A 138719-nucleotide genomic window follows, 5' to 3' on the forward strand; every position below is an offset into this window, starting at 1 on the left:
AGTGCGTATCTCTAGCAAGGGCTCTGCCCAGCGCCTGGCCATGGTCAGCGCTGGGTCTCATTTCTGGGGAGCATTTGGCAGCAGAGGCTGGCCGCCTTGTCATCGCTCAGGGCCACAATGATCCGCTGGAAACTGGAAACTACCCACACTGGCCTGACCCCGCTGACAACCACTGCCAGCAACACATCTGTCTGATTCTTTTTTATTTGGAGATGAAATTCATATTTCTACTCTCTTCTGTAGGTGTGTCTGAGAGCCACGAAAGTCAGGAAAAAAGCAACCGAAGGCCTGGAATTCGAGGCCCTCAAGCCTTTGAAGCCCCAGCCAGCGGCCGGCCGACTGCAGTCACTCAGGATTATCAGGGGAGAAGGAAGGTGGACTCCAAACAAAAGCCCCTACCAGGGCGAGGGAAAATATGAGAAGCATTCGGTCAGACGCCTCTGGCCGGCCTGCCTCCCAGCCCGGCCAGCCCGCTCCCCACTGCGCGGGCCTCCCTGCTCCTGGGAAGTTATTGAGTCGAAAATAATTCGGGTTGCTAAGTGATTTCACCCCCTGTGGAGCCCTGAGGAAAGGAATCCTGTCATTGTTTAATTAAAAAATGAAGGAAAAAGGGAAAGGAGGGCAGGAGGGAGGGCAGGGGAGGAGCCCGGGATTTGCCCAAGACGCCCGTGCGGGGCACCGCTTGCTCTCGCCCGCCATCGCCCCTCTGCTCTGCTGGCTCCTGGTGTGGCAGGCACCCCTCCCCGCCCTGGGGGGGAGAGAGAATCTGAGGTCCTCCTGGCACACGACGTGCCCGCTGCTAAGGGGGCCCAGCGAGAGTGGAGCGGGACTGACCAGCTGTGATGAGACAGGAAGTAGCCGGAGTTGCTGTAGCCGTGTGCTATGCAGTAATGATAAGCTGTGCTTGGTATTTGCCTGGACTCGTGAAACTAAAATGCGCCTGGTGACAACTTGCTGTGTGGCAGGATGACGCTCCTGAACAACGCCGACATGAACCTCGGTCTATGATTTGGTGGGGGCTCCTGGTCTAGTCGTGTTCTGGTCTTTACCAATGAAGACCAGAGCGTGACTGGGCTGAAGATCACCACTTCAACCCCGGGACTTTTGGAGCAAACTGTCAGCAGCACCGTGACCAGAGGACTCCACGTCGCTCTGTCTCTTGACTGCCCTGGTTGCTGTCCACTCCATCACTGATTGCTGACTGACTGTTGTCACCGAGGCCAGACGACGGACCACCTCTCCTGTGGCGATGACTGCCACCCAGCCTCCAGCTCATGGGACACCTGAGGACATCCGAAGACATCCCAGGAGCTGAGAGAGGCTACAGCTGAGAATCCCTCGGTCTTGCTGACTGACTTCTTGTCTAAGAGACGTTGCGTTGAGTAAGTCCATGGGGACTGGACTCTAGGTGGACAAGGCAGTGAATCTTCGATGTACTGGTGACTTGCTGTCATTAGGAATGCTAAGTTGAGCGTGCACTGCATGAGTAAAATCCACTTGTTGGAACCAAACTCGATGCCTCTCTTGCTGCTCCCGAGTGTGGGCTGTGGCTTGACTGGAATCTTTCTCATCTGCGAGACAAGATCCGTAACATGCCGGCTCTGCCCGCCCATTTAGAGGGAGCCCTACGAAACTGCCACTTTTGTAGGTGAAAATGGAGCAGCAGGTCCTTCTCGAGCCGAGAGCAGAGCCCAAGGGCCTGGACGTGGGCTCCTGGCCACGCACGGAGCCTCCACGGCAGCCACTGAGGCCGCAGCGGTGTTGGCTGCTCAAGCTGCTGAGTCCCTGCGGGGCAGAGGCAGGTGAGCTGCCCGGTGCTGCGCAGCAGGAAACCGAGGCTCTCGGGGCCCAGGGACATGGGCCAGCATGTTGCCCTGGGGCTGGAGCACCAGTCTGGCTTGAGTCTGGTCCCTTGACCGTCTATCAATCCAGCACCGGTTATTTACCGTCACTTGTTCAGGAAGTACTCATGGAGATTTCACTGGTTTTAATGCCGTGTTCAAGGCACTAGAAACACACCATCCACTCCCTGGAGCTGGAGAGAAGGCTCAGCAGGCCAACAAGAGGCACTGCAGAGACGGCAGCACCTGGGGCCTGTTTTGATAGGGTGGTCTGCATGGGGGGGGGGGGGAGGAGCGATTAGGGTGGCTGGAACATCTGGGGTGGGTCAAGAGCAGGAAGGACAGCCAGCCAGCAGGCAGGTGTGGACTGTGGGGCCAGGAAGGAGGCCTGGCTGCCATGGTCTAGGCAGAGGTGGCCAGGACTCCGCAGGTGGAGGAAGTGGGCGGAGCCAGCATCTCCCGAGGTCAAGGCAGCAGAACCTGCTGGTGGACCAGACATGCAGGAGAGAAAGAGGCTGGTACCCCAAGTCCACAGCGAGTTGACTGTAGAGAAAGGTCTAGAAGCCAGGTTTCCACACCAGCAAAGTCCTCTTCAGCCTCTGCCTTCCTCACGTGTTTATCCAGAGCCTGTTGTGGGCCTGGTGCTGACTCCTTCCACTCCCCCCAGCGTCTTTAGGACCTGTGGTCTGGGGTGTGGGGAGGTGGGGTCCCCAACAAAACATGGCAGGGTGGCCCCCATCACACCAGACTACTCAGAGCCTGCAGAGGGACCGGCTACCCCCTAAAAGCAGCCAACACCTGCTGACCCCTTTCAGGGCCAGGAGTGTGCTGAGCACCTGACACCATGGTTCCACGAGGAGGGGCTGTTCCCGCTTCTTCTGTAGAGAAGAGAAATCCCAGGTGTGGAGCTGAGAGGTGGCGGGGGGCTGGGCTGCCTTGGGTCCAAAGGGGACTCCATCCTACCCTTCACCCACGCCCGGTTCAAAAGCCCTCTCCTATCAACCTTCCCGGTACTTACTGGAGGAAAGAGATGTGGTTAGTAAATCAATGTGTCAAATCCTACACATGCTCTAGTCCCAGACAGCCCCTGGCGGCAGAAGCAGGTGCGTCTTCGGGTCGCGGGGGAAGGCTGAGCCGGCAGGGCGTGGTGAAGGGCCAGCACTTCCCCGCAGACGCACATGAGCCCGAGTCCTCACTCCGTGGGATTTATTCCTCTCAGATTGTTAAGTAACGTAACTTGAATTGGGCTCCGTTTCCCCATGCAATTTAAGAAGATTTAGTGTCAAATAAAGGCAAACCCCAAAGCCTTTTCCTGAGAGCCACAGGACGCCCGCTGTCCTCCGGCGTCTGGGAGGAAGATGTGTTTCTGTGGGTCAGGGTGCAGCTTGACCTTTCCTCACCTTCGAGCGCCCGAGGGTCCAGGCCCTTCCACCCTCAAGGTCAGTGGGTGCTCTGATGGGTCTGGGCACCTCCTCCAGCCCAGGTTCTCAGCCCCAGCCCTGTGGACATGTGGGCAGACCACAAGAGCCTCCCAGTGTGACACAGCACCCCACCCCCACCCCAGGTACCAGCAACACACCCTTCCCCACTGTGACACCCAGAACTGTCCCCAGACCTTGCCGCAGATCCTCTGTGGGGGCATGATCGCCCCCTGCCAGGGGATACCCTCCTGGATGTCACTCATGTGGGGCATGAGGCACCCTCATGGAGAGTCACAGGACACCCTCCTTGGGATACACTGCCTCTTTTGTCCTCGTGGCCACCGGCCGTTGGTGCTGCCTGTAGATCCTCCGGGACAGACTCCCATGCACCAGGGCTTCATGGAGCGTGGGGCAGGCGGCCAGCTCCTGGCCCAGCATGGGTGCACATGGCCCTGTTCCCTCCCTCCTGGGCTCCAGGTTCTGCCTGAGCCCAAGGGCTCGGAGGCCTTCAGAAAAACAAAGGATTGAGCATGAGTCCCTTAGCGTGGTCACAGTGCTGGGCCAGGCCACCACATGTTGCTCCATTTGGCAGATCTGCTCCACCAGTTTCTGGGAACCCCTGTCCCTCCAGACGAGGTCTGACGTCACCGAGTGTGTGTGTGCCTTGGTGTGTGCGTGCAAGACACTGACGCTTTGCAGGAACTAATTACTGAAATTTGAGGGACAGTCCTCGCCTCACGGAAGCCCTCCCCTTTTCCATCTTAGACAAACAAAAGAGCCCCGCTCTCCTCTGTGGCGGGACCACCAAGGCTGAGCAAAGGGCCGCGGCCCCTCCCATGGGCTCCCTCGCGCTCTGCCCAGCTTGGCTCTTTCAGGGCGTCTCAATGAGCCGCCTTGTTGAGGCTTCCACTGAGGCTCAGCCTGGAAGGGACCATTAAACACAGTTTAATCAGAACAAAAGAAGTTCTGTTCTTATTGTCCCCCTGGCTGCAGTTGGGATGCAGCAGCTGAAAATCTATCTGGACCAAGCGGCAGAGCTGAATCCAGCCGGGCCTTGGAGTCCTCAGCCTCGCAGAGATGTCTGGCTGGATCCTTGGAGCAGATAATTTACGGCTAAAGCAAAACACAGGCAGAGGCCTTTTTATTGGGCCCAAGTGTTTTCTATTAAAAGCCTTCGGAAGCCCCTGGAAGCTGGAGCTCTCTTTTCCCTGCGAGGAGCTCGGGGTGATCATCTGTGTGCACGGCATCCCCCAAGAGATCCTGGTTTGGACGTTGCTCCTGTCTGTGGGAACAGTGTCCACGTGGACTCTGCAGAAGCCCACGGACAGACGTGGTGGAGGGGAGGGACTGTGGAGTTTCAATGCCCGGCCTAGATGGTTGGGGATTCTCTGCTGCTGAGAAGTGCCAAACAGGCAGGGGCACTGTGGTGAACCTCCAGAATCTTCCAGATGCAGAATGACCCCAGAGGGGAGCTGCCTGGGTGTCATGGGGGGTGGGGTTCTGCAGCCAGCATTCCGGGTCATGCAACAAGGGCAGTGTCACCTCATCTTTGGAGAGACCACTGGAAAGAAGTCATTTAAAGTTTTCCTAAGTTAGCTCTTGATTGTGTCGATGGTCCCTGTGTTGGCAAAGGTGGGCTTGTGAGGGGTGGCTGGGTTCTGGAGCTCCTTCGTGTGACCTCTGAATTCTCTGTTCGGATCTCCAGAACGGTCATCCTCCAACTGCCAGCCCTTCTGGCCTCCCAAGGCCCAACACAGTCCACGGCCACTTTCTTTCAGGCCCCAGGTTAATTCAACAGAGGGGTCAAAGGGACAAATCTGCCTGTTTTGGACACAGGCAGAACAACCCAGGAAGGGGAGGAGGACCCACCAGAACCAGCCAGAGAGCGATGTGGGAACAGGTGCTGCGGCATTTCTGCCTGATGTGGAGTAAAAATCCCAAAGAGAATTCAGTGCCAGCAGGAGGTCAGTGGGGCTTCCATCCTGGCCACTCTGCAGGCCAGAGCCAGCCCTGCTTCCTCCCCTGAGGAATTTGGAAGTGTCCCACTGAGGAAATATCTTTTTTTCTGGCTACCACTGAGCCACATCCCCAGCCCTTTTTATGTTTTGTTTTGAGACAGGACCTCAATAAGTTGCTGAGGCTGGTTTTGAATTCACCATCCTCCTGCCTCAGTCTCCTGAGCCACTGGGATTGCAGGATTGCAGGCATGCACCACCATGTCTGGCTGAAGAAACGTCTTCCACGCCTCTATTGATTAGATATGATCCTAACACAAGGATGGGATGCTTCCTGGGGGCTATCTCTGTGATTGTTGGGGCAGTGTGCAGGAGATAAGCCATAGGAGTAATTCTGCCTGAGATGCTGGTTGCAGGATGGCTTGGGAAACCGTCCAGGGTCACACAGGAGTGGCAGGTTCTGGTTCAGGCCCGGGTTGACCCTGCTGCTCACCAGTCACATTTAGAGTGGCAGGGATTTGTGCAGGGCTGGGCAAACATTTTCTGTAAGGGTGGGACCGTAAATTTGTTTTGGCTCTGTGAATTATGTGGTCCTGGTTGCGACTTCTCACCTGACAGGGTAGGGAAAAAAATCAGTCATAGATAATATGTAAGCAAAAAAGCCAAGACCACGATTGTGCCAATAAAAGCTTTTAGACTACAGTAGGCAACTGCATTTGGTCCCCTCATCTAGGGAGGTACGTGGTCCCTGCCTTGCACGGATGCTGGAGGACACAACGCAAAGCTCGTGATGTGCAGAGGCAGCCGCTGGTTGCTGACATGCTGTCCTTCGCCCTCAGCCTTCCTTGCAGCTAAGCACGCCTTTTGATCCTGTGCTGGCTGAGATGTGGGGAGGGATGTGATGATATCAAGAAAGCCCTTATTTTCTTCAAAAGGTGGGGCAGATTCAGCAGGCAGGTGCCTCTCATCCTTCCTCTTTTTTCCATTTATTCTTACTGGAAGGGCGATGTGATACCTGGAGCTGAAGTAGCCACATTGCATACCATAGGCAGGAGAGCCAAGCAGTTTAAGAGGAGGAACTTAAAGCTGCATTAGTCTTCTTCCTTGTAGAATTTCTGTATGGAAAGAGGTAAATAAGCAATCATACCCCCGTTTGCCCTTGCGGGCAGGTTTCTGCTGCTGGATAAGCAATCATCATGCAGTGCCGCGGACCTCAGACGGGAAATCGCTCACCCTCTTGGGCATCTTGGATGATAGGGGCGGAATCGAGGAGACGTGTTTGGCGGGGAATTGATTTTAACACTTAGGTTTTCTCAGTTCGGCGAGCAGTTGGGTTGGGTCCGGAAGAGCGAGGCGACGTCTCACTACTTTCCTGCACAGCGTTTTTCACTGGTCGGACTTGGCCGTGTTTCTCTCCCTCTAGTGCCGGCACCTGGAAGCCGTCCGCCGCCGACCTGCGGAGCTTGGAGCGGCGCCTCCGCTGCCCCGGGCCCCTCCACCCGCTTTCCCCGCCAGCCGCTCCGAGAGCAGCCGGGCCACGCCGGGAACTTCCTTTCCCAGCCTCCCTTGCAGCCCGGGGTGGCCACGTGACCTGCTCTGACCAATGGAGTGCAAGGGGCGGTCCCTGAGCGCCGCGGTCTCCTCCCCAGAAAAGAGGGGCGGAGCCAGGGCTCTGCTCCCGCTGGCTTCCATCTTAACGCCTGGAGCCATGGCAGCCACTTGTGACCGTGAGTGACGAGTCCGCGGAAGAAGAGCCAGCCACTGTGGGGTGCGCTGCAGAGCGATGGAGACGAGGGCTCCGCCCATTCACTCAGCTGCTCAGCCCCACCCTACCCTCCACCCCAGAGCCAACCCATCTGAGAAGGGTGGTGACCTACTTTCCAAACAGACCTGGAGTCCTGCCACAGGGCCTTTGCTCTGCTGTTCTCTTGACCTAGATGCTTCTCCCCAGTGAGGCAAGCCCCCTTCCCTGCTGCCTTCAGGGGTCTCTGCTCAGATACATCTCCAGAGGGCTGCTTCTGAGCGCGGTGGCCAACATAGCCCAGTCCTTTCTGAGCCCTTTCCTTCTCTATGTCACTGGGTCCCTGTCTGACAGCCCTGTGAGGATAAAAAGGTTCACCCACCGGTCAGCAAGTTGGCCATGCTGTCCCCACCCCCCCATGAACCACCTCAGAGGGCGCCTGATCCCAAGCCATGCTCAGGAAGTACTAGTCACATGAGGATGGGACAGAATGCGGGAGAAATAAGCCCAGAAGAGAAAGAAGTGGGTCTACAGGTAGGAACCAAGATGGGGAGAAGCTGTCCCGTGTGCCCTGCCCTGCCCTGTGGGGCACAGGCGGGTGCCCCACGCCGCCTCCTGGAGGTGCGGTGGGCACAGGGGCACGAGGGGCACTGACTAGTGCTTACTGGGCACCGACCGGGCAGCCCTGCGTTTGGCACGGAAAGTGGAGAACTGTGTGCACAGCAAGTCCCAGGAGCTCGCAGGCCAGTGTGGTGACTGGACAGCTGGGCGGGACCAAACTCTGAAATGGGGCCCTCCCAGTGGCAAGTGCTGACCCCCAAGGGTCCAGCCCTGGCAAGGCCACAAAGGCTCCTTCGCCGACTTGCTCTGGCTCTCGCCTCTCTGCAGTCCCTCTCCCGTGTTTCCTGTGTGCTGGGGACAGCTGCTCCCGGGCCATGATGTGGTGGGGCTGACCCTGTGCTGGCCTCCAGCCTGGGCTACCACTGCCTCTTCCCTGGGGTCACCTGCCAGTACTGTCCATCTCTAGCTGTGGGAGGGACCCCGTAGCGCCCGACAGCCTGTCTGCGGCAGGAGAGAAGGAAGCCAGCCCTCAGAGATGAAGCTGGAGAGGCGCAGAGGAACCAGCCGGGCCAGCAGGAGCCCCCTGCTGGGGGCACGGCCCTGGTGGGCATCGGTGGGTTCTGGCTGGGGCGCTGCCCTGCCACTTGCTCTGGGCAGGCTCGGGGTGTGGCTCAGGGCAGAGGACCTGTCTGGCGCGAGGCTCTGGTGCGTCCCCAGCACCACACACACACACACAGACAGAACCGGGCGGCCGGGAGCGCTGGCCTCTTCCCACGACACCAGACTCAGAAGACTTTCCCGAGCGCGTCGGTTCCCAGATATGCTTGGCGGGAAGTCCTTTTCCTGCAGGACAGGTACAAACATGTTGGTGACCCGAGAGGAAGGGAGAGAGCAAGCGAGGGCAGGGAGCGGGCCCCAGAGACGGCGGAGACCCCGGCCGCGCGCGCTGTCGAGGGCTGAGCCCCAGAGCAGAAGGTGCTGCCTGCGTGGGCCCAGCTCACAGCACCACTTCTGAGTCCCGGCCGTCCCGCTGTCCATCTGCAGAGCCTGCCCAAGAGACAGGCCGACTCCGGAACTCGGGACGGCCTTATCCGCTGGGCCGGTCGCTTAGTGCCAGGAAGGCTTTCCTTGGACTGCGACCAGCCAGGGGATCCAGGATGGCCACACTCCATCGGTTCCCTTCCTCCTCTTTCAAACGTGGAAATGAAAGAACCGAATGTCTGCAAATTGAATTTTCTGGTTATAATGAAGCGTTTGAAGCCTGTAAAGCATCCTTCTGTTCCTCTGGCTCCCCCCCACCTCCCAGCAAATTGCCACATGGCATTTGGAAATCAAAGAATCTTACTCCATAAAAGCAAAATCAGGGGCACATGGCCAGAGATGCGGAGGACGTGGGGGGCCAGGGATGGCGGCCCGAGTGTGGGGGAGGAGCCGGCCGGCAGCTTCCACTGGGAAAAGCCCTGGTGGACCTGAGCCGCGGTCCCAGGAGGTGGGTGGAGGCCACCGCTCTCCGCTGCCGCTGGCTCCCTGGGGCAGGCTGGGCAGGGGGCAGGGGCAGCCCTGGCACAGGAGGAAGCACTGACGGGGGCGGCAGGCGGAGCCTGTGTGGGAGCTGCTTCCAGGCGGGGTTTGGCTCAGGGGTCTTTGATTGTGTGTGTATTGGTTGTCGGTGGACACACACCTTTGTTCACTCATTTATTTGCATGTGGTGCTGAGGATCGAACTCAGAGCACCGCACATGCTAGGCGAGTGCTCACCACTCAGCCCCAGCCCCAGCCCCGGGTGGAGGGTTTTTTGGCCTCTAAGAACTAGGGCCCTCTCAAGCCCCCCAAGGAACGAGGGGCACGGTGGTGTCACCCAGATGTGCGGGCCCGGCTCAGCCCAAGAGAAGCCGGGTTAGAAAGTGCTTCTGGACCAGGTGCCCATTTTAGAAAGTGCTTCTGGACCAAGTGCCCATTTGCTCTTGGGGTTCACCTTGGGCCTCCGTCCAGCCAGGGCCTCTACTCTTTGTCACCTGCCTGGCTTCCTCCCAGACCCGACTCCTCAGAGAGGCCTTCTGACTGCTTCCCTCTTGGCCCCTTGCCTGGCTCTCTTTCTCTGTGTCTCCTGTCCCTCATTAGTTTCCTATGTTTCCCCCTCAGCTAAGCAGAAGGAACCTTGCATGTCTTTCCACTGCTGCTACTTCAGGGCTTGAAAAGGGATTGTCACAAGGTGTGAATAATAAGTGCACCTGAATGATTCAGTGGGTGATTAAAATCCCAGGGCTGCTGGGCACGGGTACTCAGGGTGTGCACTGCACAACTCTGGAGGTCACCATTCTCAAAGATGAGAGTGGCAGTGGTGACCAAAGAGTGTCCAGAGTATGAGCTACACCTCTTGACATGGTGGCCTGGGCTTCCTTTATGATGCCAGCCTGCTGTCACCTGTCACACTCAACCACACTCAACCCCCCCTTCCACAGCCTCATTTTCATAGAATGTTCTACTTCAAATGCCCAGAGAGTGAGTCTGCTTAGTGATGGTGGCCCCAAAGTGACACCCTCTTGCCTGATCATTTCTCCCTGGGAAAGGGGCAGGGTCACCTGTGTGGCCACTGCCCACAGCCCCTGGGGCCCATGTGGTCTCTGCCTTATCCCACAGCCTCTCCGGGAGGTGATATCATTGTGCCCACTTTACAGGTGAGGAAGGGGGTGGACTGTGTCGGGCTGACCACACTCCAGCATGGCTCACGGCCTCCTGGTCACACAGTCCTGGGTAGACTGCCGAACCACTCTGAGCCTCAGTTTCCTCATCTGTAACAGGAGCATCGAATGAGACCTCTTCAGAAGGTAGGATCTAGGAGAGAGCAGCGTTCCTGGCCGCACCGCGTGTTCTCAGAGTTCGTGAATTCCCTCGACAGGCCGCCGAGCCCCACCACGTGTGAGTGCTCACGGCAGTGCACAAATCTGAGAAAATCCACACCTATATTCAGCAGGGGAGAGGCACAATAAACAGGTTACATATTTTGGGTGGGGGTAGGTTACATGGATAAAAAGAAAACACGGGTGGTTTCCAGCAGGTGGGAAGGGAAAGTTTCCATGCTGAAATGACATGTGAGCAGAAACCCAGAGGAGGTGGAGGAGGGATGTGGGTGCTGGAGATGAGCTTCCGGGCAGCTAGAACGGCAAGTGCAAAGGCCCAGGGGAGCATTTGTCACATGGAAGACAATGGGTCAGAGCTGATGCTTCTCGCTTTGCTGAGCAGAGCCCCTGGCACAGAAGTGCCCAAGGAAAGAGCAGATGCCTGGTCACGCTTGAATTTCAGACGCGATGATTTGGGACGTATTTACACTAAAAGTTTCCAAATGTACCTGAGTGACTTGCATTTTTCTCTGCTACACCTGGCTGCCCTGTTCAGAGGCCAGTCTTCGTGTGAGCTGTGGAAATAAAACCTGGGGCTGGCCCTGCGAGGGGGACCAAGGAGTCGGGAGTGGGAGACCGAGGAGGCCTGGACGTGAGGGCTGGCGCTGCCCCTCGGCCCTGCACCCGCGAACCTTCCGCATCCGTGAAATAGGACACAGCACCAGACCTGGGGGGCCGCAGATACCCTGCCCAGCCTGACCCCGGTCCTGGACGCTCCAGTGGGACTGCCCGAGTGTGCCAGGTGCCCACCTGCAAACCCCCGGTGGTCTTCTCCACCTGAGCCGGGACAGACCAGTTTAGGGTGCAGGGGGTGAAGCACAAAGGACAGAAGAGGACAATTCAAAAAAGAGCAGAGATCCATCCAGCCCGGCAGGTGAGAGAAGGGGAAAGAGCAGCGATGGAAAGAGGCACCGGCCAGGGGCGTTTCTAGGACAGAGCGGGGCCCACGTGCGACCCCAGTCCCTTACCCACCAAGGTAAGGCCTTGGTCCTGGTGCCCCTCTCTAGGCCTCGATTTCTCAGTCTGTCAGGTGAAGGAATTTGCCCAGGGTGGCAGCGCGTGCCTGTCATCCCAGTGCCTGGGGAGGCTGAGGTGAGGCAGGAGGCTCCCAAGTTCAAAGCCAGTTCTAGCAACTTACTGAGATCCTGGTGCAAGGTAAAAATAGATACATAAATAGAAATGGACGGGGTGTCGCTCAATGGTTGAGTGCCTTTGGGTTCAATCCCTGGTACCCATCCCTTCCCCCACCGGAAAAAAACCAAAACTAAACTAAACAAAAAAACACCAAAAAGATGAAAGAATTGAACCACAGAGTTGTAGGACTTTGGTTGTATACATGACGGCTTAAACTGAAACATCTTCGATGGCTCTGGCTTCAGGCACAGCAGGCTCCAGGGGCTCGCCGGTGCCGTTGGTCTGCGGCCTTCCTTGGCCTCCCTGTCCCCATCACTGTTTTTCAGGTAAGCTCTCCCTGGAGGGAGGAAAGATGCTGCCAACCGCCCTGACCAGGCAGCTCCTGATGGGGGAGAGGACCCTTTCCTGGTAGTTCCAGCAAAATTCTAAAGTTAAGTCTTGCTGGCCTGGATGGAATCATCTGACCTTTGCTGAGCCACTTACATGCAGTGGCCGGAACTGGTCACATGCCCGCTCTCGAATTTGGGAGTGGGGTGGGGTTGGGGTTGTCCCACCTGAAATACAGGGACTGGGCGTGAGGCGCTGGGGCACTTCCTAGAGCAATGTCCTGGACTCCTGGCAGCAGAGGAAGGGGAAGGGAAGGAAGTCAGGATTGGAGGGAGTGGGGCAGACCCCTGCGAGACTCGCCAGAGGAGTGCAGGCTGTTCAGTGTGAATTTCACATAAACGGTGGATAAATGGGCAGTCTGAGTATGCCCCGTGCACTCTGGGACATACGGAGTCTAACAACTCATTTCCTCCGCATCTCACACTCACAGGGAACCCATCGGTGGGGCGACCCCGGCCTCCACCCCTGCTCTATCTAACCAGAGAAGCTCAGTCACTGTTTTCTGTGCTGGGCGTGGGTGAAAACCCTCCTGATCAAAAGTTTGAGCTACTGAAATAGAGAAGGTGGTCGATGTCATTGACAGGATTTCACAGCCCCACCAGCTCCAGGGCCCCCAGGCTCCTTCCTGCAGGCAGCAGCGAGGAGTTCACCAAAGGATCCTGGGGGCTCCCAGAACCTCGGGAAGGCCGCAGAAGCAGGCCTGGGGACTCCGCGGTTGGGAGCATGACCTGGTGACCGTGGCTGGCGCTGACAACTAGGGAGGTGCCTCTGGTGGGCTGGGACTAGCTCACGTGCAAGCCCTCCAGCCGCAGAGCAGGCGGGACAGCTCAGCTCCCACCTCTGGGCAGGTTCTGCTTCAAAGACAGGGAATCCCCAAATATAAGAAAGCATTCAGATGTCACCAGAGGAGGAGGGAGATGCTGAAGGGCCGGAGCCACGAACACCCTGCTCTTCAACGAGGAATTCTGGGTTTCCATGTTTCTGCAGCGGTGAGTTTGCTAGGTCAGTACCGGGGCCTGTGGCAACGTCTGCTTTTTCAGCCTCTCACTCTGTGCCCTCGAGTAAGGAATCGAATGGCGCTGCCCTGAAAAGCACCAGCCTCGGCAGCCTGTGGTGTTGGGTGGGTGCCTGGGGTAGGGTCTGGATCCATCCTTCAAACCCAGCAGAGCCCCTCACACGGCCAGGGGCACGTTGGATGTGCAGAACCAGATGAGTGGAAGAGTCTTCTTCTGCTTTATAGTCAAAAACAAGTTGAGTTAGATGTCAGCACAGCAAGGTTGAGAACGGTCACAGGCAAACCCAGGTGTCCAGCTGCTCTTGCAGTAAGAACTGTCTGGTAACCCTGGACGCACAGCCCTGGGTGCATCACCCAGGTGGGTGGGCTCCAGGCTTCCTGGCACCCCCGCCATGCATCCAGGCTGGTGCCCCTTGCCACCTATCTTTGTACCTGTGCCCACCATGTCCTTTAGTGGACTTAGGCAGAAAGCACATCTTGCGCGGGCTTCACCGAGTGGGCCCCTCATCTCTATGTCGGTCACCTGATGCCTGCAGACGTTTCAGTGAATGACAGACTTATGCTTAAAGGAGGGACGGAAGGGGTTGCAGAGGCCTTCTGGGCATTCGTCCAACACTGACAGGGCCCCTCCTGTGTCCAGGCCTCTGCGAGCGCTGGGAGATGTACCAGGCACACCCTCTGTTTTAGAGCCCCCAGGTCGAAGGGCCCAGGCCTGGAACCAGACGGTATTCACTTGGCATCAGCGTTGCTCCGGGCAGGTGCCCTCCAGTGTTTGAGCTTGGACTGCTCATCTGTAAAATGGGGATAACAATAGTGAAGATCTTATAGGGTACTTGGGAGGGGCAATCAGTTGGTAAAAGAACATTTAGAAGTGGAGCTGCAGATATTTAACTTCCCGCTGGAAGTCTCAGTTTGTTAGTTGTAACTTCAGAAATTGAGAGCTGTGCTCCTCAGCACAGAGTCGGAAGAAGGCAGCGCCAACAGCCCAGGGAAACTGGTCTCGGCCCCACCCAGCCTGTGTGGGGGAGGCTTCATTCGAACAGATCCTGGGGGGCTCCCAGGTCACTGAACCCAGCTGAGCACCCGGGCTGGGTAGACAGAGGTGGCTTTGGATCCCAGCTTGTCCTGGGGCTGTCATGGGACTTGAGGCAAGTTGCTCTCAGAGTCTTGGCCTTCTCCGTGATGTGAGGTGTACAACAGGCCACTGGAGCAGAGGAGGATGTGGGCCGAGGCCCGGAGTCGCAGCGGGACCACGGCAGGCCAGGGGCTCTGTGTCATCTCTTGGGAGGAGAGGAAAGGACGCCTTCAGCTGCTCCAAAGACAGTTAATGCTCAAAACCAAACCGGGCTTTCTCCAGTAGAGGAAAGAGCAGCAGCCATGAGGGTGATGGGCGAAGCCACAGTCGCCGTGTGCGAGCCCCTGGAAATCTGTGATGACGTCCCTGTCTCTGGACTCCTGTGTGTCTGCCTGTCTGTCTGTCATCTGTCTTTCCGTCTTTTCCATTTGGAACTAGCCACTGCCACAAGTGCTTAGGGCCAGTGGAAGACGTTGAGTCTCTTGGTTCACTGTTTAAAATATTGTGGAAAACATCCCTGCAGGCGCAAGCACACGGGGTCAGCGTCTCTGGCGCAGGGGAGGATTTGCACGGGAGGGAGAAATTCTTTACAGGTGTGCTAAAATAATTTCCTTTGCAGGGTGGATTTCTTGGCTGATTGCAGGATTTCCGAAAACATGAGGATTTCCAAGTGTGTGCGGGAGCCGGTTCTCTATTCCCTGCTGGGGTCTGAGGTCCAAATCATCTGGCCTTGGCCAGGTGGGGTGGGCAGAGGGAGCAGGCCCCCAGGGAGCCCCCAGTCTGGCTGAACCCCGCTCCCCTCACCCCCCAGATGGAATAAGAGGCCTGTCTTCCGCGGGTGAAGACGAGGCTCCCACCTCGCCGAGCAGCGTGTCAGCAGAATTCTTTTCTTCTTTTTATTGCCGTGGAGACATATGCTGACTTGGTCAAAATCACTTCTGCAAGATGTGACTGATGATGTATGAAATGAAAACTCCTCACCCGGAGCTGGGGGGCCAGCGAGCCAGGGGTCCGGACCCTGGGCTGGGGCCCCAGACACAATAACACCCCTCACAGTTCCAGGCCGTCTTTCATCCAGGCAAAGGCAGCCCAGGTGTGGAACAGACTGGGGCAGATCGGATTACGGCCCTGGAGCCCGGAGCTGGGTGCCCTGGCCTGGGGAGCCACGGCTGCAGTGTGCGGGGAGGGCTAGCTGCTGGGGAAAGGAGATAGGCCCCAGGGGAGTCCCTGGGCCCTGGCCGGCCTGCCCTGGGGGCTGGGGGCCGCTGTGAGGGTGGGAAGGCCGCGACTGCCCTTTCATCTCTGGTGCCACCTCCCTGGGCTCTCTGGCCGCGCAGGTTGGCTTTGCTTGGCCCCCACCTGCCCTGAGCGGACCGTCATGAGAAGTGCTGTGGCTTTTGAACTCAGGAGGCTTTCCCATCAGCACACTTCCCTCCTTCTCCAGGGGGCCTCTCGGTACCCCTTCCATGGGTCCAGCTAGTTTCTGAATGCCTGCAGCAGTCCAAGGAGCCAGGAGCTTTAGGTGCCCGCGGGAGAAGTGAAGCACGCCAGGCTGCCAGCCCCACCCAAGGCTGTCCTCACACAATCTGGAGGCCAGTCCTGGTGTCCTGCACTGGTGTCCTGCACTCCCACAGCCCCGGCTGCACCCAGCCGCATAGCGCCGGCTGAAGGCTGGCTCACTCACTGGCTCCGGGAGCACTCACTGAGGGCCAGGCCCAGGCCTGGGGACTTCTTTGGGGGAGGAAGCAGAAAAAAGAAAGAAGCTGCCCCTCCCCCAGCAGGATCACAGAGAGATAAGGCTAAACAGGGGGTGTGGGAGTTCAGAGGGAACCTTATCTCCTGAGGGCTTGGGCATGGAAAGCCCAGGAGAAAAGATGGCTTCTTGGAAGGGGGCCACAGGTGAGGGGCCTGGGAGGCTGCTTAGCCAGGAGCCTGCACGGCAGCCCCAGCCAACCCTCGGTCCCCTCCGCAGCCCCTGCACTCTCTAGGTTTGCCTGTGCTGATTTGCCAGTCACTCAACAGGCAGTTAGTGAGCACCTGCCATGTGCCGGGCACAGGTGAGATGCACGAACACTAGAGCCCTGCTGCAAGGCCTTCCCCTGGCTCAGGGAGGACAGACTGGCCCCCGACAAACTGGCACTCATATGTGAATCACAAGTACATTGCAGCACGGGGCGCTGTCCTGCAGGGGACCAGCCTTAGTGCCCGCCCGCAAGGACTGGAGGGTGGGTTAAGAGGCAGAGAAGGCCACAGCAGGGCAGCACGGCAGGGCTCTGGAAGGAAGCCACCTCCCCCTCCTCGGCTGGTGTCGAAGGGCCCGGTAGCTGCAGCCGCTTTGTCTGGCAAGCCGTCACCGGGCACAGCAGGGCTCGGGCAGCAAGCCTGCTTTCTGTTTCCACGTCCGCTGCCAGGGACGCAGGTCAGCGGCATCGCACCGCATCACCTCCCCGTTCACCCGCCTCCCGGTGTCACTTAGGACAGGCTGGGGTGGCCTGGCTTTTGAGTTGCACGTTTTCTGATGGACACAAGATGCCAGCAGCATCCTGCCCCCTCTGGTTCAGTGTCCTCACCCCACAAGGTCATGCTGGGTGCTCCTTCCTCTGCCCTCTGGTGTGTCTCCTCTGCCTGGCTACAGCATCCCTTCTGGAGAAAGCTGGGGACAAGCACTGCCTTTGCTCCAGTCCCCAAACTGTCCTCAGGGCTCCTGTTCCAGTTCCTGGACCCCAACTCGTTTCTCCATGGAGGCTGCCACCTGGGCTCAATCGCTGCTATGCCCTCCTGCCCAGCACCGTGCTTGGCACTGGGAGTGGCCACATAACGTTTGGGGTCTAGTGCAAAATGAAAACGGGGCCTTTGGTTCATGGGGTGTTAAGAAATGCCCGTGGTGCGGGCCCAGCAGGAGACCCAGAGCACGGGTTGCAGGCCCTGGCGCCGCCTGCCTAGCCTCAGTGCTGAGGGAGGGAGTCACGGGTGGGGTGTGAGCGGGGCCTTTCTGAGGCCCTGACTGGTCAGGAGCTCAGAACCCATGGCGTCTCCCAGTCCGAGGCTGATGTAGGAATGACTGGCACCTGCAGACTTCAGGTGGCTGCTCCTACCTGGCCTCAGGCCTCTATTTTCTGTACCTCTGCATCCTCCCAGGCTGCCATGTTGACCAAAAACCCCAAAGGGAGACCCACAGAGCCTCCTGCAGAGCACCTCTGCTCAAAGAAACTGGAAGATCAGGATGTTCTTGCCCAGCCCTCCTGCTCCAGGAGGACCACCCCCAAGCAAGGCCTAGCCAGAGCCTCAGGATTCTCCAAGGAGCACAGCTCCCGACAGGAGGGCACAAGCTTGAACCTGCGGTGAGGAAACAGGCTCCACGGAGTAGTGATGCCTTAAAGGCCCCAGAGCAGAGAGGATCTACCATTCTGAGTTGTGAGGGGTGTGGTGGGAAGGCTGCTTGCTCATTCTTTGTGATGGGCAGGAGATGAGGGGAAGAGGAGGCAGGTCTCTGGGCTCAGCCCCTGGGGGGTCCTGCATACAAAAGTTGTGCCCAGAGGGGGTAAGGGGCCCACTTGGAAGGTCCTACATTGGTGGGCTGGGGGACCTGTCTCAGGTGGAGGGGTGGGTGGAGTGGTCTCAAAGCCCAGGAGGGCATGGGGAAGGACCCCCTGAGACAAAGATGTCTCTTATGCACTCTGGCGAAGATGGACTGTGTAGCCACAGCGGCTCCCAGGCTCTGCCTTGGGGGCACCAGGAGCACAGGCACTCCCAAGATCCCTGGGTTTTTAGTGGGGCGACAGAGGGACAAGGACGATGTGATTCCAGAGAGAGAGAGAAATAACAAAATGAAACAAGCGAACGTGGGGTGAGGGGAGGAAGCGACCTGAGCTCCGCTGGTCTGAAAAGGTCTCCAGCAGGAAGTGGCACCTGAGCGGGGGGAGGGGGCCGGGAGAATGGCAAGCGCGAAGCCATGCTGCAGAGGTGTGGAGGGGTCGGAGTGGCAGGAGTCAGGGCAGTGTTGGGAGAACCCAGGGACAGTCAGAGCCAAGGGTCACCTCCTCCGCGCAGCCCGCTCCTATTCCCGCGCGTCCCCAGCTTTTCCTTTTCCTACCGCAGCCCTAATCCGGTCGATCGGCGCAGACCGCCTTCCTTGCCCCAGCTGCGAGTCCCAAGAGGGCAGGGCCGACACGGATTCCTCCCTCCGCATCCCCGCGGCTGTCGTTCCGGTACTGGGCACCCGGTGGGCGCTTGGTAAATATTTATCCAGTGCACTGTAAGGAATGAATGAACCCATTGGGCACAGCTGGGGGAGGGCGGGGCCGAGGGCAGGTGGGAGGCCGCCGGCGCGGGAGGGGCCCTGGAAGCCCGTCCTCCTCCACCTCCTCCTTCTTCCAGGCCCCAGCGCGTACCACTCTGGGGCTCCCGACGCGGCCTCTCGTAGATCAATCGCGTGCAGGGCTGGAGGAGCGACTCCGGGCCCTTGCTCTCGCGCCAGAGGTCGGAAGAGGGTGGGTCGCCCGCGCCCGAGGGCGAGGGCGGGAGAGGAGCTGGAGGAAGGAGCGCTCGCTCGCCTGCTGCCTCGCTGCCTCCCCGGCACTCACTCTCCGGACTCTTAGGTTTGCTGGCTGCTCCTCCCACCCGCGCCCGCCTCCTTGCTCTCTCGCTCGCTCACTGGAGCTGGTTTCCAAGCCCTGCGGTGCGTCCCGGCGAGTGCGGGGCGAGGGGCCCCAGACCAGCGCCGAGCAGGAGGTGGGGGTCCGGGCAGAGCTCAGCCGGCCGGGGAGTGGCCATGTCTGGCGCGGGCGCAGCGGGGCCCGTCTGCAGCAAGTGACCGAGCGGCGTGGACGGCCGCCTACCCCCTCTGCCACCTGGGGCGGCGCGGGCCTGGGTGCCGGGAGCCCGGATCGCGCGTAGAATCGGCGCGATGCACGTGCGCTCGCTGCGCGCTGCGGCGCCACACAGCTTAGTGGCGCTCTGGGCGCCTCTGTTCCTGCTGCGCTCAGCCCTGGCCGACTTCAGCCTGGACAACGAGGTGCACTCAAGCTTCATCCACCGGCGCCTCCGCAGCCAGGAGCGACGGGAGATGCAGCGTGAGATCCTCTCCATCTTGGGCTTGCCCCATCGCCCGCGCCCCCACCTCCAGGGCAAGCACAACTCTGCGCCCATGTTCATGCTGGACCTGTACAATGCCATGGCGGTGGAGGAGGGCGGCGGGCCCGACGGCCAGGGCTTCTCCTATCCCTACAAGGCCGTCTTCAGCACCCAGGGCCCCCCTCTGGCCAGCCTGCAAGATAGCCACTTCCTCACCGACGCCGACATGGTCATGAGCTTCGTCAACCTCGGTGAGTGAGGGCAGGAGGGAGGGGTGTGCATCTGTGTCAGGGACGCTTTGGGACAGGGAGGGGACCGCTTCTTATTTCCAGCCCGCCCCATCTTTCCATTCCTGGCCGTTTGCAAAACCGCAGTGCCTGACCGAGGGTCTCCCACCCCGGGCCCCAGAGGACTATAAGCTGAGCGCCGCCCCGCGCCGCCCCCACCCCAGGTAGTGCGGGCCAGGCCCAGCTTGGCCTGTGGGGGTTACTGGGAAGGAGGGATCGGTCCGAAGTCTCCTCGGCATTATGCCGTCGGCCCATCTCCGGGGCAGGAGGCGCCCGCCCGCCCCGCCGCGGCTCAGTTCAAAGAGCCGGGCTGGGTCATGTGAGCTGTCCCGGGCCGGCGCGGCCCGCGCTACCTGGATTTAAAGGGCCCTTTTCTGCGGAGCTGCCTTCCGGCCCCTCCTCGATCCCTCCAGGGCCTGCCCGGCCGGGCATCGCGGGCGTCGCACTCTCTTCCCCGCCCTGGCCAGCCCTACCTGCGCCCTCGCGGTGCGTCTGCCTGAGCCCGCTGCGCGCCCCGCGCGCCTCCGGCCCCTCGCCAGCCGCCGGGCGCCCACCTCTCAGCTCTCTTGGCTGGAGCTGGGGAAGAAACGTTGCCATTGCGAGCTATTTTAAATATTTAATGATAGGTCCCGGGCGGGCAGAATCCATTTTCAGCGTTTATCACGTGTGGCACGCAAACCACGGGTTTCAGCGATGGAGCGGCGCGGGATCTCCGAGTAGACGCGCGGGGGGTGGCTGTGGGATCTGGCTCCCGATCCGAGTCACAACCACCCCAGGGACCCCAGGCTGGGGCGGCAGCGGGCCCAGTCGCTCCCCCTCCGTCTTTGCCGCACGTTCACCGGACTTGCTCAAACTAACCCCCGGCAGCGCGCTGTAGGGCTGATCATCAAATATTTGGTTTCCGAGATAGCACGCCCGGATGGCGCTGTTTCCCGAGCCGCTTTCATTGTACTTGTGTAACTTGCTGCGAAAACCCCGAACCAAGTCAGGACAGCAAACACGCCCACGGGCGCTGTGTCAACTTGGAAGTCATGTGGCTCGGAGCCCCACGCTGGGCACCTGGGGCGTGGAAGGGGCGCTCCGGGAAGCGCGGGTCTCCGCCTGGAGGCTTCCCTTCCAGATAAGGTCCCTGGGGTTCCCGGGAGGCCATTGTCTGTCCTTTCATAATAGTCAAAATCAAATAGTGAAATGAGGTTCAGCCAGTACGGGGTGGGGGAAGGTTGAGTTGCCAAAGTAACTGAAAGTTTATACTAAAGAACCAGGTAAGAGCAGGCAGCCCCATCTGCCCTGGTTTACAGCAGTCTTCCACAATGTATGGGAAAGTGCAAGGTGCAGGCCAGTGCGCTGACACTTGCTCCTGTACATCATCCCTGCCCCACTGCAAGAGGACACCATGAGCTGGAGAGAGGTTTTACTGGGCCGGGGGCGGGGTTTAGGGTGGTGGGAGCTGGGCTCTGATTTTTCTGTTTTTGTCTTTGTGAGCTTTTAACCTGTGTATTCATTAGCAATAGCAAAAACGGAAGACTTCTGAATACATGCACGTAAATACATTAATGAATGTAAGAGTTCTGTAGTTCTCCTGAGGCCAGAGTTGAGGAGGGTCCTTTCCCTGGGGGAGGGTGGTCAGATTTATGGCTTCTCCTATTCTGTTCAGTCCTGTGTCTCTCATTGAACACAGCAGGTCCCAGTGGATGCATTCAGAGCCTGGCTAGGGTCATTAAAAAAGTATTTGTAATCCCTGGCTTCTGTAGCAGACTCTGCAAACCCAGTGCTAATAGTGCCCTGGTGCTTCTGGACCTGCAGTTGTGGTGGAACCTGGGCTCTGCATCCCAGAGAAGGACCAGACTGCTAACTGGGCATTCCTGGGACCTTTGGGACAGGGCGGGCTGCTCCCCGCAAGGCCTTGGGAGCAAGCTGGGACTTGCTTGGGAAAGCCATAGCTGGGTGGTTTTCCTCGGGCTGTACACACACCTTTGAATCCATTTCTTTCATCTTGGAAGGACAAAGACTGGCTTGTCTGAGCCTCTTAATCAGTTGGGCTGCTTTGGGCTTTGAGGACGGTCCTGACTTTCTCAGGTCTAGCTTTCTGAAACAGCACTCCAAATTAGATGGCAGAGTGGCTTTTAACAGGGTGCACTGACCTTATTTTCTTTTCCACTCTGTCCCTAAACTAGAGGTAATTAATTAGTTAGGGGAAGACCTGGGCGGCCTTTTGGCAAGAGGCTTCCTGTAGGTGCACCTAAGGGTGGCCTTGGATTTCTGCCCAGCCATAGCGCAGGAATTAACTGCCTGTTCTTCTGTTGTGAAGGACTTGACATTTCTCCATAGGAGGGTTTGGGGGGGATGAGTTTGCTGGGTGTGCTGAGGAAGGGTGCTGCTTTTCCTTGGACTGCCAGTCTTGGTGACCTGCAAATGCAAACTTTTCTAAAGCCAAGTTGATTCGCACACTGTACCTAATAGTGAGAATGTGCCACATGTCTGTGTCCAGCCTGGGCTTGTTACCATGGGGAGGATTTCTTGGGCCCACCATGAGGGTCTTGGGGGGCGGCTGACTTCCTCTGCTGCCCCTCCCCCCGTGCATAGCTCCGCACCCTGCAAGGCTGCCTGTTCATGAGGACCCTGCCTGAATTCTGAAGGGTTTTGCAGACCTGGTGCCTTTATTCTTTCTTCTGTCTGCAGCCAAACTGGTTTTGTTCCTATAAGTCCTTCTTGGAATTCAAGCTTTTTGCCAGGCTGAGCAGGATCTAAACTAGCGGGGAAACTAGACTTTACGACAAAACCAGGTGCTGGGAGTGGGGACTTCAGGCTGCACCTATGACAAAGGCCAGGGTGTGATCCAGCCCTGTGGCACTCCAGTTGAGCTAGGTGAGTGGGGCTCACATCCTCCCAGCTTGGCCCCCCCTTAAGTTCAATGGCAAGATTTGTAAACTGGTTTGGATTAACAAGCCCCTGACTCCTCTGTGTAGACTTAATTTTGGAACTCAAAACAGGCTACCCTCTCTTAAAGAAGTCCCCAGGCGATGGCGATCCTGCAGACTGCATCAGACTCTTAGTCCTTCCACTCTTTCTTTGGAAGAAGCCAGCAGCTCTGTTTGGAATCTCCTAAGGATGCCGGCTGGCATGACCTGGGTGTGTGACCCGTGTTTATCTCTGGGTCAGGTTATGAAGGAATGAAATTTGTTTAATCTTCGAAGCTAAATTAAAAAAAGAGAAAGTTGGAAACCTATCATTATTGGAGTCAGCGTATAAAAGTGGCTTTTGTTAATGCAGCCTGCGAGGAGGGGAAGGGCGCGGAGCTGGAGTTTTGCTTTATACCATCTGGCTGTCCTTTTTGTTGACAAGTGTTTGGCATTACGAGCTCTCCTTTTGCCCCTTCGGAACAGGCCCTACCACTGTAGAGTATTAGGAAAAGATTCTGTTACAGTTTAGAAATGTCCTTCAGGGAGTCCTGCGGAGCATGGCCGCAGGCATCTGCAGCTGTAACCTGGCTTGTGTTAGAATTTGGAAGGGGCTGCTCCACATTCCAGCCCTGCACGGCCCTCCCTGGTAAGCAGCCAAAGGTTAATATAGATGTCACACAGGCTTCCCTCTTCTCTCTTCCTTTCCTTCTTTCTGTTTCTGCAGAGCGCCTTCGCTACAGGAGTGTACCAACAGCTGTGTTTTTAGTAACCCTTTCAAAATCACTTCTTTTAAACCTCATTTTCCTGCTTATATAAATCAAAGATCCCCTCACCCCCCGAACTCCCCTTTTCCCAAGAATATATGTGACCCAGATTTGAACTTTTGGGATCTTCTATGTATTTCCCTCCTGGAATCAAGGCAGGGTAAGCCTGAGCCCTGGCTGCCAGCTGGGATGGCTATTTTTGGGTTTTGTTCCAGGGTTGTCACTGCCTTGTGACGTGCTCCCATCCCAGGGCTCCGGGGCAGCAAGAGGGGATGATTCTTTGCATCGGCACAGAAGAAAGCTCTTTGAGATGCAGCTGGTGAGGGCTGAGGTTCAGGCCTCACCTTGGTGGTGTAGACACATCCAGCCTTCGCCCAGATAAACACAGCTGGTGGACGATCCCCTGACCACCGGTGGGCCTGCCATGTGAGCAAATATCACATGTCCACCGCACTCAGAGACGGGTGATGATTTCATTGCAGGGAGAGTGCCTCTGAGTTGATTGATCACACGTATCGCTTGACTATCTCGCCCTCCCGCCTTCGCTAAGGTCATATTTGGCCCATCGTGAGCAGCAGAGTGTCCTAATGCTGCCCGCCCTCCGCCCTTCTCCAGCCTGCCCATGGGAACGGGGAGCCCTTTGCACCAAACTGCTGGCCGCGCTCATTACCCCAGCTCAGTGATGGAGTTAGCTGGGGCTGTCGACACGCTGGTTTTTTGGCGATGCTGGCTGCAAAGCCTCGTCTTAATGCGCTGTGGCAGTGTTGCCGGCGGAGGGCACAGGCGGGATGTGTGGGACCTGTCATGTTATTGTCAGCAGGAATGTGAGGATTAGCCTTGGAGCTGGGGTGGGAGGGCCGCAGCTGTGTACACTTATTATGAAAGATTTAAGCCCCACTGGTAAAATCAATATATTGAGTTGCACGACCCTCTGCTTTTAATTAGTCTAAATCAAATGTGCTGGTGCCTTTGCGCCTCCCTCGCCTCCGTGGGGTGAGGAAATACCAATATTTACATAGAAACTGTTAATTTGTGGTGAGAATGATAACACATTTAGCTTTACACACTCCAACGGCTCCAGCCTGACGGATCCCAGATCGGTGTGGACTCGAGGGCTGACGTCAGCGGGGTGACGGAGCAGGGAGGAGACGCGGGGACATCTGGGGTGCGGGCCCCCGATGCCAGGGTGCAGGTGGGTATGTCTTCAGAGGCCGGCCTGGGAGGCTGGGCTTGCAAGAAATCAGCCGATTCTTTCCCTGACTGGGGGAGTCCTGGATCCCACTTGCCCGTCTGAAATCCTTCCCTTAGGCGGTTCTGCCCGGGAGGAGGGCTGCGTCCGGGGCTGCCAGGAGCCTGTGCTGCCAGCAGGCGGGTCCTGTGTGCTGGGCAGAGCGTCCCTGTATCACCGAGCCTCCCTTCTGACTCCTGCAACGCTTACACAGGCAGGAGGGCTCGCTCGCTGCAAATGATCCCGCGTCCAGCCAGGGCTGTTGGGGGGCCGGGCGGCCCGAGCCGTGTGTTCCGCAGGGATGGCATTCCGGGTTCTGTGGCAAATACTATTTGACAAATACTATTTGACAAAAATGCGCCTCGGTATTTCTTAATGGGGAACAGACATCTCATAGTTAACCTTCTCTGCGAAAACCCGCTCGAACCCAGTGAGCGGGCACTGCCCGCAAACGCCAGGGCGCCCCGCCCCGGGGAGTGTTTCCCGTGGGGGTGTCAGACGTGCTGGGATCTGACCCGTCCCCACGTGGAGCCAGGGCGGTGCGTGCCACGCGGGCCTCCCAGCCCTCGATCGGAAGGCATTGTGGGGAGCGGCGCAAAGCCCTCGCTGATCCGCGTGGAGTGGATTGAATTAATGGCGACTGGAGAGCACCAGTTTTAGGGTAATTGCTTTATTGTTTTGGAGCCAGGGTGCTTATAATCCAGTTCCTGTACAAACATGTTTAACGTGTGTTAATGCATCTCCAAACCAGACCCTCTCGCACAGCCCTGCTTTTCATTAATTGATGTCGGTAGCATGGTACAGTATTTCAAAGGGCTGGCCAAGTATAAACTGTGTTTCCAATTTCCTTCCTTTCCTGTGTTTGGAATGCCAATGTTAATTTGTTCCCTGCAGCAGCGGGGGCTGCCAACCGCGGCTTCTATAAAGGGCTTCACGGTGAAGGCTTCCAGCCCTCGCCGATGCTGGGCTGCCTGGCCAAGTTTCCTGACACTTTGCAGCTAATTCTGGGTGATATATGGAGGGGGGGGTTGGGGGGTTTCACTGCCGTGTAACGGAAGTTCTTGGTGACAGCCGTGGGTGTGGCTTGGAAGGGAGAATGGAATGGCATCCACAGTGATTCCCTTTAGACAGTTTAAACCCTCGTCTCTGTTTCCACTGTGGTTGCATATTAGCTGTGTGACCTTGGGCAAGTTACTTAACATCTCTGAGTTTGTCTCCTCCCTTTATAAAAGTCGATTAGTAATCTCCTCCTTAACAGATCCCCCATGTGCAGAGTCTGACACAATCAATGGTAGCTCTTATTGGGGTGGCTAGATTCAGCTTCACTTTGATGTGTGAGTCCAAATTTCAGTTTTTAAGTACTTACTTTTAAAATACTGAGGTTAAGCTACTCACATTATTTTAAAGATGTCAAGGAAGCAGCCCCTCAGTTCGAACTGTGCTTCCTCCTCTTTCAGAGGGGGATGAAATTCAAATGGACACCCAACTTTTTTGAAGACGAGCAGAGTATAATGCTGACCCTTTCAGTTTCGGCATCTGCGGATATTTGAGGTTTTCGGTGCTTGAGGACTGAAGCTGAGCAAGGATGCACAAGGGCCCTCTCTGCTTTATCTCTGCACCTGTGAATAAGAAGTGGTTCCAAGCTGAAAAAGTTTAATTTTGAAAAATCGCATTGCTGAGAATTTCCTCCCACCCCCTCCTGGAAGCCGGTCAAAGCCCAGAGAGCCTTTCCCTTCAGGGAGTGACAGGCTGGGCCTTCTCACTGCAGGCTTCCGGAACCCTGCTCTTCTGTGCTGAGAAGTCTGACCGGGCACGTTCGGGCCACGAGTGTCACATCTCCGTCCCCCCATTCGCTTTCAAGTTCCAATCTTTTGTTGTCTGGCTTAATTAAATTTGACAGTGAATAAAAACTCGAGGACTCTCCTGTTTGGAGGCCTGTGCTGTCTGGTGGTTCCAACCGCTTTCTTATTTCGTGTCATTTGGCAAAAAAAAAAAAAAAAAAAAAAAAAAAGCAAAGCAAAACAAGCTCCAAGCATTTAGCCTGACTCTGCACCTCCTGGCCCCAGCGCCGGGCGCCCGGGGAGCTCACAGCGGCAGCCCGTGTCCGGCGGGCTCCGTGGCTTGTGTTTTGGCCTCTGGTAAAGGACTCTGATCTGGTTTTTTTCTGGACATCCTTGCTACCTTGCCCAGGCTGGGCAGGGAAGGTGCACGGCTGTCCCCTCTGTGTCATGGGCGGAGGACGTTCCAGGCGCATCCCTGGTGTCTGGTTCTGCACTCCACTGGTGAATTTTTGAGTACACGCCCTAAAGAGAAGTAAACCGTGTAACAGCAGCTGTGTTGCCACCCCTTCTCTATAAGACGCAGGGGACGAGCTAGGAGTCCTGCAGAGGGACCATACAGACGCTGGCCTGTCCTGGGGCGCAGTCCTAACCCATACCGCTTTAATTGACAAGCAGTGCTGTTTAATTTCCTTTGTGGTCACCAAGATTCTCAGCGTGAGGGCTGTCCCTTGCGTTTCCCACGTCCTGTTTGTCAGTTTGGGTTTGGTCACTGAGCTTTGAGCCTTGGTCTGTCAGATACAGTGAGCAGTGACAAGGACCCCACGGCACAGCTGGGAGGCCACAGAGGTTGGCTTTTCATTGCTCGAGTTGTGGCTCTATGCAGTCACACCACCTCTGGCACATGGATGGCCGTGGGGGCCCCGGGCAGGCTCAGGTCCTGCGAGAGTCACTGGGTGGGTTCCGGAGGGACAGGGTAGGAACGGGCCTTCTGCATTTCGCTGGCCAGGCCTGACTCCAGGTGGGCAGGAGTCTGTGCTCTGCGGCCGGGAAGAATCGGGGAGGAGTGGCGGTCCCTTGGCAGCAGGCACGGGCGCAGGAGATGCAGGACACGGAGCCGTGGGCTGTCCCCTGCCTTACACAGGCAGGGTCCCGTCAGCTTTAGCCCTGCCGTCCGCTGGGCGGTGTGGGAAACTCAGCTGGTCCGTCTCCATGCTGCCCATCATTGTTAACGCTTCTTTCACGATCATAAGGTTTCCTGTCTCCCATGGAACCGTCTCGCCTTCCCCCAGGGCTCGTGCCTCCTCCCGCGACCAGTGTTTCTGGAAGCTTCCGCCTCACAGGTATTCCTCTTTCATTCCCACTTTGAATGCCTTGCCCCCTGGGCCCTGTCGTTCAGCAAAGGCAGCTTCGGCCTCGGCGGGTTCTCTGCCCAGAGTCGCACCTTGTGCTGAGAGGTCCTGGCGTCTGGGCCGCTGCTGCCTCCTCCAGTCAGAGTGGGCCCTTTCCTCCTCTGCAAACCGCCCTGGAGCGCTGCTTCTGCTCCCTGGGCCTCAGAGCGCTTCCTAATCCGCGCAGGATCTTGTGTGGCGGATCTGGACACGGATTCAGAGGCCCCCGGGTGGGGACGGTGCCAGGGCGGAGGGTCCAGGTCCTTCTGTGGCAGTAGTCATCTTGCAACGCCACCTTCCTCAGCTCTGGCTGGGTTGCCCGGCGTCTGCAGGGCGAGTGGGGTCTCCTGCTTTAGGGCGGCGGGGTCTGCAGCAGCCCACAGTGGTCCATGCCTGAGTCCAGCTCTTGCTGAAGGCAAGCCGTTCGCTCTGGCCTCCTGGACGGGTGGGGTTGTGGGAATAGGGTGGGGGTGTGGAGGGGACAGTGCTGAGACCCTGAGGATAGAAGTCCAGCCGATGGCCTTGGCTTCTTGGTCTGCTCCCATGAGAGAGGAAGACAAGAGGACGCCCCTCTCCTGTCGTCCATCCTGCTTGTGATGACTCCTCTCTCCCCTGTCTTTATGGCTCGAAAATGAACGTCAGGGCAAAGTCCCTGCCTGCCCGTGTGTGGGCCGTGTGCACCTCACACCCCTCCGTGGGGAAATTCCAGAGGCAGCTGTAGGCTGGTATTTTAATAGCCAGGCCTCAAGGTGCTGCTGCATAGGAAAGGCCCCAGAACAGCCCTTCCTGGGCTCCAGAACGCCTGCTGCCGGGCTGGTGATTCATGGTGCTGCCGGCGGGCCAGCGGGCTAGCTGTCCCTGAGCAGGGGATCTGGGGAGCAAGGGTGCAGGTCTGGGAAGGAAGGCCGCAGAGCAGTCCCAGTGCACGGGCTTCCTCTTCATTCATCAGGGTAAACCCAGGACGGACAGCCAAAGAAAGCACGCCAGCAGGGGTTCAGGGTGTGACCATCCGTCTCCTGAATGCGCGCCCAGGGCTCCGCCTGCCGCTGCCTGCCGTGGGTGGGTCTACCAGGAGGCCTGGTGGAAGGGCCCTCTCCCCACAGGGTGACCGCAGCCTCCGGGGAGGCGGGAGAGGGGGGTGGGAGAGGTTCTAGACAGACTCCGTCTGCTCCCGCAAGTGGTATCCTGATGGCCGAGGACACCAGTGGGAAGACCTGCCGACTGATGAAATCCTGCTCCTGTGACTGCTGGTTCTGACCGACACCTGTTTGGGGGAGGCGCACTGTTGGGGGATGTGGGTGAGGGGTCCTCATGTGGAGCTCCGTGGACGCCTCTGCTACTTTCTTGTGGTTCTGAAGCTATCCCAAAATAAAAGTTCATCTAGACACAGAGAGGAAGCCCCCTAGTCAGGGCACATGGATTCCTGTGCTTTCTCTGCATTCTCTGAGTGACTGAATTCTCCCCAGCCCAGCAGACCAGAAAACCCGCTGGAGGCAGCAGGACGCGACCGAGCGGGTCCTCCTGAGCCGGTCCTCGGTTTCCCAAGCCCGGGCAGAAGGGCCAGACCTGGAGCGCGTGGGCACCGCGCCCTGCAGGCCCGTAACTAATCCACCTTCAGACCCATTAGCTTGAAGGGGACTCAGCGAGAGCAGAGGGGGCCCTGCACAGGGTCCTGGGACCTTTAAAACTCCCTCTGCTGTTGGTGAGAGGCCGACATAAAGCAGCCGTTTGTTTATGGTTGGGGAGAGGCTGTAGGTCCCTCAGCCCCTCCTGGCCCTGAACTTTGTAAAGTGCCCCCCACCAGCCTCCCCGTCTCGAGTTCCAGTTTCTGACTGACTTGACCTTAAAAGAGAAGCCCTAAAAAAATGGCAGCGGAGCCTCAGAACCTACCCGGGCTAGTAAATGTTTATAGGAAGGAGGTGCGGGTCGCTCGTTTCCTTTAGGAGGAAACAATAAACGGGGCCACTTGCCTCATGCCCACTCGACCCTGGGCTCCTAATGGCCTTTGCTTTCCGTGGGGAGGAGCAGGGGCGGGGAGGGGCCGGGACCCAGGAACTTGGAAGCGCCCTGCCCTTCTAGGTAAGTCCAGGGGGGCTTCCCAGCCTGGGCACCAGGGACATTTTAGCCAGGTTGTTCTGGGGCAGGGGTGGGACAGCTCGGGCATTGTGGGATGGTCAGGGGCCTCTCAGCCTCTGCCCCAGGTGCCAGCTGCACCCTGGCTCCAAGTTTGACAGCCACATGTGTCTCCAGACATCGTCAGGTGTGCCCTGGGGACAGAATCACCCCGGCCAAGAACCAGAGTTGAGGGCACTTTTCTTTTTTTTTTTGCGGTACTGGGGATCGAACTCAGGGCCTTGTGCTTGCGAGGCGAGCGCTCTACCAGCTGAGCTATCTCCCCAGCCCACAAGGGCACTTTTCTGCAGCTGGGGATCCTTTGGGAGGCTTTGCTTGAATCCCGCTGGCCCGTGGTGAGGGGCAGAGCAGTGTCTGCAGAGGGACGGACCACCATGGACACAGCCGCCCTGCACGCAGCCCTGTCGGCCTAGAGCGCCCTGGAGACCGAGGGAGGCCTGGCTCGGCAGAGGGCTCCCAGTGCTGAGCTGCACCTTTCACCAGCTGTGGCTGAAAGTCGCGGAGAGAGCCCCTCAGAGCAGCCCTCCAGCTCCCTTCCCAGAGGGGAGCTGGGCAGCTCCGCCCACCTTGCTCCCTGGCCGGTCCCTGGGTGGGGCGGGATGCAGAGGAGGTATTTCCCCGCCCCTCCTCAAGGCCTGCGGCTCCTCAGCTGCTCAAGGCTGGAAAGGCTGGCCGTGAGGCCGGAGGGGTCAGTGCATTTCTAGAGTGAGCGGTCACTTGTCAGAAGAGGGTGGGTATCGCACAGGTGAAGCCACCTGAGGTCCGAGTGGCAGGACTCTAAATAAAGATCTGTTGTCACACTGCAGAGGGGCCACCCACAGCCGCAGGGCAGAGTGGTTCTGTGGGATGGTCCAATGCCCAGGCCCCCAGGGTTCGCTGCCCCACCTGTGACGGCCAGCCTCATCGCCCTTCTGCCTGGCGGGGCTGGTCCCTGTCGACTGCCTTCCTGGCCCACTGCTGCTCTCTGGAGGGGCCCAGGGGTCCCCGTGGCCGATGCCCACACCCCGCGCCTTTCCTACCTCTGCTTGCACCAGGCCCTCCCTGGGCGGTAGGACTGTGGCTCTGGGGTCCGACCACCTGGGTTGGAATCCCGCCTCTGCCACTCGACAGCCCGTGGCCTAGGGCGAGTCGTGAAGCGGAGGTCGAGGTTTCTCCCCTGGGGTCCCCTGGGTGCGCGGCCCTGGGTGCGTGCAGATCCCACCCCCGGGGGCAGCGTCCGAGCGTGCAGGGGACGTCGCAGGCTGCATAGCGATGGGAGCCCTGGGCGCGGCCCTCTCTCTGGGGACGTGGGTCAGGTGGCTGTCCCAGCCATGACACTGGCCAGAATGGGAAGCCATCTGTTGACAGGTCACTAGCAGCAGGAGGCCAGCTGCAGGGCCAGAGTCCTGCTGAGCTGGACGGCCGCCTCTTGCCAACTCAGATGTGCTCAGATGTCAGATGTGGGACACGGATCCCCGGAGCCCCAGGACCTGCTCCAGGTGTCCCCCACCAGTCCAGGGTGCAGGGCCCGGTCACACGTAGCCCATGGCCGTGTGCTGGCCTGCTCTCCTGAACATCATGTCCGTGCACTTTCGCAGGATGCCTCCCCGTTGTCCTTTCCGGCTGTCTGACCTTCCTTCTCATCTGCCTTCGGGTGTGGCATGTCCACCCTCTGCGCTCTCTGGCCTGGCCCTCACCCCTCCTCTGTCCTCGGTGAGGGCCACCATGTCCTGTTTATTTAGATGTGGGAGGAAATGGGTTCAGGGGTGACAGTCTTTCCCAGCTCTGGGGCCAGCAGGTCTGTCTGCCCAGGAGCCCGGGTCACCGGTGTGTGGCTGCAGGGGTCAGTGTGCTCTGGGCCTCAGGGCCCTCTGCTGCTGGGCGGCTTGGGGCTCAGGGGACCCGGGCTCGTGAGATCATGGGAAGGGGCCCGCCTGCGGGAGCCCTCAGGATGGGTGCTCCTGGCCGCCCGGGGCCCAGTCTGCTGGGGAGCACTGTCCAGGCCCGCCTGGGAAGTGATAATGACCCGAGGTGCGGCTCCTGCCCTGTGAGCTCCTGTGTGGTCAGCGTGGCCTTGTCCTGGTGACCCTCCCTTTCCCTGAGAGGCCTCGGTCCGGAAGCTCCGGCCCACGTTGCTTCTCAATTCCCCTGGTCCATCTGGGCGAGGGGCCGGGCATTGGACACAGCGCCGCACAGCCCCCTCCCCAGGGGTCAGGCTGGCGGGGGACACACCAAGGGGGCAAAGTGAGATCTACCCTCCGGTGCCGTGGGCACCTGCTCCCCGGGGGCCTGCGTGGAGGGTCCCTCCTGCCACTCTTCCCAGGTCAGGAAATGGTGGCTTAGGCCCAGGCCCACGTCATGTCCAAGTTCTTATCTTCAAACCCGGAACCACCTGCCACGCCGTGGGCCTGGGATGTCCCCCAAGAGCTCACGAGCTGGTGGCTTGGTCCCCAGGCCAGCAGCATTCAGAGCAGGGAGGCAACGGGTCACGAGGACTCTGGGCTTGTCAGTGGGTTGGTCGCTGGAGGGGTCCAGGCCGAGGGGACTCCTGGAGGTGGTGGACCCTGGCAGGCGGGACCTGGCTGAGGGGGGCCTGCCTGGAGTCCACGCCCTGTCCCGGGCGCAGCTGCGGTGAGCCGGCCGCTCTCCGCCCACCCTTCCCTGCGGTGTTCTGCCTTCGCCTCTGAAGCCGCCAGGGTAAAGCCTTCCTCCTCCAGGTGGGTTTCTCAGGGACTCTCCACGCTGACTGTGGCCCCCCGGAGATGCCGTGAGACGCACACCTGTGGGGCCGTGCCTGCTTCTCTGCAGAGGAGCAGTGAGTGGCTCACGTAGGCCTTCTTCACTGCAGGTCACCTGCCTGGGTGGCTTCAGCACACAAGCCCATCTCTGTCCCCCAAAACAGCAGGTCTTCAGGGGGTTGACTGCAAGTCTGGGGTGCAGCTCAGTGAGTGATGTCATCAGGTATCCGTGAGCTCCCCCAGCCCAGTTCCTCATTCCCACGGACCCTTGGACATAAGATGGCTGCCACAGCCCTGGGCATTGCATCCTCATCCAATCTCACATTCAAGTCTGCAGGAGGAGGAAGAGTCCAAAGAGCTCCCCGTTGTCTGTGTCCTGGTTTCCCTGAGGTTACTGGAAGACCTCTTGTCTCATGAACTGAACTGGGTCGTGAGGACAGCTCTTGCCCCCCGGGAGGAGGGGGAGCTACACAATTGCTCTGGAGGCACCAGTTCAGGAGGTGGGGGTGGGGACTGGACGTGGTGGTTGGGTGACCATTCAAGTGATTTAAATCTTCCCCTCTGGGTCATGAGCCGTTTGTACATTGGTGGATTTATGAAGTGTGTGCATGATTTGGCTCCACTGTGTGCACAGACAAATGGAGCCCCCTGCTGATTTCAGCCTCCGATGAATAGAGCCCCAGCGTGAATGCGCAGGTCCGTTGCAGTTGACATGAGTTGGGGCCCACAGAGAGATCTTAGTTTCGGGCACCGCCGTAGCGTTAGGTGACGGTACGTGGTGCTCCCACCAATGGCAAGGCTTGGCTGAAAGCCTCAGCTTGGACAAGAGGCAGGGCCTCCTGGAAAGGGCCTGAGAGGGTCAGCAGCATTGCCCGTGGGGGAGGCCGGGGCCGGGGCAGTGCTCGGCCTGGGTCGGGTGGCGGTGCGGGAGTCCTGTTTCCTCTGGGCGGAGGACCAGCAGACGGGGGCACCCCACAGGTTAAGGGTCCACCAGCGCCTGCTGGCCAAGGGCAGGCAGCTGGGAAGAGGCTGCCCGGCGGGAGCGGCCAGCCCGGCGGGAGCGGCACGCCGAGTCAGCAAGCTTCCCCAGCAGGCAGGGTCCAGGCTCCTGGGTTCTTCTGCCGCTGCCCTGGGGCACTGATGTGCTGGGATCTGGGCCCCCTTGTGTCCACTGGTCAGAAGGGGTGGCGGGGGCAGGAGGGTGGACGGCGTCCTCAGGAGCTGGTTCTCCGCATTGTTCGTTTGGTGTCAGCAAAGGAGCATTGTTCAGAATTCCGGTTGCAGGCAACAGAGGTGGATCCGAGTGTCTCAGTGGTGTGGGGGATGGGAAGGCTGCATCCCAAAGCCCAGGGACCGGCAGCTGGAAGGCCCTGGAGGATGCTGGGACCGTCCTCGCCACGTCTCCCGTCTCTGTTGCTGGACAGCTTCCCTCTTTACTCTGCCTCATTCTTTCCTTGCTACCTGGTCTGTTGGTGACGAGGTGGCCACTCACAGAAACCTGAGGTCTCATGCACGTTTTCCCCACTTCCCTTGCAGGTTCTGAAAAGTATTTGCTTCCTGATGATTGACATTGCTGAGCAAACAGAACTCTGTCTGTCCTTGCTTTTCTTACCTCCAATGGGGGTTCTACGGAGATGTGATGCTTGGCACCTTGACAAGTATTTTGTAACCATGAGACAAGAAACCTAAGGTTTAAAAGTCATTGTGCAGAAAATGATAGAGCAAAAAAGACAGAAGAAACTTGAGGTCCTGACGGTCTGGTTGAGTTGCAGATTCAACTGAGGGTTTTCTGGGAGGGAGGCAGCTTGAGTCACGGGCTCACCGGTGGATCAGCTGCCGTGGAGGTAGATGGGACCACAGAAACAGCAAACAGCACGCTGGGAGCCAGCCTCGGGTCCCTGTGGCTGAGTTGGGGGCGTAGGAGTGTCTACTATCTAATTATAGCCACGTTAGTCATCATAATAATACTCTTAGTCGCTGAAATTTGTTGAAGGTTGACTGCTAAGTGCCCTTTCCACCCTCTGCGGCTATTTTTTAACTTTTGAACCGACCGTTTCAGGTGTGTGTGTGGGGCTATTATCATCCCTGTTTTACCGGCTGGAAAACCAAGCACAGAGGTGCGTAGCTGACCCAGGGATGCGTGGCCAGTCGGTGCCTGTGGATTTGGAAGTCCAGTACCTGAGCTGGGCGGGCAGGAGGGAGCCATATCGGGCTTCTGCAGTGCTGCACCTTGGGCCTGATGCCCCTGTCCTTGGCTTTAATGCTCCTCAAGATGTCTTAACACTGGTTGAGGTGTCGGTATCTTCTCCAGAGAGCCTTTGTTCATGGGTGGCGCCTCTCCTGCAGAGACAGGGTGCGGTGCTGTGCTGAGTGGCCCCGGGTGGACGGAGCCCTAGCGCTTACTGTCGATGAGGCCTCTTAGGAGATGCAGCTTGGCAGAGCAGGGTGAGATCAAGAACACTGCCTTATGAAGAGCGAGCACACCGGGGACCAGTGCCCAGGTGGAGACACAGAACTCGTCCCCAGGGCCCGAGGGACGCATTTCCTGCCTGTCGGTAAACTTGGATTTAGTTGTCCAAGCACCCTGTTTGAAAAGAATCCGAGACTGGGCAAGAGGACCCCGTCAAGACTGCCTGGGGTCTGCTCGCGGCCGTCCTGCTCACCTCCCTGCAGAACACTTACAAGCTGTTCACCGGGTGAGCCCAGGGCCTCCTTCTCATTCCAGAAACAGGCCAAGGCCCCAGGGCAGGGGGTTGTTAGTGCAGACTGGGGACTGGAGTCCGGATGTTCCAGCCTGAACCTGGAATGGGTGGGGTCCTGGGAGGCTCCGTGTCCACCAGAGCGACCCCGCCCTGGCATCTCTGCACCAGCCCGTTGCCCCTTTCAGAGGTGATGCTGACCACTCTGGCCAGTGCTCCGAGGCAGGGGTGGAGCATGGCGTTGCGGGAGACTCTTATTTTGAAAGGGAGGGAGGTCTGGGGAGGGCGGGGTGGTCGCTTCTGCTGCACCTGCGAGCCCTGGGCCCCAGACCTCGGGAAGGATTATAAATTCTCATTTGATTTGATTTGCTTCTAAAGTACCTTAAACCAGCTGTGCCTGCCCAGCTGACCCGGCGTCTGGCTGCCTGTGGGAGGGTCTGCGCTGGCCCCTCCTGCCGCGGGGTAGGGGAGGGGGGACACCGCTCTGCCCCACCAGCTGCTCCGTGACTCTCAGGACAACCCCGAACCAGGGGCCTCTGTACATCCCCGTTTCACAGGGGGGAGGTTGAGCCTCCTAGAGAAGGGTTAGCTTGTCCTGAGTCCCTGCTGCTGGGTGGCAGAGCCTGTGTTCTGTCCAGACTGCCCACTCCCAGGGACGGTGCTGGACCCTGCTGCTTCCTAGGTTGAGTGGGGTCGAGAGGTGACATTCTTCCTCCCGGGGCCCCACGGGGAGTTTCCAAGGACTCCCCACCCCAGGTTTCAGAGCAGTGTGTGGCTCTGTGGCTGATGGGGTGGCTCCTTTGCTGCCCCAGGCAGGGCCGTCCCTGGGTGGGAGGTGGGGACGTGGGTGAAGCCACGGAGCCTTCGAACTGGACTGGAAGCTGCCAGGGCCAGGCCTGGGGCGTGTGGTGGACCCATGCACACCTCCAGAGGCGATAGCAAACGTCTCTCGGGCTGTCGACTGCAGATACTCCAGGACACGCTCGCCCGACGGGTTTTAGAGCTGCCCGCTGCCCTGGGGTGGGCTGGGGACCCGAGTTCCCAGCCAGCCTGCCTCGGCCTCCTGGGTCGGTGAAGCCGCAGGGGGCCGGGCCGTGTTCCAGGCTGCCGGGTGCTGGAACTCACAGCGCGGAGACTCCTTGCTCTGCCTCAGTCCTGCCAGGCGGCGGTGGAAGTCGCTCTGTCACAGATGGTGGCCTGGCTCTCGCGAGCATGGCGCGCCTGCCCCGGGTCCTGCATGCTGCTCCTCTGCGCGTGCTCGGCAGCGCAGGTCTGCTCCCAGGGACCCGCGGCTGCAGCGGGATCGTCCTGTCTTACAGAAGTGCCAGCCGCCCGCCACCAGGGCCCCGGGCCTGACGCCTCGGCTCTGGGGTGAGTTCTCCTGGCTCCCCGGACTCTGCCACACTGGGACCCGCTCTGTGAGGAAAGCCCACCTCGTCTGCCTCAGCCCCCACTGCGGGACCCGCCTGCTGCTCACAGAGCCTCGGCTCAGCTTGCCAGTGCCGTCCACAGAACCGTCCGTGCCGCTCTCTGCGCTGTCCATATGAAGGCCATGGCCACGTGGCCTCTAGGTTTAAACTGATCCCAGTGAAGTGGAAGGAAGCCCTCCGTCTCGCAGCCTCACTGGCTGCCTCTCAAGCGCTCAGTAGCCACGTGGGTCCTGTGCTGCCCGACTGGACAGAGTGGATCCAGCATCCAGCTGTTCGGGGCGTCGGCCCAGCCTTGCGTAGGCCAGGGGTTGGTAGCTGTTGGCCACCTGTGTGTACAGCCCACGGGAAAAGAGGGGTCTTCAGGGTGACTCTGTCCCTTCACTGAGGGAAAACCTGGGCCATGAGCCTGGCCACACCCGGCCTGCAGACAGGGGACGGGCCCACGCTGGTTCTGGTCCTCGAGGTCTGTCTTGGTTAGCCGGGGACTCTCCGCCCAGCCCTGTTGACTTCTGGGGTAGGGTCTTGCTGCCTCTGGGTGGCCTTGAACTCCTGGCTCAGGCCCTGCTCCTGCCTCGGCCTCCCAGGGACCTGGGACCACAGGTGCACCATGCCTGGGGAGTTGGCCTCCCCGTGGGGCCGTCTCGTGCCTGGCAGGACGTAGAGCAGCATCCGGACCTTGGCCACTCAATGCCGGTCCACCCACACTGGCTGTGACAGCAGAGCCGTCCCCAGATGTTGCCCAGCCCACCTGGTCATGGAGCAGGGTGGCAGCCAGAGCATGCTGGGCAAGACCAGCAGCTCCTCCGAGGACCGCGGACCGCCAGCCCCGCGGAGGACCTCGGCCGATTCCCGCGTCCCCTTGTTCTCTGTTAGCTGTGGGGGGGTGGGGACCCAGGGCACTGGGGACGGTTTCTCGCGTGGAGTGGGGACGCTGCAGGTCAGGCTGCTGCTTCTGCTGCCCTGGGGCTGGCCGTGCGCCTGCCGCCCCTTTGTGCCCCAGCTCCGGCGCCCGGCTGTGCTGGGTTCACAACTGTGACGTCGTTCGAGCAGAGCTGCGCCAGGGCAGGCGCTCCAGGGTTCAGTCCCGGCCCCAGCCCTGCCCACACCTGTGCCGCTGCCGACCCGGGACAGAAAGGCGGCCAGAGCAAGGCCTGTGAACTCCTGGCTGCACCCTGGACACGGCCCTGAGCCTGGAAGGTGGCCGCGGCTCCCAGTCCTGCGTGGGGAGTTGCGGTGGACCCTGGGGTTTGGGTGACCACAGTGCGTTTGGTGGAAGGTTCCAGAGCAGTGTGTGGCTCAGTGGCCGATGGGGTGGCTCCTGTGCTGCCCCAGGCAGGGCTGCCCCAGGCAGGGCCGTCCCTGGGTGGGAGGTGGGGACGTGGGTGATGCCACGCAGCCGTCGAGCTCGACTGGAGGGTGACGCTGGCCCAGGCGGGGTTACAGGCCAGGGGACCTGGGTCCCACACAGGCTTTGCCCTCCAGTCTGGTGATCCAGGAGGCAATGTCCTGACCTAGAGATGGAGCTCCAGTGGCGGCAGCTGCCGAGGCTCCCGTCCCGCACGGGCGAGGCTGGGAACTTGCCCACAGGGCACAGGGTGAGGGAGACCCCGTGACTCCCTGGCACTGCACGCGGTCGGGCCTCTGTGCCCCGCTCGTTCCCCTGGCCGGGGGCAGTGTCCTCCTCTCCCGGGCCATGTGGCCAAGTGCTCCGCTCCCCAGGCGTGTCCTGACTCACGCTAGTGGGACACACACGGTCCTGTGGGGATGGTCAGGTTTCCAGAGGCCCCAGGTCATGGCAGGCCTCACGTGGCTTTTTCCACATAAGTCTTCGTTTCTTTCTTTCTTTCTTTTTTTTTTTTTTTTTGCGGTGCTGGGGATTGAACCCAGGGCCTTGTACCCAGGGCCTTGTGCTTGCAAGGCAGGCACTCTACCAACTGAGCTATCTCCCCAGCTCCACATAAGTCTTCGAATGAATGAAGGGCCATCGTCAAATTCCACGCCCGGAAGCTGTGAGGCCATTAGTTGCCTCTCAACGGCAGGCTTGGTAAATCGGTTCTGAGTTCTGGTGCATGCCGGAGGCTTCCAGGTGAGCCGTGCCCTCTGATGAAGGGACGGCACTGGGGTCGGTGGCTTCTGAGTTCAGAGTGGGCAGGTCCCCGGCTGCGGGACCCTCACAGTCAACGGCTGCAGTTCTGGCGGGACTTCGGCTGGCTCTGCAGTCCCTCCTCACCTAAGGGGTCTGTCCCCGACTCCGCCAGCAGCTGAGGAACCTGGCCTAGCGTGAGCTGAGGAGGGGACACTTTCTCAGGGGTCACGATCCACAGGCTCACGCTCCTAATGGGGTCTCATGGTTCTCACCGAAGGCCACCCCGTGCCTGTGGGGGTTTCTTCCTGTCTCAGCCTAGCAGCATCTGGGAGGCAGTCAGTGGTCTGAAAGGTCAACCAGTTTTTTATGAAAACCAAAAAGTTCAGGAAGGAGCTGCTGGAGACTAACTTGTGAGGGCCTGGTCAGCCCTCGCAGCGCCCGAGGAGGCTTCAGAGCCAGTGAGGACGTGCCTGGCGGTCCCCTCTGTGGGCACAGACGTCTCTCGTGGGCAGCGGGCTCCCGTCTGCTCTTCTGGTATCTTTTCTGCATGGCTGTCCCTGGAGAGCTACCTTCCAGGGTCTCTGAGCAGCCAGCGACCAGGTCCAGTGGGCAACATCTGATCCCCTCTGACTTGTTGGAGCCCCTGCAGAAGTGCTTCTTGTCCTTCCGCCTCTTCCGTAGTCCAGACCAGGGCTGGGAAAGGCAGGCGTGTCCCCTCTGGGCCAGCCAGGATTGGTAGTGGTGGCCTGAGTGCCAGATGGTAGAGAAGCATGTTGGGATCGCTTAGTGATGCCTGCGTCAGGTGAGGAAGGGAGCAGGGGACGCCCCCCCAGACCTGTGCCGTCCTGACCCGGGACCCCCCAGCTCCCTGCTTCTGTTCCCACTTGCCACGGCCCACTTTCTGCAGGACCTCCCCTCCTCTGCCAGAGAACTGATCCAGGTACTGCCCTGCGAGATGGTGGGCAGAACCGGTCATGGCCGCAGGGTTGGTGACCAGCTTGGTGTGGCCTTCCAGAGCCTTCCTGGTGAAGAGCCGACTGTCTTCTCTGATCATTCCCAGCAGACTTCTCATGAGGCGCGCCCTGCGCTGTTTCTAGTCTCTCGGGCTCTTGGTGGTACTGTTCCCTCTGCTGCCCCCCGGGTCCCTCCTGGCCTCTGGAATGGGTCACCTCCTTCTCCCTGAGTCTATCCAGGGCCCTTTCTGTGACGACTCTTGCTGGCGGTCACTGAAGTCCCTTCAGGGCCGTGTCTCCTTAGTCCCACACCCCATTTCCCCCAGTTGTGGACGCAAGCCGTGGGTGCGTTGCTAATGTAGACTTGGCAGTTCTGCTGAGGCCTGTCCACAGGCGTGTTTGAGGACGCTGTTCAGCACCTTCCTTTCCTTTGTTTCTGGTGGTACCGGGGATGACCTGGGGGCTTCTGCCAGCGAGCCACGTCCCCAGTCCCTTCTGTTTTTCATTTTGAAATAGGGTCTCACTAAGTTGCTGAGGCTGGCCTCGACTTGCCATCTCCTGCCTCAGCCTCCCAAGTGGCGGGGATCACAGGCCTGTGTCACCACGCCCGACTGTAGCACAGGTTTTTTTTTTTTTTAATTTATTTTTATTGTAAACAAACGGGATACATGTTGTTTCTGTTGTACATGGAGTAACAGCATACCATTTGCGTAATCATACATTTACATAGGGTAATGATGTTTGATTCATTCTGTTATTTTTTCCTTTCCCCCCACCCCTCTTTTCCCTCTATACAGTCCCTCCTTTCTCCATTCTTGCCCCCCTCACACCCCATTATGTGTCATCATCCGCTTATCAGCGAGATCATTCATCTTTTGGATTTTTGAGATTGGCTTATCTCACATAGCATGATATTCTCCAATTTCATCCATTTAACTGCAAATGCCATAATTTTACTATTCTTTATAGCTGAGTTATATTCCATTGTATATATATATACCACAGTTTCTTTATCCATTTGAAGGGCATCTAGGTTGGTTCCACAGTCTGGCTATTGTGAATTGAGCAGCTATGAACATTGATGTGGCTGTATCTCTGTAGTATGCTGATTTTAAGTCCTTTGGGAATAGGCTGAGGAGTGGGAATAGCTGGGTCAAATGGTGGGTCCATTTCAAGTTTTCTAAGGAATCTCCACTCTGCTTTCCAGAGTGGCTGCACTAATTTGCAGCCCCACCAGCAATGTTTGAGTGTACCTTTTTCCCCACATCCTCTCCAACACCTATTGTTGCTTGTGTTCTTGATAATCGCCATTCTAATTGAGGTGAGATGGAATCTTAGGGTAGTTTTGATTTGCATTTCTCTTATTACTAAAGATGGTGAACATTTTTTCATATGTTTGTTGATTGCTTGTAGATCTTCTTCTGTGAAGTGTCTTCATATCCTTAGCCCATTTGTTGATTGGGTTATTTGTATTCTTGGTGTAGAGTTTTTTGAGTTCTTTATATATTCTGGAGATTAGTGCTCTATCTGAAGTATGAGTGGCAAAGATTTTCTCCCACTCTGTAGGCTCTCTCTTCGCATTGCTGATAGTTTCCTTTGCTGAGAGAAAGCTTTTTAGTTTGAATCTGTCCCAGTTATTGATTCTTGCTTTTATTTCTTGTGCTATGGGAGTCCTGTTGAGGAAGTCTGGTCCTAAGCCCACAAGTTGAAGATGTGGACCTACTTTTTCTTCTGTAAGATGCAGGGTCTCTGGTCTAATTTCAAGGTCCTTGATCCATTGTGAGTTGATTTTTGTGTAGCACAGGTTTTAATGGCCCCAAACTGGAAAGACCCCTAAGTGCCCATAAAGTAATGAATCCCAGCCACTCCAAGGCTGCGCACAGCAGGTGAGCGGGACGTGGAGGCAGGCACAGAGAAGGATGGTCGTGATCCTGTGGCCCAGGGCCGGAGGCAGCGGGGGGCCTGGAGTCGGGGCAGGATGGGGACCCCTTGGGGAGGAGGGCCGGTGCGGGGAGGGAGCTGCACCTGCATCCTGGGCGCTGGCGATGAGCGTGCTGGTAAAGAGCGATGAGCTCTTTACTGAAGGCACACCATCACATCAATCAGATACTTGTGACGAGACAGGAACTTAGCAAAGAGGAATCTGTTTAACCCAGCAGATTCACGAAGCCCCATGCATGTGGGCTGGGTCTGGAGGAGCAGAATGGAGACATCGCTGTCCCTGCCCCTGACAGATCACTCAAGGTGCCGGCTCGTATTTGGAAATCATCCACGCCTAGGGAGGGCCGTTGGAGTGGGCAGCGTTATTCCTGTCTGCTGCTGGTCGCTTCTGGGTGTCTGTCACTTACCTGGCTCAGAGGGCTGCATCCGCAGAGGCCCATGTTGAGGCAGCTCCGCAGGGCTCACGGGTTGGGGGAACAGAAGCCCCCAGCTTCAGGGGACGGGAACCACCGGGCCTGGGCGTCCAACCGGGCAGGTTTTGGCCTGGATTCCAAGCCTGCCCACCTGCCCTGGAGCCTCTCTCTCACCCCAGCTCTCTCTGCCTGGCGGTGGGCAGTGGCTGCCCGCAAGCTGGGTCATATCCTTAAAGAAGAGAAAACGAAACAAACCAGCTTCCCCCAAAATAAAAGAAATACTGTGTTTGGTGGAGCTTAGGGCTTGCTGCCTTCATCTGTCCCTCAGGAGGAAGGTGTCACAGGAAGAGGTGGTGGTCTCGTGACTCCATGACTTGACGGGGAGGGTAATGGGGGCTCTCCGAGAGAAAGACGTACCGTCTACCTGTGGCGTCACAGTGCTGTGTGCCAGCTGCCCTGCTTTCCCATCTCACTGGCCCCGGCTCAGGGGGATCCCCTGGGAAGCAGGGGAAGTATTTCTATCTCGTGTCCATTTTATCACATTTGTAAGAATTTGTTGCGTCCTCCTGTAGTGGTGTGTGGTTATGAACACGCAGGCCTGTGTGTATCAGGGTTCCCAGCCCTAATGTTCAGGGTCTTGGGTCCAGTTCTATAAAGACTGTCCCAAATACGGACACCGGGTTCCCGCTACGCCCAGCTGCCCTGGGCCAGTCTGCGAGGCCCGCTGCTCTGGGCGTGGCTGCTGTGATCCCCTGGCTTGGAGGCCTCTGACCTGCTGAGGCGTTTGCCTGAGCATTTCTTGTAAATGAAGGTGACAGGGAGGTCTCAGATGCTGAGGGAAGGCCAGGTACCGCCCCTTGGTGACGCTGGGGGACAGGTGTGACTGCCATCTGGGACCCAGATGCTCCTGACAAGTCAGCGGGCCGTGAGGGAGGTATCCCGGCTGGAGGCTTCTGTCCCTTCCTGCCTCTGACCCTTTATTGCTACCTTCTAGCACAGGACGTCCCCTCCCAGGGTAAGTTAGGGGCTGTGGCTCAGCTATTGGAAAGGAAGGATGCCGATCTGACTTTGGGGGTGGACGTGGGGCAGTTGTCGTCAGGGTAGCGTTTTCCAGAATCTATTTTCTCTGGACTTATCCTTTGGTCTCGGGGATTTGGGCCCTCTTAATCCTGGGGAGATGGACATCCTTTCTTAGTGCCTGTGAACTCTCTGACCAGCAGGGCCCTAGAACACAAAGGTGGTCCCTGGGCTCCCTGGGCTGCGGGCTCTGGGGGAGGCTTTCCTCTATGGGCTCAGACAGATACCAACTCTGGACACTTATTTAAAACCCAAATCCTGAGCAATCAATTCTGGTAACTTAAGAAGACAGTGTCAAGCTTTATTTTTTCACTCTACGTATCCACAAGCTTTGGTGTGCAGCTTTGGTGTGCTTTAGTCTATAAATATTGCAAGCTTTGGGCCACCTTGGTGCTGGCAGTGAACTCATGCTGGACCTGAGTTGAGATTGCCCTGAGCGCAGCTGTGGAGTGGGAAGATGAGATTTGGAGTTTGGTCTGCACTTTGAATCACTTATGGTTCGTTGTGTGTGTGTGTGTGGTAAGGGGGGTTGTTGTAATGAGTTTCAGAAAGGACAGAAGGACACCCGTGATTCATGCCTGTCCTTGTCTTCAAGTAATTAAGGAAGGAAATTCACCCAGGAAACTGTCCCAAAGAGCCCACAGGTGTTTGCAGGAAATTTAGTTGCTCACTTGATCTGTGAGTTCCTTTAATTGAAAAAGAAAATCTTGAAAACCTTGATAGCTTACCTATCTCAACAGTTCCTTACGCATTAAAACTGTCTAGCATAAGCCGGGCACGATGGCACACACCTGTGACAGCAGCCACACCGGGACTGAGGCAGGAGGATTGCAAGTTTGAGGCAACTTGAAGAGACCCTGGCTCAAAATAAAATAAAAAAGGGCCTGGGATGTAGCTCAGTGGTGCTCCTAGGTTCAATGCCCAGTTCCAGAAGAAAAAATAAGGTCCTACATAGCCGCTCTGCGAGCCTCAGGTTTGCAATCCCGTAGGTGTTCTCTGCTGGGTGCGACCTCAGTGACTGTACCTGAGCTCACGTCCTGCTACTCTGACATGCCTTCCTGTTCAGTCTGTTGTGATTCTTGTTTTCTTTTGTGAACAAACTGTCGTAGCTGAACCGTGGAGTGCCTGCATGCGTCCTGCCTGCCTCCCGCACGGGGCTCACCATCCTGGCTCTCCCTTAGTAGTCTGGCCATGGTGGCAGGCCCTGACACGGTGCCGGCTCCTGTGGCTCTTGGAGAAAGAGGAGGCGCACAGAACTTAGGCCGTGGCCAAGGGCACTGGGCAGCCAGTGGTGCACTGAGCAGCGGGGGCCACAGGGCTGCGAGGTCAAGAGTGTGGGCTCCTGTGGTGGCTGAGCCTGCCCAGCGTGGGCACATCAAGATGGTGCACTCGGGCAGCACGCTTTGGCACTCGGGTTCTCGGGCTTCCTCTGTTGAGCTGGAGGGCGCTCACCCCTCACCCCTGCTCTCTGCTCCGGTGGGTCACTGCCTTTGCGTTCTGATGGCATGGTGGCATGGTCTGTCCCACAGCCCCGTTTGTTGGGGACTCAGTGCATTCCAGGAAAACACCTGGCTGTGCTCCTGTGCCTATTCAGGGCGGCCCCCTGCTGCTGCGGAGGAGCAGAGAGAGGCTTCATGGGAGCTGTCCGCAGCAGGGGGCCTAGAGTGACCCCGGGGCTCCACAGTGCCCTAGGAGCGCCTCGAAACGTGGTTACCTAGGGGCACGTTCCCACCATAGCCCTTTCCCACCTCCTGACAGAGTCCCTGGGACTCGACCTGTGGAGCTGCAGAGAAATGAATGGACTGAAGAGCTCGCTGGTAGGATCTGGTGCGGATGCTGGGCTATGGCGGGAGGGGAGGTCCCCATGTACTCTGGGGATTCTGACTCGAGCAGCTGGATGAGGGTCCATTCAGCTGGCCAGTGTTAGAAGAGAACCAGTTTGAGCAGGGTTAATTCATGAGAGCTTTGGGAATTAATTTGGAATTGCTTTTTGAGGCCTACAACTGGAGATATGGAGAAGGTAATTGGATGCATGAGCAGAGTCAGGGGGACCTCCTGGCACGAGATAAATCTGTCTGCATGGAAGGGTCATTCGTATGTGTGGTCCTGTGCCTGTGGGGGGTCATTCGTATGTTGGGGTTATCTGCATGTAGGGGATCGTTTGTATGTAGGGATCGTCTGCATGTAGGGGTAGTCTGCCCAGAGGGGTCATCTGCACGTAGGGGGCGTCCACCCATAGGGGTCATCTGCCCAGAGGGGTCATCTGCACGTAGGGGGCATCTGCATGTGGGCTGCAGCCACTGTGTGGGTGGACGAGCTCTCCCCTGGGAGGTCAAGCCCATGTCTGGTTTGGGTGGAACCTGGGTTTGAGTCCCAGCTCTGTGACCCTGGGAAGGCCACGGGACACCTCTTGGGTCTCAACTGCCTTACCAATGTGATGTGCTCACCACCTAGGGTGGCATGGGGACTGGATAGGTGGCAGCACTGGCCCGGCTCTTGGTCTGGCCTCCTTACCTTGGGTCATCCTGCTCGTGGACTGTCTCCATCTGGTGCTGGGCACCTGTGAATGGACATGCTATTGCAGTCCAACGTCAGTGCCAACAGAAGAGACTGGGCCGGGGCTGGTATGTTGTTCTGAAGCCGTTTCCCAAAGCTCCTGGCTCTGCCTCTGCCTTACATTGCCGTGAGGCCAAGGCTGTGGTTGTCAACCCCGGCCGCTGCTTGGAAGTATCTGGGGGTGCTTTAAAAAGAGGGAGCTCTCCAGGCCGTTCCCGGAGCTGTGCTCCCGGCTCGGCCCTGGCATGCTGCCTGAGCTCACCGCGTGCTTGCCTTCCCAGTTCCATGTTCAGGGGCCTCGCCATGGGACCTCGGAATCCGCCTGGATGGTGGCATTTACACCGTGGAAACTGGCCAGCTGCACAGACCAAGGCCCAGGGAGCTGGCCAGCAAGCATCCACCAGCCCACCACAGGGCAGGCCATCCTTACTTTTCAACAGCGTCCACTGTGACTTATGTGCAGCAGGGCTGGGACCGTGACTGAGGTGTCCCAGGGTGGGCACAGGAAGCTCCATGGTACCGCCCGCAGCAACAGCCAGCTGGCCCCCGCAGAAGGCGAGCGGCTCTGTGAATCAGGCCATCACGCTGCACAGCATCCTGTGAAGGAGGATCTGTGTCAGTTTTTAAAATGGCGAAATCAAGTCTGGAAGGGTTTCCTGTCCCTTGTGCAGGCCACGCTACTAGTCAGTGGCTGAGGGTGGACTTGGACCCAGGGCCTCCTGGGTGGCTGTGGGCAGTGCCCACTCTTCCCAGCAGCTTGGGCGGAGTGATGCCCTTGTTGTTCCGGAGGACCGTGGGGTCTGAGCCTGGGCTTCGGTCAGCTGCAGCGAGTCAGCGTGGGGTGGACTGTGACCAGGACTTTGGGTGGGCGAGTCTGCTAGGCCGGGTGCTGGACTCCGAGCCGGGAGAGGGAAGCCCAGAGACTAACGGGCGCCCGTGCTGGCCTGTGCTTTCTCCCCCTCCAGTGGAGCACGACCGGGAGTTCTTCCACCCACGCTACCACCACCGGGAGTTCCGGTTCGATCTTTCCAAGATCCCGGAAGGGGAGGCTGTGACCGCAGCTGAATTCCGGATCTACAAGGACTACATCCGGGAGCGCTTCGATAACGAGACCTTCCGGATCAGCGTCTACCAGGTGCTTCAGGAGCACTTGGGCAGGTGGGTGCTGGGGTCAGGGTGCCGGGCTGCCTCCAGCTGCTGAGGAAGAAAGGGTGGGCCAGGATGGGCACGGGGCAGTGGCCACCACACAGATGCCACCGTGGGACACCAGCCACATTTGGACTGGTGTCTCCTTGAAAGACAGTGCATGGTGTGTGTCCGTTTCTTGAGATGCTGATCGTCAGAGAGAATGGGCAGGAGAGGCCAGGAGGCCCGGTGTGTGGCCCGTGCAGGATTTACAGTGGCCTGGATCTGGCAGGGGCAGTGTCCCGGGGATGGTCTCCCACTCTCCGATCTTCACTGAGGCCCCGCCTGATGTCAGGCCACCAGTGAAAGTGGCCATTTGTAATAAATGAGGGAACGAGAGGGAATACAGCCCTGAGCCCCAAAGAAACAGCCAGGGAAGTCCCGGTCCTCCCAAAGTCGCCGGGTCAGGAGCCGGAGGTTGGTGCTCTGAGGCTTTAGTTTCTGGACTCCCACTGTCCCCTGCTGCCGGGACGGGCAGTTCATGAAGGGCCGTGTGTGCCTCTGAGTCTCAGCCCTTGCTCTTCAGGCAGGAAGGGGACTTGTAACCACAGACAGCACCCTACAGACCATGCCCGCTGAGTGCTGCTGCCTTAGTGCCGTCCTGGCCACGGGACACGAAACTTCAGTGGAGCGCTTGCCTGGCAGGCACGAGGCCCTGGGTCCCCTCCCCAGCACTGCGGAACAGACAGAACAAGAGGACAAAGCTTGTGCGGGTGGTCCTGTGTCTTGCCTTTATCTCACGTCCCGCCCTGGGGGGCCTTCTAAGGTAGCTCTGCTAAAGAGAGTGGAAGTGACCTGAAGCCACAGCGCACCGTCACCCAGGGAGAAAATGGCCCCATGGGGTTGAGCTGAGGTTCAGGGACAAGCCAGAGCCTGTGCCTACAAACGTATTTCCATTAAACACTTGTGTCTGGAAAGATGAGGCCCAGGCTCCCTGCCTCTCGCTGTGGAGGCCGTTTCTGCCCCGACACAGCCCTGCCACCATTTCTTGGCCTTCTCAGACCAGCAAAGGCCCATGTGTTCTCATGCGGCGCCCTGTGTGCACTCTCTGCTCTACCATCAGTTCCTTCTGTCCCCGCACTGTCCCATGGGTTGGCTGTGCTGTGGGGTCTTACTGCCCCTGAGTGCGGAACAGGTTGTTGACTGAGGCACAGGTTGTGTGGACATCTCTCCCAGCCAGGGAGGACGGAGCCTGCTCCTGTGTGCTCACCAAGGTTGCTTAACCAAGCTGTCAATCCTCGTCCGTCTGACAGGTGACAGATGGTGTCCCTGTGTCTTTTAAATCTTCTGTTTCAGGGGGCCCACCCAAAGGCCACCCTGGACTGCTTCCTGCTGGAGGGGATGGTACTGGGAAGGAGTGGGGTGGCATGAGGTGTAGGGCAGGCTGTGTCTCCTAGAGGCATCCATCCAGGTGCCCAGGCCGCCCAGCAGGCTGTACCCTGGTCCCTGCACAACTCCCAGGAGTGGCTTCAGGTTCATTTGTGGGAGGTACAGAGCTTGGTCTACACTCTGACGAATGCCTTAGGACTTTGTTTTAGTTTTTATTTTGCAGGGCAGGGGAGGGAGCCTGGGCCTCAGGCCTGTGGGCAAACTCTGGCCACCCAGGCCGCTTCCACGGACCCTGCGAAGGCTGGTGACCCAGGGCTCTTTGTCAGCAGCACAGAATCTGTCCACCTGTGCCATCCCTGAGCGCCTCACCTGGGCCTGCCTCTGGGAAAGTGCTGTCGAGAGGCTTCCGGAATGGAGTAGCTTTGAGTGGGGCTGATCCACACACCTGCACCAGGGCAGGTCTCTGTGCCAGAACGCGTGCCCTGCTGCTGACCCGTGGCCACTGGGCCTGGGGCGCCTCTGCAGCCCTGTGCTGCTCTTCTCTTGAAGGGCATCCCCACCCCCGGCTCCCGCCTCCTGTGCACACCCTCTCTGCTCGGTGTGGGGAGGTGCTGGGTGGAGGGCCGGGGATCAGCATGCGGGGCCGGGCGGCTGTTGTGGAGGTCAAGGCTGCTGCGTCTGGAAAGAGACACGGGCTCCATGATTTATTTGTTCGAGCTCCGTGGAGCATCCCATGCCGGGCACCGTTCTCAGAAGTCAGATCATGGGGGCCAGTGAGAGGAGACCCCGAGAGCAGGCCTCATCTGAGGTTTTGGTGGAAGGTGTTACCTCTCCCAGGGAGGCCACAGTGGGACCATGAACGAGGTGTCTTACAGCAGTGGGACCCCATTCTTTGAATTCTGGAGGCTGGAAGTCCAGAGTGAAGCTCTCAGGGGGCCCTGCTCCCTCCGAAACCTTGCCTGGGGTCCTTGCTCGCCTCCTCCTGCTTCTGGTGGCCGCTGACCATTGTGCTTCGTGACTGCAGCTGGACCAGCCCGTCGCGGCCTCTGTGGTCACGTGGCTCCCATTTGCACAAGGGTTCTCCTGGTGCGGCTCCCGTCTTCTCACAAGGTGGTGCCACCTGCTGCACTGATTTAACGGATTCCGCCTGCGGAGACACTGCTTTCAGATCAGGTCCATGGACAGGTGCCCGGGGTTAGGACTTGAGGGTGTCTTCTTGATCCATCCCATCCCGGGTCCAGAAGGTGAGAAGCAAACGGAGGCGCAAACAAACCAGGTAGCTGCTGGACTGACTGGGGAGGTGTGCAGACAGCTGTGCCTTAGGTAGGGCAGTCATGGAGGGTGCCGAGCTGGGACGTCGGAATGGCAAGAAGGCTCTGTCGCGTAGGTCAGGAGGTAATGTAGGAGGGACGGGGAGGCCGATGCGAGGCTGGGCCTTGCTGAGGGTGAGGCGGGTCCTTTACTGGAAGCTCTTGTCTGACTCCTCCTCTGGGGTCCCAGCTCTGCGTCCTGCTGATTTGTGGGCACTTGGTCCTGCCTAGTTCAAGGTAGCGGCCTCCTGCCCCTTCCAGAGGTCCAGGGTGGATCCTGGGTGCCCAAGATGGGGGGGAAGACCTGAGTCGCTGCGGCTGATGGAGGGAAGGCTGAGACTGGGGTCCTCAGCCCGAGCAGGTGGCCAGGCTGGTGTAACAGCCACTGAGTGCCGAGTCCGTCTCTGGTGGCTCCTGGCTTGCTGGGAGGCCACGCTTCTCATCAGCAAGTGCCCAAGCAGAGGAGGCGACCACAGGGTTGGGAATGACTGGCGGGCGCGACATACTGGGCATGGAGGAGGGGACGGGAGGAGGACTTGTGCTCTGAATTGCTTGGTTTTCTTCCTGTGCCTCAGAGGAGATGTCACTCTCCTTCTCCAGAAGCTGAAAGGTTAAAACTTTAAGAAGTCACTTATCCATTTCCTGAGAAGCTTGTTTGGGTTCGACTCTAGAGACAAGGTGCTCTTACTAGGTGATTGGGGCGGGGGGCGCTGACGCCGCTCTTCCGAGCGTGGATTCAAATCCTGCCACCGGGCACCAGTGTGGCCATGGGGTCCAGGAACCTCAGAGCCTCAGTTTCCTCCTGTATAAACGGGGGGTACCTGGCTCTCCCTCCCCGGCCTGTGCGGAGGGCGAAGGGAGTCGAGCTGCTCAGCACGATGCTTGCCACCTGGTGGGTGCTCCCTGGAGGTCAGCACAGTCCCTTCATCGCAGTCCCTTTCAGGGGAGGGAGCCGCAGGCCCGCCCTGTCTTCTCCTCGTGCTGAGTCCCTGGGCTTTGCTGTCTCTGGGGCGGGGTGGGGGAGGTCTGAGCAGGACGCTCGGTCTTCCACATCTCACCTGTGCAGGGGTGGAGCTCACCTGTGCTGTCTTAGCTGGGCCCCGCATCCTGCTGCAGCTGAGGGTCGCCTGCTTGTCTGAGTTCCCAAAGAGCTCGGGTCCTACCCACCACCCGGCCACGGAGCCACCCCAGTCTTTGTGCTAAGGAAGCCATGGTCTTGTGCCAGCAGCTGCCCAGCTGTGCCGGGCTGAGACATCTGGCGCTGCAGGAAAGCCCTGGGGTGCTGGGATTAGCTGGCCTTGGGTCGGCCTCAGCATCTCTCCCCTGTGGGAGTCACTTTCCACCAAGTCCTCTTGATCTCTTGGAATCCAGATTAAATTCCGATAATGAGCCGAGCTGGAGGCCTTCCATGGCCCTCGGCCCTGCGTGCAGCTCGGCCCCAGACAGCTGGTAAGACGCGTGGGAGCCGCCCTGGGCGGGCTGCAGAGCCAGTGGGCTGTGAGGCAGGTCTGGGGCTGGTGGCCTGGGCTCTGGGCACCTTTGGAGGGTCGGGGGGTGAAGGCCTCATTCTTCCCCTCATCTGAATCACGGCCTGCATCTGGACAAGCTGGGCCTGGCTTCCAGAGGCTGGACCTGCCCGTCCCTATTGGTTCCAGCTTTGGTCCCAGCTTCTGGGGAGGGTGTTTGGGGCAGGGGTCACGCCGATTAACCTCTTCACTCGTGGAACCAGGCCAGGGTGCTGCATCCTAACCTCCCCAGCCCTGGGGGGATCCTGCCAGTGCCGCCCCATCTGCAGGACGTGCTGGAACTTTGAGAGCGAGCCTCCGGGCACTCCGGGGAAGTGGAAGCCGGCCCCCCTGGCCACCACCAAGGTCGAGATGATGTCGGCAGCTGGATGAAAAATGTCCCTTGCTGCATCTTAGGGATTTTGGCTGCCGGGAGGGTGACCTCAGAGTGGTGTCCCGTGCCAAGATTTGGATCAGCTGCAGCCTGAGTCACTCTGAGGAAGAGGGGCTGTCCCCGCCTGTCCCCCACGGGGGGAGGGTCGGCAGGCAAGGCCAAGGCGCGGCTCACAAGCTCCCTTCAGCCACAGCCAGCGCTCTCGTCCCCGCCCTGCCTCGAGTGGGGAGTGCTCGGGCCAGGCAGCTGCTGCAGCCTACCAGGGCACCTGGCCCTGCCCCCATGTCCAGGTCCTGCAGTGCCCCGCCCCCTAGGAGCACACCTGCCCACAGCTCTGACCTTTCACCTCTCGAGCAGGCACTTCCTGCAGAGCCCCTGTCCTGGGCGAGCGTCCTCAGGCCTCAGCTCTGCTGTGCTAGCCTCGCCTGGGAGTGGCCTCTGACTGGGTCCTCTGAGGGCCGGAGCCGCTGGCTTCTCCCAACTCCCAGCAGGTGCAGGATACTCTCAGTACTCAGCCCAGGAAGGCCTGGACTGGACGTGGAGGGGGAGCACCGAGTCCCCGCGCCCCAGGGTGGCCTCAAGGTGGCCCCAGGGGGGTGGGTCACTGGATCCTTGCCCCACCCCGTCTTCCCCTGAGGACTTGTGGGTGGTGATCACGTTATGTGCAGGTTCAGGACTGGGTGGCAAGACTCTGAGCAAGTTTGGATCTGACTTTCAGCACTGTGAGCATGTTCAGGCAGAGGGACGGCCGTGCTCCGGAGCAGGGCCCCACCCTGTGTCCGAGGCCTCTGTTTTGGTGCTTACAGTTAGTGACCGTGTGGCCACACTTGGTCTTTGTTATGTGCCTTGGAAATGACCCTGTGAAGACTTGTAGTTCCCATTTTATAGGTGAAGAGACTGGCTCAGAGATGGGAAGTAACTTACCTGAGGTTGCCCAGTAAGAAGTGCCCAGGTGGAACTTGAACCCAGCCATCTTAGACTCCAGTGTCACACTCTGAGCCCCAGCAGCACTGTGGCTTCTTTTTCTACAGCTTCCCTCACCTGAGCTCAAATGGGTCAGCTGATGGCCCTCAGCCTCGGCTGTGCATTTGAATTGGTGACACTGATTGGTTAGAATCGATTGAAACCCTGAATACGAGGGTTCGACTGGGCACTGGGATTTCTAAAACGTGGTGATTCCCCGTCTGCCAGGCTGAGCCCTGGCCACTGCGATCTCTCTGTCCCACCTGTGAGCTGATGTGCGTGCCGGGCAGAGGGAGGGGAGAGATTTCTTCTGGTTCCGGCCCTGTTACCTTTGACTATCTTCCCTCCCGCCAGACGGAGCCCAGTTGGTCCAGACCATGACTGTCAGTCTCAGTGGCACAGGAAAGGGCCGGCCGAGGTGGAGACGGCTGCAGGCTCTGGCTCCAGAGGCCTCTCGCTGCTCCCGAAGGCCTACGTGCCTGGTCCCACGTCTGCTGGCTTCTACCCCGTGCCTCTACACCTCAGCCCCAGGGCGTGAGCTCCGGTTTGGAGCTGCCTTCTCAGGAGGTGCTGGGTCAGCTCCCCAGAAGCCTCCTCAGAGGGCAAGGCGGGAGCAGCTGGCAGCCGCGGCACAGCCAGGATGTCCCGGAGGACTGGGGACAGCAGCCCAGAGCAGGCTTGGTCGGGGCAACTTGGTCCTTTTCCTTGTGGCCCCTGTCTGCAGGCCCCACTCCAAAATCCCAGGTCCAAGCTGCTTGGGCGGCAGTGACCAGCCCTGTGCCTCTTGGTTCCCCTTGGGGTCCTGTCCTGGTTTGTGCAGACCATTCTGGAAAAAGCCTGTGTTCAGCACCACCCAGCTGTGCAGAGACGGCAAGCCACTGTGTCCAACCCAGTGAGTGCTGGAAGTGCCTGCGGCCGGCCCCTCAGCATGCCGCTGGCTTCCTGTCCTGCGGTCTGAGGCCATCTGGTGGGCCCTGGTGGCTTTTTTGATCTCTGTGCCTTTTATTTCCTTCCATATTTCACCCCCGGCCAGGCGTCTTGGGGGCGGTGCGGGTGGTGGTTGGGGCATCGGTGGTGACAGACTAGTCTGCCCATAGTGGGTCTGGAGCCGGCCTGGTGGTTGCCGGGATTCTGACTCACTGCAGGCGTTGACCCACCTGGGGGCAGGTTGGGCGGGTGGCCTGTGAGGGAGTCAATCCTGCTGTCCATGGGGCCCCCGCCTGGGGAGGGGCTGCTCTCTGGGCCACTTGCAAGGACTTGCCACCATCACAGTCAGCCCGCCAGCCTCTGCTGTGCCTCCACGCGGCACATACCGGAAAAAGAGCGTAGTGAGGAAGACCCACCTCCCGCGGGCCGCTGAGTGCTGTCCGTCACAGCTCCCATGGAGGTGCCCCGCCACTCCTACAGATAAAGAGGCCGAGGCCCAGGGCCAGGCCGGCGAGGAGGAAGCGGCCCGCAGCCTTCCCGGCATCCTCCCCGGGCTCGTCCGTCCTTCCTGGGCTGGTAGACACACGTTTTCCTTTCTCCTCATGGTGCCCTTATGACTTGGGTAGTGGTGGGACAAATCGTACTTTCCTCAGAAGGAAACTGAGGCAGGGGCGACACACAGCCTGCCCCCCTAGTCCCACCCGTGTTGGGAGTGAGGCGGTCGTGGGGGTTCCTGCGAGGCCTCTGGCTGTACCACTGGGAGCAGCCGGAACTTGGGTAGCTAGGTGACTGAGCTGCGTGGGTCTCCTGGCAGACTTGGTGGGCGCTGCAGCGGCTGCATGGGTGGCCCCCTGCCCAGAGGGCGCTGCACGTGTGTGAGCACTTGTGAGAGTCTCTCTCTCTCTCTCTCTCTCTCTCTCTCTCTCTCTCTCTCTCTCTCTCTCTCTTTCTCTCTCTCTCTCTCGTCGTCCATCCTTTATGCCTGGAGCCAGGCACACAGTAGGCACTCAGTCCGACAGCCGTCTCGTGAACACATGGCCGGACGGGCTTGTCTTCTGCTCCAGGATGTGGGCTTGCTGCGCTCACCGACGGCGCTGCCCCTGGCCAGGGGCCCCGTGCTGGCAGGAGCACACGCGTGCCGGGTACCTGCTGCGTGAGCCGGTGGTGGCCAGCGTCTTTGCCCTGCCACTCGTCCACCCCAGCAAACTTTCCAACGTGCCTTCTCTTCCAGAACTGAAAGAATGTCTTGTTTGCGATCTTTCTCCAGCATCTGAGCTCAATTTCCAAAAAGTGAAAATTGCCTGTGATTATACTACTTTCGATCCTAGGCGAGTTTCCTTGTGATGATCATAATTATATTATTTGGAGCTGGTGGGCACCCAGTGGCAGGCTGGCTCTCATGGGCCATGTGGGGAGATGCCCGTGTGTGTGCTGTGACCGGGGTTCCTGAGGGGGGAATGCATCTGGGGAGGATGGACTTGGGGTCGGGCCGTCTGGATAACTCGATCTGGCACTTGAATTCCAAAAGCTCTTCATACTTGGATCGGGCCCTCCGCTCGCCTATAGAAGCCTATTTTTCCAACTGTATTAACATCTGTGTTTCATATCAGGCCTGTAATTGCTTTAGCCTTTTTGGCAGGAGACAAAGAGAATTCATATTTTTCAATTTGGTCATAAGCGGTCATCTGTAGCTGGGAAGAAAAGTGCCTGCTCAAATATTCACTCCGTACGGATGGGGTACAGGGCGCTGGGCAGACGGTTTCCAGAGTCAGCTGTGGTCAAGGAGGAACTTGGTCATTTCAAGTCCAGGCCAGACGTAGGCATCTGGGTAAATGCCCGAGGTTCTTCCAACACTGGTTCCTCCTTTGTCTTCCTGCTGCCACCCCTGTGGACCCCATCTTCTTCTTCCTTAAAAATGACCATCACTTTCCGTTTTATCACTCCAAGAATAGAGGAAGAAAGCTGACCTCTGGCCTCCGTTCCAGCACACCTGCCACCCTTCTCCCCCCGGGGCCATGACAGGCATTGCTAATGGATCTCAGCCCCCTTTCCTGCTGCACCTGAGCTTTTCCCGACTCCTCGGTGAAGCTGCACCAAGGGGAGCCCTTGGCCTCTGGTCTCAGCTTGGGCTTCCCCAAGGCCCACACGGAGGCAAGGACCGCATGGGACTGGAAGTGAATGACCAGAAAATGCTTCCAGGAAAGGGCCCAGAGGCTGGTGAGGCTGGAGGGTGAGTCGGGCTCCCCCCTGCGTGGTTCTGGAGACAAAGTCACGCCCCTGCCTTTGTCAGGGGTTGGGGACTGAAGTATCTGTGGCTGCATCAGCCGCCATTGGCTTGGCACAGCTGGCCTCTGGGCTCTTTCTGTGGTCGGGCCGTCCTGAGCATCAGGGTGTCCAGTGGCTGCCCTGGCCTCCACCCCACTAGATCCAGTCACACTCCTCACACAGCTGTGGGGCCAGGCACTTCCAGACTTCATCGTGTCCCCTGGGGTGCAAGTTGGTCCCTGGTGGAGTGGCAGGGGGCAGGTCAATGCCCAGGAGTGTCCAGTCCCCTGGAAGCAGAGCTGGTGGAGCCTGGTGCCCGCCTGGGTGGAAGGATCTTGAGAGGCCACTCTGAGGGCTCAGGCGAGGCTGCCGGAGCTGGCGCTCGTGGAGTAGGAAGCCCACGCCGCCTGTCCCCTGCTGCCTCTCATCCTGGTCACACCGCCCGCCTGCCGCCCCCTCTCGGCTCCCACAGCTCACAGGCTGCCTTCTGGGTCAGCAGGGCCTGAACCAAACGGTCGTCAGAACCACTTGGCAGCACTAGCCCCATGTCTGATCCCAGCTGATCTGACGTGGGCGCTGGACGATGCTGTTGCCGGGGTTGAGAAACAAGCTCCCAGGACTGGGCGTGGCTTGCAGGGCCCAGTGTCAAGGGGAAATGTGTGTTGAAGATGTGTCCAGGATTTCAAGATGGCGGCAGCAGAGCGCTCAATGGCGCGGAGTCCCGCTTGACCGCTCGTCGTGGCCGTGGAGCGCTCTGCCCACTCACCAAGTGTAGAGTCCTGTGAGGCCTGTGTGCATCCGGGTGGTGACCAGAGCTGGTGGGTGAATCTGCAGCCTCCCCCACGTCCCAGTTTGGCCAGAGGTCTCCATGGTTTGTGTCTTGTGTGCCCAGAGCCCCGTTTGATTTCCATCCTGCCCCCTGCCCTGCCCTCCAGGTGCTTCACAGGGTCACCTCTCAAAACTACTTGCTTTCACGTCCTGACTCCGAATCTGCCTTTGAGGGACCCTGAAGCATGACAGGATGAGGGGTCCACTGCTGGGTGGCCAGCAGGATTGGTAGCACCTGGCCCAGCCCTGGCGCTGAGTGCGCGATGTTTTCCTTTGCTTCCCTCTTCCTGGCACCCCTCTGGCCTGGGGACACTGCCCTCGGAATGGGTCTCCGGCAGCCCCTGCACCTGCTTCTAGATGTCGCCGCGGCCTCTGCCTCTGTGCATCTGAGCCTGGTGGTGGCCTTGCTTTCCTCCACACGCCCCTGGTGGGGCCGCCTCCTTTGTGCGTCTCTTCTTGCCTCATGCACTTTTTGGTCTCTGGGTTTGGAACCTTAAATCAGCCTGTGGTTCTTTTCTCTCCTGTTTTTGTGTTAGGAAGATGACGCAGCCTGAACGCTGCTTGTGTTGGTTTGTTTATCCTGTGTGTTCGCGGAGAGGCAGAGTTTACCTTGTTCTATTTGGGTCTGGAGCTGGCGGCTGGAGGAAATGGGGCAACCGGGGAAAGTCTAGAAAGATCCACCTCCGCGCCGCCAGACACAGGCCGCCGCCCTTCCCGGTGGGACTTCCCAGAGCTGTTTGGACACTCTGCTCCTCCCTGCGAGGCCTGGTGTGGGGGGCTCCCAGGGTCCTGATATTTCACTGCAGCCCCCTGCCTGTTTTTCTTGATATGGGGAAAGGAGGTGACCCAAGAGTGACAAGGGACAGGAAACGGGAAAGGGAAGCTGGAAGTCCAAAGATCGGACAATTTCCAGACAGGGGCAGTTTGGGGTGGTTTGACGACCTGAATCCACAGTCCCCAGGTCCTTCGGGAAGCAGGCTGTGGAGGTGCCTAGGGGCTGGCCAGGGTCTCCCTTGGCCAGTCTGAAAGACCAGCCCGTGACCTGCAGCGGCTCCCAGGGCTGCGGTAGAGCTGGAGGGCTGAGGTGCCCAGGGGCCTGGGCCGTTTCCGAGGTGCCTTCCTAGCAGGAGACGCATTCGCTCTTCCTCCTGAATCCCAGGAATTACTGGCAGGGAATCCGGCTGGCGAGGCTGGCGGCCTCCTCCGCTGTAGAGGGCCTGGAGGCACCATGCACCGTCCACGTGTCCTCCAGGCTCCCTCTGCTCCCCTGGGTGCTGGGTGCAGGGTGAGTGCAGTTGTGTTTTGCCAACGAGGAGCTTAACATGGGTGGGGGACGAGGGGAACCCTAAGAACGGCTTTAGCCCCCCTGAAATGTGGCCTTGGGGCCGCAGGGGGGGTGTGGGTTCTGAGGGTGCCCAGTCCCTGGCGAGCTGTAGGTGGGGGTCAGGAATGGTGTGCCAGGCTGGGGGACAGCATGCGCCAGGCTGGTGGTGGGGTGGCGGCTGGCACAGAGGAGGTCCCGAAGGCGGCGGGGCGGGCAGAGTGTGCGTCTAGGGGGACGGGCCCTCCGCAGGAGGGGTGACAAGCCCGTGTGCCCCTCTGGAAGTTGGGCGGTGCCTCGCTCTCTCCCTGCGGTTTCTGGGTCGGTTGCACAGCCTCCTAACTGCAGAACGCCAAGGCAGCTTGCGTGTTACCCAGGAGCTCCTGGGGTTCAGGCAGTGTGATTCATCCCGTGCAGGCTGCTCCGAGGAGCGAGCGGGGGCTGAGAGGTGCAGGAGGGGCCCGAGGCTCCTCCAGGGGCACCTCGGCACCCTCACGTCTGCCGGGGGTCCGGGCGTGCTCCCTGGCCACCTGCTCCCGATGACAACTCCTCACCTGGGGCAGGGCACCAGCGCCTACCGTCCAGGTGTGTGACTCCACGGGCTCCCTGGATCTCAGATCATTGCTTCTGGAACCAGGGTCTGCACCACGTGGTAGTGAGCTCCTTGCTTTAGGGCTGGGGTCGGGTCAGTCCAGTGGTGAGATTCACATTACATGGGGGTCTGCTCCAAACAGCTGGGGCCTCGAGCCCCTGGCACTGTGGTGGCATCTAGTCGTCCCCAGAACCATCCTCATTGTCATCCACATTTCATAAACAAAATAGCCTCCAGACAGAGGTCAGGCTGCCCAGGGCCTCTCCGCTGGGACTCCACTCCTGCTTTCCTCCACTCAGAGCTTGTGTGTGATGCCTGCCATCCCAGGTCACCCAAAGTGTGACCCAAGGACCACCCTGGGACACTCGCACAGAAAGGATGTGCGTTCCACCCAGACGTCTGCTCGCTCGCTGGCAGCTCGTCCCGGATAGGGCGCGCTCTCCGTGTCCCGTGATTCCCTTCCCTCCCGACGCCCCACCTGTCACAGCACAGCTGGAGAGCTTCTAGACCCCCTCTGTTGCCGGGGTAGACATTTCTTTGCAGCAGGACTTGTCAGGGCCTTCAAGTGCTAATGTGCCGTGGGAGTCCCCTGAGGAGCAATGTGTCACCTGGCGTTCCCAACCGCATTTAACTACAGAGCCTTGTTGACTTCTAATGTGTCTTTTGAGACCTCCAAGAGCTCTAGACCTTCCTCTTGCAACTGGGGCAACTGAGGCCCAGGACTTGATGGCCCTTACCACAGCAGCCTCCTGGGTGCTGGACAGGGGTGTCCTAGTCCCTCCGCACATGCCCGGTGGGCTCCCTAGACGTGGGGCCGGCTGGGCCCTGCGGTGGTGGATGGCCGAGGGCTGCCCAGCTCCGTCTGCTTTGTGTGCGTTTCCACCTCCCTCCCCGGAGACCTAATTCTAGCCTTTCTGGATGCGCACAGCCTTGAGAAGGTGCTGTAAAAAGCTCAGGCTCCCGGCCTTCACCTTCCTGTCTCAGGGCATTCCCTGAAGTCGATGCTGGGTGCTCCCAGCCCGGGCACAGGAGGCCACCCTGGCCCAATTCAGCGACCTGGAAGCCTCCGGTAGCCAAGGCCAGCTTCCTCAGGGGCCCTCTGATCTGCTCCTGCGCTTCCCTGCAGGCCGGTGTCTGCGCTGGCCCCACCGCCCTTCCAGCCTCAGCAGCTCAGCCCTCACCTCCCGCGGCCGCTCTCCCCTGATGCCTCTTCTGAGGAATGTTCTTGGGCCCAGCAGCAGTTCACAGCAATGTCCCGTTTCCAGAGCACAGAGCGAGGGTGCCGGTCAGCGCGGGGAGGAGAGCCCTCCACCTGCCTGAAACTCCCCGTGCCACTCAGCTCCGGACTTCCCTGCCACCTGCCATCTCCTGCTGGTCTCGCTCACCACACTGCCCAGCCTCTCTTCCCTCTGTCCAGTCCCCGGCTGCCTTAGCCCTGCAAGTCCTTTTGGTGCTCCAGGGTGTCCTCTCACGCACCTGTGCCAGGGCCGGGCCTTCCTTTCTCTTCCTCACCCAGGGGACCCCTCTGTCTGCGCTGGGTCCGGGTTTTCATGACTTGCCTTTGTGCCGTGATACACTCCCAGCTCTGGACCCAGGACTCTGCCTCTCCTGCTCCTCGCAGAGCCCTGAGGACTGAAGGATGTCTGAGGAGGCTGGAGCCTTACTGGTTCCTTGCTGGTATGGCGAGCCACCGCCAATTCAGTGGGCTGCACGCTCGAGTGTGCTCTCCTGCAGCGCTGGGGGTCTGGGGTCTGAAGTGGGTCTCGCTGGTGCCCCATGCCATGGGCTAGAAGGGCTGGGGGCCTTCGGCAGGCCCTGGGGAGGATCTGCCTCCTGGCCTTGTCCAAGGCAGGACAGGCCACCTCCTCCTTAGCTGGGACTCATGCCCCCTAGCCTCTGCTGTCATGGCCACCTCCCCTCCTTTGCCTCCCGCTCATGAGGACTTTTGATGTGACACTGGGCCCATCTGGATAATCCGGAATCTTCTCTCAGTTCAAAATCCTTCCTTCAATCCCACCTGCAAACCCTTCCGACTACATAAGATGGCGCACTCGAGGGTCTGGGCCTGCCCTGGGACCTTGGAGGGGCATGTTTTGCTGTCCACCTCGTAATATGAAGCCCACTTTCCTTCCTTTGGTGACTGGGCTGCTCGGCACGGGGTGCTCACATCCTCCTCCTGCCTCCCCTAACCCTGGGTGGGCGTACGCACCCTGTGGCTTTCTGCCTGGGCCTGGGCACATGGCCGAGGACTCCTCGCTCCTGGCCCGTGCCACCTCGTCTGTTAGATGGGATCGGGATCGTAGCACTGTTGGAGGTGGGAGGGCGGGACTGCCGCCCGGGACCTGGTGCTAGGTGCCTCCCGGAGAGCCTGTAGACAATGCCGAGCGTCCCTCCAAGCCCAGCTCGCCTGCTCCCTGCTGGTGGTGGGCTGCGTCTGAGTCCCGGGGGAGTTGGACAGGGGTGTGGAGAGCCCTGTTTTCATCACACCACCCGGATTATGGCCAAGAACTGGATTCTGATTCCCGTTCGGTCCCCGGCAGTCTGCACACAAGATGGAACCCCGTTGCCCCAGGGTCTGCAGAGCCCAAGACTGAAACGGCTGCAGTGGTTCCCGGGTCCTGTTCAACCCACCAGGCCCTGGACACCCACTGACTGGCAGGAGGCACAGTCCCCACAGCCCTGAAGCCGGGCCCTGCAATGGGAGGTGGACCGTCCCGAGGGACAAGGCAGTGTGGGCGCTGCAGGACCCAGATGGAATCCACCTTTCCTGTGGCCTCTAATTATAGCTGGAGTGCCCAGGGCCAGGGACGTCCTCAGACTCCAGACTCGGCTTGGTTTTCAGGGCCGGTGTCAGGGCTGCCTTCCCTGGAGCCGAGCGTGTGCGCATTTAGCAGTTCCTCTGAGGTCCTGCTTTGAGGGGTGACACCTCGATCCCACGGTGGATTCTTTCTCTGCCAGAGGGAGGTCCTGGGTGAAGGCCCTTGAGGTCACAGCCTCTAAATAGCCTGAGTAGCCAGAAAGTAAAAAAAGGACTTCCCTCCTACACTCGAGATTTTAAAATACCCACTTTCCATGGGGTAGAACTTTCCAGGGGAAGTGGGCCCAGCGGGCTGGAAACTGCAGCATGATGGGCGGCTCCTCCCGCCGCCCCCGGGGTAGGTGCAGAGCCCGCTCACGCCCCAGGCCCAGGCTGGCGGTTTCACGTCAACATCGCCAGGGCCTGGGAGTGGGGGTCCGCGGAGGCTCTGGCAGAGCAGGGCAGGGCGGGTCAGAAGTGGACCTGGGTCTTGCCGCCCCCTTATGTACTCAGAAGCAGCGTGGGGAAGGGGCAGGAGCGTCCTCCAGCGGGACCTGGCTGGGCTGGAGCTCGGGAGCTCGGGGGAGAGGGCCTCACTGTCCACGCCCAGGCGGGGGACAGGTACTCGCATGATGGCGCTCTGAACTGGGGCTTGCTTCTCTCTTACCCATTTAGAAGATCCAGCTTTGTTGAAATGCGATTTACCTGCCATCTCAGGCCCTCTTGCTGGGCGTGCGGGTCAGTGGTTGGTACTTTCAGGGTTGTGTGCACCCGGTGGCACTGTGGCACCTTAGATCACGTGCCTCGCCCCGGAGGCCCAGACCCACCGGCACCCCCACCCAGCCCTGGACCCTCTGCCCGCTTCCGGTCTCAGTGGACTCCTGTGCTGCCCTGTTGTACAAACGGAACCAGCGATGCGCGGCCTTCTGTCTCCCTTCTTTGGCTGAGCCCGCGATGTCGGGCTTTGTGTTGTACCCGTGCCAGGATGTCCCGCCTTCTTGCTGCCAGATGATACTCCGTCGTGCGATTCCCCGTTTTCTTTGTCTTTTCATCAGTCAGTGCCTTTAAGCTGGTTCTGCGTTCCTACTGCTGTGCATGGTGCAACGGACGTCTGGTGTGGGATTTGGCCTGGGCGTCAGTTTGCATTTCTCTTGGTCGGTAGAGTTAGTTGGCCATTTGGTAATAACGCCTATGTTCCACCTTTGAGAAACTGTCCGGCCGTCTTCTAAGTGACCGCACCATCTCCCCTCCTGCGGCCAGCGTGTGGGTCCACGTTCTTCACATCCTCCGGAATGCTGACCTCCCAGAGGGTGTGGCGTGCCTTCTCGTAGCTCCATTTACATCTTCCTAACAGCTCGTGGTGTCCGGCATCTTGTCACGTGTCCCAGGCCGTCTGTGACACTTCCCTAGTACAGTGTCTGCTCAGATGGTGATTTTGGAAGCAGCAGCACGCCGGCTGTACTGGGCAGGTTTGGAACGTCCCTTCTTCCTCTTTCTGGCTAAAGTGAGGAGGGGTCACTCGCCGGCGTGGAGAGCCTGGTGAGAGCGAGTGCTGCCGCCTGGCGTGAGGACCAGGAGAGCTCTCACTCCTCCTTTGACTTCTTTCCTGCCTGCTCAGCTCTTGAAATTCTCCATTTCTTCTCACGTTGATTTGAGCATTTTGTCTTAGAAACGTCTAAGACACACTCTGTTTCCTTGCCCCTTTTTCCCGACTCTGCGTTCCCTCGTCACCGCGTGGATCGACAGGTCCTGCCAAGTGACTGTGCAGGGCTTCTTGCCTTGGATGTGCCGTGCTGTCTTGGCCAGTCCCCAGGAGGTAACTTCGGCCTTTGTGTCATAAGTCTGTGACCCTCGTTTGGCTCCGTCTCCATCTGGCCACCCAGGTAGCGGCTTGAAACGTTTGCTGTATTGCTGGTGATTTGTGCGGGGCTCAGCCAGGGGTTCTGCTCCGGGCGGGCAGTGCCTGCGTGGCCCCTGCGGAGGCGAGACCGCCCACACTGGCCCTGGCCGGGGCTGCCTGACTCCTCCCTCTTGGTCCCTTGGCAGACCCTCACCCTCTGTGGCCTCTGCTCCCTCCCCTCGGGTGGGTTCTGCAGTTGGGCTCCCCATGCAGTGACTTCCCAGGGGCAGAACCAAGACCTGCTCCAAACCTTCAGGCCCCTCGACCGGCAGGGTTCACTCCCTGGGTCCTCCAGTCACAGTGGACCTCAGAGATGGGCGCAGACTCCGCAAGAACGGCATGGGGGGCAGACAGCAGGAAGTGCTGGTGGTCCCGTGTACAGACAGCCTCGCACAACTGCGAACATCCTTACACATTTGTCTGGCAAGTTTTGGGGTCAGAGGTGAGCGTCCTTGGATGGATGCGTGGCATTTTGGGGGTCTTGGGCAAGCCGTGTAACCTCTGGAGCCCACCTGGAATTCCTGCAGTGTGGCAGGGAGAGCCACATCCCCGGCTGCACCCCCACACACCTCTGTGGCCAGGCTAGCCTTCCTTCCTTCTCCCCAGTTGTCCACAAGGATGGCCTTGTCCCCGCTTTGCAGAGGAGCAGACCGAGTTCCAGGATCAGCTCTTCCCTGCCCCTGGACCTGCGTCCCTCGGGCATCTGCTGCACCCCAGGTACTGTGAGACAGCAGGACTCGCGTTGGCTGGTCTCTGGCCCCCAGCAGACGGTGAGCTAAGGCGTTGGCTCGCCTTCCGTACTCGTTCTCCAGCAGATCCCCTGTGCGGGCCTGGTCCTGCCGAGAACGAGGCCTGCCCCGTGGGCTCGTGGCCTCCCCTTCCACCACCACGCTCCTCTGTGTGACAGGCCCACGGCCTTACCAGGGTCTGGAGCTGTGGGGGAGAGTCAGAGAACAGTCTGGAAAGCACCTGGGTTTTCAGGAGTGGCAGAGGGGGAAGAATCCCTTTCCGTTCCTTGGGACGCCTTCCCCACCCTCCGCTCTCCCTGGGCTGTGTCAGGGAGGCCGTTGTGTTCAAGGTAAATAAACCTGTCACAAAGCGCCCATTCAGGGCTCTCCTGTCGTAAGGACGGCTGCTCTTGTGATGGTGCCCGGACACGCGGTCCCGCCTGGGCTCCCTGTGTCCAGCCTCACGCCCAGCTGCCTGTCTGCAGGTGAAGCCAGTGTCCAGCACATGTGGTCCGCCTCAGCAGGACTCCCCTCTCCTGCGCCTTCGGAGAAGGCCCGGCGTGCAGGAGTGCCTGGGACACACTGCGCACCGTGGCTGGGGGCCGGGAGCCTCCTCGCTCCGCTGGTGCGGCTGAGTCAGCGCTAGCCTGCGGCATCTGGCCTCGGTGTCCTGGCCTGTGATGAGAGCACTCAGTATCGTCTGGCAGGGCCTCCACTGCGCAAGGCCTAGTGCTGTTCCCTCGGTTACCGTTCATTGTTTTACTGTCCACCCCGGGCCCGTCCAGATATCTGGTCACATTTTCCTGCAAACAACGATTTTCCAGCAGAATCACCGCCCAGGTTTGTGACTTCTGTGCTAAGGTGTGGATGTTTCCTGTGGGGCCTGGGAGCCGGCTCAGTGGGGAGCCTGTTTTGACTTAGATGTGCCTGCTGCCATCTGTGTGTTGTCCAGAGCAGCCAACTGGTGCACGGATGGTCTTGGGAGCTCTCCAGGGCCAGGAAAGCCATCAAGGCACACTGGAGATGAAGACAGAGGAAATTCTTGTTTGAAAGCCATGTGGACACCCCCAAGCAAGTCCTGAAATGACTTCTAAAAGGGCCCTGGGAGGAGCAGAAGTAAATAAGTGGGCCTGAAAGGTCGACCCATTATCTCGATTCATGTTGGAGAAGAAACACAGGGACTTTAAAATCCCAGGTGGCTCTAGGGAGACGTCCTTGCTGCCAGAGCCTCTCTGTGTTATGGGCCTCTGGCAGGTCAGGAGGGGCTCCGCTGTGGCTGGCTGGGGGTGACCTTGTCTGGCGTGTGCTGTTTCGTTGGGTTCTGAGATCAGCGGCCACAGAGCATTCCCACACCAGTGCCATTGTCTTAGACCGTTCGTGTTCCTCTGACAAAAGCAGAGCCACTTTTGAGCCTGGGTGATTCTAAGGAGTTGGAATTTATGGTTCATGATTGGAGGCTGGGAAGTTCCAGGCCAAGGCATCGGCAGGCTGGGCGTCCGGCCAGGGTCCGTCTGCTTCAAGATGGCGCCTCGTTGTGTGTCCTCATCGGTGAAGGGAGGGAAGACCGAGAGGTCCAGCTCCCTCCCTGGAGGCAGGGCTAATCCACGTATGGGGGAGCCTCCTGGCCTAGGCACCTCTGAGCGGTCCCACCCCTCAGTACTGCCACCCTGGGGATCAAGTTTCAACAGGAGTTCTGGGAGGGACACTAATATTCAGACCAGACCAAGGATAGAATTCAACACTTTCTGAATCCAGTTCCAGGACTGTTGAGTATTACTTAAAAAGTGGGGTTTTAGGGGCACGGGGTGGGGAAAAGTCCTACCTCCCCCTCCTGGAACTGGTGATGTGCCCCCCGTACCTCAGAGTGTGACCTGACCAGCCAACTAAATTCTGTCTCCAGACTTCCGGACGGAGAGCTATAAAGAGGGCAAGCCGCTCAGGCTCTCTCCTCCCAGCCTGCATTACGCCGCCTGGCGCGCCCTTTCTGAGCCTGGTTCTTCGGCCCTGTTCGGGCTTCCCCCGTGGCCTGTTCATGGCCCAACGCGCTGCTACTGCGTTCTGAGTTGAACTAATTCGAGTCGCTGGCTAATACAAAGACGTGTTTCCTGTGCTGTGCTTGTTGACGTGCTTGGCGAATGTCCAGTGCGCTGTGGCTTGCTGCAGAGTGGTCATTCAGCCGCCGCACTCAGAGGCCTCCAGGCCGACGGGGGTGATGACTGGGGATGATTGGCAGTTGCTTAGTAGGAAGAGGGGACTGGGGAGCACCGGAGACATGTGCCTCATCCAGAGGGGCATCTGCTGCTTGGTTGCAGCAGGTTTGGTGGGGTGTTCTGTGATGAGCTACACCGGAGCCACGGTCATGTCCAGAAGCTCTGCCTTCTCCTGACGTTGCGAGCTTGGGCTTGCAGGCAGCCTGGTTGGTTCCACCTACCTGGACTCTGTCCCAGTGGCATAACCCTGGGTAAACAACTCCACCTTTCTGAGCCTCGATTCGAGAGCTGAACAATGGCATGGGCAAGATTATCCACCCTGTAGAGTTGTTGTAAGACTCAACGACAAGACGCTGGTCAGGCCTTTCAACCCAGAACTTGGCACGTGGTAAGCGCTCAGTGAAGAGTTGCTGCATCCCGCATCTTTTTTTATGAGCAGAGAAAACTCACCTTGATTCCAAGGAAATTGAGTTTGCTCCAGGGATGACAGAGGCTACCAGTGCCCTGGGGCAGGGGCAGTCTGGCATTATTCACCATCGTACCCCAATGCCAGGCACCACGCAGGGTTCTAGTTTAACTGACTGTTGAAGGACCCGAAGTATTAAAACTGAGTCTTCATAATTAAATGTTCATAGAGATCTTATGAAGATCTTGTGTGCAGAATATATCTACCCACCTCTCCATCCACTCATCTCCCTATCCAAACATCCAGCCACCCATCCATCTGCCAGTCTCCCCACCTACCCACCCACTCATTCACCCATTCACCCAGTTACTCATTTGTTCATCCACCCACCCACCTATCCATCTGTCCATCCTCCGTTTCCCACAGGATGAATTGTGGTCTTACCCATTTTGCTGCTGCAAGAGGTGAGGGAGAATTGAAAGGTGTTTTCTATAATACTGTGGTCCAGGAGCCCAGCTCCCAACACATGGTGGGCTTGTGAAGAAGCCGCATGACCTAGAGGTGAAGAGTGTCTGCTTTGGTGCTTGGTGCCCAGCCTGGCCACTTCCTGGCTAACTAACCTTGGGCATGTCATGGTTTTACCATGTACTAAGTGGAGAGAACATCCCCATCCCTGAGGGTCACCAGGATCGCGTGAGATGTGTGGAGCCCTGGGGATACTGCTAGACACAGGGTGAAAAAGCCAGCCACTGTCACTTTCTGCCCCCTGTCCCTCCCAGCAACACACAGGGTTCAGGCCTCAGCTGTCTTGATTACTCTTCTTCCCTCCCCCATATGTGGTGGAACGAGGTTACGAGGTAGCAGCTCCTGTCCCCTTTGTGTGTCTCTTTGTGATTCTTCTGCGTTCCTTCGCCCCGCGACTCCTGAGGGGGTCTTTGTGCCTGGGTCTTGGTCTGATGAGCCCACTTTTGAAAAACAAGTGGGCCCCTTGGCTCTGTGTCCCACAGACTCTCCTCTCTGCTGAGCCTTGGCTGTTGGGGTAGCTGAGCAGTGACCCAGCTAACTGTGGGCCTGTGTCTCTTCTCCTCTCTCACAGGGAGTCTGACCTCTTCCTGCTCGACAGCCGCACCCTCTGGGCCTCCGAGGAGGGCTGGCTGGTGTTCGACATCACAGCCACCAGCAACCATTGGGTGGTCAACCCAAGACACAACCTGGGCCTGCAGCTCTCCGTGGAGACTCTGGATGGTGAGTCCCTGACCACCGCCACCACTGGTGTTCGGGCAGGAGGTCCTGTTTGTGACTGAGGCAGGCTTTCCCCCTCTCCCACCAGCCTTTCCATCCACACCCAAAGCAGCCGCTTCCCCTGTTCAGGAGACAGGGAGGTGGGCCACCACCCTCGCTCGCTGCTCAAAGAATGGACCCACATCGGTGGGGCGGGGCATTCCTTGTGGTAGAGATGCAGAAGTAGGGCTGCCCCAGAGCTGCTCTGTCTGAACCTCACGTTGGCCAAGCTCTGAGGCACCCTGGTAAACAGCCATCTGAGTGCTGGTGCAGCTTGCCCTCCTCGTGATACCTGTAGTCTGGGCTGTCCCGGGTCCTGGGGCACAATCATGACACCCGTGGCCTCTTACCTGCCAGACTCCATAGTATCTCCTAGATGTTACCCTGAATGTCTTCAGACGCTGCCAGACGTCCTCTGTGGGACAGACCTGCCCCTGGCTAAGGACCATCGCTCCTGCCGTAGCATCAGCTCCTTGCCCGTTAGGGGTTCTGAGTCCCCAGTCCTGAGGAGTCCAGTGCAGCTGGGCCTCCCCAGGACCTGTCACTCCCCTGCAGCCCTTGCCCCGTGAGAAGGGCAGACAGGAAGATGAGTGGGGAGCTGGTGGCCTGCTGTGCCAATTTCTCCTCCCCACAAATGGTGTTTCCAATTGAATGCTAGCGGTTTCTGGGCATGTAACTTCTTCCTTTCACCAGTTTTAAGGGGAAAAAAAAAATATTTTTGTTTTCACTTATTTTGGAACAGGAAATACAGGCCCATGACCTCATAGTCACACAGTATGGGAATGTGTGACAGTGAATAGTTTCCCTCCGACTGCCTTCCCCCAGCCACTGAGTTCCACTTCCCAGAGGCAACTCCTCTTTCCTGTTACTGACTTCCTTTTCAGAGATGCTGTCGGGGTGTTCGAGGGCTTACAGGTAGATTCCACTTTCCTTTTATCCTTTAAACGACGATGAGCATATCTTCATTTGACACCTCATCTTGGAGATCGGTGCTGCCCATCATTAAACAGCTTCCTAGTTTGTGTTAGGCTGATGTGTTTTGTGACTGCGTAGGTCCATGTGCTCTGCTCTACCCTCACTGTGTGACTTTGAACAACTTCCCTAACCCATCAGAGCCCTGGCTTCCTCATCTCCAGCATGCAGGTGACGAGAGGGTCTGGGTGTTGTTATGAGTTCACATGAGAAGAGTTTTTAAAATAGTGCCTTCATGTGCCCGGCGACTCCCCAGGGATCTTGTTAAAATGCAGATTCTGAATGGGCCGGTCTGGGCCAGGGTCCTTTCCAGACAGCCCCCAGGGGATGCTGAGGCTGCAGGTCCCTGAATCATATTTTGAGTTTGGAGGACTTAGAACATGGCCTGACTACAGCACCCACGAAGGAGAGCTGCAGTTAGGGAGTTGTAGCTGTTACTGCCTTTTGGAGTGGACGCCAGGGGTTTTCCAGTTTCTTGCTCTTACAAACAGGGCTGCAGTAGCAGACTCCAGGACGCAGGTCCTTTTCCAGTGGAGCGGGTGTAACTCTAGATAAATTCCTGGAAGTGACATTGCCTGTCGCCATTGCGATAGACATTTTCAATTGGCCCTCTTCAGAGGCCAGTCATGTGCGCGCCTACCTACCTGTGAGGGAGCCTGCTTCTGCTCCTGGCCGGCTCAAGTTCTCAGGCTTGCCAGTTCTGGCTGATCTGAGGAGGACAGATGGCACCTGGAGGTCACCTTGCTCCTCTCCTGGTGAGGTGGTGCATTTCTTCCTCCGGACCCGGTTTCCTCTGCACGTGCTGTTCTTACCCCTGACGTCTGTGGATCCAGACACCAGAGCTGGTTTAATCACCATTTCCTCGACAGTTCCTGGACTCTGCCTCCTTTCCTTCCTCTCTGGGGCCACCGCTTTGGTCTGGAGCTTAGGGAAAAAATAGCCAGAATCTTGGGGCTGATTTAATGAAAGTGCCTTGATGTGCGTCTTCTACCTCTTTCTCAGCGATGGGGCAGTAGAAAGTGAGGAGCAGGAACAATTTCTAAGGCCTGTGGGGGTCTGGGTGTGTGTCTGTCCAGAATGCCCCCTCTGCCTGAGTTTCAGTACCCTCAGCCAAGGCTGCAGGCCACACAGGGGGCCTCAGAGCCGAGGACCCTGCTCTCCAGGCCTTCTATCTCCTGAAGCTGCCCCTGTCCTCTCTCCTTTCTTCATCCCCTTTCCATGTCCCTGAGACTTGAAAGGGTTCTAGAAAGAACTGGAGTTTTCCATTGTTCTATAACTGAACCTTGCTGACCACTTTCAGCCGGTAGCCCTTTTTGGGCACCTGTGAGAGGAAAATGTTGTACACACCACACGCACACACACGTCCTATTATATATTATTTCACACGTATGTTCTGTTGCAGTGCTGGGGATGGAACCCGGGGCTTGCTGAGCCACACCCCAGCCCGCATATTTTTAAATGCCTGGGGAAAATTGAAAGAAGAAAGTCTGGGGACAGAGGTGATGTGCAGTTCCCAGTTTAGTGTCCATTGACAGCTGCGTCGCCAGGTTCATCTGTTGCCGTTTTGCCCTGGGTGGCCTGCCTGAGTGCTGTAGCAGCAAAGCCAAATGTTTGGCACAGAGTCCAAGCTGAACAGTTATTATTTTCAGAAATATCATTTAAAGAAAAGTTTGTAAACTCTGTTCTGTGCCAGCATTTCTCAAACTGTGTCCCCTACAGTGTCGATAGTGCCCTAGGGATGGGCGAAGGGCTTCGTGGTCAGTTGTGTGGGGAGTGCTGACGAGAAGCTAAACGGGATTCTCTGCAGGACCTATCAGAGCCTTTATTTTGCTAGGGTCCCTGGGGAATCTCTGGACTGGAATTATGGCGTGGAGGAATTCCAAACTCATTTGGCACCAGAGTCCTCTGAGTCTCCTTTTCCCAACGCCCCTGGGGAACTTTGGGGAATGGATGAAAGTGAAGTCACGAGGTGAACGGCCTCGATCCCCCTCTTCAGAGTGACTGTTTCTCTGAACTTGCAGATACTGGCTAGCCCTGCCAACGTGACCCAGGGGGTCCTGTGTGTCTGTCCTGCTGGTTCTGCTGGCCTGTGTGGCCCAGGCCTGATTTCCTCATAGGCGACGCCAACCCTGGGATCAGTTCCTCTTGACGTCAGGCCTGTGCTCCCCCCTTTCTTCCAACACCAGATTCCTTCTGTCCCTCCGGCCTCCAGCTTCGGCCCCACCCGGGCTGTGGCTGAGGCTCGTCATCCGCTGAAGTCGCAGGGTGCAGGGCTCAGAGCTTGGGACTCTGTGACCCAGGGTGAGTCACTGCGTGTCCCTCATCTGGAAAATGGGGCTGATAATAGTTTCCGCCTCTGGGGGTGGTTGCGCGGGATCAGATGATCTCATGCGAGTGAAGTGCTTGGTTGCTTAACACGTGCTGGCCACCAGGCACAAAGGGCATTGCCCGTGGTTGCTGGTGACGCCTACCATCACCACGCAGTGGGTGTTGTCATTCATATGCCCACGGCATGGGGGAGGTCCAAGCACCTGGGAGCCCTCCAGGCTTCCTCGTTCCCCAGCCCATCTGGAGACCCTCTCCATGCCTGGCGGCCTCTGGTTCCTGTCTGCGGGCAGGACACTGAGGGCTGGGCACCTGTCCAGGTGCAGTGCATCCCCGGGGGGGAGTTTGGTGTGGTTACCCTGGTCAGGGAAGAACCACCCCCTCAGACCATCAGGGGCAAAAGGCCAGTTGGCTGTGAGTTTCTGGACCTTGGGGGGATGAGCTCAGACCAGTGAGTCCAGCATTGCTGAAGGCCAGGTGCACGGCTAGGAACATTCCGTGCCCCCCACTGTGCTGACCTCCAGGGGTGCTGATCAGGACCTCCTGGAGGCACAGCAGGAGCCATCCCAACATGTCCCCTCCAGTGGGACCCCTGGGGATGGGCCCAGGGTGTGCCTTTTCCCATCAGTCTCTTGGGTAGCTTAGGGCCTTGCTGGGATGCGCTGGCTTCCTGCCCATCTGGTCCCAGTGGAGTCTTGGCGCAGGCTGTGCCCGTGTCTGGGGCATGTGGGCTCCACTTGGGTCCTGGGTCCATGACTTTCCATCAGATACTTACACAGCCGAAAGCCCTGGGGTCTGCTAACGAGTCAGCGCTGGTTGTGGACCTACTGCGTGCCAGGCCTAAGCCAGCAGCACAGTGCCTGCCTGCCCTGGGGACCTTCTTCACTTTGACCTGGGAGCCTCCCTGTCTTGGATGGCAGCTGGGGCTGGGAACCTGAGAGGCCATGCCAGGGCTGGTAGTACCTGTGCCTGGTCCCCACCCAGGAAGGGAGGAGCCTCGTGGCATTCGGCAGCCGCTGGGCTGCTGTGCATGGAAGGAGAGGCTCCCTGGTGGCCAGCTGCCCTTGGTCTCCACTTCCTCCCATCCCTTGGGCAGGTGGCTGGTAGCCATCCAGCCAGACCCCTTCCGTCCTCCTGAGACACAGGCATCCCAAGGCTTCTTGGCCCTGATGGGAGCCCTGGTCACCAGGGGCTCGAGGCCCAAAGCTGGGATTGCACTGGCTTCCTGCCCATCTGGTCCTGGTGGAGTCTGGGGCCAGAGGTGCCCTTCCGGACCACCCAGGAAGCCTGTGCTGCTCCCGCTTCTCCAGCTGTGGCCCTCCTGTTAGTCACCGCCGCGTCCCAGCTGGGCTTTGCTCCGGCCAGCGTGCCGCCTGCGTGGGAGGGAGCCCTGTAAACCTTCCGGGCACCTGCGTCTCCTCTCTCCTCGGAGGTGGCCGGGCAGCACGGCCTCATCCCCCCAAGGGTGGCGCCTCAGGAACAGGACTGGTTTCTGTTGGTCTTTCCCTCTGTACAGAAGAGTGGGGAGGTGACCACTGCCATGTCCTGTACCCCGGCGGGAGCTGGACAGGGCGAGTGGAGCACAGCCCAGTCAGGGCAGGGAGGAGTGCAGAAGCCAGGCCCGAGCTGCAGGGGGCCGGGTGGCTCCAGGGCCCCCCGGCGTTCTCCCTGCCTGTCCCTTTGTCTGCTCCCTGGACACAGTGCCGCTGCTGTGCCTGTGGTCAGTAGGAAGAGGGTGAGCTCTGGAGGCCGCTGAGCCCTGGGTGGCTCTGTGCCCATGGCCTTAGGTTGGGTGGTTTTTGTGATCACCGTCGATTCGTTTGGTCCTCACACTAACCCTGCCTGGGGAGCCCCGTTGTTACCACCTCATTATGCCAACCAGGAAACTGAGGCTGAGAAAGTGGAGGAATTGACCAGTCCAGGTGGACTGGAGGGTCCCACTCCGGTCTCCTTGCTCTTCACCGGAATGTGGTCACCGGGAGCCAGGTTTGGGTGGGGCTCAAGGGGCAGTGCCCGGCAGGGTCAGCTGGACATGTACCCGCACATGCTGGGTCCTACTGGCTGTCCTCACTGCCCCCTTCCCTGGGAAGAAAAGAGCCTTTTAAAGAGCCCTCTCCAGGGCTGGCGTCCTGGATGACTGTCCGGGCGGCATGTGACTTCCCTGGACTCCTCTTCCACTAAAAAAAATTAAAAAGTGTGTTTTATGACCGTGTTGATATAAAGATGGATATAATCCTGGCTGAATTAAGCATTAAAACATTTTCTTTGATACTCAAAGTTCATGTTTTGTCTTATGTTTTAAGGGATATTAAAATATTTTCATGGACCCTAAATGTACGTTGGCTCCCGGCCCCACATGCTGGGACGGGAGCAATGTGGTTCTCTCCGCTGCTACATCTGGTTGTTAGCAACGGCTTGCTGTATCTGACAGCCTCTTGGCTCATGTTGGAATCACGCATATTCACTCAACAAACAGCCTGAACAAGACTAAGGTTTGGCCGTCACGGGGCTCACGTTCTCCCACGAGGAGGCAGTGAGCAAGGGTCCATGCTGCAGGAGAGGGTGTGCCCGGAGTCCTGCATGCTGCTGAGAGGACTTCCTGCTGCCCTTTCAGGCCAGTAGCCCACTCTCCTGGTGCTGCTTTCCACCTCCAGAGTCTGCTGTGGAAGCACCTGCCCCTTGGTTCCCGAGTGGAGGACTCCAGCTTCCTGTCCTGGCCCCTAAGGTGCAGGAGGGGGTGCTATCGGCCTCTCCAGGAAGAGGTCTGGTGGCCCATCCACCCTCTCCCACGTCCTCAGGGACCCATTGCTGCAGTACCTGCTGTGGCACATGTCCTCCAAGGCCAGGTGGCATCTCCTCCCGCCCGGCTCTGCCTCCGGAAGTCGGCCGGCTCAGATGTGTGCTCCAGCTGGACGTGCCTGTCCACTGCCCTGACCTCTGTCCTCCGCGTGCGTCGCACTCCTTGACCACTGCAGAGGTGACCGGGTGCGACTGAGGGACGCTGAGGGGTTGGCGGGCATGCCCTGGGAAGGAAGTGGAGGCGAGCCGCTGGCCTGGGTGCCGTCAAGCCGGCTGCCGACCTCCGTCCTCGGGCAGCTGGCCCCCAGGTGCCGTTGCTTTGTGATTTCTTCACTTCCTGTTTGTCCAAAAGCTGGAGAGGGAGCCAAAACAGAGGCCTGGTGACCCAGCAGCTGGGATGGGTCCTCCAGGGCTGGGTGGGCAGCGGTGGTGAGGACGGAAGTGGGTCACTGGGGCCAAGCAGATGTCGCAGTGTTACCCGTGTTCTCACTTGTCACTGGAGCTGTGGCTCATCAAGAGAAGTGGTCAGAATTAAAGTGTTTTCCACCATTAATGAGGACCACTCTCGTGCTGTGGGCCTCAGAGGGGCAGCTGATGGCCTCGGGCCTGGAAAACAAAGGGACCACAGAGAGCCAAGACTGCCTTCTCCGGGCTGGGCTGCCAGGGGCTCCCACTGTGCTCCCTGCCTCCCTCCGGGATCTCTCCCAAGAGCCTGCTGGTGCCCTGGACCGGGCTTGCTGGTTCTCGCGCCACTGCCCAGCCTGTGGGTGGGGCTGAGGGGCACCTGCTGGACCCTGCTAGACCCCTGTGTCCGCCTGGCTCAACCCTGCCAGCCTTCCCACCATGCGGTGGTGGATCCTTCCCACAGGCCCCCATAGCCAGGCCTGGCATCCTTTCTGGATTGGGGGGTCCCCTCCCAACATCTGCCTGGACTCACTGACGGATGACGGGGTGAAGTGTGCTCAGTCACCTGACCCCCGCGTGCGCTCACCTCTGCCTGCCGATGCCGTGCAGTGGGCCGAAGCAGACTTCCCTCTGTGACCTTTCCCCGCCTGCTGCGAACTTGGGTCACAATTCCTACGTGGACCCTGCTTACCAGTGCCTGGCACTGAGCAGACGCCCAGTAAGTGTTTTTTTAATTTTCATTGAGGACCAGTAATGGAGAGAATGGACTCTACCTAGAGGCTCATGATGGAAGCCGGGCGTGTCCTAGCTCGGGACGTGGATGGTTTCCTCGACAAGCCTGGAAGTGAACTGGTCTGAGGTTGGTTGAGAGGGAGCTGGCAGGTCTCTTCTGTGGTGTGCCAGGGTGGGCGTTTAGACTTTGACAGCACTGCCCTCAGTGGGAAAGCAGCCAGAGACCATGGTGCACACAGTGTGCACTGGCAGGATTCCAATAAAACTTTATTTGGAAAAGCAGGCAGCAACTGGATGTGACCTGCAGCTGGTTTGCTGACCTGGGCGAGAGTGTCATTGGAGTCAAGCTTGTCCCTGCTGGCCATCATCCCAAATGTGCTAGTGTTTGTCCTGGGGCACATCACGCGCCGTCGATGAGAGGGCTGCCTCCATGTCCCCAAGGATGGAGAAAGGCAGCCTCTGGTGGGCAGGGTAAAGGACATTTATCTCCCCTGTGCCTGCCTTTTAGGAGGAAGGCACTTCTAGAAGCCTGCGGTTCCTGACCCCAGAACCAGTCACCAGTGAGCAGGAAGGGTGGAGGAGGGAGAATGGGACCAGGGCCCGGCGTGGCTGTGGGTCTGCAGCTGCTTCTGCCTCACTGCCTCTCTGGGCCTGCCCTCTGCACTCAGCCTGAGCCACCAGGGCCGGGCACACGCCTTCCTGGCCCCTTCAGACTCCTGTGGGGCTGAGGGAAACGGGTGGCATGGGGGATGGCTCCTGCTCCACACTGCAAGTCAGGAGAGGGTGGCTCTGATCATCGTCAGAACTGGAAGGAGCCCCAGGACCTCACCAGGCGGATGGCTAAGTGATCGTGGCACCCGCAGCGCGGGGAACCCTGGGCGATGCAGAGGACAGAGCACGGGACTGGCACCATGTGGACGGAGCTGGTCGTCATGCAGGCTGATGGGTCTCACTGGAGGCTGGAGGAGGCGGGTTGCAGGAAGGTCTCAAACGGACAGCCAGAGGGAGGCGCCAGAGGGAAGGCTCTCAGCCAGGACCTTTGCCTCCCAGGGGGCGCGTGCAATGTCTGAAGGCGTTTGGTTCTCACGGCTGGGGGCGCTGCTGCTGACCCCCTGCTGCAGTGCACAGCAGGGCCCCCACGGTCATCAGGCCCACTGTCCACAGCGCGCACTCTCTCTGGCTGCCTCACGGGCCTGGCGTTTGTCTCCACTTCCTGCTTCCGTGAGCATCGCTGCTCTGAACTCTCACGTACAACTGGTCATGTGCCCCGGGCTCAGTTTCCCTGGGTGTGTACGGAGGAGCGTTGTGCCCTGGAGGAGTGTCGGTGGGTCACGGGCGCTGCCCGGTTGGCTTCTGTGAGGCGTTGCCAGCCTCCTTTCTGTGTCCGTCTTTGTTGAAGGCAAGTGAACCTCTGCTCGGGTGTCTTTCAGCCACGTCTGCTGAGGGTCTGCTCCTCATTGGGCCCAGCAGGACCTGCACCTACGTCCCCTGTTGTCAGTCACTGAGAAAGGGACAAGAACAGCCCTGAAAACCAGCCAAGACTCCACCACCAGGGACGGGTGTTCATCTTGCTGGCCGACTCGAATTCGCCTCTGGTGTGACCCCATGTCTTGGTGATGTCGTGAGAGACCCTGTCTCTTTGCTGCTCCTTTTGGTCAGCTTTGGTTGACATGGCCTCCCTGTGGCTGGTCCTAGGACTCCATGCATGTCTCTTCCCTCAGTCCTGTTTGTAGAGAGAAAATTACTTCTGAGAGTTAGAGTGGGATGTTTTCTCTTGCATTCGCTGACTGAATTGGGTCACATATTTATCCCTGAGCCAGTGACTGTTCCAGAGGATTAGTAGCCTCTTATTAAGCTGCAGGGCCCACCCTTCAGGCCAGGTGGAGTCGGATTATTGCTCAGCTGCCTAGATGAAGTGGTTGGTCACCAGGTGGAGAGATGGGCAGGGCTCCTGCAGGTGAGGAACTCAAGGCCCTGCAGGTGATGTGTCAAGCCCTTGCAGCTCTCCTCTGTCCCCTGTCCCGCCTTTGCTCAACTGATCCTGTGGGTCCCTGGCCAGGCCCTCTCGCCGTGGTGCACTCTGTTCCAGCGCTTGGACTTAAGGTGTCTGGAACAGCACCAGGTTTTCAGGTCAAGTATTTTTATTTCGCCCTAAAAGCCTTCCAGGGGGGAAGCACGATTCCCAGGGGCTCAGCTTTAATGGTTTCTTTTATAGAATCATTCAAGTTATAGGTGGATGAACTCAAGGAAACCCTGCTCAAGAATGCAGGAAAGCCCGCGCTTAGAGGGGTGGAGGCCGGGCTGCGGCAGACGGAGCGGGTCTGCTCCTTTAAACATGAGCTGTTGGAAAGCAAAGCGACCCTCCGGTGCCGATCTGGTCTTGAGAGATTTCCTTGACTCCTGGCCTGTCTGGGGAACTCCAGGTGGAGTTAATTCCAGATGTGGACAGGCCAGGGCCCTCTGGGGCTGTGGTTCTTGTGGCCTTGACCCCTCTCCTCTGACTTGGGGGCATCCTAGCTGTGGTGGTCAAGAGTTCTCAAGAGTCCTGATGCTGGGTCAGGCACAGTGGCACAAGCCTGTAATCCCAGTGACTCATGAGGCTGAGGCAGGAGGATCAAAAGTTTGAGGCAACTTTCTAAGATCCTATCTCAGGATTTCAAGAAATAAATAAACAGGATTCGGGTGTAGCTCAGTGGTAAAGTGCCCTGGGTTCAATTCCCAGCAGCAGAAGGAAGAAAAACGATTCCAGATTCTCCTTCAGCCTGACCTGGTTCATGTTCTGCATTGTGGCTCCAAGTTGCGTGTCCTTGGGGGAAGCACTCCTTGTCCCCAGCTGTCCCCAGCAGTCCCTGGCTGTCCCCACGTCAGACAGGCTTTGTTTACATCTGATGCTTCTTTCCCCCTTGGAACACGTACCCCACCCAGAGCTGACACTAACTATGATTTCCAAGGGCCTCGTCATTGTCCGAGCCCAGAGACTGCCAGCCGTGCTCAGGCCCTGTGTCCAATCTTGGGCAGAGCACAGGACATGGGGACCCTCCCTCCACTGGTTGGTCCCGTGTCCTCCTGGTGTCCTGTCCTCCTGCCCAACCCTTCCAGGTCCTTCCTTTGAGGCACTCCTGTGCAGTCTCTGCTGTCGCCCTCCTCAGTGGGCCCAGCTCTCACATTGGTCATTCAGCACACACTGTCCCTGGGACGCTGTCTCCTGTGGACCCCACCTACGGCCCGAGCGAACCTTTGCCGAGCTCCTGCCGATGCAGGGGCTCCCGGGGGTCTGGCGTTCAGGCCCGTTTTCCTCCTGGTGTGCCCGTGCCCCTGTCTTTACCTGGCCTTCCTAGGAGGGCAGCCGAGGCTGGATGGAGGCCCACCTTGGCAGTCTGGCTTTTTCTGGAATCACGTCTTCAAACACCCTATTTCCAAATAGTCACATCCTGAGGCTCTGACGGGACCTCTGGTCGACCCGGTGGACCGCTGAGGCCAAGCCTTGCTGTTGCTCACAGGACCTTGCTAGTGCCAACCCTGCCCGCTGCCCCCCCGGCTGTCCCGCCCACCTCTAGACAGCTGCCAGCTCCAGACAGAGCCTTGGCGGGCTCTCCTCCTGGTGGTCCTCAGATCTCCGCTTGACGGTCCCTCTGCAGCCGTTAGGGCTGTTGGTGGAGGTGCCTACCCTCCTTGGCACCGAGCAGGAGTGCCCCTTCCACATCAGGTTGACCACCTGACCAATTTCGGCCTTGGCAACGAGAGTGGACTGGGGTGCCGCCGGTATGGGGCCCTCTGCCGACCGCGGCCGGCTCGCCGCCCCCCCAACCCCCCGCCTGCTCTCCTCCACACCCGCTGACCCCACTCAGCGCCCAGGTGCCTGCTGGCCGCCTCCCCAGTGTGAGGTCGGGGAAGGGCATTTTCTCTTTGCTCAAAGCTGTTTCCAGGCTGATAGGACGGTCCCTGGCCGTGGTGAACTGCTGCCGGACGTGCCGGGTGGAGGAGCCCTGATGCCTGTGGACGGCAGGGCAGCGCGAGCAGCTCGCGTCCTCCCGGTACCCACCGGCGTGCGTCTGGCTGTTCCTCCCTAGGGCAGAGCATCAACCCCAAGCTGGCGGGCCTGATTGGACGGCACGGGCCGCAGCACAAGCAGCCCTTCATGGTGGCCTTCTTCAAGGCCACCGAGGTCCACCTCCGCAGCATCCGGTCTACTGGGGGGAAGCAGCGCAGCCAGAACCGCTCCAAGACGCCCAAGAACCAAGAAGCGCTGAGGATGGCCAGCGTGGCAGGTACGCCCAGCGCGGGTCACATGGACCCCAGGACCCCAGGGGGCCCACGGAGCCCAGCCCAGGAACCACTCCAAGCCAGCGTGGGTGCCCCAGGGATGGCTGGGGGCAGACCCAGCAGGCACAGACCCCAATGCCTGCCTGCCTGGAGCCGGCCAGCTGGTTATTAATAAAGCCAATAAGTCAGTTTCGAAATGCAAATAGAAAAACTTTAGCACGTCAAGATGCAGATTGTGGGAATTCCTCCTTAGGGGAAGGCCACCTGGGAAGACCGGCAGCAGGCGCAGGGTGCTCCCTGGGGAGGTGGCGCCCTGGGAGGGGAGGGGACGCGGAGGAAGACTGTATCTTTCATTTTGTTTTCATTTTGTTTCATTTACTGCATCTTTCATTTTGTTTTCTGAAATGAAAAATATTGGTTACTTAAAAAATTTTGATTTTTTTTAAAGTGATTCGATGACTTAAAAAAATAGGGGCAGAAAGTGTTTTTGAATGTTATTTGGTATACTTTTAGGTTTGTTGGAAATCTTTCATTACTATGAAAAAAATTAAAAATAGAGGTAATATCTTCACTGAAAGAAAGACAAAGATTAGTAGAAGTACTGAATGTAAGGCATCCCCAAAGGAAATGGCTGGGGGTGGCAGCATTTAGGTCATCACCGTAGGGTGGGACAGCTTTTGGCAGTTTTAGAGTGTTTTAGAGATAGGTGGCTTCCTATTCTACAGAGAGATAAATGGGCTCAGAGATGTTAAGTAAGGGCACAGAGTAAGTGGCTGTGCTGGAATTCGAACCCCAGGAGCAGACTGGCTGTCCATTACACTGGACCCATGTCCCCTGGAGATACCTGCCTGACCTGGATGAGCTTGGTGCCCTCAATAGTCCCCTTGAGTTTTTTGACAATTCACCAGGCATTCGCTGAGGCCATACACAAGCCTGGCCTTGTCTGGGGCTTTGGGACCGTGGCTGACTGGCACGTGGTCCCTGTCCCCCCAGGCTGACTGGAGAGTGGGTCACGGATGGCGCCTGGTGGCCTGGGTTGCTGGGATCAGGATGTTGCACCTTGATCTTGAGTTAGGGGCCTGTGGAGACCGTGGCCAGCCCACCTCATGCTCCCCTGCCCTGGAGCGGTGCCCGTGCTGGTGGGAGATGAGCCTTCGTAACCTCCCAGACTGAAAGGAAGTCAGCTAACGTCGCCAGCAGACGGTTTCCAGGGGACTGGCGACGGCCACCCAGATCCTAGGGTCCCAGGTTGTGGCTGGAAGAAACCCCCGTCCCACCCTCTTTCCAGGTGACCTGCTGCTCTTTCTCCGACTCCCCAGGGGGCTGTGGTGAGAGGTAACGGCCCCTTGACGTCTGTCTTCACTGACACGGGAATAGGGCAGGAGAGTGGAGACCCCTTGAATCGCTGTCAGCTGGCCTTGGTGGGGGGATGACCCTGGCTTATCCTGGTGGCTTAGTGAACTGCAGTCTGCGAGTCCTTTAAGGGGGACCTTTCCTCCTGTGGGCAGAGGTGAGGACAGGTGGATACTGCTGGCCCTGGGGACGAGGGGACCTGAGCCAGGAAGAGCAGGTGATCTCCAGAAGCTGGATAAGGTGGAGATGGACTGTCCCCAGAGCCCCTAGAAGGCAGGCCGCCTGCGACACTCAGACTTTACCTGGCAGGCCCGTGCTGGACTTGAGCTCCCGAGCTGAAGGACATGAGCAGTCTGTTGGTCTGGAGCCGCTGTGTGGTGGTGCGCACCAGGGGTGGGAAGGCGCTGGCTGTGGCTGTCCAAGTGGCCTCTGCTGACGAGCTGGGTGTCCCCCTGGGCCTGGGGCGGCAGGACCCCCCGACCCACCTCACGCTGCCCACAGCCTCTCCTGCCTCACCTGGCGGGGCCCAGGGGAGGCAGCCTGCTGGGACCGGAGGCATTTTTGAGAGCAGGGCTTCCTGACCCCAGGTGGACGCCAGTGGCCCATGTGGCTGCAGAGTGTGTGCAGGGTTTTGCTTGGACTTGTTTCTGGCGGGTGGAACCTTTTATAGGCTTCTTGAAAGGGTCTGTGATTCCCTAAATCAAAGGCCACCTGATCCCTTCCTTCATATGGGGGCCTCCTCTGTGCCGGGCCCTCGAGGCTGGGGTTCAGCACGAAGCTCAGCAAGGGCTGCCCCGGAGCTAATTCGAGATGGGGGGAGGTGGATGTCACTCTCCTTGCGCGGTGAGAGGCCCACAGAGGGGGACAGTGACTTGGGACTCAGGTCCATGCTGGGTGCAGGGAAGCCGTCCCCTGGGCAGTGAGCTGGGGGCTCTGACCAGGCCAGCTGTTCCCAGGTGTGCCGTAGGCCACAGGCCTGCAGCTCCAGGGCTCGTGTGCGAGGTCCCCCGGCACCTGTGGCTGTGTGGCTGTGGCAGGTGTGTGTCCTTCCCTGTGCTGCTTCTCAGATTTGAAATGCAGCCCAGGAGCTCGCTGTGTGCAGTGGGGAGGGAGATGGATCTGGCCACTCTGACGATGGTGAGTGGTGGGCATGGCTTCGGCTCAGCGTCTGGGGGCTTGGCAGAGGCTTCCACAAACCCCCCAGCTGGAAGCACTGGTGAATTCCATCCCAGCAGGCTCTGCCCTGGAGCCCTGTCGGGGCGCGTTGGGAACGAGGCCTCGAGGTCCTGGCCTCCCACACCTGTCCTCCCGCTGGACCCTCACCTCCACGTGGCAGCTGTGCCTCCTGCTCCTCCCTCCTTCCTGTGAATTTCAACCCCCTGGCCCTGTTTTAAGTTCTGCTAAACACGGCCTGGAAGTTTAATTAAAAATAAACCACCACCCGGGTCTGGCCCCACCCCGCTTAGGAAGCCCGCTCCCGCCTGCTCGGCGTGTGTGCCCGTGCCTTGGCGTTGCTCCCTCACGTGACGCGACAGGCCGGGAACCCTGCTCCGGGGCCACGCAGGCTGCACCCTCTCTCTCAGGCGTGCAGCCTCGGTGTGGGGGTGGGGGACACAGGCTGCAGCCTGCCGCCTGCCTGCAGGCCCCGCCCGGGCCCCAACGGCTCTTCAGATGGCGTGCTTGGGGTGGAGGACCTGGGTCCCTCGCCCCGCTTGGGCCCAACGCCCTGGAGATGAGCCGTCTCCACCAGCCGACCCGTGGGGGTGGCAGCTGGGTCTGAGCACTGGTCGTGACTTGCTGGCTGCTTGCTGCCTCCCGCTCTGCCGTGCGGGCGCGTGGGACGGCCTGGAGGACCAGGGCCTGGGAGCCTCGCTTCTCCAGTCCCTTGCTTCTCTGCTACGAGGTCCTCGTGAGACACAGGAATTCCAGCACTTTCTCTGGGGACATTGAGGATCCCAAGAGCCCAGAAGTGCAGAACGGGTGTCTGGGGTCCCTGATGGCAGAGCCAGTGTCCACCCCCATAGCAGGTCCACAACCCCCTGTTGGGCCTGGGGCTTGAACACTGACCTGAACATCGCTGCGTGGCTTTCAGCGGGGTTGGGGAGGTGGCCCTGGGGCCGATGGACCCTTCTCTGCTCCTGGCAGACGTAGTTGGTCTGCCGTGCCACTGAGCCCTCTCGTCAGCTCAGGGTCTTCCCGTACTGAGGACACCAAGCAGCGGGCAATGTCCCCGGCTTGCAGGATGCTCCCTGCCAGGGAAGAGTGAGGAGGAGACGGGGTGGGGGAGCTGCCTGCGGGCTGTCCGAGATTTCCACGCAGCGAGGGGAGGCCCCCTCCAGCTCCTGGGCCCTCCTCCCAGGGCATCGGAGCGCGACCTTTGTGCTTTAGTGGCAGCCTGGCCCCGTGCCACTTCTCACCAACCTGGAATTCCCTTGGATGGGGAGCCGGTGCGGGGGTCCCTCTCCGTCAGACACCCTCCTGGCCCGTCACTGGTTTGTGGGACGCACCCCCACCCTCTGGTTGAACGGCGTGCCTGTGTGCATTTTGAGTTTCCCTCGGGTAGGCCAGGAGCATGGTACGACCCCTCTGTGGAAGAGGCCTGGCTGACTGTTGTGAACACTCGGGCAGCTGGCCTGGCCGCGGAGGTGCCCGCTGCAGCCAGGGGCAGGGAGAGCCAGCACCTCCAGGGCCTCCGCCGGGGCTCCAGCTGACCACCTGCCTGCCGTGGGATGAGCCTGTGCTGGCGGGACCGGGTGGGATGATCTGCTGAGATTCAGAAACCCACGTCCGGGCTTGCCAACCGTAGAATGTGTGCTGCCCACAGAACCGAGGCGAGGTTCTGATCCAGAGGCTCAGCAGTGGCAGCGAAGCCCTGGCTCTGGCGGTTCTGCCCTGCCATCTCAGGCTCTGGCCACCCAGAGCCACTGGGGCCTCATTATTCTTTTGTTGCCAAGCAACGGGAGAAAGAACGTGGGCATCCTCCGCAGGACGGAGGACACCCTTTCATACGCCCCCAGGCCCACGGTCTGAGCGGAGGTCCTTGCCCTTCCCCGAACAGTGCCTGCCTCTGGTGGCGAGCGCAGGCCTGGGGCTCCCAACCAGTCCCTGGGAGGGGCGGTGGCCATGCGGGTAGTGCCATGTCTCCCAGGAGGGCCACACTGGGTCTGTGAGAGGCCGTGGGGGACACAAGCACCTGAGCCCTGTGACCTCGGGTCAGGCAGCACAGCAAGCTCTCCGTCACCTCCTGGGCCTTCCCTCTGTCCTGTGAGACGTTCTCCAGGCCACCTTGCCCACCGGGGCACTCGGACCCGACAGCATCTGAGGAGTGAGCGAGGCTGAGGTTTTGGCCCTCCTTCACTGTGCAGTGTGGACTCAAGGCTTTGGGCATCCAGCGGTCGCTTCCCAAGGCCTCTTCAAGGAGGTGACGTTGGAGCCAAGACGAGGATATGAGTAGGAACCAGACCTGAGGACCCGGGGGAGCTTCGGGCTGTGAGAAGCGGCTGAGCGCAGGGACCTGGGAAGGAGCAGCCCGCGGCTGGGGGTTCAGGAGCAGGGCCACCCCGGCCTTCCAGGAAAGGAAGGTGGACGTCACTCTGGGTGTGATAGAAAGTTTCGGGTGGAGGAAAGACAGGTCGTGGTTAAGGAGAAGGCGCTTCAGCTGCCGTGGAGGAGGCCACAGGAGCCAGTGTGTGCGAGAGGCGCAGCGGGTCTGCAGCAGTGCTGAGTGCCCGGCCGGACCAGAGGCTGACCAGCTTCCTCTCCCGGGAAGCCCCAGGGCACCGTTTCTGCTCCCCACAGGACCCGCAGTGGTGTGTGTCCTGCGGTCAGCAGCTTGGGCTGCTGTCCCCTTCCTGGGGGTGTGGTGGTTCCAGGTCCTTCTGTGCACCTTTGTCCCCCTGGAAGAGCGTCTCGGGGTGCTCTGGCCTCACTTGAGGCAGCACGGTTGACGTGACCCTCGAAGCAGGACCCCCTGTGGGCTCCAGGCAAATGCCAGCATTCCAACGTGCTGGGCATAAAGGAAGCCGGTGTCCGGAGGGGGCTGGCTGAGCAGCGAGGGAGAGGAGGGGCGCTGGGCGGGCGAGTGAGCCAGGCCTCCCAGCTGCCCCCAGCTCCAGCGATCATGCCCCGCTGCCTCGCACGGAGGGGACTTGAGCCTGTGTTTTTCCTCCCTGGCTTCTGCTCCTGCACCTCGTCCCCGCAGAGAACAGCAGCAGTGACCAGAGGCAGGCCTGCAAGAAGCACGAGCTGTACGTGAGCTTCCGCGACCTGGGCTGGCAGGTAAGGGCTCCGCCGCCGTCCCTGTGCCCCTGTGCTCCCCGGCAGGAGCCACGAAGCTCTTCTTTGCCGTTAGGGCTCTGGGTGTCACGTGGCCTAGCCAGGGATATGGGGACGCCCCATGAAACCCACAGCAGAAAAGTGGGCCTCAAACCAGATCCCGGAGCCCCAGCGCTGAACTCTGAGCCTCCTGGTCCTGGCGCACCTCCTTCCCTCCCTGGGACGCCATTCTCTGTCACGTGGCCACGTTGGGAATCCTGCTGCTTGCCTGGAGGGGGGTTCCCTTCACCTCGCTCTGGAACCACTCAGATGAAGGGAGCGGGGCACAAGGATGAACCTAGGCAAGGAGTGGGGGTCCTGCAGTCTGATGGGTGTCTGCTGCAAGTCCTGATGGACACTCACCTCATGGGCACTGAGCGTCCATGGCCCCTGGGCCTGCTGTGGGTGCTGAGAAGCAGCTAGGAACCTGGTCATGTGTCTGTCCCACGGAGCTCAGCGCACTGACCCAAGATCACGGGGCAACTCATGACGTTGTTCTGCCCATGGGGAGCTTGTACTTTGATGGGATAGTCCAGACTCTTCCACAGGGATTGTGCCCAGGTACCCACAGGGTAAGGTGCACGCACCTCGCTGGGCACCCACCGTGAGTCTCTCCTTGGGACTAGTGACAGCGTCCATGTTCCAAGAGCAGCATCTGAACTCCAAGGGCCTCTGCTGGAAGAGTCTGTGCCCCTAGAGTCCGTGGGGGGGGGGGTGCCTGGACTGTTGGGACAGGCCCCAGAGGCCAGCGTGGCGCGTGCTGCCCAGAGCCGTGCGGGCAGGTGGTGCGTGCTGCTGGGCCCCTTCCCCCAGCAGGGCAGGTCTCTGGTCTCCAGGCAGGTGCACCGCGTGGAGCTCTGGCTAAGGCCACAGGTCATCACCTGGGAGGGGCAGGGTCGGTTCCCCTGGAGTCTCCAACACCAGAGTCCTCTCTGCTGTGCCGTCTCCTGTCCAGGAGATGCAGTCGCGGGTGTGTCTGTTCTGGGCTCGGCCTCCCCTGCGGTGACTCCTCACGTCCTTCTCTGGGGCTCCCGGCTGCTTTTGTTTCTCCTGCCTCATGGGACCCTGCTCTTTGGGGAGTGGCAGAGCCCTGAGCCCCGGCCGTCTGGCCACAGCCCGCAGGAGGAGGGTGTCCACGTGGGGGCAGGGCCTTGCCACTCAGGTTGTGGGCGTGGTTCTGAGGTGGCCAGCCACTGCCCCCTGCTCTTCTCTCCCGCAGGACTGGATCATCGCCCCCGAAGGCTACGCGGCTTACTACTGCGAGGGGGAGTGCGCCTTCCCCCTCAACTCCTACATGAACGCCACCAACCACGCCATCGTGCAGACGCTGGTGGGTGCCTGGGCGCGTCCAGTGGGTGGTCAGCTGGGGTGCGGGCTGCCGCCAAGTTGGAGCTGAGTAGCCGTCTGCCCAGGGCCACGCTGCCGCTTCCGTGGGCCCCTGGCTCCATGAAAAGATACTAGGAATTGTATTTTGTGACTCCATTGGCGTCAACGATCATGGTCTCTGGCTGTGAAATTCCCTGATTTCTTCTCATGTTAACAGTAAAGCAGATTCATGAGCTCGTACGGTACCAGGCGCCCTCGCTGTGCCTGGTGCTGCCTGTCAGTCTGGACCATGCTCTTGGGCGTCAGATGGCTGTGCTATTCCGCGGGACAGACTTGCCTTCAGGGTCCCTGCTCTCCCGGCGTCCCTGGGAATGGGTCAGCCTGAGTGAGCTCCTGGATTCCTCTCCCAGCTCTGAACTTGGAGAGGCTGTCATTCAACCGTCTGTGTCGTATCCAGTGTCTAGAGTGTGTAGACAACGTGCCAGGTGCCAGGGGCGCTGCAGGATTAGCCCAGAGGGGTCCCTGGCCCCTGGGCTTCATTTTCCAGTGGGGAAGACAGTTCAGTAGACAGATGGAGAAATTTCAGAGGGAGAAGCTTGCCAGGAAGATGGCAAAGAGGGTAGTGCAGTAGAGAGCTAGGGAAGCCCCGGGCAAGTTAAGTTCATCCACGGGGTCACTGGGAAGATTTGGCATGCTGATGGGGTCAAAGCTCACAGCTCAGTGCCCAGCACACAGAGACGCTCAGAGGATGCCATCATTGCTACTCTACCCAAAATAACAAGAGTGGTCAGAGGTGGGGACTTTGTTCTTCAGCTTGGAATCCCAGGTGTAGGGACCTCGGTTATCTGGCCCCTGCCACCGAGGTTAGCGGGGCTGTTCCTGACAGCTGCTGGTGACCCAGCCCACCACCCGGGCTGCTCCCTCCATGCTGGTCCCTGCCCGATCCAGGGCTTCGTGCTCATCCAGTGATCGGCCTCTCTCTCCTGTCTTGCCCTCCACGTTCGGGCCTGGAGAACGGCTTTCTGTTCCCTTCATCTGGTCCCCTGGGGGAAAAGGCTATCTTTAAAAAAATTGTTTTCAAAGCATTGGTTTTCCAAAGCCTCTCCTTCCCTGACTGTAAACTCCAAAGTCCTCTGGATTGAAGGTCCTTAGCTGGCCTGGGCCCGCGTCCTGCTCCAGGGAGTCAGCATCCCATGGAGGCCCTGCCCTGAGGACCCTGTTGGTGTTGGGCATGTCACCCCTGCGCCAGGAGCACATCCATGAGCTCTTCCAGGCCTCCCTTCACGGCCCTGGGGACGGTCCTGGTGGCCTCAGTCAGCCTCTCACCAGAGTGCTTCAGACTGTCCCGAGTGACAGCGTGATGACGCTTGGAAGGGGCGACTGCTGGCCCTCAGGGAGTCCGGGTGGGAGGCGCATGGAGGAAGCCAGCCCATGTCTGGGTTTGCTTTTAAAATCATTCACAGTGCGGGGGGAGGAGGAGGATGCTCACGGCCCATCCTCAAGGATGTAGGAAGCCACGTCAGGTCCCAGCCTGGAGGCTGCGAGCAGAGGCCCGGGCTCCTGTTTGCTTAGCACCCCTACTGTGCAACTGCTCCAGAACCTTCCATTAAAGACAAAGCAGAACAGCTCCATCTGTGACCTGTCTTGAGCACTGGGCACACCCTGTGGTCCTGGTCCTGGTCAGCTTGGGTTGAGTGGCAGCCTCTCCCTTCCCTTTGCCTTGGCCCCTCTGTGCCCTGGGGCCTGCTCCTGCCTACTTGGCTGGTCACGGCGTTCATGTGGTCTCTGTGGGCAGGTGGGTTTGTCTTGCTCCTCTTCTAGCCTGTGCTCTGCACAGGTCATGGTGCCCACAGGCCAGAGAAAGCAGCCGCAGTGGCCGGTCAGCCCCTTGGCACAGCTGACCTGGCCCCAGGCATCTCATCAGCCTGCTCCTTTATGCCTGCGGTGCCTGTGAGGACGCCCTGTGCCCTGGTCCCTGGTCCCCTCACCCGCAACACAGGGACAGTCCCAGAACTGAGTGAGTGCATGCAACATGCTTAGGTCAGGGTCTTCTTGGTCCATGTCACCCAGGTCATCTTGCCTGGGCAGCTGATGTCCCCTAGGGAAAGGTGGGGGCCAGGCCCGCCTCTCACCACGGTCCACGCTGGGTGTGTTGCAGGTTCACTTCATCAACCCGGACACGGTGCCCAAGCCCTGCTGCGCCCCCACCCAGCTGAACGCCATCTCCGTCCTCTACTTCGATGATAGCTCCAACGTCATCCTGAAGAAATACAGAAACATGGTGGTCCGGGCCTGCGGCTGCCACTAACCCCTGCTGGAAGCTGACCCTTGGGCCGTGTTTGTCTGGATCCAGGTGTCACCCTGCCCAGTGTCTCACCACCGGCCTTGGCTGGGCGCCAACAGGCCAGCTGCCTGTTTTGAGACCGTCCCTTCCCCTTTAGCTGGAGGCTGGAGGAGTTTCAGGGTTTGAGTGTCAAATGGCTGGGGGTCCATTTCGCACTGGCAGCATCCTGTGGACAAGGTCCTTGAAGCCACTGAGGCAAAACCTAACAGGAAACATCTCTTCGAGGAAAATCTCGGTCGCTGTCATTGGCTGTGCGGTGTCCCCCATGCACTGACTCGCCGGCTCTGGAGGCAACGGGAGACCATCAGCAAGGCCACCTTGCAGGGAGGAAGGGTGTGGCCAGGGGCGGACCCGTGTGGCTGAGCTGAAGGAAAACTGGCGGGGAAGGTCCTGTAACAAATGTCACAATAAAGCCAATGAATGAAAATGGCCGGGATGTTACAGATATATTTTCCTGAACAATCCATCCCCGTTTCTTGGTTGATTCGTAAACAGCAGTGTGGCCACCGGAGGGCAGGAGGTCCCCAGTTCCATTCCTGTCTCAGTCTGAGGCTGCAGGGGCCTGTGTTTACCTGGACCTGCCCAAACAGCCCGGAGGGAAGGGCCATGTGCCCACAAGGCGGGCGTGTTGGTCCGAGAAGGTATGCTGGGGCAGGAATGGACGTGGGGACAGGCTTTCCCTGCAAGGAGACCAGCGTGCAGTCGCAGACGGGCTAGAACAGAAGTAGGGCAGAACTCGGGCTGCAGCCTGAGGTCAAGAAGCAGGGCACGCTCCTCCTCTGAGCAGGACCCCAAGCTCCCCTCTGGTGGCATCTGAAGCCGGGCCTGCAGGGTCACTGTGGCTTCCTCTCTTCACTTGCTAACCCTATTAGAGGGCTCTGCAAACAGACTGGCTCCTTAAAGTAGGCAAGAGACCCCGGTGGGAGGGCGGAGAGGCACAGGGCCGCCGACTCCGACCCCAAGCAGGAGGGTGACCAGGCTCAAATCCCCACGGGGTGAGGCTCTCATGAGGTTCTGGGTGCACACCCCCTTGGCCTTGGCGGTGGTTCCCAGAGTGGTGTTCACCCAGCTTCTAGCTGCAAACGCAAGGCCATGGGGGCAGCTGACCCTCTGCCAGAGTTTCCTGTGTCTACAGGAAGGAGGCAGCACCTTGGCCAGTGGGGAGCTCAGTCTCGTCTCTCCTGGAAACCTCGGGCCTCTGCTTTTCTGTTTTCTTCTTCAGTAGCTTGGGCTGCAACCCTTTCTGCCTGGTCATGAGGAAACATTATTTTTGTTACAATTTGTTCTGTTGGTTGGCAGAGTGGGGGCTTTTGTGTCCCCCCTCTTGGTCGGATTTCCCCCACCCACCGCCGCTCCCAGTCTCTGGTTAGCGTTCTGTGTCCACTTAAACCTGTAAATAGCTGTGACGAGACACAGAAATTATTTATTTCCGTCTGAAGCTCTTTTTGAAACCATCCCTGCCCTCGTTCAGGACCGTGAACGCTGGCCTCTGACCTGGTTGTTTTCTTATTTAAGAGTATTTATTAACAGTTGGACCGATGTACCCACGGCTGTGGCAGGCTGCCCTCCGTGAAAATTCTGTACAAAGACAAAATAAAAAGGGTTTTGATTTGTAATAAAAGGAGACGTTTGGTTCTGGTTCTCGGGCCCGTGTGTGTCTGTGCGCGCCGCTCTCCCTCCGCGCTCCGGGGCTGGACGGCGGGCGCTCTCCAGCTGCTGAGCGCCCTGCCCTGGCCTCACCGTGGGCGCCTTTGACCCTGCAGGCCTGGGGGCAAAGCCGCGCTGGCTGCTCGGTATTGGGTGCAGCTGCGTGGGCTCCGGGCGGAGATGGGACCAAACAACAAATGCATTTGATCGCCGGGCTGCGGAGATCCTTGGTCGGATTACAGTTCAGCTGTCAGCAGCTGTTTCGAAGAGGCAGGGGGTAAATGAGCTGTGTTTACTGCTAACATAGTTGAAAGATTCAGTCATCCCAATAAAACAGAGGCACAAGAGAGAAGGGGGGCACACACCCAAAACTCCAAAGCCCCACTGGCCCCGGGGCCGGCGTGGCCCGGGCTGTGTCCCTCGGTCAGGCTGGGGGCTGCCATGGAGCCCAACTCTGGAGGCGGGTGCCTGGCCATAGGCCTGGTGAAGCGGGATGCCCTGTGCCGGGCTGTTCCCCGAGTGGCACTCAGCACCAGGGTGGGGAGCCGACCGTGGCTGCCTTCTCTCCTCGAATCTGCACTACGGGCACCTGAGGATCCAGCCTCTCAGCCCGCTGCCTGGACACGCTGCTCTCTCTCTTCCCCTGTTGCCTCAGACCAAGCTCCTAACAAGTTCCAGCCCCTGTGATTTCCAAACCCTCTTGACATTGTCCTGATGCGCAGTTTAGCTTTTGTTCTGTTTTCCAGGCCGAAGACAGAGTCGCAGGCGGAGGCCCCGATGCAGCTTCGCAGACGGGCCTCGTCCCCTGCTTTCTGTTTACACGTTTCTAAAAATGTGAATTCATTGCCAACGGGTTTTTGAAAATCAGAAGTTTGGGGTGAAAAAAAAATCCATTCATCTGGCTTCTCTTGAGCAATCGGCAGATGTGACCACCCTGGGCCCTTCCCGCATGGCTGCTCTTGGCCGAGCAGATGGGCAGCCCAGGCTGAAGTCCCCACCACTCGATAGGGTCCCCCTCACCAAGGGGCGAGGGCCAGTGGCCATTTTAAAAATGGCAGACACAAATTTATTTGCACCCACGTCCCCGTAAAGCAGGAAAGTGACAGAGGGGTAGAGCTGCTGGAGGGCCAGCACCTCCGCTCAGTGCCTGGCCTGCTCCGGCCCTGGGCAGCCCTGGAGCGAGCCCGTCTCCCTGAGCATCTTCCTCTTGGATTCTTTCCTTATCTCTCCTCTGAGTCCTGCTGGTGGGGCAGAGAGGGGATGGAATTTGTCCCAAGTCCCCCAGCTAGTAACTGGCCCCCTGTGCTCTCCTGAGTCGGGATCCCCTCGGGCTGCTCTGGAAAGTGGGGGTTCCTGACCCCCAGCTCCAACCCTCCAATGTCCTTCTCAGCCCTGAGTGTCAGTCTGAGTCCAGGCTGAGTCTGGACCATGCTCGGGACCTGGGTCTCCCTCCCGCTTCCAGCCTGTGTGGCAGGACCCGAACCCCTGCTTTCCCAGGGCTGGGGCGATGGCCCAACCTGCCACCCCATGGACCTTGCCCGTTTGCAGTCCCTCCCCTCTGCCACCCGTGCCTGGTGATCACACTGCATGGACTTTGCTGGGCACTGGGGGTGTTGGCAGGGACCATCGGCCTGCTGGGTAGGAGCTTCTCTCGTGGACATTTGAGTCTCCTCTCTCCAGATCTGTTGGAGAAGGTGACCGTGTGTTTCCTGGGGTGACCTGGGGCTGCCATAACAAATTTCTACAAACTGATGACTTAAAGCAAATATTTATTCTTGCAGTTCTGGAGGCCAGATGTCCAAAGTGGAGGCGCACCCCGGCTGTGCTTCCTCTGAGGCTCTCGGGGGCCTCCCCGTCTCTTCCAGCCTCGGTGGGCTCCTGGCTGGTGGCGGTGCCACCGTCTCGGCCTCCGCATGGCCCTCTTCCTGTCTGCTCTCTGTCTCTGGTAAGGACACCGGTCATGGGACCCAGGATCCTCCCAGACAATCCCGGGTCATCTCATCTCCAGATTCGTAACTGTCACATCTGCAAAGACCTTTTTCCCAGGTGGGGTCACACGCACAGGTTCCAGGGCTCAGGGGTGGACACACCTGTTTTGGAGGCACCGACCACCCACTGCGGTGAGGGCACAGGTCACTCTCCCAGGCCCCGCCCCTGCCCCCCCCCCCCCCCCCGGCTTCCGCCCGCCTGCTGGTGGTGCAGCCCTAGAGCTGGGCGGGGAGCGGGGACCTGGCCAGCTGTGCGGGAGGAGCTGGGCTGCTCGCGGGGAGTGCGGCTCCTCGCCGGCTCCTGCCCAGGTGCCGCTGGGGCAGTGGGACGGGTCTGCAGGCAGGAAGCTGCTCTCGGGCAACCCAGAGAGCACACGGCGGCAGTGTGCTGTTGGGCCCTCCTCCATAAAAATAAAAGAAGAATTCTACCTTACGACACGTCGACCCGTCGGCATAAAGACGAATACAAACCAGGTTGGGTTATATGCGTTTCTTTTCTTCTGATTTTAAAGGACATTAAGATATTTTTGTGGTCCCCTAGCGGCACCCTGGCCGGGCCCTGGTGTCCTGTGCGTGGTGGAGACGCCAACCTGACCGCAGCCACGTCGGGCCCTGCGCCGGGAGCCACTCCCAGGAGGCCCCTGGGGATGGAGTGGCCTGTGAAGGGGACAGTGGCCCAAGGGCAGAGCATCTGCCCCTGAGGGGAGAGGCAGGAATGAGGCCGGGTACGGGTCCTGGGGCCACGGAGGGCCTCTGGCTTCATGTGAGGTGCTGAGCACCACACGAAGTGCCAAGGCCAGGGATGGCATGATGGGGGCGGGGTAGAGGCCCTGGAGGGCTTCCTGGAGGAAGCGGCATCCTAATCCCATCTTGCCCCACTTGGATCCCGCCCTCCCCTTTGGAGGCAGTTCTGCGGAGGCTGGGAGTGGGGGAGCACTCAGGCCTCTCTGCCCAGGGTGTGGCGCGGGAGGTGTCACCCAGCAGCTGAGAGGACGGCACTCACTTCCTCTGGGAAAGACACCTGCCACCTTCTTAGAGAAATTCATCAAGATGTAGGAGCTTCTCAGGCTGCAGAGCAAGAGCAGTGTGCCCAGGGAGCACCGCCCCGCCCAGCACAGAGCCCGCCCCGTTCCCGAGTTAGCCACAAGCCCTCCTCCTGGGCAAACCACTACCTATCCTGTGCCTCAGTTTCCTCATCTGTGAGATGGGTATGGTCCCCACCCTTATTAGGGATGTTTAAGATTAGCTGGACATAACCTAAAATATTAGTAGCTTGAAGAAGACAAAACCTCTCCCTCACAAGAAGCCTGAAGGTCAGCCTCCAAGGTCAGGGTGGAGCTGTCCTGTGCCGTCAAGGGTTTAGGTTCTTCTTATCTTTTTGCTGTGCTACCTTAATTCATGGTTTCATCCTCACTCTGTACCTCATGGTCCAAGAAGGCTGCTGGAGTGCTTGCCATCATGTTTATTTTTAAGCTGTATGCTGCCTTGGTAACCATCCCGAAGATCAGACACAAAAGGCCCGCTCAGCTCTCATTAGCAAAAATGCAGTCATGTGGTCACTCTGAGCTACAAGAAAACCTGGGAACTATAAGCACTTATCCTGGGTGGCAGTGTACACAGCCAAAAGCCAGGTCAGGATCCTACTGCCACCAGAATCTGTGGGTTCTGGACTTTCGTCTTTAGCTATCTAGGCTAGTTTTCTGTGCCGTGTAATAATGACGGCAAATTCAGGGGCTTTCATCGCCATCGCCCACCGCTGTCCTAGGAGCCCATGGACAGGAGTCCAGGTGTGACCTGGCTGGGTTCTTTGCCCAGCAGCTCCCAGTTGAAAGAAAACTGTGGTACCGTGTCCTCCTCTGCAGTGCGGAGCCTCTTCCAAGCTGGTCAGGTTTTGGACCAGCTCGTTTCTTGTGCTTGTAAGATGGAGGTCCCCCTTTTCCTGAGGGCATCAGCCAGGGCTCCTTCAGCTCTGAAGGTGGGCCTGCTCCTCGGCCCTCGCCACACAGCAGCCTTGCTCAGGGGCTCACCTGATGAGGTCAGACCCGCCAGTGTGACCCCTGCCATAGGTCACACCAACAATGAGGGCCACCATCACGTTGCAGGAGACCTCACCCTGTGGAATGATGACACCGTGCTAAAGCCAGGGGCGGTTTCCTTTGGGAACAACGCCGTGCTCGCTGGGTGGGGACTTCACACAGAGGGCAGGACTCTTGGGAGCCTCCTTCATGCCTGGCCTTCTGCAGCGCCCGAGTTACGCTGCACACCTGGGGATTTAGAAGAGAGCGACCAGGTGCCAACTGGAGTCCCTGATGACTAGACACCGTGAATTAATGGGGCTCTGGCGGCCTCCGTGCTCTTCCCACAAGCTTCCCCCACCTCACCAACTAGCTGAGCAATTTGTTGAAAGCCTTTTGCCCCTGAAACCGTTAACGGAAGCCCAAAATTCTTTATAAGGACGCTCGTCACCCCCGCCCCTCGGGCGCCCTGGGGAGGGCGATGGAACGGCCGGGGGGCCATTGGAGAGCGCAGAGCCAGCCAGCTGTCCCTCGGGCAGGCCCTGCCAAGGCTCCCGTGCTGAGCCTCTGAGCTCACGGGCCTGAGCGCCCCGGCGGGCTGGCCTTCCCTCTTCAGACCACGGCCCAGGCGGCCACGGCACCCGTGTGTGCTGCCGGGTGAGCGGTGTCCCAAGGACTGGGCCTGAGGACCGTCAGGCGTGGGGATGCAGCTTCCCTGACCACCTCAGGTCAGGGGTGTCCGGTGACCTCCCTCCTGGGACCCAGCCCTTGCCGGTCCCCAGCCCCGCCATCAAGCTGGTGTCTGTCCGTCCCCACCAGGGACACTCGGGGTGACCTCTCCGGACCCTTCCCTTCTGCCTGTGGATCCGTTCCCCTTGGCTCAGACCCCTCAGGCTCTGGCACTGGCCCCTCTTGGTCCTAGATTTGGGGAAATAAAAGTAGAAGAGGAAAACAGAGCTCTCCACAGCTGCGTGGCCAGAGGCTGTGCTCCAGACCTGGCCAGCGGCACGGCCCGGCGCTCAGGCACCTCCCAGCCCCGCGCCGGCTCTGAGGTGACGGGCGAGGCAGACAGGGTCAGCTCAACTCTGTCATGAAGACCACTGGGCAGCCAGCCTGTGGGTGGGTGTGAGGACCAGGCCTGCTCAGAGGTGGCCCAGCCTGCCCCACGGCCCCTGCTGCAAGACCAGTCCAGCCGTCAGCCAGCGAGGACACGGGTTCCAGCCCAGAGGGGCCTGGGGGTTCAAGTTCCACTGCTGCCATCTTGGATTTACTAGTCACTTTTGGACAAGGGCCCCTCGTTTTCATCTTGCCCTGGGCCCGCAGCCTCCGTGGCCGGGCCTGTGCCCAGTGGACAGAGCGAGGTCTCAGGTCCGACTGGCGTCTGCCACATGTGTCATTCAACAAGCACATTTTGAGCACCTGTGGGCTGCAGGTGATGTCCAAGGATGGAGGACATGCTGTGGACAGCAGGGTGACCAGGGCCCTGCTCTTGGATGGCATCTTCAGTGGCAGAGAAAGGACAAGTGAGAACTTAGGTCAGGAAGGAAAAGGCGGGTCAGGGGCACAGGCCGGGCAGAGTGGCAAGGGACCTGGACGGACTGCACTCCAGTGGAGGCCAGCTGGAGGCCAGGAGGAGGCCAGGCTGCGCGCCCAGGGCTGAGAGTAGAGTGTGGAGCCTGCTGCAGCCTCGGGGTCCAGGCCTGAGCGGAGCACCGCTGCGTCGGTCGAGCGTCCCAGCCCGGCACTCTTTGGGGTTGGACGGGTCTCTGTGACCGGCTCTCCTGTGCGTGGTGGGCTGTTCAGCAGCATCCCGGCCTCTACCTCTCAGGTGCCGGAAGCACCCCCAGTTGTGACAGCCACTGATGCCCCAGACCTTGCCACCTCTCCCCTGGTGGGCACGATGGCTCCCAGCTGAGAACCCGGCATGAAGAACTGAGAGCTTGCCACGGAGGCTGTGGCCAGTGGGGTAAAGTCCACTTCCTGAGGGACCCTGGGGCCTGTAGTGAGGGAGCTGGGCCAGGAGCCTCAGCTGCCCCTGCAGGCCCTGAGGATGGCCCGCCTGCTAGGCTGGCAACCAGCGATGGCTGTCTGGCCCCGGGTTCCCCTTCTGGAGGACGCAGGGAGGGAGGCGGCTGGACACCCCTCTAGGAGAGTCGAGAGCAGCTCTCACAGTAAGTGGGCCCAGGACCCAGGGCCTGGGCCACCGGCTGAAGGAGCCATGGCCCTGCCCACTGGCCTTCATTCCAAACCCTCTGCGGTCACCTCTGCTTCTTTTGTTGTTCTGGAAAGGAAGTGGCTTGGGAATGAGACACATCTGACCTCAGCCGTGTTTGCCAAACTCACGTCATTGTTTAATGCCACAAGCAAGTCACTGAGTGACAGACTAAATAGTCCCCAGGAGGAGCTGACCTGAGCGCCGGGAGCGTGGGGCGGAGGCGGGTGGGTGCAGGGGCGGCTTCGCTGGGTCTCCGGGGGGTCCGCATCCTTGCACCTGGCCCTCAGTGGTGCCTGTCCCACCTAATTAAGTTAAAGTCTGGAAAAAACAGTGTCAATGCTGAGAGCAGCAGAGAAGGCACATGCTTGAGCGCTGACCTTTCTAACTGGATCGAGCCCTGATCTCTCTCTCAGGGGTGGTGGCCTGCCACCTTACCGATTCCCTCTGGCCTGAGGTAGGCAGCAGTGCTCTTCCCTTCCACCCTGAAGGTCACCTTGGCCTGTGGGTGAGTCACCCAGAGGTACTGCATGTGGGGTGGAAATAGCGCTTTGAACCTCTTCCGTTCCCAGCTGCCTTTGGAGCCTCTCCAGCCCTCCAGACAAGTGCTATTGGTTGTTGATTCTTGGGTGGGGTGTCGATGGAGGAGAGGATGACGGATGAGCTGGGTCTCCGTCTCAGCCTGTCCCCTGAGTGGTCCCTAAAATAACACCATTAGTGGGGCCAAGGCAGCGCTCTTATCTGTGCAGGGGCCTGCCGACGACACTGCGCAGATGGGCGAGACGGGGCGGAGGCCGGGGCGTCGGGCAAACTGCAGAGGCCTGTGCTCTCTGCATTCCAAGGGGCACGCGTGGTCTGGCAGGCTGCTGTGGCCACACAGCTGATTACGCGCACGATGTGGGGCACAGTCTGGCACCTGGCGTGACATCCACCAGCGTCACGTGCACAGAGAGACCTGCTGCCATTCTGTCCGCATGTCCTAAACCAGAGCTGGGACCGAGCTCTGGGGCCGGAGGGGACTCAGCCCCCAGCCTGCCCGCTGTGACCTCGCGGGCCCTGTGTTAGCTGGCGGTGCCACCTTCAGGGTCATGCCTCTGGTGCCTCTCTGGCTGCTGAGAGCTTATCTTAGGTGCTCTTGTTGTACACACTTACTATTCCAGATCCCGGAATGATCTGGAAACGAGGAATGACATGCAGGGAAAGGTGGAAAATTGCCCCAAGTCAGGTCTGCTCCTCTCACTGGATGCGTGGATACTGGCTACACTTATTTCCAGATTTTTTCCTAACCTCAGTTATAATGTTCTGTTAGTATTTTTAATACAAAATATATTCTATTTTGTAATTCTCCTCATCTCGCTCGCCAGATCATGTGGCCCAGGACCACAGTCTAGTTTCAGCACCCTCTTTGAGGGTGGCCTCTGGTCTGATTGAGCAGGCGCCTCAGCGCCAAGCTGTCTGGGGCTCACACCCAGCTCCACCACGTAGAGCTGTGAGACTTTGTGCAGCTACTTAGCCTCTATTTAGGGTTTTCTCACATGTAAAATGGGGTTTGCAACCATTTGTAACCTTGTAAGAGTGTTGTGGGACTAAATGGGTTAATGCGTAAAGTGCTTTGAAGTTGCAGAGTTGCCATTGTCCTCATAGTCACCATCACCATCACCAGCACCATCACAATCATTGTAGCCACCATCACCATCACAATCACTATCACCATTTGATCACTACCACCATCACATCACCATTACAATCACCATCACAATCACTACCACCATAATGATCACTACCACCAACATCACATCACCATCACCACCATCATCACAATCACTACAGCCCCATCACCACCACCATCACCATCACAATCACTACCACCATTTGATCACTACCACCAATATCACCATCACCACCACCATCACCATCACAATCACTACCACCATTTGATCACTACCACCAATATCACCATCACCATCACCATCACCACCGCCATCACCATCACAATCACTACCACCATTTGATCACTACCACCACCATCACCACCATCACCACCACCACCATCACCACCACCATCACCACCATCACCATCACCATCACCATCACCACCACCATCACCACCACCACCACCATCACTACCACCACCATCACCACCACCATCACAATCACTACAACCATAATGATCACTACCACCAACATCACCACCACCATCACCACCACCATCACCACCACCACCACTAACACCATCACCACCACCACCACCATCACTACCACCATCACCACCACCACCATCATGATCACTACCATTATCCTCATTACCACTGTCACCATCACCACCACATCATCAGTATCATCATTACCATCACCACCACCACCACCATCACCACGACCATGATCACTACCACCACCATCATCACCGTCATGACGACCACCATTCCCATCATCAATACCATTATCACTATACCATCACCACCACCACCACCACCATCATGATCACCACCATTATTGTCATCACCACTGTCGCCATCACCACCACATCATCACTATCATCACTACCATCACCACCACCATCATCACCACCACCACCACCATCATGATCACAGCCATCACCATTGCCTTCCCTTTGCCTATTCTCCTCCACATATGTGGCACTGTGAGTGGCTTTGGGCAGAGAAGTGCATGCATACTGAGGTAATGCAGTCGAGGGACCCAGCAACAACCAGTTGTGTGGCCACTCTTGAGCAGGGGGTGGCTGCCCACAGCCCACACTGTGTTGGCCTGGAAACTCAGACGTCCAGTGAGCTGCTCGGGTGCCGGGGCAACATCCAGCTCAGCACCGAGCCCACTCTGCCAAATACCTGCTTGCACATGAGCTGCTCCACAGCTGGGGAACGTGAGACCAGGAGAGGACCAGGAGACGCCCAGGGCCTAACAGCCAGGAGGAGGCCTCTTGGTCAGATTGGGCTCTTCTTTATGAACCTCAGGCCTCTCTATCCTCTGAGCCTGTGTTCCCTCCTGTGAAGCTTGGGGCTGATCTCATGAGGTTGGTGTGGGTTTTATTTATTAGCAATTTTTTAACAATCTGGAACAGACGTGGAGATGCTCAGGGCTGTTCTGGGCACGGGGACGTGGGTGTTGCTATGCCCACATTTCTGCGTATTTTAGATGCTCCACCTGCGTAGGACATAAGCCTGCGTTTCTCCTGCTCACAGCTCGTACCTTCCTGATGATCCTCCTTCTCAAGTCCCCATGACAGTCCATGGGCTCCGTTGGCCCCATGGGATGGCATCTCTCTCCCTGCCCTTCTCACCGGGCTCCAGCACACTGCGTGCATTGGCTGAGATTCTGGAAGTTCTCAAGGCCTCTTGTGACTGTGGTTTTGCCCTGTCCCTGACCTACGTCAAGTCCCCCAGGAGACTTGGAGCTAGTTCCCTCCACCTTCCAGGGTCCCTGCAGAAGGGCTGTCAGCAGACAGGCCCCAGCACCTCCCGGAGGTTCACCCCACCTCAGAGAACAAGTGCTCACCCTGGCAGGCCAGCGGGGGCTGGGGCGGGGACCCCCTGCAGGTGTGCTCAGGGATGAGCCTCTCACCCCTCTGCCCCTCGAGGGTCCTGCTGGCCCCTCGAGGTCCACAGGCAGAAAGCTGCCCCACTGTCTCCCTTTGCCCCAACCTCAGCCGAGTCTGGTCATCTCCCCACTGCAGGAAGCCCGAGGGCACCCTCTCTAGCCTTGCTGCCCCCACCTGCTGCCTGGGCTCCTCCAGCCTCTTCCTGGTGGCCTTGGTCCTGCCCCTGTGCTGGCCTCTGTCCGAGGCACCAGTGTGGCCTGCCTCCTGCTTAGACCCTGGGATTCCCAACCTCCCTCATGCCCACATTGTGTATAGAAGAAAATCTGGAAGAAAATACGTAAAATGTGAATATTAGCCTCATAGATTAGTGGGACCATCAGGGGTATTTTTTCTTTTTCTTTTTTTCTTTTTATTTCTTTCTTTTCTTTTTTCTTTCCTTTTTTTTGATTGTCTGTAGTCTTAGGACTTTCTCCAATGAGTAACTACATATATTTAAAGAAGTATTTAGATACACTTGAGATATACATATGTGAGTTAAAAATCTATGTATGAACATATTTTACGAAGGACGATACTTCGGTGGCCTCCCGTCGACTCCACGGGGAGGTGCTCCTGGGGCCCGGGACCCTTTCCCTGCTGTCCTCCGCCGCCAGCCGCCCTCCAGTGTCCAGCCCCTCCTCCCGGGCTCCGTGGCTCCTGTGCCTCGGGCCTGCTGGGCACACACTTCACCACTCTGCTCTGCGGATGGGACTCTGGTCCTTCCCACCAGCACACGCGTGAGCCCTCGCTCTGCTCTTATGCTGCACCTCGGACTGTTCTAGAAGCAGGCGTGCAGCGAGACAGACAGGCCTTGCTTTCAGACGCTCGCATTCTGAGGAGACGCATGGAACGCAGCCCACAGCAGCACCTGAGGCAGCGGCGGGGCCTCGGCCCTGGGAAGCTCGGCTCTTCACAGGAAGCGGCAGGCTGGGTGACCTGCTCCTGAGGGGAGATGTAAAAATTCAGCAGAGAGAGTGACAAGGGGACTCACTGTCACCCTGCACCCTCGGCTCCTCGTTCAGAAGGAAGCAGGATCCTGTTCATACAGCTGTCTTTATTTCCAGCTTTCTACGGAGGTAAGGTAGCCACGCAGAAAGGGCCCAGAGTTACGGGAACGGACGTTCGCGAGACGAACACAGCAGTGGCACGGATCGAGAGACCGTCCTTGTCCCTTCCGGCCCTCAGCCCTTGCCGCTCCCCTGCAGGCAGCAGCCGCCTGTCTTCTCAGGGTGGGCACTGGTTTGGCTGTTCCAGAAGGTTCTATTAACGAGCATGTAGTCCGGGCCTCTTTTTCTGAGCATGGTGTGGATGGGTTAGTTGCAGTCCACCCTTCTTGTTCCGCATGCCCCCGAGCAGGGGTAGCCAGGTGTCTCCCTGCCACTGCTCATGGGCGGGCCTGTGGTGGTTTCCAGCTTCTGCCTGAGGGGAGAGGCCACCATGAGCCCCTCCGCACTCCCGCAGGCTGGGGCCCCCCGCAGGCTGGGGCAGCGACACGCCTCTGCTGGGTCTGATCCCAGGGACAGGTAGCACTGCGGGTCAGGTGCTGCGGGTCAGTCGCTGCGGCCCCTCCTCCAGGGTGGGTTCTGGCACCCTCTGTCCCGGGGCGTGGGTGCCCTGCGCCTGGCCAGCAGCGGGGCCCGGCATCCTCGCCAGCGCACCGCCCCGTCTACTTCATTTCGGCACGCCTCCCGGCGAGCTCTGCCCCGGCGTCCTGCTTGCCTTTGGGTGTTGCTCCTTCTTTCTGCCAAGCTGGGGATGGAACCCGGGCCTCGGGCGTGCACTCCGGAGCTCCACCCCAGCGCTGTGCTGCAGAATTCTGAACTTCCAGATTTCAATCATTTTTTTTTTTAACGGGAGGGTCACAATCACACATGGCTGTTTAGTGGCATGTTTGGAACCAGAGTCCAGAGAGAGACCTGCGGTCTTCTGTGAGCTGGCCGGAGCCAGGCTGGTCTGAGCACTGCCACCATCCCGGCTGCAAGGCAGGGGCTGGGGCTGCTCCAGGCTTGGGGTCGGCGTCTAGGGAAGAGCCGCCGCGGCGAACCCGCTCCCAGGAGGGGCGCTTTTACTGATCCCGGGTCTATGGATGGCCTAAGTCAGGGAGGCTCAAAATCAGGGTTAAACCTTAAGCATGAAGTGGGGGGGGGGGGTGAGAGTAGAATTGGAGTGACACGTTTGTAAAGGCAGCAGATAAGGTGATGGCCATGTGGGGGCGGGACAGTCACACCAAGGCTGAGGCACCGGTCAGATCTGAGTGCCAGGTGGTACCCTGGAGGCCTGGTGGGGCGACTAGCCGTCTGGTCAACCTGGGGCTGAGGTGCTTTCTCAGGAGACTGAATTGCTGTGCTCCCGAGGTCGCGTTGGCCACCCCAGGTGACATCACCTGGGCTCTGGATGCAGACGCCCAGGCCCTCGGCTGCGCATCCCCATCAGGACTCCAGCTGCGTTTTTCTCCACAGTTGCTTTTCAGCTCAGTTCTTGTGCATATGATGGTAAATAAGAAGTCAGACCCCAGTGGCCGTGAACCACACTCTCAGCTGCCCTGGGCCACGCTCTCCGTGGGCGACCGACCGGTGTCCTTCATGTTGAAGTTTACTGTACGGGCACTGGCCGGGTCCTTCAGATGCGGACAGGTGTGCCCTGCAGAGGAAGCCCTGCTCGGCTCCTCCCCTTTCAGTTCTTCTTTGTGATAGATGCCACCGTTGCCAGGTAACAGCCCTTTCTTCCCGTCCTGTCCTGGACGTACCCCTGCTGTGGTCTGAGTGTCCACGTCCCCCAAATTCACAAGTTGAAGTCTTAACTCCCAAGGTGACGGTGTACGTTCTGTGGGCGGCAGGGTCTGTGGGATTAGTGCTCACAAAGGAAGCCCAGGTGGCAGCCCTCGCCCCGCCAGGACGGCCACAAGCTCCATCTGGGCACGGGAAAGCCGCCTCCGCCGGGCGCCAGATGTGCCGGCCTCGTGGTCTCGGGGTTTCGGCCTCCAGAACCGTGACGGATTATTTCCTGCTGTACGTAAGCTTTCCCGGCATGGGATTTTATTAGCGCAGCCGAATGGCCAGCGAGGACTGGGATCCCACCACGCCGCAGGAGTGGCCTAATGTGCGCTGTACCCGGGCACCTGGCAGTCTTCTGCGTGTGCTGGAGTTCATGGTGCCTTTAGAAAATGATGCTGAGTTTCCCTGATGTCCACCCTCTGGTCTCGACTCTCCCAGAGAACACCTGGTGTCTGCGGTGGTCTTTAATCTGCTCCTCCTGGTTCCTTCCAGTGGCTCCCAGGCCTGTGCACTGTTGGGGACCTACTGCTGCCCCCGCTGTGACGGACCTGTGTGTCCCCTTGCCCTCCCCTTCCTGGCTCCTGAGCAGCCAGGGCGGGTTCCCCAGGGGAGGCCTGGTGAGAGGCACAGAGGAGACTTTCTGGAATGTTCCAGACCTGAACCTGGGTCATCCCCATCTCCCTCCTCCTCAGCACAGCCCCACTTGGGGACAGTCTTGCTGCAGATGTACGTGCGTGCATGTGCGTGGGTTTGTGCGTGCGAGGGCCAGCCAGGAGAGGCCCTGTCCCTGGGAGCTCTGGTCTCCTGCTGTGGCTGTCCAGAGGTTGGCTGCTCTGATTTCTGTAGCTTGCCTTTGAACGTTCCCTGCACTCTGCCGCCTTCTTTGTCCCCAGTTTTCTGGAAGCAGCAGTGCAGTGCTGACGTCCCCTGAGTTCCCTTTTCTCTTTCTGAGGACTCCTGCTGCCAGGAGTCAGCCTCGGATTTTAATCATCTCTTATTTCTGGTTTCCTCTCTCCGTGCTTTCCTAGGTTTTGGGAGGGTGCCTCGCCTTGATCTCAACCCTTCCGTCAGCTCTTACAGTTTTACAAGAGCGTTCTTGCCTTCTGGAAGATCTTCTTTTCTTTTTGAATGACTTTTCCTTCTTGTTCCACAAACGCAGACTTTGGTCTTGGCGAGGGTGTTAACCAGGGCTTTCCCCTTTTCCTTGAGAGCATCTCTGTTCCCGGCATCCTCTCTTCCCACATCTTTGGTCTTTTCTGCCTGTGCATTTTGGTTTCTGGTCACCTGGATGAGGCGGGAGGCCTGGGAGTGTTCACGGTGACCAGGGACCGTGCCTGTGTCCTGTCTCCACGCAGGCTCCACTGCCCGTCCCTGTGCTGCCCTGGGCTCTGTGGAGCCTGGGGTGCCCCTGCAAGTTCCTGCTCCCCTTCCAGGGGCTCAGCTGGGGTCTCCTGTGGAGTTGCAGGGGTCCTTCCTGAGGGGCTTTCCTCCTGCTGGCTCGCGACTCCTCCGTTTGCTTTGCAGGGTCCTGTGGATCCCCTTTGTGGCGTCTCTTCACCTATTCCTGTTGTCCTTTAGGCTTGTCCCTTTAATTAACAGTCCATGTGCTCCCTTTGAACAAAGGTCTGGAGGAAGAAAATTCACGGTTCAGTTCCCTTGGGGCACAGAAATAGGGCGACCCAGGATCCTGGTTTGCCTGGGTCTTGCTGGTTTTAAAACGAAAGTCCAGCCTCCCGGGAAATGTCCCCCCAGGGCAGACCCTGCCTCGCCTGTTCTGCTCACCACCCGGAGCCCCGAGCCCTGGCGGCCACCAAGAACGCTGCAGACCGGATCGCCCCGTCAGGCACAGCAAGTGTCTGCAAAAGGCCTTGTGTTTCTGGAAACCCCGAGGACAAACGGCTGTCATTACTGAAATTGCTGCTGCGCGGACACGGGAGTCCAGCCGGCTCCGGTGAGCAGCCCCGCCGCGCGACCCCTGTGATTATGAGACGGCGTTTTCACTGTTCCAGGCAAACACGACCTGCAGGAGCAGAGCGGGCGGCCGGGCAGCCCTGGAGGAGCCTGGGGGACGCGGGGCCGAGGTGGGTGGAGGGGGCCGGCCCTGTGCTGCTGGAGGTCTGGACGGGCCTCTCTGGGTTCCCCGGTCCCCATGGGGATGGGCGTGCGAGAGGCCTTCCTGTGACCGCCGCCCACATCCAGCCAGTCTCCAAGCGGTCAGTGACGTAGCAGGGGACAGAGGCCAAGCTTCTTGGGGTGCGCCCAGCTCAGCTCGGGCAGCGGAGGAAGCTCCCTCTGCGAAGGGGAAGGCGCCCCACCCCTGCCGTCCCGGGGGCCCAGTCGGAGGCGGCAGGGGTCAGAGAGCAAGGCCACCCGGTGCCGCGTGGTTCCCACGCCCTGACCACCTGCCGGCTGTGCCCTCGGCCCCCCGAGCCTCCGTCTCCTCATCTGCAGCCTGGGTGTGCTCATGGCGCCCCTCCGCGGGCCTGCGTGAAGCTTTAGAGAAACGGCCCTTGCGAGCTTGGCATAATGATCTCACGCGCCACTGGTATTGTCCCTGCTCTCGTTACTATTGTCACGTTATCTGGCTATTCTTCAAGGCCCAGCTGACGCCCCACTAAGCTGCGGGTGGCCCCGGGGACCCGGCAGGCCTTGGGAGGAACAGGCCTCTAGCAGAGCTTCGGCTGAGACCCCAGCTAACTGAAATCTGGCTAATCAGCCCACCGTCCCACCAGACCTGCCCCTCCTGGCTCCAGCTGGTCCTGGACGGGGCGGAGCACAGCCGGCCGGAGCCTCTCCACCCGCCTCCGGCAAGCAAGGAGATGCTCCCAGCTCCTGGGCTGGAGCCGCTGGGGGGGATCAAGCCACACTGGGGGTGTCCACGGTGGAGGAGAGGAGGCCCAGCTGTCAGCAAGACGTCCACTCCAGGAGGCCGTGGGAAAGGTGGCCAGGAGCACCCGGGGTCCCATTCTTGACCCGAGCTTTCTGAGTGGCAGCACTTCCCCTGGGCAGGAGGCCTCGACGCCCAGCCTCCGTGCCCTGCACCCCTCGACCCTCCTACCTGGCTTGCAGCACGCAGGATGGCTGTCCTCGAGGGACTCCGCAGCTCACAGGCCCCTGGGAGAGACTGACCGGCACAGTGGAGAGGGCTCCCACAAAGCCCCTGGGCCTCGGGACAACCGGGGGCCAGTCGCGAGCTGGTGAAGGATGGATGAGGGACGATGGGCTCTCGCTGCGTCGAGGCGGGGGCTGGGTCGGTAGGACCAGAGGACAGAACTGACCGGCTTCCTGGACCCCGGGAGCGGAGGGCACCCCTCGCTTCCTCCCTGCCTCTGGCCTCCTAGCCCCGTTCCTATCAATTCTCCCTCTTGAGCTTCTCAAAATCCAGGAACAGACTGGGCTGGTTTGAAGGCATAGACGAGGGGCAAAGTGGAGCAGGTGAACGTGAGGCATCCCTGCAGGTGGCCATAGTTGAGGGTGCACAGGCAAAAGAGGGGCGTACAAACCTTCATCCATTTCTGTTCTGTCTCTGTCACAAGTGTCTGAAAAAATATTTTGAGATGTTGATGAATGTTCCTTCTAGCTTTCCTTCCTTCCTGGGATAAGGATGTGATGTCTGGAGGCACAGCTACCTTGCTGCAGCTGTGAGGTGAGAATCAGAGGGTTGGAGAAAGACACAAATGAACTTGGGGATTGTATGGAGAAAGGAGGGCAAAGGGAGGAAGGGAGAGACCACCCACCGCGTCACCACAGCTTTATCGGAATGTCACAGCTCTGGGAAGCCCCATGTCTGGCACCAATGTCCTGAGTCCTGGTCCCCAGCATCCTGAAGCAGGCAGGGAGGCCCTTGACCTCTAGGCTCAGGCAGGAAGCTGGCCCTGCCCGAGGGAGGCCCACATCACACATGTCCCACGGGGGACTCTCTGGCCTGTTTCTGCCTTGGACTGCAGGGGCAGTGAGCCGGGAGGGCTCCCGGGCCGGGGGCTTGGTTCCTCCGCGTGGGGCTGCTCTCTGGGGCTGAGGAGTTGGTGGGGGGCATCCAGCACGCGTGGCCGGAGGTGGGTGCCCAGGAAACCTGGCCAGGGCGTCAGGTTGTCGGTTGTTGGAGCAGCTCTCGTCCAGGCACGTGCTGGACTGTCCCCTGATGCTCCCGCCAGACCCCGGGCCACCCTCTCAGAGCAGAGGAAGAAACTGAGGCCCAGAGAATTTCCCTGGAGCGGCCGCCTGGGTTTCCAACCTCAGTGCCAGGTGGGAACTCAGACCTTCTCTTCACGAGTCCCTGACAACTTCAGCGCAGGAAGGAGAGCGTCAGGCAGGCTGGCAGCTCCTGGGGCTGCACGGCCTGGTGTCCAGGCCACCCGGGGGCCCCGCCTGCTGCAGAGCCAACGGCTCCCTCAGTGCCCCCCAGTCACGGCCCAGCTGTGCCAGCCCTCCTGGCTCAGCAGGGAGCCCTCCTGCCGCCTGACCAGCTGCCAGCTGCCGGCATCTGCCCGGCTCAGGGGAGACCTGCGCCAGGAGGTGCGTCCCTGGCCCCGGTCACCGGCACAGGTGTCCCGGCAGGGCCGGGGTCTGCAAGGCCCTGAGGCGGCCATGGGAGGCCTGGGCGTGTGAGGCCAGGGGGTGAGGAAGCCAGCCGGGCACGTTCAGAGGAGATCCTGGCGTGGGGACCGGGCGGGCAGTGCAGGACGAGCCCTCCAGAGCAGGGGAGCGGGGCCTGGACCCGACTCTCCTTCCTGCTGAGGCTGCGCTCGGCTCTGGCCTTCCCGGGTGCTCCCCGCTGGGCAGACGCTGTGCCGAACGCTCCATGCTCCAGCCCAGGAGGCCGAGCTTCTCATTCCGTTTTGTGGATGGGAAACCCAGGCCCCGGGCGACCAGAGAGCCTGGTGATGGCCGCGTGCGACCTGAGCGTGGGGCCTCTGCTCCAGGGCCCCACCCTGTGGGGCGTGGTGCTCCTGACACTTGGCCACAGAGCAGCTGTGACCCTTCTGTGCCCTGCTGGCCCTGAGCCCAGCCCAGTGCCCTGGGATCAAAGGTGCAGGCAGCTTGGGGTCCCCAGCGTCTCAGCCCCACCGGGGACCTGGGCCTCCCTCCACCATCCCTGTGTCCCCGCTGGCCCTGAGGGACAGGGCTGGGGCTTTTGTCACTGTGTCCTGTGTTTCCTCTGGCCCTTCCGCTCTGGCCAGGGCCGTGGCCCCTTTGATGTGGTTCTGGCTCCTGGTCCTGCATCTGGCCTGCACGTGGGGCAGCCTCTCAGCCTGTCACCCCCGAGTCGTCTGGAGCTCCGTGAGGGGCTGGGGCGGGGCTCGGAGGCCGCTCCTCCAGATGGGGACACCTGGCTCCCAGCTCTCGTGGCCCACAGGACAGCGCTGGCTCCCACTCACTGCGGCCAAAGCTGCCGGTTCGTGGGGCTGGCCCGGAGCCCTCGGCACTCAACCCCACCGGACCCCCGACTCAGGCTCCAGAAGCCCAGCTGCTCAGTGGGGCCACCAAGCACCCTGCCGAGTGTTCAGAGGAGCCCCCGCAGCGCTGGGGCGGCTGGGAGCACAGCCACACCTCTGCCGTTTGGAGCCTGCGTGAGTCCCCTCGGGCTGTGCGCCTGCTGTTAGCACCTGCGTCCTGGAAGCCCAGCTCTGGTCTCCACCCCAGCTTCTCCTCGGTGGCCAGCGAGTGGAGTCGAGGCAGAGCCTTCTGCATCCTCAGCCCACCAACGTCTGTGGCCACGCCCACGGCAGGACGTGTTGAGAATCAAGTCCCTGCGCTGCCAGCACGGAGAGTCAGCATCACGTCGAAGTTCAAAAATCAGCGGGCATCCGTGCTGATTGTGATCTGCTTCTTAAACTGAACTCGCAGGTTTGCCACGTGAGCAGATGCTGCTCCACAGACAGCCTGCAAGCCGTGAAGCCGAGCACAGACCCGAGTCGGGCAGCTTGGATTGCAAATGCGGCCTTGGCAGTCAGGAGCTGTGTGACCTCAAGAAGTCACTCAACCTCTCTGTGCCTCACTGTCCACTTTTATGAAATGGGAATAAAGTCAGTAGCTAGAGCAAAGAGTTGTGGTGAGAATTAATCTAGTTAATACCTACACAGTGCTTTGTCCAGTCCCTGCCTTTGAGTGAACTCTTGAGGTGAGTTGATTATTCTTCATAATGGAGCCCACGTGCCCTAATTTCTTTAGTTTAACTGTTCATTAAGCACCTGGCCCAGGGCGGGTATTTGACCCCAGGCCTGTCTGAGGACACTGAAGTCCCTGGAACCAGTCACAATGGGATCCTGCGGGCTCTTGACTCGGTTGAAGTTGAGAAGGAAGGGTTTTCACAAACCCTTGATATCTGCGTCTCCCCGCATAGACTGTGGTCTCCGTCAGATCTCGCCCTCTGAGCCTCAGTCTCCCCGTCTGCAGAGTGGGGTTGTGAGGGACCCAATCAGGATGGCTGTGAACCAGCCTTGGTGACGCGACGGGAGCGGAGCAGAGTCCTCCGGCCTGTCTGCGCTGAGGGACCTGCACGGGACCCCAGCTCCAGCACCGCCCTGAGGTTCAGGAAGTCAGTCCCCTGTCCACCTGAAAAGTGGGTGGAGGACACAGCAGTCTTCCTGAGAATCCAGTGTGGGCAGAGGGTTCCCGGCCTGGAGCCTGGCGGGGAAATGGCCTGCGTCAGCCCTACAGCTGGCCAGGCGTCAGGCGTGGCTGCAGAGGGACCAACAGCCTCCCAGACGGCTCAGCTCTGTCCCCGGAGCCCCCGTCTCACCGGACACAGGGGCAGCACAGCCCTGGCTGCGGGTGGCGGCGGGGACTTAGAGTGACTGGGCCTTGCTCCGCAGGGCAGGCAGGACCAGCCCTGTTTTGCTGGTGTTAAAAATACCCTTGGGGTCAGGGTCAGGGCAAGAGGACAGGCCACGGATCTCAGCACGCCGAACCCAGGCCTCCAGTCAGAGCTGCTGGAAGTCTGTGGCCCTTCAACCACAGGCATTTCCAGGTACTTGCTTTTGAAAACCGTTTAGCGTGTTGCAAGGAGCACGTGTTGGTTTTATAAAAGGAAAGCGCGTGGGTTAAACAAAGAGGGCTTGAGCCTTGAGCTGCGGCTGCGACTCTCCAGCCTCACTCTCCGAGGCAGCAGGTGGCGGGACGGCGCGCCAGGGTCCACGCCCCTGCCCGTGGGCACTGCAGCTTCGTCTGGCGAATTCTCACCGTGACTCAGATTTCTCATCTGTAAGGTGGGCACAGACCTCTCACGAGGGGCCAACAGGCAACCCAGAAACCCACTCCTTGACACACACCCAGGAGGGTGACGAGCAGGGGTCTCCCACAGGAGAGCTGCTCCGGAGGCTGAGGCAGGAGGATTCCAAGAGTGAGGCCTGTCTAAGCAACGTAGTGAGACCCTGTCTCAGAGCATAAACAGAAAGGCCTGGGGTGTTGCTCAGTGGCACAGCACTCTGGGTTCAGTACCAGAAAAAAAATGAGGTTTGAACAAAATCTGTATCTGAACGTCCACAGCAGCAATAGCCCAGAGGTGGAAGCGGCCCAACCCCGTCCACGGGTGGAAGAGAGGCAAAAGGCGTCCATCCAGTCGGTGGCTGTCCCTCTGCCCATGCTGCGGGAGGCAGCTGCACCTGCTGTGGTGTGGTTGAGCCTCGGAAAGAGCCGCCCCTGGAAGCCAGCCTCAGGGGCCACGTGCTGCCCGGTCCCAGTGAGGGGCAATGCCCGGAACAGGCAGGCCCAGAAGACAGGAAGCTGGTCCAGTGACCAGGAGCCAGGAGGGGTTTGGGAGGTGCTGCTCCTTGGAGACCGGGGCTCTCTTCAGGGGATGGAATGTTCTGGAATGATGGAGGTGCTGGCCCCTGGGATGCACAGCTACCCCGAGGAGTCTTACCTCAATAAGAATCCAGACAAGCACCACTACCCGAGGGAGTCGGGCTGTGACCAAGCCCCTCTGTGCCTGTCCTTGGTGAGCCGGGCCTGGGGCCCGCATGGAGCAGAGCCGAGCTCCCGCCCAGCTCTGCCCTGCTCCCGAGGCCTGGCTCAGACCCTCGCTCCACCTGGGGCCTGGGAAAGCCAGCAGCAGGCAGGCCCTGACTTCTCCAGCCTGGTTCGCCTGGCACCCGAGGCCCGAAAGGAAATGAAGGCCCAGCAGGGAAATGGCAGGGAAGTGAGCCGAGAAGACGCAGAGAGCAGGCGGAGTCCTTCTCTTCACCAAGATCAGCCCGGGAAAACCAGAGCCGTTACCTGTGGCATTCCTCTTCCCATCCAGGGACGAGCCCTCGTTAAAGTGCATCCCACAGCAAAGACATGATCTTACAACCTTCTGTTTTGACAGTAGTGGGGACTCAGGGACCAGATCCTGCCTCTGAGGCTGTGGAGCCCCAGGCAAAAGGCTTGACCTCTCTGTGCCCTGTTCCTCATCTCTACCTACCCAGCTGGGTAGTCGCGAGAATTTGATACACAGTCCTCGGGCCGGTGTCTGGCACCACCCAGGGCCCTGTAGACGTCAGCTCTTCTTCAAGACATTATTGCACGACAACTCTGTCGGAGAACAAGCCTTCTCCTCCACTACCAAACGTGGACTTGTGGGCAGACTTCAGAAGCACAGCAGGGAGGTAGCTCCCTAGTCCTTCAGGCTGGCTGGACTTTGGGAGGCGAGGCAGGCGGGGTGAGGACAGGCCAGGTCTCCTGGGCTGAGCAGCCGACAAGGGGAGCCCAGCCTTCCCTGCTGGGCCAGCCCTGGCCTGCACCTGCCCCGGGCCCTCCCTCCCCCGACGGTCACAGAGGTGTCCAGGCACGACCTGGGTCCCCTGAGCAAAAGGACCTTCGCGGAGAAGCACTGCTGCAGAAGGAAGTTGAGCACAGAGAGGTGGTTGCCGGGCTCCCCGGCTTTCTCCATCTCTAGGGAGTCTGAGGGGGCCGCCGGGGCACGTCCGAGGACACCTCGTGGCAGACGCTCCGGCTCGCGGGTCAGAGGGGACCTGGTGTCCTTGCTGGCTCTGCAGCAGCGCACGGTGACGTCAGGCACCTGCAGAGGCATCTGTGGCTGCTCCCCGGGGCCTCCGCCCAGCGTGCCCGGTCTCTGGCTACTCGGCCTCGCTCCTCCGTCCTCAGCTCGGGGGCCGCGCTGTCACCTAGCACCCTCCTGGATCACCCGCCGCCTTCTCCTTGGACGTCAGCGGTCCTCTGTGCCCTGCTTGTTATATATTTTCTAACACATTTAAAATAAATTCGTAAAACCAGAGACGCTGCTGTCCTCCTCCCTGAAGCCCCTCCCGGCTCCGGGAGAGGTCAGAGCGGCCTCCGAGGACCGAGGCCGAGTCACGGGTGGAATTCCTGGGACATCAAGCATCGCGGTCAGGACACGCCGTGGGTACGTCGAGCCAGGCTCGGGGACAGTCCCGCTGGACTTCCGAGCGCAGGCCTCGGGCTGGGGGCTCCCATCCCGCCTGCTGCGCTGCGCCCCACAGGCTGCACGTGGCGTGAGGGCGCCTGCCTGGCACAGGGAGCTGTGGCAGGACGGCCCTGGGCTCAGCCTGAGGCGCTGTCTGCAGCCTGGACTTGTGGTCCCCACGTGGGAAGTTGGGCGGCCTCGAAGGCCCCAGCCACCGTGATTCCAGAAGCCTCTCCTGTGTTTGGGTGGGCAGCACAAACCCTGTGGCCCAGAAGTGAAAGCGTGTGTCCAGCAAGGTCGGAGAGGCAGGGGAGGCGGCCTCCCAAGGCAAGGTGGAGAGGCAGGGGAGGCCGGCCTCCAGAGGCAAAGTGGAGAGGCAGGGGAGGCCGGCCTCCAGAGGCAAGGTGGAGAGGCAGGGCAGGTGGCCTCCAGAAGCAAGGTTGGAGCAGACAAGTGAGGCCGTCCTCCTGAGGCCGCTCTCTGGAGAAGCCGCTCCAGCCTCAGCCTCCTGAGTCCTGGGAGCAGGGAAGCCATTGTCGGCAGACCACCAGGGAGCACCCAGCCCCCAGCGGTCTCCAGAGGGTCGGGCCCCAGCAGGGGAGACCCAGGGCTGATTGGCCCCATGGGATGTGTGTCCTGGACGGGCCGGCCGGGCTCTCCTGGGGTCTGACGGGAGGGAACCAGAGGCTGGGGTAGAGGAGCAGCGAGCCTGGGCTCCTCCCTGCAAACCAGCCTGGGCGGGAGCCAGGGGAGCCGTCCTCTGCCTCAGGAGACCCCGCCTGGCAGTGGGTGCGCAGCCCGTAGGCCGGGAGGCAGGCCAGGCGGGGGCCGCAGGTGTCACCGCACGCAGACCAAGTAGAGAGGGTTTCGCGGGCGGTTTCCAAAAATCAGTACCAATGTGAAAACATCCCAGATGAGCGAGATACCAAGGTTGTAAAGAAACAGAGGAGCGGCTCTGACCACTAGGGTCGCCGTGCTGCTAGGTCAGAGGCCAGGCCAGGCCAGACCACAGGTCAGGTCACAGGTCAGGTAACAGGTCAGGTCACAGCTCAGGTCACAGGTCAGGTCACAGGCCAGGTCACTATTCAGGTCACAGCTCAGGTCACCTGGCTGCTCAGGTCACAGGCCAGGTCACAGCTCAGGTCACAGTCAGCTCAGGTCACCTGGCTGCTCAGGTCACAGGCTAGGTCACAGCTCGGGTCAGAGGCCAGCTCACAGGGCAGCTCCGCGTCCCTCTGTGGCGAGGCAGTGGACCTTTAGTGGCCTGTCGGGCCTGTGTCTGATTCCTGAGTGCTCCCCGTCCTCCCGTCTTAAAGTCAAGGCTCGAGGCCAACGCCGTGGTGGCCTCGCCTGCCCCAGGCCTGGCTCCGTTCGCTGGTCATGCTGGCCCCTTCCCCTACCTCGTCCCAGCCTGACAGCCCCAGCAGCCTGCGCCTGTCCTCCTGGCCCCAGGGCTGCCGGGTGCCCACAGCCTTGTGTCCAAGCAGAGCCTGTGAGATCGTGAAAACAGGCCAGACCACCATCCTCTCCGGCCCAGGACCTTCTGGTCGAGGCTGGCACGTGGAGGCCAGCCAGGCTCTGCCTCAGCCTCTCACACTGTTCCTGCTGCTCAGTCTCTTCTTCCACCTCCTCCCCCTGCCCCGGGGCCAGCACATGGGGGCCTTGCTGTGGGACCCCCGGCCGTCCCTGCCCCAGGCCTCTGCACTGGCCGCTGCCCCTGCTGGAACACTCCGTCCTAGGTGTCTACCTGGCTCAGCATCTCAGTCCCCAAGGCTCAGCTCCAGTGCCACCTCCCCAGAGCGGCCTTCGGAGCCCTCCCTGCTGCTCCGGATGGACCCCTGCACCTCTGGGCACCCTGGGTACTCCCGCCCTGCCTGCTCGGCGGATCATGACCTGGAGTTTTCTTATTTGTTATTCGGTTTTCTGATTGGTTCAAGATTTTTGCTCAGAACTTATGATCCCCAAATGTAGGAACCCAGTCCCTATGGTCCCCTGTGGAACCCTGAGCCCAGCCCAGGGGCTGTGAGAAATTCTAGGATGAATCCGTAAGTAAATGAAATCGTTTTCAGATGAGGAGCCGATCCCCCACTCTCCCCGGAGCGCCAAAGGCCTTCACTCAGAGGGCCGGCCCGGGACCCCTTTCCTAGTCAGCCCCCGGGGTTTTCTACGGAGGGTTCTGACCCCCACCTCTCCAGCTCCCCACGCGCTCAGTCTGGCTCTGATTACGGGCTTCTGCCACCCACCCGCAGACCAGCAAACGTGGACCAGCTGTGCGCAGGACCCGCCCCGGCCGGCCGGCCGCTGCAGGGATGTCTCGAGTTAGCGTGAGTGGGCTCTTAACGTTTACTTTTTCCTTTTGTGCAAAATACCTATCATTAATTCTGACTCGCGAGATCAAACAGTTAACAACGTGTTGATCCCAGCTTCCCCTCGAGTGATGTATCGTATCACTTAGGAGAGTTATGGGGGCTGATACTTTCTTTGACAAATGCATCCGAGTCCATGAGCGAGGGGCCACCAGCGTCCTGGGGAAGGAAGCAATTAACAGCTGCTCCGAGGCCCTGGAGCCCCTCTGCGTCACTCCTGTGGGTTTTATTGAGCACGGCCTTTTCCTTTGGTTTCTGGCTTTTTTTTTTTTTTCCTTCTTCTTCTTCTTTAAACCAGAGGAAGTGAGCTTCTCGAATTCGTTACTTCGAGCAGCATCAGAGACAGATGGGAGGGAGATGAGTCTGTGTGGGCAGCGGGCTTCTTCGCCCTCTGTGCAGACGCAGCCAACCTGGGTCATTTGGTTGGTGAACTTTCTTTCCCAGGGACCCTCTCTGTCTTCCCAGGGAAGACCCCGTGGCTTTTCAGCACTTTGCACCCCAAATGCCAATGGTTCCAAGGCAAAGGCACATACTCAGGGGCTCCAGGGTCCAGGTGAATGTACCAACAGTCATGTAGCCCACAAATAAGATTGGGAGGGGTAGGGACGGTGGCAAACCCAGACCCAGTCAGAAGGGACAGCCACCACTCAGACTGTGGACAATTTTTCAAGAGGACCTGAAAATCTAGATTTTTTTTTTTTTTTTTTTTTTTTTGGCAAAAACTTGAAAACACTCTAAAGGCCAAGCCAAAGCAGAGCCCGAGTCCACCCGTCCACGAGGCCTGCTTTCTGGAGCGTGTTCAGCCGCAGGGCACATGTCAGCAGGTGACAGTTGGAAAGTCCTGGAAGAAACGAGGTTCCTCCTCTGAAAGAGTCATTTTATCAGAAGGTTTTCTGGGGGGAGTTTGTGGAATTTCACTGATAGACAATTAAAAACGTCTCCTTGGTAGTGAAACGGACGGAGATATAGTACAGACTGGAGCGGGCAGAACCACCCGCGTGGGCGCACAGGAGCTCCCAGCAGGTGGCGGTGGGCTCAGGAGCCCCAGGCCCGGCCGGCTGGCTCTCGCTCTCGCCCTCCCCAAAGCCGGTTGGTGGGAGAGTCAGGAAGGCGGGAGACGGGCTTACCCAGCTGAGATTGGGTTGTGGTCGTTCTTGCATCCCAGGCGGGATCTGGTGGAGTCCCAGCCGGGATTCTCAGTGCCTTTCAGTAGCTGTCTTTGTCGTTCTTCAGAATCCAGGAGGGGAGGCTCAGCGGGCCACTCAGTGCCTAGGGCACAGGGACCTTCTCACCTGGTCGGCCCCTCCCCAGCTCCGAAGCTCACCGTCCCTGGTGGAAGGGTGGCTTATGCCCATCCCCATGTGGGTCACCTGTCCAGTGGCCTCCGGCTCCCTTTGTCCACAGAGCCAGCTCCCCTCCCAGCTGGCTGCTGTGGGGTCTCCCCAGCCTGCACACTCGTCCAATCGTCTCCCGGAACAGACGCACTCAGGGTCCATCTCTGCCCACTCCTACTCGGGCCCAGCGCAGGGGAGGAGGCATGGCAAGCTGGCCTTGGACCTCACATCCTGCCTCCCTGCCAAGTCTGGAGTTTAACTCCGCCTCGGACAGAAGCGGGCTTTGCAGCCGCGGCTTCCCCGAGGACTTGCTGTGCAGCCGCCCCGTGCCTGCAGGTCCGCGGCCGCAGATTCAAACAACTGCAGATCGGATGGTTGGAAGAAGTCGAGTCTGCACAGCCTCCTTCTCCTGTCGTGAGGGCACATCGGCCACTCAGGCAGCCCTGACACTGCGTGGGGCGTCTCAGCCACCTAGAGGTGATTTAGAGTCTGCGAGGGAGGACGTGCATCAGTTCTGTGCAAAGGCTAGACCACGTAAGGAGACCGCAGTCACCTCACAGAGTGTCCCCTGAGGAGACCGTGGGGAGACTGCATCCTTGAACATCTTTTCCTGCTTCCTCCTGCAGTTTTTGCATCCTCTGGGGCGCAGGACCGTGGACTGAACACCGGCTCTGTGCTGACACACAGTGGGAGCGCATCGCGGTTGGCAGAAGCAAGCATCTGAGCTGCTTTCCCCTGCGGACCGGGGCTTCAGCGGATCCATTTCTGGCCGCGCTTCGAGGAGATTGGGGTCTGTCAAGTGATTTGTGGAGCCGTGAATCATACACTAAATCAATCTTCCTTGTTTTTCTTAAAGATGGGGGTGGAGAAGCAGCATCCCTTGGGAAAAATAAAACCTCGGAGCTGGCGTTTCCAACCCGGGACCTGGTGCTGCCTGGAAGGTGGACAGTGCTGTCGCAGGACCCAGCCAGTCAACCTGAGCGTGGTAGTTTTAAGATCCCCCAGATCTTGGGAAATGTGCATCCAGTTAGCCGCTGCTGAAGGGTCTTATTTATAAAATCGTGCTTCTGGGGTCAGGTTGCACTTTTCCATTCGTTTCCAGTGCGCGGAGCTCAAGTTGCAGATTCGGTCTGTGATTAATGGAGACCAGTGTTGGACGTCTGCTGGCATCTGCAGCTGGGCAGGGTCCGGCCAGGGCAGATTTCCACGGGGACCACAAAGCCAGAGGCTTCTCTTATTCCTCTTGGCCTCTGACGAGAGGCATGGGGTGAGGGAGGATGGCGAGAGCGCTTGGGCTGGGGAGGAGGCCACGAGAACAGTTAGAGAGGAGGCCTTAGACGTGGACAGGAAGTCCAGCGGATGCCTCGTGGTCCAGGCAGGCCCCCACACCACCGGATGTCTGATTGGAGGGCAAATGCTCCCCGGTGCACCAGGGTCTGGCCCCGGGCTTGGGCTGGGAGGGAATGACGGAGAGCCGCGTGCCCAGCTTAGAGGTGGGGCTGGCTGGCGGGGACCAGCATGGGCCTTGGTGCTTCAGTGGACATGAACTTCCTGCACTAAGGCCTGAGTCATGGCCAGACCGTTTCCTCCACTGTGTCCTGGCAGCCTGGACAATATGCAGACCAAGGGGCATGGCTGTGCCAATAAAACTTTATTTATAAAAACAGGCAGTGGATTGGGTTCAGCCCTTGGACTCATGTGCTGACCCTGGTCCAGAAGGAACTGGGACATACATAGAGCTGACCACTTTCCCAGGGACCAAGTCAATTCCCTGCATCCATAGTGAGCACAGATGTTGGTCTACAACATCTACATCTGTGGCGGACAAGTTAATCTCTACTTCAAGTACCTCTCTCTGCCCCCAGTGCTGCTCCATTTTGGTGAACTGAGCATGGCTGGTGGGTGCCTGTGGGTGCTGGTGGGTGTGCACTGGTCCCTCTGTGTGCTTTGTTCCTGCTTATGTGAAGCAGGGTGGCAAGGGACAGGGCAGCTTGGTGCAGGTGGCCAGAGGGGTCCCCTGCCTGGGGGACAGCGGCTGGGAGATCAGAGGGAGCCACGGAACCTGGAGCACATTCCTCCGAGAGTGAGGCCACGCACTGGCCCTGTTCCCAGGGCAGCGAGAGGGACTCCGTACAACTGCTGGGTTATCTTCAGAGTGTGGGATGCACGAGGCTGGAGGCGGGTGATCAAGAGAGTGAGGGGAATGTAGACCCTGGACCCAAGTTAGCCCAGAGCCTTGCTCTGGTCCCCATGATGGCAGTCCTGGGACACGGGCTGGGCGGACAGCTCCTGTGGAAGCCCTGCCTGTCTGCCCGCCTGCAGCCTGCCCCGCGCACACGGCCCGCCTCCTGCCCTGCAGGTGGACCCGCTCGCTCGGTTCTGAGGAACAGGCGACTGAGCCCTGGGGGTTTGCTCACAACTCATTTCTGGAAGACCCAGGGCCATTCGGGGTCACCCTTCAGCAGGCCGCCATTCCCTCTACCCTCTGCCCTGGACTTCTCGGGCGCCAGGTTCACTGGGCACTGGGCATCCCACGTCCAGGGGATGTTCTGTCAGGACATTTGTTCATCCTGCCAATAGGGAGCTCGTTCTGTGTCACCTGCTTCAGGCCAACCTGCCCTGTGGTGCAGCAGGGAGCAGGGAGCTCAGCTCCTGAGAGGTGGAACAGGGCGCGGGCCAGAGAAAGTCCCTCTGCAAAGCGGGAAGAGTCCGCAGGAAATGGAGCAAGGTGGCCGTGGTAGCCAGGAGCGGGCAGCTCTTGTTTCAGAAGGTGACCAGGCGGGGCGCCTGCCCTGCAGGAGCAGAGGGCGGGGCCACGTGCTTGATGCCCTTGAGGGGCCTCCGGAACCTGGTGCCTCTGGGACCCCAGAAGACCAATGCGACCACAGGCCCGTGAGCAGGAGGACGAAGAGAAGCCGGTGTGCGGCCAGGCCCGGCGCAGGCGGCCTGCCCCTGTAGTGAGGGCAGGAGCAGCAGCCGCGGGCGGGAGGGCCGTGCGGGGCTGGCCCTGGTGCGGCTGCTCTGGGCACTCTGCTCCCAGAGGTGGGATCCACGGATTCCAACAACAGCTCTGCAAACTCTGTGGAAAAACCGCATCGGAAGTGCACGTGCAGACGTCCGTCATCGTTCCCTGAAGGGCGCAGCCCGAGGACCTTCTGTGTCGCACGTACCTTGCATCAGGCGTGTCAGCTGGACGAGACCTGATCAGCACGCGGAAGCTCGTGCCGTGCTGCCCCGGGTGTGCACCTCTGTTGGTCTCGATGCCCTCACGGGTCCCGGAGCCGATCCCCATAGACGCAGGCGGACAACAGACTTACGGAGCAGGTACTATGGGCTGGACCCTCATAGGGCCTGAGGGCACCAGACGGGCAGAGGACACTAGGAGCGATGCCGGGGTCTACGCCAAGCCCCCTGGGGACTCCTGCAGAGATGCCCCACCCTAGACCAGGACTCTCTGCCCTGTAAACCTGTCATTGGACACCCAGCCACCGTCTCAGGCTATGAATGGTTGGGAACATGGCCGCCCATGCCCTGGCAGATGGGGTGCTGTCCCGTGCCTCAGTGACCACCCAGGGCCTCAGGCCGGCACAGGAGCACAGGCAGAGCCTTTAGGAACAGCCCACAGGGTCTAGGGCCCTAGAAACCCGTGTCCCTGGGGGATGTGGTGTCCATGCTCTTCACCAGGAGACTCGGTGGTAGAGCCCACCACCGGGAAGCGGGCGAGGCAGGGTGTTTAGGGCATTCCCAGGGCCGCGTGCCCACCGCCTCACTGGCTCCCAGGATCCTGTCACCCCAAAGGGAAGCCTGTGCCCAGGAAGCGGCCTCCTTCCCCGTTCCCCACCCCAGCCCCTGGCGGCCCCTGGCCTGCTGTCTGTCGCTCTGCATTCGCCTGGTCTGATGCACGTGGGAGGCACAGCCTTGGCGTTGGCTTTTTTCGCGCCCCGTGGTGGTTTCAAGGTCGGGGCTCAGACACTAAATGCTCCTAGGTAGGGGGATGCAGTCTTAGTGACGGATGGCGGGTCCTTTCTTGCAGGTATTGGGTTCACAACAGGTGGCCTTTGAAAGAAGCAGTGATAATCCAGCTGCAGAATCATCCCATGGGGTGGGCCCTGCCCCTCAAGGCCCCCTGCTTGAGGTTCATAGAAATCCACTTGGAACTCTGAGGATATGCCCAGGCCCCGAGCCCCTGGGAAAACGCTGGTACCCCCATCCCCTGATTTAGCATTTGGACCTATGTGAGAGTGTGCCTTCGATGACTGCGTAAGATGTTAACGATTACAGTGATTGCTCGCCCCAACCCATTTTATAGACAAGGATACAGTGGGTCAGAGAAGGCCGATGAATTGCTCAGTGAATGAGCGGAGTCTGAAACGAGAGCCAGGTTTGATGGACTCTTGAAGACCTAAGTAATTAGGGGAGTGATGACAAGGCGGGGCAAGGACAAGAGTGATAGGAGACGAGGTTGACCCTCCTCTCGGCTCCCAGGAGACGCTCACAGCCTGGTGATGGGGCGTGGCCGGCTGAGTGTGGCATGGAGGTCACTTTCTAGCCCGGCACCTGGAATCTCCCACAGGATCTCTGCTCTCACCCTTTCTCTCCGCACGTTGACTGCCCGGGCCCGTGGAGCCCCAGGACGAGGGACGATGGGCTCCTTCCTAAGACTACCACCTGAGCAGGATGTCATCGTGGCTGTGAGGGTCCCGGGGCTGCGAGGCTGTCCTCCTAGGGTTCTGGAGGCCAGGGTCAAGGGCAGGCAGGCCGTGCTCCCTCGAGAGGTGCAGGGGAGACGGGGCATGGCCTCTGCAGCCTCTGGAGCCCCCTGCAGGCCTGGGCTTCTTCCTCCAGTTTCCAGAGCAGCAGGGGGGCATCTCCAACCCCCGGGGCCCCGCCACCGCCGCTCCCGTGGGCCCAGACTCTCCCGTCTTCTGTAATCAGGCGACCCCCGCTCACCTCTCCATGTCGAGGCCTGTCACCTAACTGCAGCTGCAAAGCCCCTCGGCTGTGTACGGCGTGGCACGCCCGGGCTGTGGTTGCCTCTGAGGGCTGTTCTCCTGCTGGCCCTGCCCTCGGCCACCATGCTGGCCAGTCCCTTGTCCTGGGCACGCCCTCCCCCCACTGGTGTCCGTGGGCACACGTTGACTACTGAGACCAGCATCTCCATCGGGTCGGTGTGCCCTGCTGAGGTCCGAGGGGTTCAAGGACAGCAGAAGTGGATCTCCGAGCAAGAGCAGGTCTTCCTCTGGTGGCATGCGAGTGACCCGAGGAATTGCTTTGGAGAAAATCCTAGTTGCCAACCTCAGATTCTAGTGGGAAAGGGAAGACAGAGCTGGGAGATCCGACCTCCGAGTCCCACCCAGCCACCGGAAGGCGGAGGGCAACTGGCTTCCCTCAGAGAGGCTCCCCTACCTCCTCTGCACAATGAGGGGCTTTGCCAAGTTCACGGTCAGAAAATATGACACACAGACTTTTTCCATGCTGTGCTGTGCCCGCGGCAGACACGACCAATCAATCACAGTGACATTCTATCCCTCCCAGTCTAGCCCCTGCCTCATTCTCTTGCACAGAGCAGTGACCAGGAGCCCCCCAGTTCCCATCTGGTTCTCCCCAGGTCCGGCCAGCCTCCCAGCTGCGTCAGAGGCCTGGCCGACCTCTAAGCTCTGCGGAGCTTTGCGTGTGATGAAACCGTGGTTTGGTGGGTAGCCTGTCCCTGCGGAAGGAAGGCCGAGAGGGCTGCGGAGTCTCCGCATTTCCCCAGCCCTGCCCAAAGGCGGCCCTGGGCGGCCTCTCCTGGGCGCCAGGCCCTCCTGCTTGCAACCCGGCTTCTAAATTGCATGTTTCAAATTTCCGCTCCTCTGGTTGGGGACGTCAGGAACGGGAGAGGGCTGCTGACGCCTACAGCCACAGACTACAAGTGATACTTCTCCTGGAGGCCCTCCTCGTTCCCAAGGCCCTTCCCCGAGATCCGAGGATTCGAGGATGCGCAGGGCGCTGCCAGGCGGGCCTCCTAACCACGGGTGCCTTGTGAGCTCCCGGGCTCCGCTCTTGCTCGGCGACCTCGGCCGTGACCTCCCTGCCCCTCCCCCGCGCCCGCGGTCCCTTGTGGTCCCAGTCACGTTGGCTTCTGGAACATGCCCTGGGCCGCTTGCCCGGTGACTGCCGATCTGCAGGGAACGGGTCTTTCTTCCCTTTTGTTTCAGGATGTGTGTGGTTTAAACACTTCGCCCATGTTTTTCTACACTGGCTCTAATCGTCGGTGTTTTACAAACTGCTAATGTGAGAATATCCACTTTGCTTGAATGCTAGAGTTTTTTAGAGGCAGGGTTTGCCAAGTGTCAGACTTTACTTACATAACCGGCATTTATGAAATCTAATTAAGTGGAATTATCTCAAGTGGCCAGTAGGCACAGGCCGGAGGGCCACGCTGTCCATCCAGTGACCTTGGTGAGGTATTTAATCTTCCCGAGCCTCAAATTCATCCAAAACTGAGGTCGATAGTGCCTTGTGGCAAACTCTGATAATTGTTCCTTACTACACATTTTCCTTTCTTCATTAGCAAGAAAAATTCTGACTCTTTTGAGCTTGCATCCAACTGGATTAAAAGTTGTTTTTGGCTGCTTTCCTGCAGCTAGGTCACCTGAGTTCTGTTTAAAGGGGCAGGGACTGATGTGCACCTGCAATTTCTAGAAAGTGCCCTTAAAGCAGAAAGGGGAGGTGTCCTTCTTTGTTGCTGCTTCCTTTTTCACTGGCTGGAATTGCTTGGTAATGGCTGGGTCTCCAGCAGACGTCTTGGGTCATGGAGGACAACCACTAGTATGGAAGCTCGTGTTACTTACCTCTGAATTTTAAAACTTTTCTTTAGACCCCTAACTCTGTGGGTTTTCTGCCACACATATTGCCTCACTGATGCTTACCTGTGAAGATCTAATGGGTTAACACGCTTAGCATGTGTTCTGGAACTAGCTCTCTCTTCATTATTCTTTTAAACAAACGGGTCACATTTGAGTTGTTACAGTTCCCACAAGAGAAACTCAAAGTGACCTCTGTGTAGGGTGGAAGCCAGGATGCTCCAAAGCCTGCCATGAGATCCTACCAAACTGCCTCCTGACCTCACCTCCACCACCAGTGACATCCCACCACCCACCCCTGGCCTCGCCTCCACCTCCCCAACACCAGTGACGCCCACCAACACCACCTACTCCTTCACTACCACCCAAAAGGACATCCTGACCCCATCAACCAGTTGTGACATGACCTGCGTGACACCTGTCCAACATCCACAGAGACAGGACGACGCAGCCAAAGAGGAGGCAGTGGAGACCCAGCGCTCGTCTAAGCCGCTTCTCCTCCTCTGAGGACCAGCTGAGGCCGCCTCCCGGGAGACCAGTGGTGTGGAAGCAACTTCCCAGGCTAGCACTGTGCCTGACCTCAGAAGGGCTTCAGTGTGAAGGACCGGGTGCTGCCAGGCCTGGGCCCAGGGACCTGGAGTGCTGTCTACCCGGCTCTGCCCCAGTGGGCCAAGGGCTCTGAAGTGACTGACAAGCTCCTCAGCTAGGCAGCAGCCCAGGGTCCAGGGCACGGGGCCTGGCTCCTCTCCTCTGTCCCTGCAGGATGGCGGGCTCAGAGGGACTCTCTCGACCCTAAGGCAGATCTGCAGCTCAGTGCCCTCCTGCTGCGGCTCAGGGACCCCAACCTGGGACCCACTGCAGAGGGCCTGCTGGCCCACAGTGGCCACAGACTGACCTGCCACCCGTGAGCAGCACAGCGCAGACCAGACCACATGCTGCACTGGACATTTGCCCGTGCCACGCTCAGCTGGAGGGGCTGGACGCTGGGCCTCTCACCACCCCGGCGAGGGTCCCTCGTGCCTCTGTGTATTTGACACCGTCTGGGGTGCAGGCGTGGGGTCCCCAGGCAGCACGGCTGCAGACCTGGGCTCCATCACACCCCAGCCTCGCATCCTGTCCAGGATCCTCTAAAGGAGGGAAATCTGACGCCTGCCATACACGGAGGAACCATGAGGCCGTCGTGCCAGAAGAGGGTCGGACGCTGTCTGAACCCGCTGCTCAGGGGGAGCTGCCGTCAGGCCCTGAGGGGACGCAGGGTGGTGCTGGCAGGGAGGCAGCGCTGGGTGGTGCTGCGGGACCGCGAGCCTGTCAGTGCGCCTGACTCTGGGGCGGGGTGGGGGATGGTGCTCTCCCTCAGCTGCCTGGGCCGCTGAGTGCGGCATGGAGGCCTCTCTGGCCTGGGCCCACCGCCTGGCCCGCGGCCTCTCCTGGGGGCGCCTCCCTCTTCCAGGGGCTTCTATCCCGGGGGTTCTTTCTAGACTGGCCGCCGTTCGCATCTGCCCCTGCCTGGGTCCCCGGAGGCGCTCAGGCCCCGTTACTGTCAGACTCTGGGAGCTGGGTCTGGGGGGACAGGGCTCCAGGGGCACTTCCTCCTGTGCTGTGGCGCAGGTGGACGTCCAGCCCGGCCAGGCCCTCCGACCCCACCTGTGGGTGGTCGTGTGATGAGGCCGGCCTGCCCTCCGGCTGGGTGGTCCTGGCACAGCCCCCGCCTCTGGGCGGCTCTGCTGGTTGACAGCAGGGGTGCGTCCTGTGTTCCAGGGCGTGTCCCTGAGCTTCCAGCACCAGAACTGGCCGGTTGGCCCTCTCACGGCGGCGTGCGTGGCTCTCTGCGCCCAGCTGTGGGGGTGGCATGTGCCTGGCCTGTGGTGATGAGTGTGGAGGCTCCCGCCTGCCCGCCTCTTGCTCGGTGCCTGGCAGTGGTGGTCTCCAACCCACCTTGCGGGTGACCAGATGCGCTCAGAGAGACTCAGCCACCTGCTCAGCCGCAGTGCAGGGCCAGATGGGAACCCAGGGTCAGCAGTGCCTTAGGATGTGTGGGGTGGCCTGCGACCCCACCACCCACCTCGGCCCCTGCAGCCTCCCGTCACCCCGACTTGCTGCGGTGGGTTCCCACCCGCACTCAGCCCCTCTCTACCCCTAGGAGACGGAGCCGCAGTCTGTCTCCCAAACTGTGGCCTCAGAGCTGCTGGGCTCTGCAGGGACTGGGAGGGACACTGAGATCACAGGGCAGGGCTGGCCATGCTGGAGGCCTGGCCCGCGCAGCCGGGTGGCCGGGCACCGCCTTCCTCAGCCTGCCGCCCTCGAGAAGCCAAGCTGACCCAAGGTCAGATTTTACTGCAAGTCTGGGAAGAGCCCCGCAGTCAGGCAACCCAGAAGCCAGCTCCGGGGAAGGGACACGAGGTCTCTGCTGGCCATTTGCTGCCTGACCTGGTGGCTGGAAGATTGAGTGCCACGCAGAGGGACCCAGTGGCCCCTTGGAGGGTGGCAGCACATGGGCCCTCGGGAGCCTGACGGGGCCTTGGGGTGTTTCCTCGGTTCTATGGGGTCAGGTCTGTGCAGCTGCCTTGGGCTGGAGTCAGGGGACAGGAGACGGAGGCAGGGAAACCTCACCAGAGGGCGGGCTTCCGCTGGCCAGACGCAGAATTCGAGTGACATCAGAGGCCCCCAGGGGACTAGGTGCAGGGAGAGGAAGGCCTGGGCAGGCCCCTGCCTGCCCCAGGTCCACCTGGGTAGAACTGAAAGCAGCCCAGTCCCCCCGCTGCCTCTGGCTGTTCCTGGTGGTATCCACGGATGGGGTGGGGTCCTCTGCTCTCCTGCAGGCCGGGTGGCCTGGGGTGGCAGAGATGCTGTCCCCTCCCGCTCTTGGTCTCGTTTCCCCACCTGTAAACAGGTGAAAACGCACCTGCTGGAGGAACAGGAGCCCTCAGCCCGGGGCTGCACAGTGCTCCTCCGTTCCTCAGGCCCAGGGCTGCGGCCATCTTGCTCAGCGAGCCTGAGAGAGGACGGACACCGTGGAGGCCGCCCCACTACCCAGCCGCTCGACCACCGCCACGGGCCAGAGTGACGCTGTTTCAGACAAGCTGGCCTCACTCTCTCTCCAGCTGACCCCCACACAGCTTGGAGCCCAGTGCTGACAGGCAGAGGGCAGCCTGGGCCTGCAGACCTGTCCGGCCAGCACGCACTTGTGTGAAAGCCCAGTGGCTGTAGCTCATCAGGAGTGGTGGGAGGCTGATCGTGGAGGCTGTGGCGCAGGGTGGACGACGGTGGCCCTCCGTCCCTTGGCAGTGCCCCATCTGGGCTGGTCCTTATCTACCCACCCTCCAGGGCTGGCACATCCACCTGTCTGTAGTCCACTCTCTGGAGGATGCTCCAGGAGGACACGGGGTCGGGGGGACACAGGAGTCTGTGCCTCACCAGCGCCTCGCCCTGGTGCTAGGAGGCTGTTAATAAGTGCAGCCCAGTGGGCCGGCTTAGCGCTCGCTGGTGTCACGGAGCCACGATTCTCTCCTGCCCTGGGCTGCGTGCTCCGTGTGGGGAACTCTGTCTCCCTTCCTGTCCCACCCTGGTGCCGGCTCAGCACGCGCAGCAGGTGCTTTGGAAACAGTGGCTGGATGAATGACCGCGTGCGCACACGCACCAGGGGCCTAGGTGGAGAAGCCGTGTGAATGGAGGCTGCTTTGTCCCCACCCATCACAAGGCCCGTCTGCAAGGTGGCCTGGTCAGGAAGGGGCATCAGGCAGCAGAGGAGCCAGTGGAGGACCTGGTGGCTGCAGGACAATGGCCTCCAGAGCTGTCCACGTCCCGGTCCCAGGACCTTATGAGGACAAGGGGCTTTGCAGATGGGGTTAAGCAAGTGGGCTGTGACACAATGGAGTGTCCTGTACACCTGGAGGCCGGAGGCGGCCAGAAGTCCTTGTGGGAGAGGAGGAGTGTCAGGGTCAGAGAAGGGCTGCGGGAGGCCCTGCAGTCAGGGTGGCGGCCCGAGAACCCGGGTCCCTGGGAGCTGGGAAGGGTGGGAGGTGGCCCCCAGGCTGCAGGAAGGCAGGCCTGCGGCCGGGAGGTCACCCCACCCGGCACACCCACTCTGGATTCTGGCCCTCCAGAACCTGTGTTGTTTTAAACCACTTATTCTGAACCTGCTGGGTGACACTGCCATCCCCAGGAGAGCCGTGGGACGGTGTAGGGCGCACAGGAGGCAGCGCGGAGGAGGAGGGAAACCAGAGCGCGCGAGCCGGGAGGACCAGAGGGGGGCTGGCTCTGGATGACGTCACCAGTGTGCCTGGATCAAGACATGCCTGAGTCTGCCTGACCTCAGCTCCACAGAGCCAGGAGCGCCTCCTTCCCACAGCCAGCGTGGAGGGGTTTGTCACTTGCAACCGAGAGAGCTCTGACCGGACAGAACCACGCAGACGCTACCGGTCTTGGACCTCCTTGGGCTGAAGTGTCTGCTTTCTTTCAGAGTTGGCAAAACTGAAGCCCAGAGTCCAGCCAGAGTCACGCCTGGACCCTGGTGCAGAATCCAGCCAGGGCTCCTGCTGCGTGGTCAGGAGGTCATCCGGCCTCATCCCCAGCCTCCCAAGCCTCCCTCACATAGATACCTGGGACACGGGGAAGGAGCAGGAGGCAGAGCTCAGGTTTAGGTGGGGTGCACGGGAGGCTGGCAGAGGCCCTGGCCAGGCCTGGGAGCCCCCCAAGGGCTGCAGTCTGGATCTGAGAGCCACTGGAACCAGCTGCAGACCTCCCAGCGTGTCCCGGGCCGGTGTTCAGTCAGGTCCCTGAGCTCTCCGACCCTGCCTGCCTGAGCTGGTCACAGACGACACCAGCGTCACTCGCATGCTGATTTGATGACATGCAGGCTCAGTGCAGGCGGCAGGAGCCTGGCGTCCCCTGGTGCTGGCTCTGTAGAGGCTCCAGGGCTTGTGGTGAGGACGGGGCGGCCAGGACTCTGCATGTTACTTATGGGTGGTTACGTGACTTGGAGGCTGGTCAGAACTCAGAGCCGAACTTGGTGGATAAGTGACATTCAAGTTCAGAAAAAACGTCTTTTCTTCCTGCATTGGGCTTATTTTCCTAAGTCAGAGGATACCTGGACCTACAAAGAGAGACAGGTCCAGGAAAATGAAGAGTGAGTTTTGAAGAGAAGAGAGTGCCGAGGTCAGAGTCGGCCCTGGGCCGGCCTGCGGCTGTGGCTGTAGAGATTGTGCGTCCCTGGTGGCTTCCCTCACGCCTACCCCCTTCTCCAAGCTGGGACCAGGAGCTGGACTTGTGGGCTGCCAGGTGCAGAGCTGACAAACGAGTGACCCGAAGACCACTAAGGCAGGGAGGGCGGTCAGCCACGGTCACTCACCAGCGTGCCACCTCAGGCTTCGGGGAAAGGAAGCTCTCTGTCCTCTGGTGCCACCCTGCCCAGTGTCCAGGACACTGTCCCTGGCAGGAGCGCCGGAGGGCGGGGACTGTGGCTGGATATGGTGTGGTCGTCTCTGCTGGCCCAAATCCTCCGTGGAGGCCAGAGGTGGTACAAATTCAGGCATGCAGCTTCTGTCCCCAAATGGGAGGGACCTGAGAACCGACAGGTGAGACCAAGCTCAAGATGGAGAGCAGGGACCAGGTGCCAGCTGGCTTCTCTAGGGGCTGCATTTTGAGCACCAGTTAGAAGGAGAATGGGAGTTGGCCAGGTGGGTGTCTGGGAACAGAATCCAGGCAGAGGGAGGACCATGCAGAGGCCCTGCGGCAGGCTGCCGGGGGAAGGTGCGGAGTGGGGTGCTCCAAGCAGAAGCTCTGAGCCCCGGGGGGCTGCTCGCACTTCCCTCCCTCCTGCGGGCCTTGCTGCGGGGGAAGCATGAGCCCGGATCTGGGGGATTCGCCTTCCTTTCTTCAGCAGCCCCGAAGGCTGACGCGGGAGAACGGGCTTCCTCTGTGCCCGGATCCACAATGCCCGAGTGTATCTTTGAGGGATCACCTGCCTGTGACACCTGACCCCGAGGACCCTCCACAAACCAGTCCGGGGTTTTGGAGCCTCGGCGTGATATGTGTTCACTTTTGCCAGCAGGTTAGAAAAAAACCTGCGTTCCGGGTAATCCAGATCCACCGGCGCAATCCCGGCAGCGGCCCCTCCCCACTTCCTATCCCAGCAGAGATCTGAAATTCCGCAGAACAAAGGGCTCCCTGTTGGCCGTGATGCTCAGAGGCAGAGATTTGTGCCGACTGAAAGCCCCCATTGAGCTGCTCTGGCAAGGAGTGGGCACCCTCGTGCCAACCCGCCGGGCGTCCAGCCCCACTGGCCGCCTGCACCCGCGCGGCCCGCGTCCCCAGAGAGCCTGTCACGTTCTCATTGTATCCACAGGAACGCTAGGGGCAGGGACAGAAGAAGGAGAGTGACCCAGCGGCCCCCACGGGCAGGGAGAGGACCAGGGCGGTGGGAAGGGGTGTCTTCCGGGCCTCCAAGCTCTGCAGGGACAAAGGATTCCCTTCCCAAGTAGTGTCCAGGGCTGCAGGAGGAACGGCTGCCAACTGGCATTAGAAGCACCTTTTGTCGTCCCTCGGTCTGGAAGTGGCAGGTGGCAGGTGGCAGGTGGCAGCAGTCTGGGTTTCGGCCCGGGCCTCCCTGGCTGCGTCCTCCGGTCCCTGTGAAGGGAGGCCTCCACCCTGCCCCCGGGGACCAGCCTGCCACCTTGCTGTGTGGCCACCTGCTCAGAAAGGCAGCAGAGAGGGCCCTCACTTCTGACCGCTGCCTGGGTTCCCACCTCTTCTCAGGAGGCCTCCCTCCAATTAGGAGCCCTGATGAGGCCAGGCCCACCCAGGCCCATCTCACTCCTCAGTATGCTGTGTGCATGGTGGCAGGGGGATAGTGCTACCCTGGCCATCCAGAGGCCATGAAGAGGGAGCAACTGCCCTCTCAAATGTGACTGGCGGCCAGGCCAGAGAGGACAGAGTATGGCCACATCCTGTGGTAGAACCTCCCTGCACTACCATGATGGTCTCCCTGGCAACTTGCAGCCCACCTCCCGGCCTCCAGGTGGCTTAGCTCCAAGTCACCAGGCCTGGCTTCTAGTCCTCACCCTGTGGGGATCTGGCCAGTCACCCTGACTTACAGAATAGAAGCTCAGCCCTCTTGGCTTCTAGTTCTGAGCACTCGGTCAGGTTGGCTGGGCAGAGGGGAGGCTGTGGAGGCCAGAGGCTGAGGCCATCAGCACAGAGAACCTGTGAATGTGGGCAGGGCAGGTCCCCTAAGTTGTTTTGCCTCCTTTGACGGTGCCACAGAACCACATCGTGTGCAGGAACACGCTGTCCCTGCTCCCGAGGCCATGCCCTGCCAGGGCCGGGGAGGCGGGGAGGAGGCAGGAGTGACAACCTGCAGGTTCTGTTTGTTTTTTAGGTGCAGTCACTCTGGAGGTGGACACTGGCGATGGCCGCCAGCCTCGAGGTGATGCCAAAGCCCCAGAACCGCAGTGCAGGGCAGAGTGTTGGGGTACGAGCTGCACCTCCGTCTGAAATGGCGGTGGTGCCCTGGTGCCCTCCTGCCTGCTGGCCGTGGCTGGGAGGCCGCGCGTCCCCAGGTCCCAGGCCCTTCCCCTGGTCCTCCTGACGCAGCCCGTCTCCTGGAGGAATGCCTTCCCCTGTCCCTGGGGCCCGTCCGCTCCTCCGCCCCGCGGCACCCCTGTCCTCAGGTGAGGAGGCCAGGTGACCTGCCCTGGCTGGCCCTGCTCTTACGTCTCTCAGGTCCTCGGCTCAGGATCCAGGTAGGACCGGCGTCCTGCCCGGGGGGCGCCAGGAGGGTGTGGCCCCACGGCCGTCCTCCTGGGCCGGCTGCAGCCACGGCCAGAGCCTGGAGACTCTGCCCCCTACCAGGCCCCCGGAGCCTCTTCCTCCAGAGCTTGCGGGCAGTGCCGGCCTTCCAGGGTCGTCTTCCCAGGGCAGGAGGGCCACTGCGTCTTGTGGGCAGAGGTCAAGTTTGCCCTGACGGCTCCTGACGGATGGGCCTGACCCGGCCTTGCTTTCCGTGCCCAAGCGCAGTGCCCTCCTCCCCCGACCCACAGACTTGAGCCAACCAAGTGCCCCTGTTGCTTAGACAGTGGGGAGTTGAGTTTCCATCCTTCGCCATCAGAGGATCCCAGCTAGTACTCTGGTTACCGCCTCCGTGGAGATCCCGAGGGACAGGGTGTGAACAGAGGGGCTGGCATGCCATCCCAGGGGGCAGAGCCCAGGTTATCATTATCTGTTGGTACCGGGGATTGAATTCAGGGGCACTTGACCACTGAGCCACCACCCCAGCCCTGTTTTGTATACATATATTTTATTTAGAGACAGGGTCTCACTGAGCTGCTTAGCGCCTTGCTTGTGCTGAGGCTGGCTTTGAACTCTCGATCCTCCTGCCTCAGCCTCCTGAGCTGCTGGATTATAGGTGTTCGCCGCCTTGCCTGGCCCACCAAGAGGGTTTTGATGACCGGAAGTAAGGAATGAATTGTTAAATCCAGATTGATACCCCTGCCTTCAAGACAGGACAGCCAGGAATAAAGGGAAGCCACACAAAAGCAGTTTCAGAGGGTAAAATGTCCATTTTATAGATGAGAGAACTGAAGCCCAGAGAGGCAGGTGACTTTGCCCAGGTCACACCAGCAGGCAGAGGGAAGAGTCCTGGTGGCTGGGGCCGTGGGGTCGGGACCCAAACCCTGCTGACCAGCACCCAGCCCAGCGGTCGGGATCTCCGTCCTCGGTTCCCAAGTGGACTAGGCGGGTCTTGAGCTCTGAGTCCAGTGCTCCCGTCCGGGGCCCACGTCATCACCCGGTGTTGGCACCCCGCGTCCCCCCTGACGTCCTCCAGGGAATCCGGGCTTCTCCTCGCCTGGTGAACCCCTGCGCCCGACCCGGGACCTCACTCTTCCACCCCGGCTGCTGGAGGACTCTCCGCCCACAGTTCTATGGCAGCTCAGAGACTAAGCTTCAGGGTCCCCAGAATCGTCCTCGAGAAGCAAAGTCGATGGGAGGGCATCACAAGGTAAACCGCTGAAAGCTGCTCGGAAACGAGCCGGCCTCCAGCCAGAGGGAAGAGTCGCGGGGACTCTCGACCAGGGAGTGTGCTTGGTCCCACGCTTCTCTCAATAGGCGGTTTGCCAGGACAGAAAGCAGCCTGGGCACCTCGGGGACCGTGCGGTCGCCGGTCTCTGGCCCCGGGTGATGCACCTGCACGTTCCTGGGGCTGTGAAAGCCCAGCGGCCCTGTCCCTGCCCCAGCTGGCAGCTCCCAGGGGGCCCAGCGGCTCAGCAGGCCGCAGCCCGGGGGTGGGGCCTGAAATCAGACTTTAGAGAGCATTTCCACAGTGGCCAGCGAGCAACGGCCGCCTGTTTGAGGACAGAGGAGGATCCAGGGAGGTAGCCGTCCTCCCTGCCCACCGGCGCTGGCCTCTCTGTGTCTCGGCTGGGGCCCTCCTAGCGTGGAGGCCCTTGGGTGTTATTTGGCTCTCCCTGGTGACTACGGAGGGCCAGCCTCATGGTGGCCTGCCAGCCCTTTGGAGACGCGTCTTCCAGGCCCGTGGCAGGATGTAAGTGGGCTGTCTTGTGTTGCGTTCTCTGCACGCACTCTGCACGCCCCGACCCCGTACAGAGGTTGGCCTCCACGTGCTGACCCAATGCCAGCGTTTGGACCTGATCGCAAACTCTTGACCCCCATGCTGGGGCTGGGCCCCCCAGGGGCAGGGAGACGGCTCGGCCTTTCAGGCCACCAGCCACCTGGGACAAGGGGAGGGTGGCCTTAGGGCCAGCGTGGGTCCAGCTCTGTGCTTTCCTGAGGCTTTAGACGCTGATGTTGTGATGCCCGTGTCCAGCGTGGTCCGGGTCAGCACGCTGCGGCTCAGGCCCGGTTCTCAGAAGATTCACTCGGTACAGGAACTGGGGATGCCCTGGCCCCAGGCCCCAGGCTCCCAGCCCCTGGGCTCGCTGCTCTAGGGATCCTTATCCCTGAAAGCTGCCCTCCTGAGGGACGGAGCTGACCGCAGCAGGAAGCACACAGAGCAAAAGCTACATGGCCCTCTGTCCAGGCACACGGGCCCCAAGCAGGCAGGGCCTTCAGCGAGCTCCCCTCCCCCTCTGGGGTTCCTGGGAGGTCACTCGTGCCCTATCACCTGGGCAGACGCCATGGCCCCTGCCTGCTGGACAGTGTGGTCATCTCCCTGTGGCAGGAGGGTGGCAAGCCTTATGGGCATGTAGAGGGCATGGGCAGTCCCACAGGCTCAGAAGGGCTCGCTCCTGGCTCCAATTCTCCTCTCACCATCTTGAAGTTTTCAACGACTTTTAAAAATTTTGTTCTTTTGGGATAAACATGACAGCAGAGTGTATTTTGACGTACTATAATACGCACGTGTAACTTACCCCATCAGGATGCCGTTTTGTAGTTGCACACGATGTGGGGTTCCCGGGTGTGCTCAGACCTGAGCGTAGGAAAGTGAAGTCCCACTCATTCTCTCCTGTTCCCATCCTACTTCCCTGCCTTTCCCCTCCGTCTGTTCCAATGGACCTCTATTCTCCCCACCCCCTTAGTGTCTGTCAGCACCCACACAGCAGAGGGAACATTCAGGTTTTGTTTATTAGGATTGGGGCTTATTTTATTTCACTTAGCATGTTATTCTCCAGCTCCATCCATTTACTGGCAAATGCCATAATTTCATTCTTCTTTGTGGCTGAGTAATATTCCACTGGGTATATGTACCACATTTTCTTTTTCCGCTCATCTGTTGAGGGGTTCCTAGGCTGGCTCCATAGCTTGGCTATTGTGAATTGGGCTGCTCTAAGCATTGAAGTGGCTGTGTCACTGTACTATGCTGATTTTCTCAATAATTCCCCAGCCGTCCTGCCCATTTGGCAAATAAACTATGCACATCCCAGTTAGATTTGCTTTTTGGATGAACAATGGGCAATTGTTAGTATGAGCATATCCTATACAATATTTGGGCGTATCTATCCTAGAAATGGGCCACTTACCTGAAATTTAAATTTCACTGGTCGTCCTGATACCTATTACCTCCAGGTGACGGGGCAGAGCGTTTCTGGCCCGGTCTCAGGACTTGGCCCAGAAACCACCAGCTCTGAGTTCAGGAGAAAGAGAGGCTGGGACTTGTCTCTTTGTGAGCTTGGTCTCGAGGAGGACACCTCAACTGGGGACTTGTGTGCAGCACCTGGCCCCAGGTGCTGGACTCACCTGTGGGTAGGTGGCTCAGGCTGCGCCACTCAGACCCCGGTCTCTGTGCCCTGGGGGCTCAAGGCAGGCACAGTGCTGCCAGAGAAGAGGCTGATGAGGGAGGCAGGGGAGGGGGAGGGGTGACCCACCTGCCAGGCCCCTCGCAAGGCAGGAAGCCCGGAGCACGTACCGCAGGCTTCCCGGGGGGGTGGTGAGCGCTGGTCACAGGTCCTGTGCAAGAGCCCTGGCCCATGCTGCCTCCGGGTTGGCCCAGACTCTGCACCTAACCAGCTCCGTGGGCTCCGGTGCTGCGGTCCTGGGCACCTGCGTTGTGGAGGGTGGGCATGCAGGGGCCACAGGGGCAGGGCTGGAAGGCGAGCGGAGTCGCCGGCCGCGTGACGCGGTCTGACACTGGAGACCGTGTCAGCAGGTGATCCCTGAGCAGACAGGTCCGTGACCTGCCTAACAGGCCTGAACCCACCCCCTCCACCCCCGGGCGGGGACGGCGCTGGGCAGTGCCGGGCTCAACAGGCCATGGCAGGGCAGTGCTGCTGTGGGGGAGTAGTCGGGGAGGCTCCCGGGAGGAGGCCGCAGGCCAGCAAGCCCTGGAAGCTGGACACCGTCATGCAGGCGGGCAGGGACAGGGGGCAGTGGGCCCAGGCCAGGCTGGCAGGAGCTCTGCAGGCTGGAGGGTGACCCGAGGCCCTGTATTTGGATGACACTCGAATCGTCACGCGACTTACAAGACACTGCCCCATGGCACAGCTGAGGGAGCTGAGGTCGGGCCCCTTGCCAATGTCCTGTGCCAGTCAGGGCAGCCAGAGAAGGTGGGCAGCTGCTCTGTGCTCAGGGTCTGTCCCAGGAGTTGGCGCAGGTGCCGCAGGGTCTGGCGGGCAGGTTGGCTCCCTCGGGCAGGCCCTGAGCCCAGGCGGGTCTGCCAGGGCCGAGGCTGAGGAGGCCCACAGGCAGGCTCCTCCTCCTCCAGGGAGCCTTCCACCCAGCCCTCGGAGCAGGCGAGGGAGGGCTCGGGTCAGCCTGGACGCCCGCTCCTGACCACCCGCCAGGACCGGGAGGGCGCAGGGCTGCTGCTTTGATCCCAGGTTCTCTCTGCAACCACCCGGCGACAGGCTTGTGAAACGTAATAGGAGGATGGGGAGAATTTTATGGGGCTTCTGGCAAATTCCAGGGCACAACTTTACAGCCCAGCGTTGTAGGCCTTCCCCTCCCGCCACGTCCCCCTCTGAAGGGACAGAGCTTCCATGGGGTCATGGAGGCGAGCTGGGGGGGTCAGGCGGGAACTGAGGTGTGGGTAAGGTGGCTGGGTGGAGGGTGCTCCAGAGCTGGGTCCCAGCAGTGGCTCCTGGGGACACCGTGGGCCCCTCGTCCTCCACCGAGACCTGGTCCGAGGAGACCCAGCTGAGGGAGGAAGGGGAGAGCCTCGGAGAGGCTCCACAGGCGGAGGCGGAGCAGGGGCAACAGGGACGACCAGACAGAGAGGACGGGCCCAGTGGAGACTCCAGGGCCGAGCTTCCCCTCTAGGCCGTGGATGTTCGAAGCCGCCAGGCCGTGGCGATTCCTGCCAGGAGACGCGGCTCTGGACTTAGACGACCGGGACGGGAACCCCAGCTCTGCACACTGAACCTCAGATGCCCTCTGCCTGGGCTTCCCGGGGCGGGGCCCACGCGGAGCCAGGCCTGGTGTGCGACTGTGTCCCTGTGGCGGTTTCTACCAAGAGGCGTCCCTGCTTGCCCCTCCCTCGGCCCCGGAGCCAGGAGCGTGGGGGCCGGAGGGTCCCTCGGTGTCTCCAGCTCCACCTTTAAACAGGCGGAAAGGCAGCACCTCCCGGGGTGATGGGGAGTCAGCGCAGGCGGGGGGCCAGCCGGCCAGCACTCGGGGATGGGAGGCGCTGGGACCTGGGCTGGTCTCTGCGGGGCAGCTGTGGGTCCACCTTGGGGTGGAGACCCTGGCAGCCGGGGCCTGGCCTGCGAGGACTCCCCTCAGAGGTGCCAGATGGCCCAGGGCCTCCGGGCAGGGCTGGGGTCTGTGGTCACCAGTTGGGGCAGAGGGGAGCCCAGCAGGGCCCAGGCCAGGTCATGAGGGGCAGCTCACAGGGCCTGTGAGGACGCGGCCTCGCCTGGACCACCCAGGAGCACCCCCGCCCGACCCTCGGGCAGCCACTTCCGCAAAGTCCCTGTGCTGTGTAGGGCAGCTGGCCCACAGGCTCTGGGGACCAGGGCGGGGACACGTGGGCACTGTCTGCAGCCGGGTGGAGGGTTCCCTCGCCTCTCGAGCCCAGAGTGAGCTGCGGCTCCGGCCCCGGGCTGTCCCCTGCCTGCACAGGCCATGCCTCGGGGACTTGGCCCTGCCCCACTGCCTGGTCCAGGCACCCTGGCAGGGCCAGGAGGATCCCTGCAGTTGTCACAATGTCGGGACACTAGCCAGGGACGCCAGGGTGCAGGAGGCTCCTTTGAGGCTGACCAGCCTGGGGCTGGTCCCTTGTAGGTGACTGCTGCCCTCTGCTGGCCGCGCAGACAGATGGGCCTCCTGCCTCTGCCCGACGGCCTCCTCCGCTCCCCTGGCTGGTGTGGGGAGTCCTCCCAGGGTCCCACCTTGGGGCGACCTCAGGCCCGGGCACTGTCAGCTACAGTGGGTGCTGTGGGAGGAGAAGGCAGTTTTCCAGTGAGGACCACCTCGGTCACCCCAGCTCTACTTTGGGCAGGAGGGACGGCAGCTCACTGTCACTGTCTAGGGTGGAGCCTGGGGTCTGCCCACGGTGTTCCAGATCCACCCAGACCCGGCTCTGCCACTTGCTGGCAGATTTTTTTCCTGAGTGTTGGCCTCTCTGGAAAGGGATCAAGGTCCGCCTTGCAGGGTGCAGCTGTCTAGGGCAGACGCAAAACATCCCGCGCTTGCTGAGCAGGTGCTATATGCCAGGCCCCTGCTGGACCCTTCGTCCAGGTCGCCACGTTTGAACTTCATTGTTCTCATCAAATCTCACCAGCCCAGGAGGGAGGCACCCCATGACTCCATTTTACAGAGGAGGAGACTGAGGCTTGGAGAGCTGGAGCCGTCTGCCCCAGTGAAAGCAGAGAACCGGGGTGCAAGTCGGGTTGGTGTGACCCCCTGTCCCTTCCCAACGCCGGGGTGCCCCTGGGTCTCGGGTCCCAGCAGAAGTCCAGACTGGCCAACACACGTTCTTGATTGCTCAACAAAAAGAAAAAGAAAGAAAGAAATGACTTAACAAAAGCGGCTTGTTCTGCAGTCATTTCCTTCTGAAGCACTGGCGGCCCCCATACGGAGAGAGGTCCTGGGAGGCCCTCCGTGGGCTCCCGTCCAGGCCCCGGCAGCCGAGGTCCGGAGGGCGGACGCCCGTCCTGACGCTCCCCTGAGCCCTTGCATCTCACTGAAAGCTGTTCTCCTCTAACAAAGCCCGACACCCGCTCTCGCCCAGTGAGCCGCCTTTGGTAAGAAGAGCAGGGTTTGGTTCTGATTAGCAAACCACGATCCCGCTGGCAGCCTCCCTTTTGGGGTGAGTCTAATGGCAGGAAGTCCTGGGACGACTCGGGGAGGACGGGCCACTCAAGAGCCACTTTGTGCCGGTGCTGCAGGTCTGTGGCCTGCTTGGTCCTCACCCTCAGCAAAACGCGGTTGCGCCAGGAGGGAGCTGAGCCCGCGGGCTGCCGGGTGCCGAGTGAGGGTTCTCTGACACCAGCTCCGGCCTACCTTCCCCCTCCTCCCAGGGGCTCAGGGGGTGTGTCCCTGAGCTGGGCATCGTCCTATGAGTCTAAACCAGTCTCAGTGAACTTTCTGCAGAGGAGCACCTAGAGACATTTTGGCCACAGGCACTGTTAGGGCCAACAGTGTGTCTGCTCACAAACCCCAGTGGAGTGTGGACCTGGCCCCTGGGCCACAGTGTGCTAACTCCTGGCCCTAGCAATGTGGTGTACTCCATGGTCTTGCTAAGGGTTTTTGGGAAGTTACATGGGCTAGTTCTGGCCCATAAACCCTGAAGGTGACATCCACTAAAGGAATTTTGGGAAGGAGTTTCTTTACTTTTAAGAAGACACTCAAGATGGAAACCTTTTTCCTGCCTCTGGATGCAGCTGGTGAGAAGAGGATAGATGGAGCTGGTGCAGCTCTGTTGTGCCATGAGGACCATAGTTGACATGTGGCGGGTAGAAAGGTCCTGGGCCTCCTGAACCTCTCAGGGAGCAACCTGGCACTGATACCCTCCTCAGGACTTACAATGGGAAATTATGAAGATTTGTATTATTTAAAGCATCTCTAGTAGAAGTTCATTTCTTTATAGCTTAAAAGTCTCCTCATTAATTCCTGACTTAACTGGATTTATTTTACATGGTGCTAAGTAGGAGCAATAACAATCTGATTTGGTTCCAGAGAAAATCAGCAGCAACCTTCGAGTCAGCCCAGTGCAGACAAAACCCAGGGGTACCAATGAGTAGCTTCCCAGCGGAGTTTGTGATTTGTGTAACCACTGGGTGTGAACCATTCCCCGCTGCTTTAGCTGATAGAGGTGGACATGACTGTAATTTACAACTGAGAGCATCCAGGACTTCCCGGGAAGGTGCCCAGTGTAAGGTGTCTACAGTAGGTGCTCAATAAACACATGCCCTTCTTTATGGCGTTCACGAGAATCCAGCCAGCTGCTTCTTTCTTTCAAGTTCTATGCATTGGGACCACCAAAATCTGCCCCTCAGTGCCGGCTCCTGAGAGGGGGTCTTGCCACGGAGGTGAGTGGTGTATCTGCATCCAGCACCCCTGTGGTGCCACTGCATGCCCCGGTGGCCGGTCAGAGGAGCCCTGGGGAGGGGTGTGCTCTGGCTTCTCCACCCATGCTTTGGGGGTCGGACCCACAACAAAGCAGGAGCCTTCCGACCAGCCCCGGCCCAGCCGGCTCCTCTTCAGGCTGCAGCAGAACTTCCCACAGTTCCCTGAAGCCTTTTATGCCCCTTTGTTATTCAAATTAAAAACAAAATAAATAAAAGGACTCAAGGAAGAAAGAGCCCCTCCCTGGAGCCTGGGGATTGTCCCCCTGTCCAAATGCTGCTGGGGTTGGCTGGAGACACACGAAGGTTGCTAAGGCCGGAGGCAAGGGCCTCTGCAGAGCAGGGCGAGGTGCCCGCAGGACCAGACGCACGTCTGAGCAGGGACCTCACC

General features: G+C 59.7%; 1 protein-coding gene across 1 annotated transcript; it reads left to right on the forward strand.

Annotated features, from left to right (window-relative positions):
* Positions 1-18401: 18401 nt before the first annotated feature.
* Positions 18402-89868, forward strand: Bmp7 (bone morphogenetic protein 7). The gene is made up of 7 exons (XM_047541703.1): positions 18402-19353; positions 46421-46613; positions 67212-67360; positions 78700-78897; positions 84447-84523; positions 85779-85889; positions 88044-89868. Exons 1-7 carry the CDS (start codon positions 18936-18938, stop codon positions 88191-88193), a joined length of 1296 nt encoding a protein of 431 aa, XP_047397659.1. The 5' UTR covers positions 18402-18935; the 3' UTR covers positions 88194-89868.
* Positions 89869-138719: the final 48851 nt, after the last annotated feature.

The sequence above is a fragment of the Sciurus carolinensis genome, chromosome 2 (assembly GCF_902686445.1).
Source record: "Sciurus carolinensis chromosome 2, mSciCar1.2, whole genome shotgun sequence".
Lineage (NCBI taxonomy): Eukaryota > Metazoa > Chordata > Mammalia > Rodentia > Sciuridae > Sciurus > Sciurus carolinensis.

What these genes read in the sequence shown, in the direction of transcription:
- Bmp7 (XM_047541703.1), top strand. Translation starts at nt 18,936, where the DNA reads ATGCACGTGCGCTCGCTGCGCGCTGCGGCGCCACACAGCTTAGTGGCG. An exon ending in CTTCAGGAGCACTTGGGCAG is followed by an intron (nt 46,614 to 67,211) that starts GTGGGTGCTGGG and finishes CCTCTCTCACAG; the next exon opens with GGAGTCTGACCTCTTCCTGC. An exon ending in GAGGATGGCCAGCGTGGCAG is followed by an intron (nt 78,898 to 84,446) that starts GTACGCCCAGCG and finishes TCGTCCCCGCAG; the next exon opens with AGAACAGCAGCAGTGACCAG.